Source organism: Palaemon carinicauda, chromosome 33, assembly GCF_036898095.1.
Source record: "Palaemon carinicauda isolate YSFRI2023 chromosome 33, ASM3689809v2, whole genome shotgun sequence".
Lineage (NCBI taxonomy): Eukaryota > Metazoa > Arthropoda > Malacostraca > Decapoda > Palaemonidae > Palaemon > Palaemon carinicauda.
The window spans coordinates 29,580,246-29,724,211 of record NC_090757.1 but is presented as its reverse complement, the minus strand read 5'-3'; the positions used below and the strand labels follow the sequence as shown (position 1 = coordinate 29,724,211).

At 41.6% G+C, this 143,966-nt stretch overlaps 2 protein-coding genes across 9 annotated transcripts in view; one reads left to right on the top strand and one right to left on the bottom strand.

Annotated features, from left to right (window-relative positions):
• Nucleotides 1-22,496: 22,496 nt before the first annotated feature.
• Pus7 (pseudouridine synthase 7) lies at nt 22,497-125,109 on the top strand. 3 transcript variants are annotated; one of them, XM_068356894.1, is made up of 17 exons: nt 22,497-22,648; nt 43,386-43,564; nt 45,250-45,467; nt 50,934-51,028; nt 53,733-53,918; nt 56,937-57,089; nt 65,133-65,256; nt 65,358-65,436; nt 71,940-72,064; nt 72,424-72,577; nt 80,230-80,427; nt 81,411-81,558; nt 92,781-92,920; nt 106,735-106,853; nt 106,967-107,121; nt 117,857-117,957; nt 124,529-125,109. In XM_068356894.1, exons 2-17 carry the CDS (start codon nt 43,436-43,438, stop codon nt 124,796-124,798), a joined length of 2,394 nt encoding a protein of 797 aa, XP_068212995.1. In that variant the 5' UTR covers nt 22,497-22,648; nt 43,386-43,435; the 3' UTR covers nt 124,799-125,109. The 3 variants fall into 3 exon arrangements, with proteins under 3 accessions (XP_068212995.1, XP_068212993.1, XP_068212996.1); XM_068356892.1 differs by having other exon boundaries at nt 22,502-22,648; nt 43,382-43,564; XM_068356895.1 differs by lacking the exon at nt 43,386-43,564 and having other exon boundaries at nt 22,528-22,648.
• Nucleotides 125,110-143,575: 18,466 nt separating this feature from the next.
• homer (protein) overlaps nt 143,576-143,966 on the bottom strand; it is a 455,167-nt gene continuing 454,776 nt past the window's right edge. For all 6 annotated transcript variants that reach the window (XM_068356886.1, XM_068356888.1, XM_068356891.1 and 3 more), the window contains one exon: nt 143,576-143,966. This exon is cut by the window's right edge and continues 7,358 nt beyond it. The gene's annotated coding sequence lies outside the window, so the exon portion shown is untranslated.

The window sequence follows — 143,966 nt, the reverse complement described above, 5'->3', positions numbered from 1 at the left end:
ACCTGAATGCTGAGAGAAGAGACTGGAGGATGCTAACGCACCAAAGCAACTGAGCAAGACGTGCAAATAAAGTAGTATGGAGAAATTTTTCACTAATAATCTCTCTTTATTCTATAGTCCATTTCTTTTAGCTCGGAAAAGTTTCCTGATCGCTGATTGGTTGGACAAGATAATTCTAACCAATCAGCGATCAAGAAACTTTTCTGAGCTAAAAGGGCACTGCACCGACTCGCTGCGGTGCCCTTTTAGTTCGGAAAAGTTTCCTGATCGCTGATTGGTTGGACAAGATAATTCTAACCAATCAGCGATCAAGAAACTTTTCTGAGCTAAAAGGGCACTGCACCGACTCGCTGCGGTGCCCTTTTAGCTCGGAAAAGTTTCCTGATCGCTGATTGGTTGGACAAGATAATTCTAACCAATCAGCGACCAGGAAACTTTTCCGAGCTAAAAGGGCACCGCTGCGAGTCGGTGCAAATCTGCCTCGCTAAAAAAAATGGACTATAGTGAGTTTTTATTTAAATTCTTCTTGATATTTCTTTCTTTTATCACCTGTTTATTTTGAGCTATGTATCTCTAAATATGTTAATTGAAAATAGACATAGAAATCACAATAATTCAATATACAATGTTCCCCAGTAATATGGTTAACTACTGCACTGTAATTCGTCAATGGCTACTTTCCTCTTGGTAAGGGTTGAAGAGACTCTTTAGCTATGGTAAGCAGCTCTTCTAGGAGAAGGACACTCCAAAATCAAACCATTGTTCTCTTAGTCTTGGGTAGTGTCATAGCCTCTGCACCATGGTCTTCCAGTGTCTTGGGTTAGAGTTCTCTTGCTTGAGGGTACACGCGGGCACACTATTCTATCTAATTTCTCTTCCTTTTGTTCTGTTAAATTATTTAAAGTTTATATATGAAATATTTATTTTAATGTTGTTACTCTTCTTAAAATATTTAATTTTTCCTTGTTTCCTTTCCTCATTGGGCTATTTTCTCTGTTGGGTCCCCTGGGCTTATAGCATCTTGCTTTTCCAATTAGGGTTGTAGCTTAGCAATTAATAATAATAATAATAATAATAATAATAATAATAATAATCCCGTGTTTTGGTCAAATATCTGAGGGCAAATACGCAATAATGCATCATAAATATAATTCAGTCTCACAAGGACTTAAGAATAATATATAGACAATAAGATAGAAAACTCGGGCCTGAAAATAAACAGGTAACTGGTTGACCCAGTAATCCTTGTTAATAATGTCATCCAGATAAATATTCAGGGAACAATGTTGATTACACGAGAAATTAACAAAATATGAACCCAAAATTTGAAATGATCAAGAAGCGAACCCCAGGGGAACCAATATTTTCTATAAATATGTATATCTTTATTTCTATTGTATAACGAATTTTGAGACTGAATTTTGTACTGAACGATGTTTTGGTATTAAAAACATTGGATATTATGATACTTCATAACAGCTTATAAAAGAAGACAGAATAAGAAACTTATTTTCATCACCATATAAGCCTACTTTGTTCTGAAAAGAACAGCAGGGCCCTTGAAGAAAAACTTAACCAAAATACTGCATCTGACAGCAAGTGAAATTAACCAAAATATCTCAAGCCAAGACAGTTAAAATGCAAATATCAGTCGAATCTTATATAAAAGGGGATGACTGAAATGAGAACGCCACAATTCTAACCTCGTATATATTTTCTTAGTGTACGAAAAAAGATGTTGCATACTTCGCTTTACGTAAGTAAAGACCCATTAGTTGCCTTTTCTAGTGGTTACTGAACATATTTGGACAGAGGATAAACCCTATAGCTCCCGACACTCGGTTTGTTGCGGCAATAAAATTCTGATTTTGTGTGGCTTTTAGCATGATATACTGAAGGTCATATTTTACAATAGAAATCCTTCAGTCGTGTGAAAATTGACCGATGGTTGGTCTAGCCTTCATGGTGAGTAATGAATATGGTTTACGAAGAACTGAAAAAGATCAAAATAAACAAAGACAATTTCGGGACAGATAACTAATCTAATACATTACAATTAACAATGAACATTGAGGTTTATATAACTTTTTTTTTTTAGTTTCAATACAGAAGTCTGAGTTGTAGTTACAAGTGACATGAAATGAATATTCAATTTCTCAAGTTTATAACGTTGTTAAATTGAATTTATACAGAACTTCTTCCGAAAATCTGAATATGAAATGTTATAAGGAATTTCTCTTTTTTACTCCAAGCCTTGGACTCGAACACCTAACAATGGCGATGAATCTTAAAAAAAAAATCAAGAAATTAAACGCTTATCACATGGTCGGTGTTTTTCTTAATTTTTCAGGTAGTCATAGAGATGTCAATGCTAGCAACAAGTAATTGAGAATTCAATTTCTTTCTTGACCTTCGTTACCTATATTATTATCATTCAATTTCAAATAATAACATTCGGACACCGCACACCTATACCGAAGCTCCATCCCATAAAAGTTTCCTTCTCACAAACATTATATTGCTATTCCTCTCAATTCTATCTTTGGTAAATCTTTCTATTAATGTTCACCGTGAGCTTTGTTTGCAACGCTGATGACAAACAGGCAAGCAAACAAAGACTCGACTTAAAAACACGAAAAGACTCAGACTAGCATCTAAAAAGATTATTCAATCGAAAATAATTTCTGATCAAAACTGTTGTTTTGTTTTAGGCCGTAAGGGTCTTTGCCTGGTGAAGTTTATGCTACGAGTAAAGTTAACGAGGCGCTTTAAAAACACGCAAAATGATCTATAGATAAGGTATTTATCAATATATGACAGTGGATTATGTTAATGAGGTCAGTGATTTCTACATTTATACAGGATGCAGAAATGGAGAAACACGGAGGACAACAGAAATCCATCTCATATAGTAAAATATTTGAAGGGTTGTAGTCCTTGAAAGTGTCCAAGGTTAGTTGTTTCTTGATTTCCAGACATTTTACATGTTTCTAAGGACAACAGTGAAAATTAAACACCCTTTTTTAACTATAAATTTAATTTTATACTTTGAAATAATCGCTTGGCTTGGGTTGTAGGTGAAGTTGTTTCCAAAGGATGCTGAAACTTCTTCAGAGACACGTTAGAGACATTTGAGGCTGACTCACCACTTCAGGGAAAGCTTTAAACCGAGATTAAAAGCTAAAAAAGTTAGCTTCACTCTTAAGTAAGGGTATTACTCTGGACAGCTTAAAGGTTTGGTGCGTTTTATTCGTTATTTGCTTAGATGAGGATGGATGGTGCAAGTACAGTGGTTTGGAAAAGAACATCTACGTCTTGAAATAGCACAGGTCAAGTTGTTTAGAGCTCTCTCTCTCTCTCTCTCTCTCTCTCTCTCTCTCTCTCTCTCTCCCCGTTACTGTGTCTGTCATATTATCTAATAATTAGTCCGCCGTATATCTTTCCCTTCCTACCTGCTCTTTTATCTTGGCATTTCTCGAATAACTTGAGGAAAAATTTCATCAATTGGTTTGCTATATATGTAAGTTTGTTTATTCTCTCTCTCTCTCTCTCTCTCTCTCTCTCTCTCTCTCTCTCTCTCTCTTCGGAGAGGTCTACAGCTCATCAATGAAAGGGCCAGGATAGTATCCATTTGAGGGGAGATGTACCTAGAAAATGACCTTGAAATCAGCAGTGGTTTACAAATATTCTGTAACAAAGGAATACAAATATGTTTCGTAAGAATTGCTCTTTCTCAGTACTTTTTTTTCTGGTATTTTTTTTTAAAAGTAATCTTCATAGTACTATCTTGAGAGCAGAGCCCTGTTCAAACACTGTCCCGATGAAAATAAGTAAAATTTGCAAAGAAGGGAGGATGATACGGGTTAACCACAGAGAAAACAGTAGACAATCATGCTATTATTATTATTATCATTATTATTATTATTATTAGTATTATTATTATTATTATTAATATTATTATTATCATTATTATTATTATTATTACCATCATTATTATTATTATTATTATCATCATTATTATTATTATTATTATTATTATTATTATTATTATTATTATTATTATTATTATTATTATTATTATATGAATGGTAAGGTTTACAAGACAGAGATAGTATGACAGTTCAAAAGCCTTGAAGCGAAAGGAAGAATCAGCAGCAACTAGGCCGTGTAATTCTAAAGGGATTATCGAACTCCACATACTAAAATGACACGGTCGACAGTCAAATCAATAGCAAGATATTAAAGACTTAATAATACATTCAAAAGGCCTGATATTATAGTAGAACATTTCTGTTGTGGCCGCCGAGACGATTTCTGTTCCCCTGTACAGCGTACCGATGTCAAAATAATTTCCAGGAGGTGACAAATGTGTTAATCATGAAGATGGTACGCCAATCTCACCAGGATCATCAGAGATTATACCCTCAATATCAGGCCATTGATGAATGATGTGTAGGTTACTGCAAGGAAGCTACGTAAACCTCGTGATCTACAACAGTGGTGTCTCAGGGCCAACTCAGTCAGTTCTTTGACTGCGGTTAGAGATGAGCCATCCAAACTGAGTGAGACTATGAAAAAATAGAAAAATGAACTCAAACAATACGAACACTCTCTTGATTGATGAGATTTAGTATTAAGTATCTAACGTTTCAAATGATCAGTCAAGCTCTGCGTCGTAGGTAGTATGGTTCTAGGAAATAGAATTGATATTTTTGTTATTCATGGACTGTCTTTTGAGAAAACAAGTTAGAACCGGTAACGAATTATAATTGACAAATTCATAAATGGCTCCGGATGTTAGGATTAAAATTAACGTTGCATTAACATGACATAACTTTATATAAGCAAGGCTAAGGAAGCGAGAGAGAGAGAGAGAGAGAGAGAGAGAGAGAGAGAGAGAGAGAAAAAAATATACATGGGAATTTTGTAGCTCCCTGAGAACTATCTAATCATTGCCATTAACTCAACATGATCAATTAGTTTCCCGTGTAAACAAATGAAAAGATAACATCATAAAGAATTTGCTGAAAATTTGTTGTTAATATTTTCCCATACATACATACATACATACATACATACATACATACATACATACATACATATAAGAAAAATAAAACATAATTTCCATTCTACTGTATGTCTTCACAGTTTTCCGTAAAAGGAACGGAGGCAGTCAGATAAAAGTTTCATGGAAGTAGATGGTATTTTGTTTGAAAAAAAAAAAAAAAAAAAAAAAAAAAAAAAAAAAAAAAAAAAAAAAAAAACAAGGACATCAGATCATTCAAAACGAAGATTCCAAATCTTAAAAATTGAGAGGTAGGCGTACAGTTATTTAACTTTGAGGCCACAGGGAACCAATCCGATCATGCCACATTGTCACGCGAAGCCGCAAGATGACACACGGATGTAATAGTCAGACAACATGCTTTTAAACATGACATTTTCTCTCATTTTAAACAGCATGCAGTTTACAGAAGTCAAGTCTCAGTGGAGTAATATCTTAAATAAAAAAACTATGGCTTCAAAAAACATAATAGATAGTTGGATCTCAGAATATCAATGTCTAAAATATAATATAAAGATACCTTTTTGACGAAACACAGTTTGCCCTTAACATAGAAAACAGATAAACATATTTTAGACAATAATAATAATAATAATAATAATAATAATAATAATAATAATAATAATAATAATAATAATAATAATGGGGAGCTAACATTTTCACAGAGTGTAAGCCAGGTAAGTTATTTCAGGAGAACAGTGTTTCAAATTAAGCATATCGAGAGAAAGCTAGTAACGGAAGTCGGGACTTTGCAGATTGAAATCTTAGACGTAATTAGCATGGAACCAGCTATTCAATAGAACGGAAGTTATGGTCTTAGTATTTCGACCGGACGTGAGCCATGATGGGTGGATAGAAAGAGCCAGAAACACGAAAAGATAAGATTAAAAAGTATCTATGACGAGATTGATGATGTTGGGAGATCATTGATATGATAAGATATAATGTAATTCAACTAAGGAAGTATGGAAGTAGCCTATGAATTTGACATAGATTTGGACAGAGGAACGAAAAGATAATAAAATTGAAAAGTGTCTATGACGAAATTGATGATGTGAGGAGATCATTGATATGATAAGATATAATGTAATTCAACTAAGGAAGTATGAATTTGACATAGATTTGGACAGAGGAACGAAAAGATAATAAAATTGAAAAGTGTCTATGATGAGATTGATGATGTGAGGAGATCATTGATATGATAAGATATAATGTAATTCAACTAAGGAAGTATGAATTTGACATAGATTTGGACAGAAGAACAAATGCATCTACACGTGCATCCATTGTATATACAATCAAAGACACACACACATTATTATTATTATTATTATTATTATTATTATTATTATTATTATTATTATTATTATTATTATTATTATTATTATTATTATTAGCCAAGCTACAACCCTAGTTGGAAAAGCAAGATGCTATAGGCCCAAGGGCTCCAATAGGGAAAAATAGCCCAGTGATGAAAGGAAATAATGATATAAATGAATGAAGAGAGCAAATTAACAATATATCAGTCTAAAAACAGTAACAACGTCAAAATAGATATGTTATATATAAACTATTAACAACGTCAAAAACAGATATGTCAAAAAAAAAACACACACACACACACACATATATATATATATATATATATGTATGTATATATATATATGTATATATATATATATATATATACACACACACACATATATATATATATATACAGTATATATATATATATATATATCGATTGAACTTCAAAAGTTCAAACTTGGAGCGAATGTTTTTTGTTGAACAGGCTAACATAAGTCTTTCTTTATGGTTTATATATGAAAGATCCATTTTACCGTCATTACTGTCCTTAAAACATTTTATATTAATTGTTCATCACTTATCTTGTAGTTTATTTACATATTTATTTCTTTTATAATAATAATAATAATAATAATAATAATAATAATGATAATAATAATAATAATATAGGTGTTTATATATGTTATATCTACAGTATACACATCTATACGAGGTTGCTAATTAAAGTTAATGCAAAAAAAATGTATATGATACAAAATAATAGTTGTAATCTTATACGAATATATCTATAGATACAGTATATATATATATATATATATACATATATATATATATATATATATATTTATATATATATATATATAAATATATATATATATATATATATATGTATATATATATATATATATATACATATATATACACGCATATATATACAGTATATACCTTTATTTCCGGTCACGCTCAGCAGCATTGCCAGACGTACAACTACATGGTCTCTCCCTGTCCCTCGATTAAGGGGAGAGAGAGTTATCATACCCCGTTAAGAGGGGTAGGAAGGGTTAAATCTATGTGTTTGCATATTTATCTAAATATTAATTGGTTCTTCCTGACGGGTCGCGTACACATGTTTAAAAGAACGATCTTCATACAATTCCATCTCAGCTTCCAGCAAACCCAGATTGATGGTTTACGAGCATCATCGCGGTGATGAAAATCATACATTGTTTGTCACCGGATTCATTTTTTTTTTTCCACGCAGAAAAAGATCCTATTGTTATCAGGTACTGCTTGTCACCAGCGTTATCTGCCTCCTCCCACGGAGCCATGAAAAGACCGCCCTCCGGCGGAAAATGGGAGACCGGCCTGCGGCGGAAAATGGGAGATGCAGTGGCCATACTGCGCAGTACGGTGGAAGTCCCATTCAATCCAGACACAATTGAGGAGACTCCCGCTCTCGATTATGAAAGTTTTTCATTATTCAAATAATATTTTCATAGGTATCAAATCAATTTAATTATTTTTTTTTATATAATTTTTATGTATTTCTATATGAGAGATGTAACTATAAATAATTCTTATTATGTTAGTAACGTTCTGACCTTGAAACTTCCTCCTCTGGGGTGTAGGCTGCCTAAGAAAAATGCTACCTGTCAGGTACAGGCCTGACTTCCGCTATTTTTAATGTCCCTGAAATCGAAAAAAAATAGAGAGAGAGAGAGAGAGAGAGAGAGAGAGAGAGAGAGAGACGGTTAATATTTAATAAATCTGACCTACTAGTGAACGCAATCCGTCAAAAATGACGGCTAAATATTTAGATAGATATGCCCAGACACACACCTCTCTTGATTTATATTTCCCTCTTTTACTTTCCGGCTGTTATGACAAAATGAGTATCAATATAAAGAGCACAAAGATACATAAAAGATGTTATTGTGATATATTTTCAAGACCTTCGATATGCTTGAAGTCAAAATGATTTGGGACGAAAAAGCCTATTGTAGTATATAGTTTTCAATATCATATGAGCGCATATCGTGCATTATATACATACACAAACTTATTTCATTAGTTACTCTTCCCTAATAATCAAAATTTTTAAATAAATAAAATTACACTTTTACAACGCCGAATATCTTTCTGATAACCTTTCAAAAATTGGTGTGTTTTTTCACCATATATGAAAATGTATTTTTCAAAACTGGGTAAAATAGGAATGCCTTTTATTCCCTATTGACACGCTCGCTTGCGACAACGACGTCATAACTCAAAAAATTGTATTTTTGAATTATCCATATAGACATATTCATCTTCAAATGCTATTTTTTTGGCAAAATTGTCATAATTGTAGCAATAAAAAAAAATGATCGCTAGAGGCGCTAAATGTCCTAATGACATACATTTAATATGAGTGTGTTTTAACTGATTAAAATGGCTCTCCTGAAAAATAGCTGTTTTTGAGTTATGACGACGGTGTCGCAAACGAGCGAATATGGATACATGATTTTATTCTTCTGCAGCATCCCAAACGATAATCCTGGTCCCATCTATCTACTTATGGGTCGAAGCGTGACCCAATCTCTTCTGACGAGACCTAATGACACTCAGACGATCCTTTGAAGGTCAAACATCTATCAAACTAAATGCAGTCAAGGACAAACAACGAGAAGGGAAGCACCATTTGTATGAGATGAATGTGCATTAAGCTCTGTCTCGCTCAAACTACGTCTTGCGTTGTCCTCCCAGCACAAATAAAACGACTAACTATAATAAGATGGCAAAGGGGGTCAGTTGCTGGCTCTTCTCAACACTTAATTCCACGCCATTGTGCCTCCATTTGTTGAAATTGTTTTCGAGTTGCTGCCTTGTCTACTTTATCGTGTGGTTCAAAAGACCTTCGTTTATTTGAGCACGTTCTTAAGTGCGTGATCTCTACCTCTATATGGATTCTATGCTTGCAGGTAGGCATTTATAAGGGAGCAAGGAAACTGAGAGTCTGAGAGTAAAAGTGTGTAGGATATTTTGTCTTCAGTAGTATATTATGAAGTCTTTCCTCCTCACATAATTAAGATGGATAAATTCGAGGTCTATGAAAGATTGTTTACAATGATACAATCTGTTTTCAAGTGTCTGTGTGAAAATTGTCCTCATTTCTGTGAATAACTCTCAATGGATTCATTTGACGGAAATTACTTGTTGACCTGTGTATGTACATCTGCATGAATATGTCTGCGCTTGCGTGAGCGTGTATTGGCCTTGTGATGTGATTGGAAGAGTTCTTGACTAACAAGCGAGAGGACCTAAGTTTTGACTCCTGGTAATTATGTGATTGTGATGGTCGTAACCTAGGTTCAAAAAGGACGTGGATGCATCCTTATTGCAACTGGAAGGTTATCACTAATAGGAAAGAGATGTATGTCGAGAAAAAAGTGTACATGTATGTGTATATGATGTATATATATATATATATATACATACATATACATACATATATATATATATATATATACATACATACATACATATATATATATATATATACATACATACATACATATATATATATATATAAATATATATATATATATATATACATACATACATATATATATATATACATACATATATACATGTGAGAGAGAGAGAGAGAGAGAGAGAGAGAGAGAGAGAGATATGAGTGACCTTTTCGGAAAATGGGCTAAGAATGCAAGGAAACTGGTATGATGCCTCGAAGTTTCGATGCCGTGAATGTTTTGCCCAATCAAATGATCAGCACCAGTTGTTTTCCTAATAGATGTAATGGCATACAAAAATTCATGAAGGATTAGAAAATCTATTGAATATCTTAGCCACCCCTTTGCCATTAGCAGAAAAGTACAGTAGTATCATTCTAAATTTCACAATGATATGTCAAGATATCGAAATGAACTTTATGGATAAAAGTTAGATATTTAAAGAATAGAGTCTAATTTAGGGAAATTATAATAACACTATATCACAAATAAGCAGGATATTCTAATATAAAATCCTATCGTTAGCAGTTCCAGGGATGATAATATACACATGACTTCTTCTTCTTCTTCTTCTTCTTCTTCTTCTTCTTCTTCTTTGCCTATATCTTTTCCCACTTCTATGTAGGGTCGATGTTTCTGGTCAGCTTTCTCCATCTACCTCTGTCATATTTAGAAAATAAAAATGGTCTGTGGTTCTAAAGAGGCGTATGTTTTTTACTTGATGAAGTTGGTAGTTGAAAAACCATCCGTACTATGGTTGCAACCCACCATAGTTGAAAAATTATTAATTACCTGATTCACTGGCTATATTCGGAAATGCACAAGGGACCCTTCATGAAATGGGCCATGCTCAACCTCAGGAAGCTAGCTGAAGAGGGTAGGCTAATAATGTTTTAACTCGAGATATTTAAAGGACCTTGCGCCCACCTACTGTATACTTCAGGCCGACGACTAGACTCATAGTTTTGCTTGCAATTGTATAATCTTGTGTGGGCTTAGACAAATGGCGATGATAGTCGACTGTCCACATGGATTTCGACACGGCAAATGTTCAAAGTTTTGCCCAGTTAGAAGTTCCTGTCAAAAGTTTAATTTTCCCTTTGCTATGTTGGGTCTGTGATCTCGAGGTAGAGTGAATTTGAAATCAAAGGGTATTTGTGGTTAATTTGAACACACAAATACACATACATACATACATACATACATACATACATATATATATATATATAATATATATATATATATGTATGTATGTACACACACACACTTCTTCTTTATCTGCAACTTTTCCCACTTTCATGTGGGGTCGATGTTATATTTTCACAACTTTCACTGGCCACATTGGTTTTGGCTAATTTTTCATGGTCGGATGCCTTTCCTGCCGCCAACCCTCCCATTTATATATATATATATATATATATATATATGTGTGTGTGTGTGTGTGTGTGTGTGTGTCATGAGTGTGTGCGTGTGTGTATATGTGTGTTTATAAAACTCCCTGAAGCCAAAAAATATATTTTTACTCAAGAGGTATCCATATCCCAAATTTTTTAAAAGTTGGTATCCTTGCTGTTACTTTTTTACAATTGAGTTATTCCAATCGGAACAAAATTGACTATGATTCATCTGAAAGCTAAAGTAAATCTAATTGACTGCTTACCTGGAACCATTGAAGCATTAGCTTAAGATAGCAGTCACCTCAGGTTACAGTGAATCGACTTTGTGTGATTATGTCACATTTCTGATTTTAAACAAAAAGGATAATGACCAAAAGGGATATCAAACAATTATTTCATGACATTTTGACCAGAGGCTGAATTCAGATTTTAGTCAGGAAGTGACTGACCGCGGAGGTAGCAGCAGTAGGGGATTCAGCATTATGAAGCTTCATCTGTGGTGGATAACGGGGGGAGGGTGGGCTGTGGCACCCTAGCAGTACCAGCTGAACTCGGTTGAGTCCCTTGTTAGGCTGGGAGGAACGTAGAGAGTAGAGGTCCCCTTTTTGGTTTTTGTTTCATTTGTTGATGTTGGCTACCCCCCAAAATTGGGGGAAGTGCCTTGGTATATGTGATGACGATGATGTAACTGACTGAGATTTATCTTTGCATAATTATCATATTGAAGAATAATTTTGAGTCGCAATGTAGCCACACTACTGTACCTTACCCTCTTGTGAACAAGTACTGCCAATGGACTGGTCATAATTTTAAGGCCATCACCCTCCCAACATAATATAAAGTATGATTCATAAATTCATTAAGATTATAATGGTTTAGTCTCAAAGATAAAAAGCATAAATAGCTCACAGAATGAAACTTTCTTGCATTAGAAATAACTAAATTTGAATTTGATACCTCTGCGGATATTAATTATACAGCCATGTATAACAAACTGGTGAACCGTGGCATTATTATTATTATTATTATTATTATTATTATTATTATTATTATTATTATATTATTATTATTACTAGCCAAGCTACAACCCTAGTTGGAAAAACGAGATGCTATAAGCCCAAGGGCTCCATATAAAAATTAATCCAAATAAAGCATATGATGAAAGACCTAAATCTCAGTCAAGTATAAAATGATCTAAAAGCTAAACTGACTTATTCACTTGAACGCATTGTAAGAATTTTCCTAAAGTAGTAAATAACTTTAGCCTACTAATAAGACCGCTCTCAACTAAAACGGATGTTGACGTAGGAAAAATCTATTTTTTGGTGAGATCGCCATGTCGTCCTGATGGAATTTCCTTTAGGCAGCTTCCTACAGTATAATATTTCTGCGAGTGATATTACAAGAGAATTACCGTCAGGTATCACGGGGTTCTAACCCCCGGAACGACTATCCGAAGATATCGTGTAGAATCAGGGACATATCCGAAGATAACCATAAATATCTGCACCCTCAATAGACTTTACCCAGTCTAATCAACTAAGGGGAAGGATAAGTGAGGAGCCGTTATATATCCTCTCACCCTAAGATGCCCGTGTTCGTCTCCGAAGCCCCATTCCTTAGTTCGCAGCTAAGAACTACTGTTGTTGTTGTTTCGTTGTGCGCTCCTTATCAGCTTTTTTTGAAGTTTTTAAAAGGTATTACAAGGAGGCAACCATTCCTCCTGTCCTTGAGAGTTCTCAAAGTCTAAGCAGTTTCTTGTCCTACTGAACTATTTTCCTGATTTTGTCGCCAAAGAAGATTCGGACAGATCAGACAGATTTAATCATTCTTTCTTAAATTGTAACTTAGCTTATAACGATACAAAAAAACAAGGGGGGTACTAAGATAAGTATCAATTTATAGTTAGAGCTACAAAAATGCTTTAAGAGAACTCACATTAAATTGAGTCCATGCATTTTGACGAATATTATTATTATTATTATTATTATTATTATTATTATTATTAATTGCTAAGCTACAACCCTAGTTGGAAAAGCAAGATGCTATAAGCCCAGGGGCCCCCAACAGGGAAAATAGCCCAGTAAGGAAAGGAAACAAGGAAAAGTTAAATGTTTCTAAAAATTTCTATATAAACTATAAAAACTTAGCCAAACAAAAGGAAGAGCAATAAGATAGAATAGTAATACCCGAGTGTACCTTCAAGCAAGAGAACTCTAACCCAAGAGAGTGGAAGACCATGGTACAGAGGCTATGGCACTACCCAAGACTAGAGAACAATGGTTTGATTTTGGAGTGTCCTTCTCCTAGAAGAGCTTTTTTACCATAGCTAAAGAGTCTCTTCTACCCATACCAAGAGGAAAGTGGCCACTGAACAATTGCAGTGCACAGGTAACCCCTTGGGCGAAGAATAATTATTTGGTAATCTCAAGTGTTGTCAGGTGTATGAGGATATCGGAGAATCTGAAAAAAAAAAATAGGCCAGACTATTCGGTGTATGTGTAGGCAAAGGGAAAGAACCGTAACCAGAGAGAAAGATCCAATGTAGTGCTGTCTGGCCAGTCAAAGAACTCCATAAATCTCTAGCAATATAATATAATTCGAGGAAAGAAGACTCCTCATTCTCCAATATGTATTTCCTGTTATGTTTATTCTTCATAGAACACGGAAAAAAGTTCTAGACGACGACTGAGTTCCATGAGCTAAATAATGGAAGCCCACAAACATCATGATTGTCCGCCACCTTGTGTAAACATAATAATAATGATAATAATAATAATAATAATAATAATATATTAATAATAATAAAACAGATCATAGGTAATTATGATACCTTAAACACTGACCCACGACAGCCAACACATTCATGCACCGCTTGCAAGAACAATGAAGCAATGAGATAATGTTCATTTGAGAGCAAAGCAAGACACGGCGGAGCAGAGACAATTTTAGTGGGTGGAAAATGTTAAAGATTTTGGGCTTGACACAGTCACAGCCTCTTACATACTTTAGTTGAAACAACGACGGGTGTCCAGCACCCAGGTGGTTAATTCACTGATTATGTCAACAAAGGGCCTGTGCTATAGGTATATAGTCAATTCTTTTTAGTGAGGCAGATTTGCACCGACTCGCAGGGGTGCCCTTTTAGCTCAGAAACGTTTCCCTGCTCGCTGATTGGTTGGACAAGAAAATTCTAACCAACAAGATAGCAGGAAACTTTTTCGAGCTAAAAGGGCACCGCTGCGAGTCAGTGCAAATGCGCCTCATTAAAAAAATTGAATGAAAGTGTAATTATTCCTCGTATTTAGCGGTTTGGGAAATGATCTCACATGGGAGATGACTCCCTAAGCTTATATAACATGCAAAGCACATCACAACGCATGTGCAAACTACAACTACTTTTGGCCGAAGACATTATGAAGGCTGAAGCATCCTTTAGCTTTTCACAATCTTATAAATATCTATTTCGTGGTGCCAACGGTAATTCCCCGGCAAACTTCGCACGTAATTTCTTTTTCATATTGGCGAGGCTCCATCCTCAGTAATGCAACATGAATTTTAATCATTCACATGACGTACATATGTGCTTGAATGCAAAGACATTCTACTTAGCCATAATGGATGTTTTTAGGCATCCTTGTTTGACCTGAGCAGTATTAGTCACTAAAAGAACCCTCGAGATTTTTAAATGATTCAAAGATTTTTTTCTTCAAACAGATTTTTTTCAAATATTTCTCAAAAAGTCTTTCTTGTACAGTTTAGTTCCTTTGCTAACAAAATGTATTAATATCTCTCTCTCTCTCTCTCTCCTCTCTCTCTCTCTCTCTCTCTCTCTCTCTGCGCATATATATATATATATATATATATATATATATTATATTATATCAGAAAACACCAAAGACCTAATAAAGAAAAGATTGGAAATGAGGGTAAAATCCAAAAGAGATGAAATACAATTAGCAGAATTACCAAAACAATAAACAAACTAAGATCCCAAGACATTCGTAAATGCAATCAGACAACAATTCAGGAAACACTGAAGAGAGAAAGAAGCAACAAAGGCGCCAGCAGATGTTTGCTTTGAAGGATGAAAATTGAATTATCAACTAAAGAGATGGAGTGATAAAAATGGCAGAGGATTCTTATGAAAGGCTATACAATAGTGATATAAGAAATAACTTTACCAATGGAAATAATGAAACACGTGAGTCGGTACCAAACGGAGCAGTAAGAAACGTAAAGAAAGCATTAAAAGAGATAAGGAAAAGAGGCAAAGCAGTAAGAGAATATGGCCTAACAATTGATACATGAGGAGATTTCATTGTAGTAAAACTCATTGAAATTTACACAAAATACCTGAAAGAATAATCTATGTCTATGACTTTTAAAAACATTATCATTATACTTATTCAAAAAAAGAGTAGCTCCATCTGTTGTTCTAACTCAAAATCACTGCGCCGAAAAAGAATTGTTGAGAAGTTAAATTGGTCCGTCAAAACGCTGACAGAGGAACGATATTTAGACAATGAAAGATCAAGAGATCTTAAGCATCTCAACATCGCCATCTTTGAAGATAGCGGAAGTGTTTCAACAATACTTAGCTTTGTGGCATCATTAAAAAGACATATTCTAGGCTCTTGGAAACAAAAACATTCTGTTGAAAGTAATAAAAAAAATGTATTCACGCTTAGAGCCATTGTCGTTTCCAGTGTACATGAGTCTTTTTATAGTTTATATATGACATATTTGTTTTTGACGTTGTTAATAGTTTATATATGACATATCTGTTTTGACGTTGTTACTTTTTTTAGATTGATTTATTGTTAATTTATTCTCTTCATTTATTTGTTTCCTTATTTCCTTTCCTCACTGGGCTATTTTTCCCTGTTGGAGCCCCAGGGCTTATAGCACTTTGCTTTTCCAACTAGGGTTGTAGCTTGGACAGTAATAATAATAATAGTAATAATAATAATAATAATAATAATAATAATAATAATAATAATAATAATAATAATAATAAACGGCATGACCACACTACTCACCAACCGAGTTCTAATCTAAGCTAAAATATACAGTTATTTCCTTACGTATAATGGACGAGAACAGTGCAACAAAGTTTGCTTCATTCGTACATTTCTTAATGACCTCTTGCTTGAAGGTACACTCGGGTACGCTATTCTATCTAATTTCTCTCTTTCTTGTGTGGTTAAAGTTTTTATAGTTTATTAAGGAAATATTTATTTCAATGTTGTTGCTAGTCTTGAAATATTTTCTTTTTTCTTTTTTTTTCCTTTCCTCACTGAGCTATTTTCCTTGTTGGGTCCCCTGGGCTTATAGCATCCTGCTTTTCCAACTAGGGTTGTAGCTTAGCAAGTAATAATAATAATAATCATGTTTCTGGTAAAGATCAAAATCAAATAAGATACCAGAACACTACGTAGTGGACAAAAAGACAAGGTAGGTCAAGGTTCACGAGCAAGTTTGCATGAGAATGGATTCAAATACTTGACTTTCTTCAGCTAAAAAGGAAAGTTTACGTAAGTGCCCTCTAGTAAGCCAAGTCTAACGCGCAACTAGAATAAATTAGAACAAGAACAGTCTTTTATACGTAAGCCAGGTTCTACTGGATGAAACCACTCTGATTTTAAAAGGCAGAATATAGATGCCCAAATATCTCTTACATGCGCAATGGTTGACAGGGAGTATGGAGCTGCATTCAAAGTACTTAATAGGGGATTGGAATTATAAGTTTACAACAAACCAAGAGACCACTCGAAGGTTAGATGCTGGACAAGCAATCAATGGAGATTGGTTCATATTTGTTTTTGAAACGGACAAAGTATAACTGCATTGTTTCCCGGCACCGAGAAACGCGTTTTGATGATTCGAAAGGTAATGAAAATTGTGGGATAGAAAAAAAAATAGAAATGGAATAATTAATTTTGAAAATAAAAAGACATGCAGTAGAATATATGTATACCTAAAGAAATGCATTAGTGTATGAGAATTCACATTAAGACTAATTCCTCATCCTACCTTTATCATTTCAAAATCATTCCTTCCTTCTATCATTCCCTGACACGGCCTTTGAGACCAAGAAGCTGAACACCAGACAAATCTACGAGTTTAAACTCGACCAAAATTTACCTGGGTAATGCCCTCATGTTCCCAGAGGTCGAGTCGCTACGAGCCACGAGCAGAGAGCAATCTTTAACCTGGCACCTGTCCAGAGCCTGATGAACAAGCAGGTGCCACTTTGGAAAAACAAAAGCACAGATGAGTAGGCGAAGAGAAAGAAAAAATTGTAGGGAGATGAACTGGGGGCAGTGGAAGGAGGTGGGACATGACAGCTGGGATGGCGGAGAGCATACGGAGGACTAGGGAGGGGAACAGTGGCGATGGTCAGAAGTTGGGCTAGTGATACATGTTGTGAAGAGTAATTTAATGGTGTAGTGGGGAGAGAATGGTAGCTGGGGCTAAGAGAGAGAGAGAGAGAGAGAGAGAGAGAGAGAGAGAGAGAGAGAGAGAGAGAGTCCATGATGAACAGGAACAGGAAAGAGGCAATAGAAGAAGCATCCAGCAAGAAGGAAGAGATCAATTGTTCTTAACTACTTTAGTCTGGTGGAGTGGAACAGGTGCTGGGAGGCTGCTTGGGTGGAGAGAGAGAGAGAGAGAGAGAGAGAGAGAGAGAGAGAGAGAGAGAGAGAGAGAGGAAAAAAATTAATCGATATAAAATAGAGGAAAGATAAAAATATTAATGTTGTAATTTTATGTACACTAACAAACGTATGCTTACGTGTAGCCTACTATATTATACTTGTATGCGGGGTTGTAAAAACTTTTAGTGCTGTAGTTATAATGTGCTCCCCCAGCAACAAAAGGCCCCCCGTTGAGATACTACCGCTAGAGAGTTATGGGGTCTTTTGACTGGCCAGACAGTACTACATTGGATCCTCCTCTCTGGTTACGGTTCATTTTCCCTTTGCCTACATATACACTGAATAGTCTGGCATATTCTTTACATATTCTCCTCTATCCTCATACACCTGACAACACAGATTACCAAACAATTCTTCATCACCCAAGGGGTTACTGCACTGTACTTGTTCAGTGCCACTTTCCTCTTGGTAAGGGTAGAAGAGACTCTTTAGCTATGGTAAGCAGCTCTTCTAGGAGAAGGACACTCCAAAATCAAACCACTGTTCTCTAGTCTTGGGTAGTGCCATAGCCTCTGTACCATGGCCTTTCACTGTCTTGGGTTAGAGTTCTCTTGCTTGAGGGTACACTCGAGCACACTCTCCTATCTTATTTCTCTTCCTCTTGTTTTGTTAAAGTTTTTATAGTTTATATAGGAGATATTTATTGTTGTTACTCTTAGAATATTTTATTTTCCTTTTTTCCTTTCCGCACTGAGCTATTTTCCCTGTTGGAGCCCCTGGGCTTATAGCATACTGCTTTTCCAACTAGGGTTGTAGCTTAGTAAGTAATAATAATAATAATAATAATAATCTCGATTCCTGGATAGGCTGGGACACTTTAGACACGTTTCATCATATTTCAGTGCTCTTCTGTTGATTTAAGTAGTGAAACATTTGCTGTTTAGTAAACTGGGCGCACCAAAGTCAGAGTGGGAAGGACATGTGGCCTGCAGCTTCATTCCAAAATATTTCTGAGAACCGAAAAACTGTTACTTGCTTAACATATATAAGAAAAATGAGCGGTTTGTATATATATATATATATATATACTGTGTATATATTTATATATATATGTGTGTGTATATATATATATATATATATATATATATAGAGAGAGAGAGAGAGAGAGAGAGAGAGAGAGAGAGAGATGGTATAAATGGACAGTTACTATATATCTATGTATAGGCTATATACATATATACATATATATACATATATATATATATATATATATATTTATATATATATATATATATATATATATGTATATATACATACATACATATGCGTCATATGTGATTGCCAATTTAGACAATATAAGAAATTCCCTTTGAAGATATAAAAGTCTTTATCCGTAAATCGTAGACATAAAACATCCCTTAGCTTGTCGACAAGTTACGTCTAAATGGATATATTTATGTCATTTGAATATGTTCTTTGGTGTCCAATATGATCTGATGACCTTCAGCTAAGTATGTGAAGTGGTCAAATGAAGACACGAGTTATTCGAGCTGTTCTGGACGGCCTTCAATCCTAAGATCATTTGCAAACTCAGTATTGCATCTCGTTATTATTCAAATTTATCACCTCTGTGCCATAGTCTTCCACTGTCTTGGGTTAGAGTTCTCTTGCTTGAGGGTACACTCGGGCACACTATTCTATGTTATTTCTCTCCCTCTTATTTTGTTAAAGTTTTCATAGTTTATGTAGGAGATATATATTTTAATGTTACTCTTCTTAGAATGTGTTATTTTTCCTTGTTTTCTTTCCTCATTATTATTATTATTACTTACTAAGCTACAACCCTAGTTGGAAAAGCAGTATGCTATAAGCCCAGGGGCTCCAACAGGGAAAATAGCTCAGTGCGGAAAGGAAAAAAGGAAAATAAAATATTCTAAGAAGAGTAACAACAATAAATATCTCCTATATAAACTATAAAAACTTTAACAAAACAAGAGGAAGAGAAATAAGATAGGAGAGTGCGCTCGAGTGTACCCTAAAGCAAGAGAACTCTAACCCAAGACAGTGAAAGGCCATGGTACAGAGGCTATGGCACTACCCAAGACTAGAGAACAGTGGTTTGATTTTGGAGTGTCCTTCTCCTAGAAGAGCTGCTTACCATAGCTAAAGAGTCTCTTCTACCCTTACCAAGAGGAAAGTGGCACTGAACAAGTACAGTGCAGTAACCCCTTGGGTGATGAAGAATTGTTTGGTAATCTGTGTTGTCAGGTGTATGAGGATAGAGGAGAATATGTAAAGAATATGCCAGACTATTCAGTGTATATGTAGGCAAAGGGAAAATGAACCGTAACCAGAGAGGAGGATCCAATGTAGTACTGTCTGGCCAGTCAAAAGACCCCATAACTCTCTAGCGGTAGTATCTCAACGGGTGGCTGGTGCCCTGGCCAACCTACTACCATCTGCTATCTTTCCTGTTGGAGCCCTTGGGCTTATAGCATTCTGCTTTTCCAACTAAGGGTGTAGCTTAGCAATTAATAATAACAATAATAATAATAATAATAATAATAATGTAACTTATTCCTTATTCATTCCATACTACTATCCCTATTTTCATTCACATTCTTTTAGATTAAGAACGTCCTACAAAAACTCTGGCAAAAGGCTTATTTCTCTCTCTCTCTCTCTCTCTCTCTCTCTCTCTCTCTCTCTCTCTCTCTCGAACAAGAGGCAACTACCCTTAACATGCAATTGCAATAGAGTAGGAGGACTAACCATGATATGTTGGTATCCATAATTGTTGACGAATAGTCACTTTGAATACTTTGGCCTTTCATATCGCTTTCATTGTTGCTTCCTTTTGTAATTATTGTGTGGAATCATTCTTACATACATACATATACCAAGGCACTTCCCCCAATTTTTTTTTGGGGGGGGGGGGGGGTAGCCGACATCAACAAGAAACAAAAACAATGCAGGTGTGACGGAGCCGAGAGAGGGTTGTGAACTCAAAGGCAGGAAGCAATCGACTGAGTTATATTATTGTAGAACACTCTCCTTATATACAAAACCTCAAGGCAACAGGACATAACAAGTTCCCAAGACAGACATTATTACAGAGGAAAAACCAGACATGAATTTTCATGTTCGTTTTAGTGGGAGGGAAGAACGAAGATACAAGCATTATATATACAAAAGGAATTATGTACAATTGTGTGAAACACGGTTGGTACACAGGCCAGTCTATGTAGCCTACCGGGTATCATGGGGCTAAGGCACGATAACAGGGTCCGCTGAAGTGAATGATCCAGGGTCTCACACAACCATAATCCAGCTCTGGTTATGAAATCTGGAAAGACCCATCTTTTTATATCATTTATAACATCACATCTTATCCAATCTATACCTTTAACTCGTACAGATTCATACGTGAATAGGAGTTCCATTACACAGCTAAAATACAAGTATTTTCTCTTGATAGTTATTGGGTTGATAACAACTAATGTCACTGATAATTCTAACAGTCTTGCCTTATCTATCATAAGGCTCAATACACACAGTAATTTAATAGTTTTATTCCAGCTATGACCAGATTGTGGATTAATCTTTTTAACCAGGTAGTTGAACCAGGGTTGTGGTGCCCTGATGGTAGTGTCCTTGCCTGGTGATTTCCAGACTAGCTGGGGTTCGAGTCCCGCTCAGATTCATTAAGTTCACCTGGTCACTATAACCTCACCATCCTTCTGAGCTAAAGATGGGGCGTTTGGGGGAGCCTATAGGTCTATCTGCTGAGTCATCAGCAGCCATTGCCTGGCCTCCCCCGGTCCTAGCTTGTGTGGAGAAGGGGCTTGGGCGCTGATCTTATGTAATATGGTCAGTCTCTAGGGCATTGTCTTGCTTGATATGGCAATGTCACTGTCCCTGGTCTCTGCCATTTATGAGTGGCCTTTAAACCTTTAAACTTCAGAATTTCAAATTTGCCGTGAATGTTTTTATATTGAACAGGTTAACACAAGTCTCTATTTTAATGTTGTTACTGATCTTAAGATATTTCATTTCTCATATACATTTTCCCTGTGGGAACCTTTTGGCTTGTAGCATCCTGCTCTCCCAGCTTGGATTCTAGATTAACTAATGATAACAACAACAACAACAATGATAATAATAACAACAACAACAACAACAACAATAAGAGAGAGAGAGAGAGAGAGAGAGAGAGAGAGAGAGAGAGAGAGAGAGAGAGAGAGAGAGAGAGAGAGAGAGAGAGAACACTCACCTAGTACGTCTGTACACCACATTTAGTACTGTATTCATGAAAATGAAAAAAATCAAATAAAATTGGCCGGCAAGGTAAACCAAAGTACCATATAAACCAAAACGACTAGTTCAGTTCAGTTGTTGGACAGAGGGATTTGCCTTTCCATCGGCACCTTCTTGGTTTTCTTCTTTATTCTAATTCTTTCATTTTCTTCTCTCTTTTTTTCCACATCTGATAAATATATTCTTTTCTTTTCTCTATTCCTTTTTCCTTAAACAGCACGTTTATAAAGATATTAGTTAGTTAATTCGTTAACTCTGGTGGGCCGTTATAAATGCTAAGTCTCTCTATTACTACTAACTTGTTATACTAACCGGGTCCTTGCCAGAAACTGGACAATGTGAGTTTGCTGAATACGCTACTTTTGAATTGCATTGGAGGAATCTGTTACGGTAATTATATTTTGATATCTTTTCCATGGGACGATTAGAGTATGTGTATTCTAAAATTAGGTTACTAGACCTACAACATCGTATATATCCTTATAGAGATTTTAGAAGTGACAGAAAGCAATTAAGTGGCATTCGACGATTTTCAAAAGAAAAAAAAAAAGAATCCATCGCTCTCTAAATTTTAATAAAACAGTATATCACCGTAAGGGATTACTTTAATAAATACAAAACATCTTGAAAAATAAATCTACGGTAGGCTTCCTTATCAAGGAATTTCAGGGCAAGTTTCTAAATTTGCCTGAAGTGGTTTTACGTTACCGTAGGGGAATCCAAACTTTTTTTTTCGGTATCTTTGGGATACTTCACTAGGTACAATTTACAGTTTAGACCAAACCTAGGGGTGTATGTATGATAGTGGCCACCTGTATGTATTAATATATCTTACTTAGAATACTGCTGTGTAAGCGTGGTCGCAGGGGCCCGTTAGCCCCCCGTTGGGCAAGTAGGTAAGGACATGGCTTGTACGTTAGGTTAGGGGGAAAAGTTTAGGTTAGTTGATATCCATTTTTGGAGCCTTTGTAGGGTGACGGCCAGATCCCGTAGAAAACGGGAATATTCTGAACTGTGGCTGTCGTTCTAAAAACGATTTTGGCGAGAGAAGCTAGCTTAAAAAACCCACCTAACCTATGCTAAAAGCCGTATCCTTACCCAGGGGGGCGCAGCCCCCTGGACCCCCCCTTACACAACAGTTTCTTTACCTACGAGTACGACGGGAGAAGCTAACTTAAAAAACCCACCTAACCTATGCTGAAAGCCGTGTCCTTACCCAGGGGGGCTGTGCCCCCCCCCCGGACCCCCCTCATACACAACATATTTAAGATCTGTAGACGATTTCCAAACGTTTTTATTCTAAACAAGATAACAGTCGGAGCGATAATAAACAAATTAGGACGCTTGGCCGTAGCGCTACAAACTACTGTACCCTCATTTTCAATCAACGTGTGAGGAACTGGCCGCTGATACACAAAGGCTCCTACTACTGAATCTGTGGTAAGTGACATTGCCTCTGATTTCTATTGAAGGTTCCCCAATCAGACTTTTCTTTAGGGAGGTTCTATATCTAGGAAACTACTTATTTCCAATTGAGTCGAAGGCGACTTGATTAAAATAAAATTTTTTTTTTTTTTACCTTATTTTCAACCCTATCGCTAAGAATTCCCCGTCAGGTAAGTATGTAAGGAATGCTTGTAAGTTTGGTGGGGAAGTTTAGTGGTTCTATGCAGGCAGTAGGCCCTGTCCGTCATTATAAAAAGGCTCCCAAAATTGTGTAGACAAATATTATTTAAATGTCCCAAATACAGGTCTGGGAGCCTTTGTATATCAGCGGCCTTCATCTCAATTGGAAATAAGTAGTTTCCTAGATATAGCACCTCCCTTAAAGAAAACCCTTATTGGTGAACCTTCAATAGAAATCAGAGGCAATGTCACTTACTACAGATTCAGTAAAATTTACGGATAGTCCTAACCCAACTAGAGCACCCAGGGGTCCTTATTTACTTCAGGAAGGATCAGGGGCTCCTTCGAGACCCCCCATTCCATAGCCGAATCTACGATGTCGTATAACTTTGACAGTAATGAGTAAAATATCTATGTACTTGGGCTAGGCCTATTACCCTCACCGTATTCAGAGTAAAAAGATTTAGTCTACTGTAGATGGTGATTTACTTTTCTGTGTTGAGTTACTGTTCGAACATTTTGCATCAGGAAGCACATCATATTTAGTGGACGCTTTGGTTGCCACATAAAACTAACCCATGACTTCAAATCATAAAAGTTGCTGTAACAATACTGGGAAAGTCGTCAGAGCACACATCCTATGTCCACATTCAACAAGACAGTCAACTAAAGCCAGTTTACTAAAGTTTTCTGCAATTTCCTTAAACTCCAAAATTACAGCTAACTAGATAACTACAGCAAATGAAGGAATCAGGTTTCAGCATTATCCCCATTCCCACAGTTCAATATAAAAAGCAAAATAATGTCTGATCACTGTAACCCACAATACATTTATAAAAACCAAAATTTTTATGCAAATCCCAGCAGTTGTCACCATTAAGATCTCATTGAAATTTTGAAAATCTATTTGACTTAACTATATACTTTGTCAGGTATCTTTGTACTGTAAATATTAATTTTCAATATTAAACTTACCCGATAATCATGTAGCTGTCAACTCCGTTGCCCGACAGAATTCTATGGAGGGATACGCCAGCTATCACAATACTAGAAGGGGGTGTACTTACCAGCGCCACCTGTGGCCAGGTACTCAAGTACTTCTTGTTGACACCTCCTCAATTATTCCTCTGTCGTGCTTCCGGCAAGACGTTCTGGGATACGCTTATGATCTTCGAGTATTTTCACGGCTAATTGGTGAAGTATTCTCTCAGATTTCGGCTGTCGCTTTACTGGAAACCTTCTTATATTAGCTAGATAGCTTTTATATAGTCCTGATTAACGGTTAACGATCTTTTGCTTGATTTTGGAACCCCCTTTTGGCTAACTCTTTGGATTCAAGATGTCTGACATTTCGCAAGCCCCCTCCCATAGACGATGTAGGTCTTGCAATAGGCGTATTCCGAAGGCCTCGGTAGATCCTCACACCGCTTGTTCTGACTGTAGGGACAGGCCCTGTCAGTTAGAAAATCGATGTGAGGAATGCGCCGGACTTTCGGAACTGGAATTTGTCCGTCTTTTGAAATATTCTACTAAGTTAGAGAGAGGTAGAGTTAGGAGGAGTTCTTCTCACTCTTCACTTTTTTCCTCACCTCATGATCCCCTACCTTTTCCTACCCCTGTAGTGGCTACCCCCGAACCTACTGTTTGCCCTCCGCCTGATATGTCTGTTGTTTTGCGTGCTATTCAGGCCTTAGGCGATAAAGTAGAGTCAGTGGTAAGTGATCATAAGTCTCTGATGGCCGAAGTCAAGGAACTTAAGGTCAAGAGTGCAGTGGGTGGAATTAGTGCCAGTGCTGTGACGAGTGCTAGTGTCAGTGCAGTGCCAAGTGCTAGTGTCAGTGCCAGTGTGGTGCGTGAGGATACTTCTGTGCGAGCCAGTCGTCCTCCCAGTCCGGGACCTCTTGCAAGCTCCCAAGCCCAGGGGAGAAGCAATGTCGAAGGGCATAAGGGTTCGGCAGGCCTTGTTAGGCGCACAGAAGTATCCTCGGTGGTTGCGGGCGTGTCTTCCAAAGACCGTCACTCCCACCTGCAGACGATTGAGCCCGTCTTTTTCTCGTCCGCTGATCAACTGTCAGGGAAGAAACGTTGGTCTCAGGTCTCGAGACCGCTTAAACGCAGAGTCCAGTCCGCGAGTGCTCAGCCAGGTTGCAGTCATTGGCTCAGCTCTGACTCGCCGCAGTCATCTGTCGACTGCACTCCGCCCAAGAGGAGTAAGGTTCTGCCACAACAGAGCTCGACTGTTAAGGCTTTACCTCAGCCTACTGTAGTTTCTGCCGACCCCAAGTGGACTCTACTTCAGTCCATGCAAGCTCAGCTTTCGGACTTGATGCGTGAGTGTCGGGCTGAGAGTGTTGCGCCTCCACCTCCGCCTACACTCCCTCCGCCTGCTCTCGCTCCGCCTGCGCTCGCTCCGCCTGATCGCAGTACCACCTGCCAGGCGTACGATGTTGAGCCACGTTCTGAGTTTGCTGTTCCCAGTGGTGTTCAGCCTCCGCCTTCTTTAAGGCAACCTTTACTATGGGATCAGGAGGATTATACCTCTCTTCCTCCGCCTCCCCTTGCTGCTCCACCAGTGGTGCAACACTCGGTTGAGGTACAACAACCTCTCCCGTCCATGAGTCAGTCTCCTCAGCTCTCGCTGCAGCGAGCTCAACCCTCCACAAGGCTAGCACCACTACACCTTGGCCTTGCGCCTCAGGAGCCTCAGCTTGCGAGACATTTACCTTGTTCTGCGCAGCCTCAACCTCATCACGCTCCGCTCACACCACAGGAACAGGAACTTGCTACTCCGCTTCCGCCAACCGCTCAGCAATCGCAACCCTTGGGTTCAACCACTCATGCTAGGAGTCAGCCTCCTCCACCCATGCGCCTTCCTTCTGCTTCGTCTTTTATTCAGCCTTTGCAGTCTGAGCCTCAGGTTCTCCCTCAACAGTTACTTGAAGAGGAAACCATTAATATTGTTCCTACTCGTTCTGACTCTGCTGTTCAGCATTCTTGTCCGATCTCTTCGCTACACTCTGGTGATGAGGCGTCTGATGATGAGGAGGCACACCTGGATCCCTCGTCAGACGTGGATGAATCCAAGCCTTCTCCACAGTCTATTGACTTTCGTAAGGTCTTGGCTCTGCTTAGGGAGGTTTACCCAGACCACTTTGTCTCTGCTATTCCCCGCTCTCCGCCATCTGAGTTTTCGCTGGGCATACAACAAGCTAAGTCCACCTATACTAAGCTAGTCCTAGCAAGGTCCTCTAAGAGAGCGTTAAGGATCTTAGGGGAGTGGCTGCAGACTAAGCAACACCTTGGCAAAACTTCTTTCATGTTCCCGCCGACTAAGCTCACTTCGAAAGCGAGCGTTTGGTATGCCACAGGAGAAGCACCAGGCTTGGGAGTACCTGCCTCTGCCCAGGCTGACTTCTCAAGTCTGGTAGACTCGCCTCGGAGAACTGCAATGAGGCGCTCTAAGGTTTGCTGGACCTTCTCAGACCTTGATCACTTACTGAAAGGAGTGTTTAGAGCATTTGAGATGTTCAACTTTCTAGACTGGTGCCTGGGGGCCCTCAGCAAGAAGACCTCTCCTGCGGACAAGGATTCTGCCATGCTATTAATGTCCTGCATGGATAAGGCCATTAGGGATGGATCTGGTGAGCTTGCGTCGATGTTTGTATCAGGGGTTTTGAAGAAAAGGGAACAGTTGTGTACCTTCCTTTCCTCCAGCATTACACCTTGCCAAAGGTCACAACTCCTTTTTGCTCCGCTCTCGAAGTTCCTCTTCCCCGAAGAGCTGGTTAAGGACTTGTCTGCTGCCCTGATACAAAAGGACACACACGATCTTGTAGCCTCATCGGCTCGTAAGTCTAAGGTTGCTACCTCAGTCCCCAAGACTTATCGCTCCCCAGTGGCTGATACCCCTGCTACGAGGTTCATACCGCCCTTTCGTGGTAGAGCCCCCAGCCGAGGAAGCTCCCGTCCAGACTCTTACAGGAGCAAGTCTAGGAAAGGCTCCAGGACATCTAAAGGAAAAAACTGACTCTCCGCATCTCCAGACAGCAGTAGGAGCCAGACTCAAGATCTTCTGGCGAGCCTGGGAGAAGAGAGGTGCAGACGCCCAGTCTGTCAGTTGGCTGAGGAACGGTTACAGGATTCCATTCTGCCTCAAACCACCTCTGACCACATCGCCCATCAACCTCTCTCCCAACTACAAAGAAGAGGACAAGAGGCTAGCATTGCACCAGGAGGTGTCGCTACTTGTGCAGAAGAAGGCAGTGGTTATAGTCCGGGACCATCAATCCCCGGGCTTCTACAACCGTCTCTTTCTTGTGGCCAAGAAGACAGGAGGTTGGAGACCGGTGCTGGACGTCAGCGCGCTCAACGCGTATGTCACCAAGCAGACGTTCACGATGGAGACGACGAAGTCGGTCTTAGCAGCGGTCAGGCAGGAGGACTGGATGGTCTCGTTGGACTTGAAAGATGCCTACTTTCACGTTCCTATTCATCCAGACTCCCAACCTTTCCTGAGATTCGTTTTTGGAAAGGTTGTCTACCAATTCCAAGCCCTGTGTTTTGGCCTAAGCACAGCTCCTATGGTCTTTACTCATCTGATGAGGAATATAGCAAAATTCCTACACTTATCGGACATCAGAGCCTCCCTCTACTTAGACGACTGGCTGTTGAGAGCCTCCACGAGTCGTCGCTGTCTGGAGAATCTCAACTGGACTTTGGACTTAATCAGAGAACTGGGTCTATTAGTCAACATAGAAAAGTCTCAACTCATTCCCTCCCAATCCATTGTGTACCTGGGAATGGAGATTCGGAGTCAGGATTTTCGGGCTTTTCCATCGGCCCCCAGGATAAGCCAAGCCCTAGAGTGCATCATGAGCATGCTGAAGAGGAGCAGTTGCTCGGTGAGACAGTGGATGAGTCACACAGGGACCCTTTCATCACTGGCCCTGTTCGTCGAGCTAGGGAGACTCCACCTCCGCCCTCTTCAATTCCATCTTGCAGCTCATTGGGACAAGGGTTCGACTCTCGAAGCAGTCTCTATCCCAATCACTCTAGAGATGAAGACCACTCTCCTGTGGTGGAAGCACAACCTCCTTCTCAGGGAGGGTCTATCGTTGGCTATTCAGACCCCCAATCTTCATCTCTTCTCAGATGCATCGGACTCGGGCTGGGGTGCGACCTTGAACGGACGGGAATGCTCGGGAACGTGGAACGAGGAACAGGGATTACTCCACATCAACTGCAAGGAGCTACTAGCAGTTCATTTAGCCCTGTTGAACTTCAAGTCCCTCCTGCTAGGCAAAGTGGTGGAGGTGAACTCAGACAATACCACAGCCTTGGCTTACATCTCCAAGCAAGGAGGGACCCATTCGAGGAGCCTATACGAGATCGCAAGGGACCTCCTCATTTGGTCAAGAGGTCTAAACCTCACTCTGGTCACGAGGTTCATTCAGGGCGATATGAACGTCTCAGCAGATCGCCTAAGCAGAAGGAATCAGGTCATTCCCACGGAATGGACCCTCCACAAGAGTGTGTGCAACAGACTTTGGACCTTGTGGGGTCAACCTACCATAGATCTGTTTGCCACCTCCATAACCAAGAGACTTCCGCTGTACTGTTCCCCTGTTCCAGACCCTGCAGCAGTTCATGTGGATGCTTTTCTACTGAACTGGTCCCATCTCGACCTGTACGCATTCCCACCGTTCAAGATAATAAACAAAGTTCTGCAGAAATTCATCTCGCACGAAGGGACACGGCTGACGCTGGTTGCTCCCCTTTGGCCTGCAAGAGAATGGTTCACAGAGGTACTTCAATGGCTAGTCGACATCCCCAGGACTCTACCTCTAAGAGTGGACCTTCTACGTCAACCTCACGTAGACAGGTTGCACCCAAACCTCCACGCTCTTCGGCTGACTGCCTTCAGACTGTCGAAAGATTCGCTAGAGCTAGAGGCTTTTCGAAGGAGGCAGCCAGTGCGATTGCCAGAGCGAGAAGGGTTTCCACTCGTAGAGTCTACCAGTCTAAGTGGGAGGTCTTCCGAAGCTGGTGTAGAGCCAATTCAATATCCTCTACCAATACCTCTGTGACCCAAATAGCTGACTTCCTTCTACATCTTAGGAATGAGAGATCCCTTTCAGCCCCTACGATTAAAGGGTATAGGAGTATGTTGGCTTCAGTTCTCCGCCACAGAGGTTTGGACCTTTCTTCCAACAAGGACCTTCAAGACATTCTTAAGTCTTTTGAGACGTCTAAAGAGCGTCGTCTATCCACTCCAGGCTGGAACCTAGACGTAGTCTTAAGGTTCCTTATGTCACCTAGGTTCGAACCTCTCCAGTCAGCTTCCTTCAAGGACCTTACCCTCAAGACTCTTTTTCTCGTCTGCCTTGCAACAGCTAAGAGAGTCAGTGAGGTTCATGCCTTCAGCAAGAACATTGGTTTCACGACCGAATCTGCAACATGTTCTTTTCAGCTCGGATTCCTAGCAAAGAACGAACTTCCTTCACGTCCTTGGCCTAGATCGTTTGAAATACCTAGCCTCTCCAACATGGTAGGTAACGAACTAGAGAGAGTTCTTTGCCCTGTCAGAGCTCTCAAATATTATTTGTTCCGTAACCGAAATACAAACCACGCTATTTACAAAGGGTTATTACTTTTAGCGTAGCTGAAATGGCGAGCCATTAGAATTTAACGAGGGTGTATTACCCCCGCGCTAGTTAGCGGGGGGGGTAGGGGAGTGGTAGCTAGCTACCCCTCCTCCCCCTCACACACAGGTGAATACTCACTTTTCACTTTTGGCTCGGACTGTGACAGACGTCTCTGTCTTGGTCCTCGCTTGGCAGCCATTGTCTGTTTTGTCTTTACTTAATCGCTTACTTTTCTTTTACTCAATATATATGTAAACATGTTTTCATGTTTGTATATATATTTGAGTATAGAAATAAGTAAGTTTCCTTTTCAGATGTGTGTGTGTAGTGTACGATATCTACGTGGAGGCCTCGGCAGTTAGGCCACCACGGCCTAATTTTATGGGTTGCGATCGAGTTTGACTTCGGTCTTTCTCTCTCTCTCTCTCTTGAGGTCGTTCACCCTTTTACTATGTTTTACTACGCCCTTGTAGCTTCCTTCCCGTGTGGGTGGGGTTGCTACGCCGTACATTTTGTCTCAATTAGTTTATGAATCTAATTGTAGTTGTTATTTTTTTCAGCTTGTAGAACGATTCCTTTCGGGGTTTTCGTTTTTTTTTCTTTAGTGTTCATTCTTTTTTTTTAAATTACATAATTACATAGTTACATAATTATAATTGTTATAATTCTGTTTTGGTTACAGCTCTCCTTCCGCGAGTGTAAGTGGTTGTGAGGGCACGTGCCTGTTGTGTAATTCTTGTTCCTTTTCCTCGGGATTCCTCTTCGGAGCCTTCCCGGGGGAATGAATGTGTACTAATATTATTTGTTTTATTTTTTTACAGTTACCGATCTAGTTCGTTTCTGTAATATAGCAACGGTGTGAGCTGTCTGGTTGAGTCCTGGGGATTCGGCTGTTGCTGCCTCCCCCCTTGTATTGTCGTCAGGGGCGTGTCTCCTTCTACTGGTAGTACTCCCGTGTCGACGGACAGCTCTCCAGTTCATTTTAGAACAGTCAGGAGGCTTGCCTCCTTGGGCGGATAACTTTCCTTCCGAGGGAAGTTTTTTCCTGTCCAGGCTTGAGCTTTTCCTCTTTTGGGGGGTTCTTCTCTTGCCTTTTTTTCGTGCGACTATGCTCTTGGTGCTGAGCGGTCGCACCTGCAGTTTCGCTCAAGGGGCTGGGCAACTGCAGGAGCTCCTCTTCGGAGGATTGCTCCTTTTAGGTCACTGGCTGACCAGTCTCTTCCACGAAGTGTTTCTCTTTCGTTCGCGAGAGAGTACACTCATAGAGACTCCTCTTCGGAGGTTTCTTCTGTTGCTGTTGCTGTTGGCCTCCCTCGCCGTAAGGCCCTCCGTCCGCCTCGTCGTAAGGGCCTCTCATCTCCCTATAAGGGTGCTTGAGGCGCCTTTTTGAATCTCCGTTTGCAGCCTACAACTTCTTTTTCTCGATCTTCCGTCTTGGTGCAGATGGACAGCAGTCTAATCTCGTCTCCCGACGGGCAACGGTCTTCCCGACGGACAACGGTCTTCCCGACGGACAGCGGTCTTCCGACGGACATCAGTCTCCCGGCGGACAACGATCCCTTCGGGGCAAAGGGTTGCCCCCACGGGGGTTCTTCCCTTGCGTGTCAGGGTTTCCCTGCGCGCCCTTCTGTTCGTCAGCGCTCTCCTGTTCGTCAGCGCTTTCAAGATGATCTTCCCTGCGGTTCCTGTTACGTGCCCTGTGCGCCCACGTTCGCCCTCGCGATCTAGAACTTCGGTTCAGGTCGGGGTCAAGGACTCTTCTTTGCGCAGGCTTCCACGCGTAGCCTTCTGCTCGTCAGCGATCATCAGCTCGTCAGCGATCATCAGCTCGTCAGCGATCATCAGCTCGCCAGCGATCGTCAGCTCGTCAGCGATCATCAGCTCGCCAGCGATCTCCGGATCGCCCACGTGTGTTACAGCTGTCACGCCAACGTTCTCCAACACTTCTGAAGGAACATGGTTCGCCAGCTACTAGCTCAACTGCGGATGCTGATCGCCATCGCGCGACCCTCAACTGCAGATGCTGATCGCCATCGCGCGACCCTCAACTGCGGATGCTGATCGCCATCGCGCGACCCTCAACTGCGGATGCTGATCGCCATCGCGCGACCCTCAACTGCGGATGCTGATCGCCATCGCACAACCCTGAACGATTGCCCGCTTACGCATGCTGCTCCTCATCGCACAACCCTGAACGATCGCCCTCTTGCGGATGCTGATCACCATCGCACCCTTTCACGCGATCATTCACCTGCGCATGCTGCTCGCCATCGCACAACCCTGAACGATTGCCCGCTTACGCATGCTGCTCCTCATCGCACAACCCTGAACGATCGCCCTCCTGCAGATGCTGATCACCATCGCACCCTTTCACGCGACCATTCACCTGCGCATGCTGCTCGCCATCGCACAACCCTGAACAATTGCCCGCTTACGCATGCTGCTCCTCATCGCACAACCCTGAACGATCGCCCTCCTGCAGATGCTGATCACCATCGCACCCTTTCACGCGATCATTCACCTGCGCATGCTGCTCGCCATCGCACAACCCTGAACGATTGCCCGCTTACGCATGCTGCTCCTCATCGCACAACCCTGAACGATCGCCCTCCTGCAGATGCTGATCACCATCGCACCCTTTCACGCGATCATTCACCTGCGCATGCTGCTCGCCATCGCACAACCCTGCACGATTGCCCGCTTACGCATGCTGCTCCTCATCGCACAACCCTGAACGCTCGCCCTCTTGCGGATGCTGATCACCATCGCACCCTATCACGCGATCATTCACCTACACATGCTGCTCGCCATCGCTAACCGCCAGCGATCTTCTTCACCTACGCGGCAGCACGATCCCTCGCCGTCACGCCCATTCGCCTGCGCGCCCGCGCGATCGCTCGCCTGCGCGCCCGCGCGATCGCTCGCCTGCGCGCCCGCGCGATCGCTCGCCTGCGCGCCCTCGCGACCGCTCGCCTGCGCGCCCGCGCGACCACTCGCCTGTGCGCCCGCGCGACCATTCGCCTTTGCGCGACCGTTCGCCCTCGCGCGACCATAGTTCGCGGCGAATTCCACAGCCGGTGGTAGCAGCAGGGACGCGTGCTCCTAGGCGGCACTCGGGATCACCTCCATCCAAGCACAGGTTGGTAGTGCAGGACGAAGACAGGTCAGTACAGCATTCTTCCCACCTTCTTTTCAGGCAGGAACCGTCGTGTCCTCTCCAAAGGATCGCCCGATCCCTTTCACCTTAGCGAGGATTTCGGACACTGTGTCCTTGGAGCAGCAGACATGGTTTGATCCGCTGGCACGGGCGTTAATGAGGGTTATGAAACCAGCACTCACCGGCCAGGGTAACAAACCAGCGGCTCTCTCTCCTACGCTGAAGAGAAAGAGAGGAGTGGACTTCGTGGTGACTTCCCCCAGGGCGAAGTTGGTTCCCAAGAGGTCGGTCTCGAGGGTCCCCTCTCCTGCACGAGTACTCTCTCCTTCTCCCGCCCTGGAAGGATTTTTGGCGGGGGGGCTTTCCGTTGAAGATTTCTCCATCGGACAAGGGGTGACTGCTTACCTCTTCCTCTGGGAGCTTACCAGGTTCTTTCCCTCCTCGGTTACGGCCCGAGGTTTGGTTCAAGGAAGCTACAGGAAGATCAAGGGTACTTTCCTCCTCTCGAGCTCAGGCACCTTGGCCTTTCGTCGTTAAGTATCTACTTGCGGACAAGCTCGATGTTGTACCATCTGGACGCACTGACTGAAGGCTTCCTTCGGGTGTCTCATCTGTGGAGGTCAACGACCTCAGACACCCTTCCATCCTTGAGAAGAGTTTTTGTCTTTGCCCAAGGACAGAGACTTAAACATCTGCTGTGCGGAGTAAATCGACTTCCGGTTTCACTCCTCCAAGGCGCTTTCTTCCAGACTCTGCAGGGCTCCAGCTCCCTTTTCTTTCAACCACGTCGGCCTAAGTTATCGGCTACGACAACTGGGACAAGGTGTCCAATTGCAGTTTCCTCCTGTCAGGAACAGATGGCACGGGAGACTCCCCCGGGGGGGCATAGTCCTAAAAGGAGTTCACGAACTCTAGGATTGCAGGTTTTTTCGCTGGGAGGATGCTTAAGGTTACTCATCCGAATGACAGCTTCCCGATGCCCATTCCCGCACAATCTCTGTGAGTAGCCAAGGATATCGCGCCTGCCGTCTCTGTCAGCGAATTCAGTGTCTCTGAACCTCTATGCCATAGCATCAGCAGAGTTGCCCGGTTGGGCAGAATGATCCATACCTTAGGCGAAGGTCTTCCTTAGGATCATCGACGGCTTCACCCCCGGCCCCCTCAGTCGATCCTTTCTTGTAAGGAAGGATCTGAGAGGGGATGTCCATAGTCGACCTCTCAGCCCTGATCAAGTTTGTCGAACAAACTTTGGCCAGCGTAGACCAGCAGAATCGATCAGACTGGTAACGAGGCGACAGGACTCCTTTAACCCTGGATCGGAAGGACGGGTACTTTCAGTTTCCATTCCATCCATCTTCCAGGGTGCTCGTCGAATTCAGCCTAAACTGCAAGTATTCCTGCTTATGATGCAGTGTGGCTATCCCGCCGTGGCATAGCAGGTTTGTTTCCCCAGAGAACTCTCCCTGCCTTCCTCTTGGCCGCTCAGGTGCAGACTTCCGCCTCCTCTGCTGTTTGGAGGGCTGGTCAACTCCGGTAGGCTCGGGTTTCGACCTTCTTCAGCGCCGGGAAAAGCTTCCGAATGCTGACCATGAGTGTGGGCTCATGGTATTTTGCTTGGAGCCTTCTCTTCCTCTGCCTCAACATCTGGAGTATCTGGCCATGATATTGAGTCAACCGCCTTACCACGTTGGAAACCCCGCTTCTCGTCCGTCCAGCGAGGTTAAGCAACGTCGGTACTTGGATGGGTGACCACCTGGGGACGCCAGATTCTGTTACCACATCCTCCGAGCCTTCCTTTCGGTTGACTGTGGCAAGACTGAGGAGAGTCGCAGTACCTGTTCTCAGTCAAGCAGAGTTTTCAGCCCTACCTTGGAACGTTTCCTAGTTCTTCTTTCCTCATTGACCCGTTTATAGTCCGAACGGTCGCCTCAGGATAAGTTCCATGTGGGGCGATCCAAGTTCCGGTGGCTTCAGGCAATGTTTAACCGGACTCCCTGGCCCTATGGGACCAGCGGAACTATTAAACCTGCAATGGGTGTTGACCTATGGAGCCTCTTGATGGTAGTGGATATTCTCGTCCTTTCCCCACATTCTGGATGCGGTTCTCGGACTCGTCAAAGGAAAAGGGGGGGGGGGCATGTTCCGGTCCAGGCCTATGGTCAAGACCTGAAGGATACCTCCAGCATTCAGGCAGGCTTAAGGGCCTTAGTCTGGCCCCTCTTCAGATCCTACCGCTCCTGCCAAGTCGCCCCGTTGCGTGTCGACTTCATGCTAACCAGCAGGGGACGCATTTTCACACCTTCACATCTTGCAGTAGAGATACCGGGATGATTGAGATTCTCTCAATTCCACCATCGGCTCTCTCATTCCAGGCAAGGGAATGTTTCTCTCAGACTATCCGAGCAGAGCCTCATAGAGAGAGTGTACCTAAGGGTCTTTGACCTTGGGTAACCAGCAAGTGCTGGTCTGGGGGACCTGATCGCGACAGCTTGGAACCTCAAGCTTCCGCTAGTTTTCCCCCCAGTCTCAGACCCCGAGACTCTGCAAGATGCATTCCGGTGATGGTGGGACAACTTCGACGCCTGCGTCTTCCCTCCTTTTTGTCTGCGGACAATGGGCCTCAACAAAACCAGGTTGTCTGTCAACCTTTCAATGGGAGAGCTCCACTGGGACTTTGCGCAGAACGGTTTCTGGACCCTCTGCTTCCCCTGACGGAACTCCCGGGAGAGCTTCTCCCACGGCGCAGACTACTCAAGCAACCACACTGCGACATCTCTCCCGAACCGGGACGTCGCTTCGGCTTCATGCCTGGAGACACTACGCTTCCTCCTCTAGAAGAGACAACCCGCTACAGTCGCGGTACGGAGGTCGCGTCATCTGCGATAGTCATCCACAGGGGTCTCCCAGGCAAAGTGAAGAGTCTAAGGTGGTTGGTGCCGTGGGAGATATACCTCTTCCCGTGAGGCCTCTTCTCCAGCAAGAACGGTCTTATTGCCTTTCGGCGGGAGGAAACTCCTTTCCGCTCTTGGCAATGAAGCCTGTCGCTCAGCCTTTCCCTGACCTTCAGGCTTAAAGGAATAACTTTTTCCTGCCCGCTGGATCTATCCTCGCTCATGCGAAGCTACGATCGTCCCTGCCCTAGTCGGAGGAAGACCTCCAACTTGGAGCATGGCTCGGACTTTTAGTCCTTTAAGAGATCTTCTCAAGACCCTTTTATGACAGGCCTCGGATTGTATTCCGCCTTGGGTCTTCTGCTCACTCTGGCCACGGCCAGTGTGTAAGCAATCTTCTTGGTCTCTTACTACTCCCCCCCCCTTTCTAAGGAAGAGGGGAAGGCAACATTCAGGCTCGCTCCTGAGTTGTTGGCTAGACTCAGAATCTGAGGGTCCCGACCCTTCGGTCCGATTCATTCAAGATTTTGAGTCTCCATTCTGTGTCTGATGTCCCAAGACCTTCTCTTTCTTGCCAGTACAGGAATCGAGAGGTTAGCGCTGGGAACAGCTGCAGTTTGGCCTCAGTTGCAGCCGATTTGGGAACACAAGGAGGACATGGGGGGAGAGTCACCAGTATACCTCTTCAGCCCGGACTCAAGGATATTCATCTCGACCTGTCTTCAGACCCTCCCCCGTCACGTCGCCCTACAGCACGATGTTGGATACATCGCAACGTCCCTCGCCTTCGAGTAATACTACTCTGTGACGCAGGTGCTACAAGCTGGAGTCTGGAAGCGTCTGATGACCTTCGCAGCCCGCTTCCTGCAGGGCGTGACCCACAGGAGTCTCGATACGTTTTCTATCGCTCTGTGGTGGCTACACAACAGCTGGTCTAACCTCAGGCTCCTTTTTGGACAGGTAGCAGAAGGTTGAGGGCATTGTTATCAGGTTTTAGTCTGCATGAACGAAAGAAGTATGTCTGGCCCTTACTTCTTTCTTCATCATCCCCTCTACGGGGAAGCAGCATCCTGGTCTCTGCATAGCTGACCTCGAACCTCTGCAGGTAAACCATGCTTCCTTGTGTTCCGAGTATTGAGTCAATACTGTCGCGTCCCCCATACCCTGACGAGGTGGTATTGGGAACGTCCTAACCCAGAGTTCCTTCTGGAACTCCAGGTCAACTGCCTAGGACGGGTCACACTTCTTCCTTCACACACAAGCTTACGTAGGCCACATGGTTCCTTGCGGTGCAAGGAACTTGTGAGGTGCAGGGACTCCTTTTCTCGAGTGCGACTCACTCGGATTCTGAGTCCCCGGGTAAAGCCAAAGCCAGTATGGCTGGGGACTTTCCACCCTTCCTAAGGGATAAGTCACCCTTTGTAAATAGCGTGGTTTGTATTTCGGTTACGGAACAAATGACAAATTCGAAGATAATTTGTATTTTTCCTAACCATACAAACCTTAGCTATTTACACATATTTGCCCGCCAGCCCTGTCCCCCAAGACAAGTCCTACCTCTAAGTGAAAGTGAGTATTCACCTGTGTGTGAGGGGGAGGAGGGGTAGCTAGCTACCACTCCCCTACCCCCCCGCTAACTAGCGCGGGGGTAATACACCCTCGTTAAATTCTAATGGCTCGCCATTTCAGCTACGCTAAAAGTAATAACCCTTTGTAAATAGCTAAGGTTTGTATGGTTAGGAAAAATACAAATTATCTTCGAATTTGTCATCTTAAGAGGTCTAAACCTATTCGAGGACAGTCAGAAGCCTTATGGTGTGCCATCAAGAAACCTTCGAGGCCCATGTCCAAGAATGGGGTTTCGTATTATATAAGGCTTCTGATTAGAGAAGCCCACTCTCACTTAAAGGAGGAAGACCTTGCATTGCTGAAGGTAAGGACCCACGAAGTAAGAGCCGTAGCTACTTCGATGGCCTTTAATAAAAACCGTTCTCTGCAGAGCATAATGGATGCAACCTATTGGAGGAGCAAGTCAGTGTTTGCATCATTTTATCTTAAAGATGTCCAGTCTCTTTACGAGAACTGCTACACCCTGGGACCATTCGTAGCAGCGAGTGCAGTAGTAGGTGAGGACTCAGCCACTACATTCCCTTAATCCCATAACCTTTTTTTAACCTTTCTCTTGAATGCTTTTATTGTTGTTTTTATGGTTGTTACGGTAGGCTAAGAAGCCTTCCGCATCCTTTTGATTTGGCGGGTGGTCTATTCATTCTTGAGAAGCGCCTGGGTTAGAGGTTTTGTAGAGGTCCTTTAGTAGGGGTTGCAACCCCATATACTTTGGCACCTTTGGGTTGATTCAGCCTCCAAGAGGAACGCTGCGCTCAGTAAGGAAGACGAACTTAAAAAAGAGGCAGAGTAACGGTTCAATTCGACTTCCTTACCAGGTACTTATTATTTCATTGTTATTTGAGATAACTGTTATATGAAATATGGGATACTTAGCTATCCTTTAATCTTGTACACTGGTTTTCACCCACCCCCCTGGGTGTGAATCAGCTACATGATTATCGGGTAAGTTTAATATTGAAAAATGTTATTTTTATTAGTAAAATAAATTTTTGAATATACTTACCCGATAATCATGATTTAATCGACCCTCCCTTCCTCCCCATAGAGAACCAGTGGACCGAGGAATAATTGAGGAGGTGTCAACAAGAAGTACTTGAGTACCTGGCCACAGGTGGCGCTGGTAAGTACACCCCCTTCTAGTATTGTGATAGCTGGCGTATCCCTCCATAGAATTCTGTCGGGCAACGGAGTTGACAGCTACATGATTATCGGGTAAGTATATTCAAAAATTTATTTTACTAATAAAAATAACATTTTCCGATGAATTTTAGTATGCTTATTGCATTATTCGTATTGAGAAGATTAAAAAAGAAATTAATATCCACCTTAGTTTAAACTAAACTTTGAGATGCCTTCCATGCAACTTAACCCCATTTGAGTGTCATTTTTGTATAATACCCATTATCCTCTTTATGACAGTTGACCTTATCAGTAATCAAGTTAGCCTATGTGGTGTGTTTTGGCAATTGTATAACTTAATCTGTGCCCTTCTGAGGTTCTAAGATGTTCAATAAGTAAATATATGCTTAATTAGATAATTCTAAGTAAGTAGTAAGATGCAGGGATCTTTGATGGGGAAGGGTACGGTGTCCTAGGTTAGGTTAAGGGAAAATGTGAGGTGTCGATGTTTGCTAGCGATGACTAATGGATAACGATTTATTGAAAACAGGTTGTTTAATAATAAAACTGGATAAAATAATAAAACATGGGGTGGTTAGGCAGGATATAGGAGCATCCACCATTGCCATGGTGAACACCTTCCCTAAGAGATCACCCTTCTTGATCTTGGTAGTTCCTTCAGAAAAACCCTTGATTAAAACTGAGGCTTTTCCATCTTTCAGTTCTAGGATGACAGGGATTGCTGTAGCTTTTCTTGACAGACTGGGCATTATGATGTCGCCATCATAATACATCTTCGGCCAACAGAAGGTCGGACAAGCAGGGCACCTAAAAGAGGTGTCAAGTCCCCTAGGAAAGTCTACAGTAAGAGGAACAAGTATTGGATCGATACTGGCAATCATGATTGAATCGGCTGCATGGACCCCAAGTGCATAAAGCACTTGCTGATAACAGGCTCCACGTATAGGGATATACTACTGTACTCCCAAAGAGGCTATTGGGGAGTGCTGCCGGCCAGGAGACGGACCTGAGAAGAGTGTTAACAAACAAGAGTCTTCGCTGAGGAGTCGCCATCCTCATCCCTTCCCTGGTTTTGACGCTCCCTTCAGATGTATCATAGAAAAGGGGGCCACACATGCTGTATCACTCAACCTCCAGGTTCTGATCAGAGTCCAAATGATTCTGTCATTTAAATCTCCTAGAGATGAGGGCAGTCTTCCTAGCCTTACAGCAGATTCATCAGTCCCTACCGGGTCACTTGATTGTATTGGCGAACGACAACACCATTGTAGCGATTCACGTAGAGCAAACAGTGCAGTACCTGTTTTTTTGCAACACCTCTGTCATCTAGCATTGTAGGCTAAATGGGCAGAAGACAACTTGGGTTCCCTAGTAGCTCAATCCATTCCGGACAAACAGGAATGTGCTCACTTTCTTCTGAACAGAGCTACTCAGATAGTAGTCCCCGAGCAGTCTTTGTGTCATCTAGTGGTCCTCGAAGTCCTGACTTTGAGAGGTTTCCTGACAGTGAATTTCTTTGTGACATCCATGAACATGGGCTTCCGCTCTACTGTTCACTGGGCCTGGATCCCCAGTCTCCAACAGCAGAATGCATTCAGTAACGTCTGGTTAATATTGGCATTTTAGTCGTTTTTCCCTGTGTTGCTTGAGGACAAGGGTGCTTAACAAGGCAAGACCATCCATAACCTGGCAATGATCCTCTTATCGCTGCTTGACATCTGTGGGATGGTTCCCGTACCTTCTTCAGCCGCTGACGGAAGTCACAAGAAAACTCCCTTCATGATACGATCTACTCCAACAGCCACATATGAACATCTTTCACAAAAGGCGTAGCTTCGCTGCGACCTCTTGCTTGGAAACTATCCAGCCTCTCCTCTCTCAGAAAGGCCTTTCCGCAACAAGTTGCGAAGAGGATATCTGAATACCTGTGTAGATCTTCGGCTTCAGTCTACCAGGTCAACTGGACAGTCTTCTGTAGTTGGTGTTGTGGAAGGGATATCTCTCCCCTCAATGCTACTACACCAGCGGAGTTCCTCATTTACCTTCGGGAAGAAAAGCTTCTCTCGCTGTTGGGATGGAAGGCCATCGGTCGTCCTTGAGCCTCGCCTTCAAACCAAAGAGAATTAACCTTTCCTCTGCGTCGGCATTGCCTCTCATCATACAGAGTTTCCTGCTTACCTGCCCTCAGTTGGAAGGGAGCTCTCCTCCATGGAGCATGGTTTGCACCCTTTGATCCTCTAAGGGTGCCCCCTACAACCCTGGACTCTAAGCAGCAGATCTTCACCTGACCTCGATGACAGGTTTCCCGCTCGAGTTGGCTTTGGCCAATAGAATTGGTACATCCGATAAGCCTCCTTCAATGTCTCTCATTTACGACCAATGGGCCAGGTAATATTCGACTTCATTCCTGGGAGCTCGGATTCCAGATTCGAGCCCTTCGAATTGGGAGTCCGTAGCCTGACCAATGATCCTGATCAATGGCTACTATGCCAGGGAGGAACTTGAGGTGCTACCTCAAGAGAACTACAGGAGCTCGTCCCCGAGTGTTAGCATTTCGTCAGCTCGGGGAAGGTTGAGAGAATGGTCAGTAAGAACATGTTCTCGACTTGGATTCACAAGGTCATGGACCGAGCATTGAATCATGATCTTTCTCCTTATAGAGGAGACCTAGAGCTCATAACGTTAAGTGCAGGAGTACGCCCCTTGCGTTTATGAAAACTACTCTGTGATGCTGGCCTAGTCAGCAGGTGTGTGGAAGCAGCAGATGACCTTCACCTCCCACTTCCTTGAAGATGTGACCCACAGGACCATGGAGATGTTCTCCATTGACCCTGTGGTGGCTACAAAACAAATGATTTAAACACCGCAGGCTCCCTGATGGACAAGTAGTAAATGGTGGAGGGCAGAGTTTAACCCTTGTTAAGTCTGAGATGAATGACAAAGAATGACTGGCTTGCTCTTTCCTTCATCTTCACCCTGTGGGGGAACAGCAACTACGGTACTCTGCAAAGCTGGCCTCCGCTGTCTACAGGTAAAACCATTCCCTTGTGTAACCTGATATAGAGAGATATATACTTGTTACGTCCTCGTACCCCCTGGTGAGGTGGGATTTGGTAACGTCTATGGTTGATTCTAAGATTCCTACGTTAATGAGAATATTTACCTAGACAAATTACACTTCTAGTGTCACACAAGCATACAGATTAATCAGGCCGCCAACCGTGCTTTGCACGAATTATTTAGTGAGGTGTCATGGTTTTACCCTGTTACATGCAGAGCACGTACGGGGAAACCCTGGGTCAAAGACCACTAAGTTGGTTTGAACTTCCACCCTCCTGAGGGTTGAGTCAATCTATAAATAGCGAGGGTTTGTATTTTGTGTCGTAACAAATAAAAATCTGAAAGTAATTTTTATTTTTCCTAACGATACAAACCTGTAGCTATTTATATAAACTTGCCCGTCATCAACTGTCCCCTAATAGGTCTTGCCTAGAATAAAAAGTGATGAGACAACACAGGTGTGTGTGTGAGCAGGGTAGCCAGCTACCCCTTCTACCCCCCTTTGCTAACTAGCAGTATGGTACAGCTACCCCTTCTACCCCCCTTTGCTAAATAGCAGTATGGTGGTTACACCTCTTTAAAATTCTCATGGCTAGCCTTCCAGCTTCACCAAAAGTATAATCCCTATAAATAGCTACGTTTTTGTATCGTTAAGAAAAATACAAATTACTTTCAAATTTGTCATTTCATCCTGACCTAACTATAACCACAAAGAAAACAGTGTCTTGTCAGATCAGTGTAACTTTTTAAAATGAAAATGGTTAAATATCACTTTAAAGGCTTAGATCTTACTAACCTAGCCTCAATTGGAATACATTATCATACCTGAACAATATGTTTTGCCTCTGTAGACACTTTATCTACATAACCTCATGTTGGATGCAAATTTCTAATTAACTAGGATGGCAAGGAAATCAAGGTTTTGCTGTGAATCAGTCAAATGTGATGCAAATTATAAATTTTCATTTTTTCACAGACAGACAAGAAGAATGGCCAATACCAAGTAGACACACTTCTCTGCTTCAAGTACATGTCATACAGACTTGCCTGCTTGAGGTTCATATTTCCTAAAAGGAGAATTATCAAAAGTTCCATATTCTGGTTGAAGAAAGGGCTTTGTAGGACATTACTTACAAGGCATAATCATCCTTATTTAAAGGTCAGTGTGCAATAACATAGTTTAAACTGTATTCACTTAGGAAAGTTTGAGTAATATGTTTGTGGCTCTTGTTAGGATGTGTTACTAGAAGTATTTAATATTTGACCTATCTGGATTATATTCAAATTGTAAAAATGCTGCAAGTGTACTAAATAGATACTAACAGTTATTCAAGGAGTGGATGCTTGATATGAGATCAAGTTTGGTGTGGAATTGAGCAGAAGCAGGTGATTGCCTACATTCCAAAGGTTTTGAGTGTGGTTAAGCAGAATTTTTCTACAATTAAAAAGGAGTTGGCGGCATTATGGTTATTTTTAGACTCTTGCGACCCTTTTAATTTGGAGGGAAGTTTGTAATGAAAACAGGTCATTTGCCATTTGTATAATTAGAGTGAATGAAAAATTAAAAAGGTTGATCGGTTGCTTACAATGATGGCTAAAGTGTTTTTTATTTAGATTTTATATTATGGTATATACATGGTGAAAGTAATAAGATTGCTGATTGGATATCAAGGTTGCCTGGAGATGTGATTAAAAGAGTAGTTGAGAATGTGGACTTAAGTGTTTTTGCTGGAAGAACTGATGATTGATAAGGAATCTTAGGAAAGTTGGGATTCATTGTTTGAAAAGAGGTCTGGTCCTTATGGTCTTATAGACTTGGTAGATGAAGGGCTTGTTGTGGTTATTCCAGGAACCGTGAATGCATTAAGAATAACATGGTTCACAAAGCAGGGTTACTGTGTTGGAAGTGAATGTATCTTCTAGCTCTTAAGATATACAGTAATGCACACTGGAGCAAATGTCAGTTATATGGTTGAATATGTGAGTAAAACAGAGTTTGGTGTTCAGCAAACAGGGAAGGGATATTATGTTTGCACAATAGAAGAGGCCTAGATTTAAAATAAATAGACTGAAATGCTTGGGATGCATGTTAAACCAAGGGCAAAAGTAACTTGTTGGAAATATGGTAAGGGTAATTTATCAAAAATGGCAAATAAACTAAAAATAAAAATCTAGTGTATGTTATAAGCAGAGCAGTGATGTTTGATGGTTCAGAAAAATGGGTATTATGAAGGAAAGAGAAACTGAATTTGGAGGAAACAGAAATGAGGATGTTGAGGTGTATGTTTGGAATCTCATTGCGTGAGAGGCTGACCAATGGAGAAATTAGAAGTAGCTTGATAAGAGTTAAGATTAAGATGATATTGGCATGTGGTAAGGATGGGGAGTGGGATGGAGTAAACAGTATTTATGTTTAACCTGTGCCAAGGCAACCAACCTTGTAATTCAGGTACAGTGGTAGGAATAAAGAATAAGAAGAAATAAAGGGAAATAAAGGATATTGTGAGTTGAATGGTAGGACAGGATTAGAAAGGAAACTATAAGAGAGAGTACTTGAGTGCTATATGTGGATGGGATTATATTGAGATGTAGATGGAGGTGGTTTGGGCATGCTCTTTGCACTCCCCAAGAGATATTAATTCACTAAATGTTTAGCTAGAATTGAAAGCTCAAAATAGAGATGACTTGCAAAATCTAACTGAGCCCCTTTCCATTAATAGGCATAGGAGGTAATGATTATGAAAATATGTACCTGTAGAACCTGGAAAGTATGAAGTATGGTATCATATTGCTGTATTGTAAATTGTTTTTATCACTTTTTCACATCAGTAATTTTCATTGCAGATGGATAATGGAAATGTACAAGAGGAGAGCAAGGAAGAGCAAGATGTCAACATGAAAAGCATTGACAGTACTACCCAAAAGACGGATGAAGTTTTACATAAAGAGGAGGATGGATTAGAAAAGAAGCCTGATAGAGCCATTAACTCAACAGAATCAGAAATTGGCATCACTGAATACGTTGGCCATCACCCAGGCTTTTTTGGAATTATAAAACAGAGGTAGGAAGTTTTTGTGTTCCTCAAGCCTTGTCTGAAGGGATTTTGAAATTAAAAGTTTTTTGTTCCGGCACAAAAATACAATCCTTTTTCTCTTTATTATGGAGTATTAAACGGTGAAGCTGAAACCAGCCGATAAGCTTTTTGTCAGGGTGTAACCCTCACACCAGCACTAGCGATTAACCATCACTTTTTATTTTCTTTCTCTCCCGCCAATTCTTTTAACCAGTTTATGATTAAAAGCAACTGGCCTAAAGCTTAATAAAAAGTCCTTTGTTCCTGTGCAAATACAAACACTTCGCTATTTATAGGGGTATTACTTGAGGCGAAGCAGTAAGATGAGCCATGATACTTTTAGTGACGGATAACTATCCCAACCACTAGTTAGTGGGTGGGGGTGAGGGTAGCCCAGCTACCCTGCTTACTCACACATCTGGGCTGAGCAACCACTGTAGCTTTCTGGCTTGGTAGAGAACAGACACTGTTTACTCTCTCTCGCTTTTGACTTGCCTTGATACATGTCCTGGTACCGAAAGCCTTTCCTTCGGTACCTTCATGTCCTTCTTAGAGACGGACCCCCACCTGCTGTGTCCAGCTTGCCGGGGCTGCCGGTGTTCCAGGGTCGACACTTGTATGAAGTGTAAGGAGTGGTTTGCCTCCCAGTAAGAGATGTTTGGGCGACGGAAGAAGAAGAAAGCCAAGAGAGATTCTTCTTCTTTGGGGTCTTCCTCGAAGTCGAAGAAACTGCGGACTTCTTCTACCCCCCAATCTCTTCCCGAAGATGCTCCTCTGCTGGTCCCTTCCTCGGATTGTACGAGTAGCAGCACAGGACTGGTTACTCCAGGTCAACCTTGCAGACTTGGTGCCAGTGCTGTCTCACCTAGTTAGTCAGCTCTGCCCCTTCCCCTAGGGAGTGCCTGCTCAATGGTCCCCTTTCGAAGGATGTTCTCTTTGAACTCCTTCAATTGGGAGGAGAGACGATATGGTCATCTCCTTCCTCCACAGAGGTTGATCCTCCTGTGAGCGCAGGCACTGCAGCCCGTCAATCTGACTTTTGTTCCCCTGAGATCGACGCCAAGGACTTTGTTGACCTACTAGGGGCGGTGGCAGAACAGAGTCCAAGGCAAGGTTCCCCTTTGTGGGAACACGTCTGTCATTCCTGAGAGAAAACCGCTAGTGTGGAGCGGAAACGATACACTTATGCTTCTCCTCTATGGAAGGAGGTAGAGCGTTGCCTCAAGCGTGGTTCTCCACCGAGTAAATCAATCTCCCCCTCAGGAAAGGTATTTCTCAATGATGACCTTGACCCTTTCCGGGCTCCTATGGATGAGAGCTCGGAAGTAAGTGAGCAAAACTTTGAGGACAACATTTTGCCAGCTGCCGCTAGCCCTAAAATGACAGAGGACGATGATAAAGCCTCTGAGCACGCCTTCTGGCAGGTCTTAGCCTGCATTCGTACCATCAATGCACTTCCAGGTTCATTGGCAGCCCCTCTTAAAGGTAAAGATATGGTTCTTGACCAATTCTATGGCACTCTGAGATCCCTGAGGGCCAGTGCAGTTCTGCCCTGGTCAAAGGTGCTGAAAATGGCCAAACAGAGGGCAATGTCTCAGCTTACTGGTTCATCTGTCTCTTTGCATTCTAACAAATCCTCCAAACTCCTCCCGCCTATTTTTGTGTTGCAGAGGAGGTATTACGTGACCCTCGGTGATCCTCTCCCAACACTGCCTCTTGACCACTCTACAGAAGCACTCTCAAAAGGCACGACCTTTGAGAAGTAAACGGGACTGCCAGTCTCATTTTCAGCCTCTGAGATCCTCAACCAAGAAAAATTTGCTTAGTGTGCCATGCAGGCTACATCGTGGCTTGACTTTTGGTTGGGATCTGTAGGACAACTGGTCCGGCCTCAGGACTAGTCCTGGGAGTCTACTAGGAAGTCTGTGAAGACTTTCCTATTGTCCGGCGCTCGGGCTATCGAGTTCCTTTCTCAACATGTGGTGAACCTTTGGGCCAATACCATATTGAAGAGAAGGGATGCTGTCATAGGAAGATTCCATAGACAGCTCCCTCAGGCTAAAGTGGCGAGGCTCAGAAACTCTCTTTTTGAAGGAAGTTCCCTTTTCAACCCTGAAGATGTCGAGTGGGTGGCTGAGAATTGGACAAAGTCCAATTATGACTGGTTCAGAAACCTGTAATTTCTAGACCTTACTCTACACAACCACAATGCAAATCAGCAGCTAAACTGCCGATGAAAATAAGTAGACCCAAAACAGCAGGGTCCTAAGGTGTTTAAACAGTCCTTTCAAGGCAAAAAGTCCTTCCATGGAGGCAGAGGGAAGAGGTGGTCTGGCTGTGGCCCATACAGCTAGGATGGGCAATTCTCCTATATGACCACCTGTGGGGGGATGCCTGTAAAGCCGCTGGCAGAGGTGGCTTCTTTACAGGGCCGAACCATGGACAATCGAATTGATTCGTTCAGGGTATTGTGTCCTGTTCACTGTATCTCTCCCTCCACTGAATCGAGTGCCACTTCCATCAAATCTCCTATGCAAAGGGATCCGCAAAGGAATTAGCCCTGCAGGCAAAAGTCCAGACCATGTTGGAGAAGGGTGCTCTCTAAGAGGTCCTTGATGGGTCTCCAGGCTTTTACAGTCAACTCTTTCTTGTGAGAAAGGCGTCTGGAGGCTGGAGACCAGTCATTGACCTCTGCCCTGAACAGGCTTGTCGAACAAAACCCGTTCAGGATGGAGACAGCCGACACAATCAGACAAGCAATAAGACCGTGGGACTTCATGCGCACTTTAGATTTAAAGGATGCATACTTCTAAATCCCAATCCAACTGTCTTCCAGGAAGTATCTAAGATACCATTCTAGACCAGAAGTTTTACCAGTTTAAGGTGCTGTGTTTCGGTTTTTCCTTTCCACAGCTCCTCAAGTGTTCATGAAAGTTTTCATTCTTATGTCCTCCTCGTCCCACGAATTGGCATCTGTCTCCTAAGATATCTGGACGAGTGGCTGATTCTTGCAGACTCGGAGGCGATCCTTTTTCGCCACTGAGAGGACAACTTAATTAAGGAACAAAGCATTTCCATCAGACGAAAGAATTCAAGGGCTGAGGAAAGTAGCACAGCCCTTCTTCAGACGAAAAGAGCTCCCAGCACAGAGCTGGCAACCCCTGCTCAGTCACCTCTCATATATGTCCCGTCTAGTTCCCAACAGTCGCCTCGGGATGAGATCCTTCCACTGGCGCCTGAAATCCCAATGGAATCAGTCCACCAACTCCAGGGATTGTATTGTCCGCATAGGACAAGAGGAAAGAATTTACCTCAGATGGTGGCTAGCAGACCCAAACCTCTGCAAAGGGGTCAATCTTTTCGTTCCTTCCCCGGAATATATGCTCTTTTCAGATACGTCAAAAGAATGGCGGGGGGCCCACATGCTGCACCACATCTCCGGCCAATGGTCCAAATTTGAAAAGTATGAGCACATAAATCTCTTAGAGATGAGGGCAGCCTTCCTTGCCCTCCACCAGTTCCTTCAGTTCCTGGCGGGGCACTCCATGGCATTGATGAGTGACCATACCACAATGGTTTCCTGCAACTCCTCACGGAGATCCCTAGAGAAATCATCCACAACACAATCTATTCAAACAACTACATGCCATAATCTATCACAGAGCCGTAGCTTCGCTATGATTTTACGCCTGGAGACTGTCCAGCACCTTCTCACACAGAGAGGCTTTTAGCAACAAGTTGCAAAGAGGATGGCTGGACACCTTAGATGCTCCACAGCTACAGTCTACTAGGCAAAGTGGTCAGTTTTCTGTGGTTGGTGTTGTGGAAGGGGTATCTCTTCCCTTAATGCCACTGCTCCAACTATAGCGGAGTTCTTTGTATACCTTCGGGAAGAAATGCTTCTCTTGGTTTTGGTAGTCAAAGGCTACTATTCGGTCTCAGTTGATATTTCCTCCTTGTAGGAACTTTCCTTACTCATACAAAGTTATGAGATTACTTGTCCCCAGTCGGAACTGAGACCTCCTCCTTGGAACATGATTCAGGTCTTTCAGTCTCTGAAGGGTCCTCCTTACGAACCATCATGCCAGGCAACAGATTGCCACCTCACGTGGAAGACAGTGTTCCTGCTTGCTCTGGTCTTGGCCAAGAGAGTTAGTGAACTGCATGGTCTATCTTCTGATGTCTCCCACTCCAGAAGATGAGGAGAAGTAGTCCTTAGCTATGTCCCTGAGTTTATTGCTAAGACTCAAAATCCTGGTTTGGCTCATTCCAGATAGAGAGTCTTCGTTCTGTAACCAAAGATCCAGACCAAGTGGTACTTTGACCAGTAACAAGTGTGAGGTGTTGCCTTAAAAGGACAGCAGCAGCTCGCCCCCCGTTATCAGCTCTGTTTGCTAGCACGGGAAAGGTCAAGAGGAGGATCAGCATGAATACTATTTCCACCTGGATTCACGTACGGGAAAACCTCAGATCAAACACCAGTAAGTTAATTTGGACTCACACCCTCCTAATGGGTAATTCATCCCTGATAAATAGTGAAAGAGTTTGTATTTAGTGTCAGAACAAATGATAAAATTGAAAGTAATTTGTAATTTTTCTAACGATACAAACTTTGAGCTTTTTTATACAAATTAGCCCATCATCACCTGTACTTGATAATTCCTGCCTGCAATCAAAAGTTACGAGATAACACACGTATGTCTGCAGGCAGTTGTAGGGTAGTTAAACCTCACTATAAGTCTTATGGCTAGTCTTCCAGCTTCGGCAAAAGTATAATCCCTAATAGATAGCCCAAGGTATGTATCGTAAGGAAAAATACAAATTACCTTAATATTTGTAATTTTGTCAACCAATCTATATTTGCAAAATATATAGCACAATGAATGTTATGTAAGTATTGAAATGATACAATTAATTTTTTAACCCTTTTACCCCCAGGCTATTTGGAACTTTCCAACCCTTTACCCCCAGTGGTTATTTTTTTTCAAGCACATTTTGCAGTATAATTTATTTAGATTGCTCTAACAGCCTTAATTTTCATCATAGAGAGATCAGGTTGGTCTCATTCTCTCGGAAAATGCCTGAAGTTTCTGAAAAAAATTATCAAAAGTATGCAAAAAAAAAAATATAAATAGCAATTTTTTGCAAGGACATACCGGTACGTCCATGGTGGTAAAGGGATGAGTTTTGTGAAACGTACGAGTACGTCCTTTTGGGGGTAAAAGGGGTAAATAATTTTTTATGTTATTGCCTTACTTCAATATAATGGCACCTATAAAGGAGCTAGGCTTCATGTGTCCAGCTACACTATGGAAAAGTTATCAGTTGTCTAACACCACAAAGCTGGGTACAGGAACCAGATTTATTCTTATGTATTAATGAGCCCTCTGGGTTATTTAAAATACAGGTGAGTTTTGTACTGATTTATTGAAAACTCTCATCAAATTTTTACAGATATTCAGACTTCATTGTGAATGAGGTGTCAAGTTCTGGAGAGGTTGTACACCTAACAGACCAGAGTATTCCCCGTCCCCCAGAAGTTGCTTCAGGTTTGTTCTTACTTGTTTATGTTTTTTTGAAATGGTGAGAATACACAAATTATTAAGCTATCTAGATACCTGTGTAATAATAGTAATAATATATAGCTAGGAAGTCCAAGCATCTTATTCTTAGGGATCTAGAATGTGTACCATACTTTCATAGTCATACTATTTGTAAGTAGTATTGAGAAATATTTTGGTTTAGAGGAAAGTCCAGAGAAAGAGGAAGAAGTATAAGAGAAAGTAGTAAGTGGTTATTATTATTATTATTATTATTATTATTATTATTATTATTATTATTATTACTTGCTAAGCTACAACCCTATTTGGAAAAGCAGAATGCTATAAGTCCAAGGGCTCCAACAAGTGAAAAATAGCCCAGTGAGGAAAGGAAATAGATAAACTAAGAGAGGAGTAACAAACAATCAAAATATTAGAAGAACAGTAACAACATTAAAATTAATCTCTCATGTATAAACTACTGTATAAGAACTTATAGAACAAACAAGAGGAAGATAAATAAGATAGAATAGTTTGCCCGAGTGTACCCTCAAGCAAGAAAGAACTCTACTCCAATATAGTGGAAGACTAAGGTACAGAGGCTATGGCACTACCCAAAACTAGAAAATAATGGTTTGATTTTGGAGTGTCCTCCCAGAACAGGTGCTTACCATAGCTAAAAAGTCTCTCCCTTAGAAAGAGGAAAGTAGCCACTGAATAATTATAGCGCAGTAGTTAACCCCCTAAGTAAAGAAAAATTGTTTGATAATATCGGTGTTGTCAGGTGTGGGGACAGAGGAGAATATGTAAAGAATAGGCCAGACTAATAACAACAACAACAATGATAATTGATAATAATAATAATAATAATTATAGGTAATTGATAATGCACATAAGATAGACCCAGAAATGAATAAGTCCTGTAAAATTATTATTTAAAATTATTACTTGTACCCTAAATTCAACACTTATACCATCTTTATATAAAATAGCCAGTATCTCGCCCCCAAATCTGACGAGAAACGCTAGCAAAAACAAAAGAATAAACAAATTAATGACCCTAGGCATCCACTCAACAATCATCAGGAAGCAAGGCAAAGAATGAAATCTCGCAAGAGCTACACTACATTGGATAGACTAGAACCAATCCAGTTTGCTGCTCACAGGCTAGAGAAGTGGCAGCAAAGCAACCCTCACTAGGAAGAACTGGGTAACCCTAAACAGAGTAAGGATAAAGGAGGGCAAAACTGGAGATAACTGCCACAAATGGGGATTAGCCACTGACCTTGTATGTCCATGTGGGGCAACACCACAAACAATGGAACACATCCTCTCTCTTTGCATCAACCCCATCTCCTCTGTCTAGATCTGTGGTTGGGGAATCTAAAGAGAGATATAGCAAAAATCAGTGCATGGTGCAAATCATAAGGATGAAATTATGTCTTGGGCGTTGATCCCATCCTGATCTTCATCTAATTGATATTACTGTAAATTGGAATCATAGTTGTAATTCTTAATTGATAATTCATTTCTAAGAAACAAATCTTACCTGTATTGTCATTGGATACACAAGAATTGGGATATGGAGAAAGTCTTCAAGATTTTTTGAATAGTTTATCATGAGGATATTTTTTAATTCTTTCATTCTGTCGTGTTTTGAATATCGTTTGCCTTTTTGGTCTTCAGCAGCTGATTCTCATCTTACATTGTGCTGCAATACTTGAGGTCTATCTTCCCTTGGCAGTATATCTTAGTAATCCATGTTTGACACTGGTTATATAAGTGGATGAGCAACCTGGTGGAGTAACAAGAACTTTGGGTGTGGAGGAAGTGCCCCCTAAATCTTGAAGTCATTGACAGCAAGTTGAATGATTTTGTTTAAGGCGATAGACAAACTGTCTTCAGCTTCTACTCCTGATGCCTGGTGGTTAATCTTACTGGCATTAGTATGGACTGGCAGGGGTCACTTGCCTTATAAGATAGGCACTGTGCATCACAAGAAACTGGCCATCCTTTGATGAATCTGGCCAATGAATCCTCTAGAGGCCCTTTGTGCCAATAGGTGTAGGAGTTGATCTGTAGTTCTGTTTTATTTAAATTATTGTATATGCTTTTTCTTTCAAAATATTTTTTTATATCTGGCCATCCTCTGTATTCAGATAATTCCACACTATACTATCAAACATTTGATATTAGGTTATTAATTAATTCCAACAGTAGATCAGTACCTCTCAGTATTCTAGAAGTTTTATTCCAACTGTGACCAAATTGTTTAATTATCTGCAGTAGATTACAGTGATTGAATTTTTGGAATATGTTACATGTGCTTTTTTGTTAAGCAGGTTAACACAAGCCTCATTTCATAATTTATCTGGTATTATCTTGTTTGGACTTAGTTTGTTTTATTTTTGATATTCTTCTTTTACAGTGTATTATTTACTTCTCAGTTTCCTTGTCCATACTGGGCTGCTTTCTCTATTTAGGCCCTATAACTTGTAGTGTTTTGCTTTTCCAATCAGGGGTGGGGTGCAGCTTAGCTTGTAGAGCATTATCAATGATAATGATAAAAAGTATAATAATCATGGATTTAGGAATAGTCCAAGTTTATTGTTGCTTTAGATGTTTAGTCTATTAGAGTAGCGGAATATCTACTATCATCATTCATGAAATTCAATCATACTAGAATTTCAGATATATTGTTTTCTTTTTCCAGAGATTCCTACTGAAGTTCCTCCTGAATTGTCAGCTGAAGTGATTCATCAGCTGGATGAATTAGTTGGAATTCCTCTTCCTCCTCGTATCCCTTTGATTCACCCTACCAAGAAAGTGGAGAACAGTAATGATGTTACTGATACAGATCTCCCCAAAAAAGAAGAGGATGAATCTTCTGTCAAGAAAGGTAAACAACAGAGTTTATTGAAATATTGTTTTGTAGTTTTTAAGTTTTCATAAATGTTGAAGGTATTTTATGTAAAATATTAATTTTGAATTATTTTCATTTTCATAATGCGTTTACATATTAGGCTATCTATCTATCTACTGTGGCACTCCCCTCCATTTTTGGAGGTAGCCTACATCCCCAAAAAGAAGCAAAAGAGGATTTTTTCTTCCTTGCTTGACGAGTGACAAAGCCATGTTTGATTGATACTGCTTGAGTGCCACAGCCCAACCTCCCCCATCATTCACCTCAAATGAAGCTTCATATGCTGACTCCCTAACTGTTGCTATCTCAGCGGTCACCAATGTGACCCGAGGTAGCATTAGGGCCTACCGGAACTGTGCCACATACTCTCACCAATCATTTCTATTCCTAGCATGCTCTTTTGCCTCTCTCACATATATCCTGTCACCTAGGGTTTTATTCACTCCATCCATCCATCCAAACCTTTACCCTTCTCTAGTATTTCTCCCATCAACTCGTGCATTTATTACCTTCTTCTGGAGATGATCACTTTCCATCCTCTTTACATGGCCAAACCACCTCAACACATTTTTATTCACTCTAGCTGCTGATAGAAATAAATGAAATTTTAATAAGATATTTTGTTTTTATACTCTCCTGATATTTGTATGCATTCCCTTTCTCCTCCCCACTGACTAGTGGTGCTAAGAGGAAGGAAAATAGTTTCAACTTTGAGACAGAAAGACTAGACATTGTGAAAGCTATTAACTGCTCAATTTTCTCATTAAATTACTAGAAATCTAAGACTATTGGAAGGAAATAGAATGGGAAACATTTTAATTTTAGGGGAAATTGCTGATATAACGAAGCTTCAAGAGAGAATCTATATGAACTTCAGTTGAGTATAGAAATAAATCTTGATGTTTAAAATTCTGCTTTTGCCTTTTGCGCATTAGGGCTTATCCCCTGGCACTGGAAGGAGCTGATTACTGCTCACAGGTAGGGCTTGATTAGATAAGTCCCCTTCAGGCTTTAGGTAGGAAATAGACTTGGTTAATGTGTCTGCATTCTGTTGTGAACTCTCAATTCTTCCCAGTTCCTTTAGTATATTGTTTCAACCATTGTTTATTTAATTTTATCCACTATTTGTTTTTTAATATTTTGTCATTGTAAGTTTGTGATATTTTGCAAAGGATTGTGATTTTAATTGCATTGCTAGTTGGTAGTAGGTAAGGAACTTTGATGAGTGCCTTGCTCTTTTCAGACAATGATTGTTTGACTAATTTAAAGTTTTTGATTGTATAACAGGGTTAAGTGCTTTTTACGTCATGAGGAACAGTATTTTGCCAACTGGATTGTGTGTTTGTTAGGGTTAAGTACTTGTTAATTTCTCTGGCCTCTCTTTTTCTCTGTCTTACAGCACTTAAAGGCTAGTAGATTGGTTAGGGCACCATCCACCCATTGAGATACTACCGCTTGAGAGTTATCGAATCCTTTGACTGGCCAGACAGTACTGTAATGCATTGGATCCCTTCCTCTGGTTACGGCTCATATTTTCTTTGCCTGCACATGCACCAAATAGTCTGGCCTATTCTTTACACATTTTTGTTTTTCCTCATACTCCTGACAACACTGAAATTACCAAACACTTCTTCGCTCAAGGGGCTAATTTCTATACTGTATTTGTTCAGTGACTACTTTTTTCTTGGTAAGGGTAGAAGAGACTTTAGCTATGGTAATTTACAATAACAGAAGAAATACTGTATTTTTTTGTAGGGAACAGTGTCTGTGGTTTATTGAGTTACTTTTACTAATTACCCTGTAACCATGAAAGTAATAGGGATTTTGACAAATATTTTGTATACGCATTCTCCTTTGCCATACAAACCTCAGTAAATTTTTTCGGGATTTTGTGTTTTTCCTCCTATACCCCCATATATTGGCATTCTAGCCGGCCCCCATAACTTTGTATGACTCTTTTAAAATTTTAGGTGTGATTCTCAAAAGCAAATTTACTTTTGAGAAAGACATTAGGGTCTGTGTCTTCTTCAGTTGCTCCAATAATTGGCTTATTGAGAAAATCTTTTAAGATTTTCAGTGATCAATCTATTCGGAAGTGTTTCAATTCTTTCATTCTACCTTGTTTCGAGTATTGTTCTCCTGTTTGGTCTTTAGCTGCTGATTGTCATCTTAATTTGTTGGACAGGAACTTATGGTCTATTAATTTTTTTATTCCTGATCTAAATATTAATCTTTGGCACTGTCGTTTGATTAGTTCATTATACATGTTGCACAAGATTTTTCATAATTTTGACCATCCTTTACATTCAGATCTTCCTGGACAGTTCCATCATGTTCATAATACTAGGCATGCAGTTAATTCTAATTGTCAGGCCTTCTCCATCATGGGGCTCAATACTACATAGTATTCTAGAAGTTTTATTCCAGCTGTGACCAAGTTGTGGAATGATCATGTTAATTGGGTAGTTGAATCAGTAGAACTTTAAACGTTCAAACTTGATGTAAATGTTTTTTTGTTGAACTGGCTGACATGTCTTTATATACAGTAGTCTATATATGAATTTCCTGTTTCAATGTTAATGTTTTTAAAAATATTCTATTTTAATTTTTCATTACTTATATAGTTTATTTATTTTTTTGTTTGGGCTATTTGGGCTATTTCTCTGTGCTGGAGTCCTTGGGCTTATAGCATCTCTCTTTTCCAACTAGGGTTGTAGCTTGGCTAATAATGATAATAATAATAATAAAAATAATGATAATAATAATGATGATAATAATGATAAAACATTCATTTATCATCTTTGACTTTTTCCAGTACTCTATTGTTAGTGTCTAGTTTTGTGTGGATGCAAAAAAAAGGCTAAAAAAATAAAAGGAATTTTATTAAATTTTTTATTTTAGTAAAGCTTTATATTTCTAATTAATGATAAAAAGAATTATATGTTTGATTAAGCATAAAAGGTGAGAATGCTTTTATTTTATTTCATTTACCAGGTCTTGGTGAAGTTATGATTAATGTCAATGGCGTTTCCAAAGAAGGACGTACTAATATTCATCGTGCTGTCAAAGCAAAATACGAGTCGGTGGTGAGTTACTTCAAAGAGAGTGATGATGGCAATAAATATATTATTGTTCAAAAAAAGAAAGGTTAGTTATTTGATTTAAATGTAAAACCCGTTTGTTCTGACACTAAATACAAAACCTTTCGCTCTTTATTATGGATATAATTTTGGCGAAGGGAGAAGGCTACCCATAAGATTTTTAGCGAGGCGTAAATGTCCCTCCGCTAGTTAGCGGGGTTAGGGAGGTCGTACCAGTTACCTTGATCACACACACCGGTGTTATCTCTCTCCGCCTCCCAACTTTACTGCCCTATTGACTAACTGATTTCTTTTCTTTTTACTTTCAGTAGTGATTGTGACTTCTTCTGGTCATCATGCGAATTTGTCCAGGAACTGAAGGCTGTAAATGTGGCACCTTCATGTCAGCAGTCGAGATCGACCCTCATTCATTGTGTCCAGCCTGTAGAGGATGACCGTGTATGCAGGATGACACTTGTGAGGAGTATCGGGAGTGGTCTTCCTCCCAGTGGGAGAGATTTGGACGGCGGCGTAAGAAGTAGTCTGAGAGGGATTCTTCTCCTGGGTCATCCTCAAATTCGAAGAAACCTCGGACTTCTTCAACCCCTCAATCTCTTCCCAAAGGTCCTTCTTACTCGGTCTCCCTAGGGGATTGATCGAACAGGAGTGTGGATCATTTAACTCTAGGGCAACCCTTAGGTTTGAAGGATGCTGTCGCTTCCCCTAACGAATCAGCAGTGCCCTTCCCCTAGCAAAACGACACAGCTCTTCCACTAGCGAAGCAGCACTGCCCTTCCCCTAGTGAAGCGGCACCGCCTTTCCCCTAGCGAAGTGGCGCCGCCCTTCCCCTAGCGAAGCGGGCCGCCCTTCCCTTAACAAAGCGCCGCTGCCCTTCCCCTGTTGAAGCGACGCTGCCCTTCCCCTAGCCAAGTGGTGCCGACCTTCTCTGTAGGGGAGTCCTCATTTGACGATTTGTTATAGATCTGGCCTTTTCTTGGTGTTCCTGGTCCCCCGTCAAAGGAAGGTCTTGTAGAGTTGGATCCTCCTCCGAAGGGCTCCGAAGGCTTCATGCCGGAGGAATTCCTTACTTCTGCTGCTAGCACTATGTTGCCTGTTCTGAGTTCTCCACCTTCACCTGCCGCTGATGACCTCGCTTCCCCTTGTCCTAAGTATGCTCAGCCTGCGGAGGGGAGGCAAATTCCGAAGCATTGTTCCTGTTCCTCTAGGTGGTCGCCTTTCCCTTTCGTGGGTTAGGTCCTCCCAGAGTGGTCTATACCACGTGGATCTTGTAGATGATGCCCGGCTTCACCCCCACCTTTTTCCGGCCCGTCCAAGCGGGGTTCTCCTGAAGAGGCTGCTAGCCCCCTGTGAGTTTGACGCCCGCCATCCTCGCCTGTTCGTGTTTCAGAGTCCAGCAGTGGTCGTCGTTCTCTTAGGGATTTCCAGTCCACCACGCCTTCCTCGCCGGAGTGCAGAGTGCGCCGGGCTACCCAGCGCTCTCCACCCTCATCCGTCAGCATAGACAGGAGCGCCCATGATGACCATTGCACATCAGTGAGTGAGCAATCCCCTGCGTGTCAGCACATTCCCTCACGTTCCCAGGCTAGACACATCCTAGATGTTCACCAACGAAATCAACCCTCTTCTCACAAGTGCCCACCAGTGCATGACCTCCTGCCTTATGACTGCTACACGTCTTTTGACTTTTCCAGGTCTAGGATTTCTGAGCGCGATCTACAGTCCAAGTGCGAGCGCCTGTCTTCATGCGTTCCAGTTACCTACTCGCCCAGACCATCAGTAGCAGCTAGCCATGCGCGTGCGCTTAACGCACACTTGCCCACACCATGAGGTATAGCTCGCGAACCAGCCCCTGTACGCTCTTCATCCTCAGCTTACAAGTGCACAGTAGCCCATAGCGATGTATCTGCCCGTTATCTCCCATCAACGTGCTCCCAGCCAGTAGAGTGTTAGTGCTAAGTGCCACTCATCAGTCCAGCAGCTAGGAATCGACCAACAGAACCTAGCCGACCAGTACCCTTCGCAGTTGCCCCGAAGAGTTCAACACGTGTTTCATAGCCCTCTCTTACTTGTTCTCCAACCCGCTCTACCAAGCCAGAGTGAGAGGCCATGCCTGTCCCTTTATGCCCAGGTAAGCAACCCCTCTCTCCTCCTTTCCAGGTTCTGAAACCTAGGTCTCCTAGGAAGCGCTCATCATCCCGTAAGCTGTATGCTGAGAAGCCCTTTTCCATCCCAACCTTAAGAAGGACCTAATCTGGTTTAACTCTTTGGTGAAGGCCATGAGTTTGGCAGTATCTGATGCTGCTACCTCAGGGAAGCAATCATTGGCAGCATCCACGAGTACACCCTAGATCCTGTTAGAGAAGACGATCTCGTCAAGGGCCTCTTCCACTCTCATTGACCCTAGAAGTAGGTCCGCTGTAGCAGAGGTACTCACAGATCAGCCTCAAATGTTTGTCTCCCTGATTAGATCCAGGATGTGTGTTCTTACAGACACCGTTGAGGTGTTGAGGTGGTACAACAAGATTTCTCACAGCTGCACGTGATCCCAGTCATGACTACGAAGAGGAGGAGGAGACAAGAACCCTACTCCTCCCCTTAGTGACAATCTTCACCTCCTTACAAGCCAGGGTTTGCAATCTCCTAGAGAAATCTCCCTGACGTGGTCCTAACGCCTCTCCCCAGTTGAGGTTGTTTCTCCGGAGCAGTACACCACCTCTACGTCTTCAGACCAGCCTCAGTCAGCTCCAAAGGAGGTTCCTCAGTCCAGCAGATGCAGGGAGGGCTCAAGACCTTCCCTGCTATAGGAATTCCTTCCTTCTTGAAGGGAGAGCAAGTATTCAAAGAGGATAACCAAGAATGCCTCGACTAGGTCTTCCCATTGGACCCAGAAGAAGACTTGTAAGGCAGCACCTTCAGCGACAGCGACGTCTTCAAGAGATGTTTCTACGTTATCCAGGTATGATAACGACTACGACCCACTCTGGGCTCCTATGGATGAGAGCTCGTGGATGGATGAAGATCAGGACTCAAGCATTGAGGACTATCTCCCTAGAACAGCTAGTCCAAAGTATACCGAAGTGGAGGAGAAAGAGTCCGACTACGCCTTTTGGCAGGTCTTGGTCTGTATGAGGCCATTAACAGCCTAGGCCCCTTAAGAAGGCAAAGACACCGATCTGGAATATATCTATGGCACACAGAGACCTTCAAAGGCTAGCACAGCTTTGCCCTGGTGCAGGGGGTTGAAGGGAGCCAGGAAGAAGGCCTTCGCACAGATAGCAGGTACGATGTTTTTTCTTTGCACAAGCACCTCCTCAAAACTCCTCATACCTCCTTTCATTCAGCAAAGGAGGTATTACGAGGTCTCGGTCGAGACATTCAGCTTTACCACTAGTTCTTGCTATCAAAGCCTGACAAGAGGGGCTCCTTGTAATAGGCTTTCCAGTCTTTCAGTCACCTTCAGAGCCGCAGATGCTCAAAACATGGAGAAGATCGCAAACAGGCAACCTCGTGGCGGGATATATGGTTGGTGTCTGTTGGACACCTCATTAGAACCAAGGGTTGGTCCAAAGAGATCATGAGGAAGTTGATGGCAACTTTCCTGTTATCGGGTACCCGAACCGTGGAGTTCCTCTCCCATCTGGTTGTCAACCTATGGGTGAACCTAATTCTTAGGTGAAGGGACTTGTTGATAGACAGGTTCCTAAGGCGGAGGTGACCAGGCTGCGACATTCTACGTTGAGGGGAACCTTTCTGTTAATGTCCAAGCAGGACTCTCTCCTCCAGAGTCCTGTTGGGCAATTCCCCCTCCACGGAGGTCGCAATCGTCCAGGCCACAGACCATAGGCTGAAGAAGGTGGCAAGCCCCTTTCTACAACGAGATGCTCTCCCAGCTCAGCAGTGTTTATATCTATTAGGTCATCTGACATGTCTGGTTAATCTTGACCTCAATGGCTGCCTACGAATTCAATCTCTTCAGTGGCAGCTAAAATCAAAGTGGGGCCAGCACAAGGACTCCTTGGATATGCTGGTCCCAATAAAACCCAAGCCGCAGACAGACCTGAGATGATTGGCGGCAAACGAGAATATCCGTATCTTTTCAGATGCATCAAAAAAAGGGTGGGGGCCCTTCATGCTGCACCACTTGGCCTCTAGGGTCTGGTCAGAGTCCAAAAGATACTAGCATATAAATCTCCTAGAGATGAGGACAGCCCTCCTAGGCCTACAACAGTTCCATCAATTCCTGGTAGGTCACTTGGTGGTGCTGATGAGCGACAACACCACTTTGGTGGCTTACGCAAGCAAGCAAGGCAGTACCTTTTCATAGCCCCTTTGCCATCTGGTAGTGGAGAGGCTAAGATGGGCAAAAGACAACTCTGTGTTCCTATCAGCTCGCTTCATTCCTGGCAAGAGGAATGTGCTCGCTGACAATCTGAGCAGAGCGACTCAGATAGTGGGCTCCGAGTGGTCTTTGAATCATCTAGTAGCCAACAAAGTCCTAACTTTGTGAGGTTCCCCGACTATGGATCGCTTCGGGACATCCCTGAACAACAGGCTCCCGCTCTACTGTTCACCAGTCTCGGATCCCTGACTCTCTGGCAAGATGCATTCCAACAACGGTGGGACAAAATCAACATCTATGCCTTTCCCCTGCTCTGTCTGATATGAAGGGTGCTCAACAAGACAAGATCATCTGAAAACCTATCTATGACCCTCATAGCTCCGGTATGATTCCCGGACCTCCTTCAGCTCTTGACAGAGGGCCCAAGAGAACTCCCTCCACGACATGATATCCTCAGACAACTACACCTCAACATTTTCCACAGAGTCGTGGAATCCCTACTGTTTCACGCCAGGAGACTATCCAGTATCTCCTCTCTCAGTGAGAAGTATGACTAAATACCTGCAGAGATCTTCAGCTTCAGTCTGCCAGGTTAAGTGGACTCTCTTCTGTTGATGGTGCCGTTGAATGGGTATCTCTCCCTCCCCTTGATGCCACTATTCCATCAATAGCTGAGTTCCCTGTATACCTTCGGGAGGAAAAACTCCCCTTTTTCTCGGTGGTGAAAGGCTACAGCTCACCAGTGAACTTTGCCTTTAAGCTGAAAGGAGTTAACATTTCCTCTACGTTGGAATTCTCTCTCCTCATATGGAGTTTTGAACTAACTTGCCCACATGGAACGTGGTTTGCATCCTTGGTCCCTGAAGGGTGCTCCCTACCAACCATTATGGCCAAGCATCTGATCTTCACCTGACTTTGAAGATGGTTTTCCTACTTGAACCTAGCATCTCTCCTTGGTCTTCACTCATTGTTCCAGTCTGGAAAAAGGACAATAGTATACAGTTGTGTGTGGACTACCGTAGACTGAATAAGGTGACTGTCTCTAATAAGTTCCCGATGCCTAACATGGCTGATTCCGTAAATGGACTTCAAGGAGTCAAATACTTTACAACCCTTGACCTGGTTCGTGGATACTACCAGTTACCGTTGGCAGAGGAGAGTAAAGAATACACGGCTTTCTCTACCGCCTTTGGACACTGGCAGTTCAGACGCTTATCGTTTGAACTGAAAAATGCACCTGCAGTGTTCCAGAGAGAAATGCAGAGTATTCTCCAAGAGTTCCCGAAAGCCAAGGTGGTTGTCTACATTGATGACATCTTGGTACTTGGATCTTCTTTCGAGGAACACCTGAAACTGGTAGAACGAGTTTTGGCTACTCTCCAGAAGCACGGACTGAAGATAAAACTCGGGAAGTGTTCTTGGGTTCAAGCCGAGGTCCAGTATCTTGGTCATCTGGTTGGACGTTCTGGTATGCGTAAGCTACCAGAATACATCCAGAAAGTGGAGGACTTCCCTAAACCGACCACTGTGCGTGAGCTACAGGGATTCCTGCGACTGGTAAACTTCCAACAGAAGTTTATCCCTATGTGCTCACAGATAGCCAAACCATTATCTGCAAAGATTGGAGGAAGAAAATCCCAAGGGGCAAGGAAGCTGAAGTGGAGTGCAGAAATGGACGGTGCCTTTGTGCGCTTGAAGGAACTGATCAAGGAGGACATTATGTTGTCATACCCTGACTACTCCGCTGATGCTAAACCCGATTTGTTTGTCGACGCTTCGGTGAGGGTGCTGGTGCTTGTCTGTGCCAAGAGTCCTTGGAGCATCCAGGGGAGTGTCGGGTGATAGCATACTACATGACTTTCCTTGACTGCAAGACCCGTTACTCTACCATTGAGCGTGAGTTGGCTGCTCTGCGATAGGGGGTGAAAATCTTCAGGGCCTTCCTCTATGGTCAGTTCTTCATGATCCATTCTGATCACCGTCCCCTGATGTACCTTCATGACACGAAGATGGTGGACGGTCTCTCGGTCCCTATTGTCTTTGTTGGTTGGAACTGTCTGTAGTTCGGCAGGAGCCTTCTGCTGTGGCAGCAGAGGCTCCTCCTCCTCCCACTATCTCCTAAGGTTCAGGGCCTAAGGAGAAAGAAAGGAAGGAGAGTTTTTCCCTTTTGGCGGACTTTAACATCCGTCTGCAGGGGAGGAAGGACACTAAGACTACTCCCAAAAACTGGCACTTGAGATCCAAGTGACCAGTTCAAGGGGAGGGTCAATAAGACCGGAACACAGCGGCCTTCCTTTTTGATGGAATTGTCTCTCCTTATCTGAGACTTTGAGCACACTTGCCCTCAGTCAGAAGTTAGACCTCCTCCTTGGAATGTTGTGAAAGCACTACGTTCTCTGAAATGACTGCCCTATTAACATCTTCATTAAGCATAAGATCGTGACTTGATACTCAAGAGAGTTTTCTTGCTAGCACTAGCTTCTGCAAAGAGTCAGCGAGCTTTACGGTCTTTCCTACAACATCACCTATTCAAGGGGATAGGGGTAGGTGATACTTGGTTTCGTCCCTGAGTTTGTAGCTAAATGATGATCCAGATCACCTGCTACCCTGCCCTATAAGGGCACTTAGGAAATAACTTATAAGAACTGCTAGAACCTGCCCTCAGATCAGCAGACTCTTTGTGAACTCGGTGAGAGTAAAAAGGAAGGTCATGAAGAACTCATCTCTTCCTGGATCTGACAGGTGATTGAGAGGCCATACTACCAGGCTCCTCACCATGCGGTTGTCAACCCCGAGCTCATGATGCCAGGGGCCTCAGCTCGTCCTTGGCGTTTCATAAGGATTTCTCTGTGAAGCAAGTCCTGCAGGCGGGCGTGTGGAAATGGCAAATCATGTTCACCACCCACTACTTGTAAGGCATAACCCACAGGAACATCAATATTCACCTTAGGTCCTTTGGTAGCTTAGCAAAACGTGGTCATTAACACCTCAGCTTAACTCTAGAATTATGCTTACCTGGTCAAGTCACATTGCTAAATTCTTACACCTAGCACAGATTGCTCAGGCTGTGAACCCCAAGGGATAATGAGGTGTCAGGGTGACCTCTAAACAGCTCATACAAAGTCAAGAATATACACCTCAGGTCAAACAGCAGCCATTTGGTTTTTGAACTTCCACCCACTGTGTAGTGAGTCTCCACTGTAAAAAGTGTAATGGTTTGTATATAGTGTAGTGTAGTGTTGGAAATAATTTGTATTTTTCCCAGCTATACAAACCTGGAGCTCTTTACGCACTGGTTCCGCCATCATCTTCCCCCGGAAGTCCTGCAGCAATTGCAAAGGGACAGTTTGTTAGTAGTGCAGGTGTGAACGGGTTGATTGGTCTACTCCCTTGTTCTCCTTCCCCCCCTGGTCGCTAACTAGCGCGAGAGTAATTACTCGTAAAGAGCTTCATGTCTGGTTTCAGCTATCGCCGAAATATATCATCCCTATGAAGTTCTACAGGTTTGTATAGTTAGGAAAAATGCAAATGATTTCCAAATTGGTCATGTTTTTGTCACTGCTAGTGCTTGGTAACATCTCTATAAGTTCTGCTGGGCATCTTCTCCAAAGCAGTACTGTTTCATCTTAGTTATAAACATTATTAAGATAGTAGCATCCTTCCTCTGTAATTGTCTTCAACTCTGCATATAATGTGCCATTATATTAGTACAATATATCAGATGTGATTATGACATGGTTAATTTTTCAGCTGCGGGTAGCACTATCCCTAAAAGAAATTCCTGGCCAAAGTCACATATGTACACTACCTTCGTAATGTACAAGGAGAATATTGACACCTTGGATGCTGTGAACCATCTGGCTAGGAGAACTGGGTATGTTTTTACCTAATCACAAGTTTGAAAGACATTTTGAGAAACTGAGATTTTTTCTGTGTATAAATGCAAATGGGTATATTAATCCACCATTTTTTCAGAGTGAAACCAAACATGTTTACCTATGCAGGAACTAAGGACCGTAGAGCAAAGACGAGTCAGCTTGTATCTGTACCTAGGGTAAGTTTTTATGATAGATAATAGGATGGAAATAGAATAAGTAACTAAGACTAGTACTAGAAAGGGAAACTTATTTTTAATATTACTGTACATTGATATCAAGGACTTAATTTTATTGGTTTTTAGAACTTGCTTTTCTATACTGTTTGACATCAGGATACAGGTACTGTATACTGAATGTACCTCTTATTGTACACATAAACTTTACTGTTACTGTATTATTATTAGGTAGTTTAATCTGATAAATTTATTAACCCTTTTACCCCCAAAGGACGTACTGGTACGTTTCACAAAAGCCATCCCTTTACCCCCATGGACGTACCGGTACGTCCTTGCAAAAAAATGCTATAAAATTTTTTTTTCATATTTTTGATAATTTTTTGAGAAAATTCAGGCATTTTCCAAGAGAATGAGACCAGCCTGACCTCTCTATGATAAAAATTAAGGCTGTTAGAGCAATTTAAAAAAAATATACTGCAAAATGTGCTGGGAAAAAAATAACCCCCTGAGGGTTAAGGGTTGGAAATTTCCAAATAGCCTGGGGGTAAAAGGGTTAATGTATACATACCTGGATTAGTGAATGAGTTTTGCTCCAAATGCTTGTTCATAATTTGTTTTCAAGTTGAAAATAAACCGAGGCATTCAACCTATGGCATGTACTGCTATAGATTATAATGTTTTCTCTTAACACAACTTGTTTTTTTTTTTAATTAAATCAGGCTTCACAGTTGGCTCTCCATCTTTATGTTGGTTAGGTAATAGAGATACAGTACTCATGAAGATTGAAAAGCTGCGAATATTTTGTGCCCTTCAATTGGTCAACTCAAACCTACCCCTCAAAACACAGACAACTATCTATGTGCAATCCACTAACACACTAGATATCCCACTGTACTGCAATTCATTGATTTCATGTGGTTTCTATTACAGTATTGTACTGCATATTAATTTTTGACGGTAATTGGGTAAAATTATAGAACATGGGATAACTTTTCTTATAGGAAAAATGGCTTCTCCTATGGTAAATAGTGTGCTTTCAACAAATTTGACCTTTATTTCTACTGCAAATAAGCCATTCTACCGTTATGGACCCTCCCTTCCTGACGGACACAATTGGGAACCTGGGACTTATGGTGTGCGAAAACAGGACAAATCGTGATTATTTAACACTTTCAAGATTAGTAAAAGGCCTTGGGGTCAACCTGATATTTTTGTTTCAGGAGATGAAGCAGCCAGAGATAACATTTCCCGTCCAAAGAGAGACTTATACTATCTTTAACTTCCTCTGAAGCAGTTTTGTGTTGATCTGGTTTTGTGTGCCACACCAGTGGGTTAAGCCCTTGGTGTGTCTCATGTCCTGCTTTTCCTCAGGGTGCAGATGTTCAACAATCTCTGCCTTTGGGCACCATCATCTTCATTAAAGTCGTCCTATGGAAGGAAGAGCTGCACACTCCTTTGCCTCCCAACCTTTTTGAAAAAATTTTTCCTTTGCTAGACAACTGTCCAGCTCCAATCATCTTTACAAAATACAAAAAGAGATTCCCACCAGCATGGTAACAATGTCACTGCCTCTCCGAGGCACTCATCAGACCTGGAACATGAGCCTGTTTAGATGCGCCCCATATCTGCGCATGGTTGCGCTCTCCTGGTGACAAGTTATTGCACTCACTTGGCGATGAGCAAATACCCTCTCCTGGCTATGAGTGAACGCTCTCTCCTGGCGATGAGTGAACACACTGTCCTTGTAGCGTATGATTTTCAAGTTGCACTCCCTCTTCTGTTCAAGTACTGACATCACATAACACACATTTTTCAGATCAGGAAGATATGCATATAGGAATGTACTCCTATGGTAATGTAAAAATGACTAGTCACATGCATATGCACTCTTCTATTGACTCGCAATCATTCGAATATGAATGTTCACCTATTATTGTGTGCTATTTTAGTAAGGTGGACTTTTCTCCTCTCGTTTTGACTTCAGCGCACTCACGCTCTTGAATCAGAGGCTACTCTTCAGTTCTGGTTTCTTATTCTGTTTGTGCTCACGAGCGATTATCTCTGACAGCGCTCTCCTAGGAATTAACTCATGCACTTTGGTTCCAGATAACATGAGTACACACCCTCTTCAATTAGCGCCATTTCATCTGGTCACACTTGCTTTTCAAATAGTGCTATTTCATCTGGTTGCATGCCCTCCCATTAAGGAGATTTCTCGTGTTCAAGTGTGCTCTCCCTACCTCAAATGCTCATTTTGCTCCCTCAAATGCAATAACTAGGCTTTACTAGCTACCTTGTTTGTGTGCTATCACCTATTGATGCACGTTCTTTTAGTATACGAACGATCATGCTCATCTGTGCACTCGCAGTCTCCTTGTAGGAGGCGCTCTCCTGTTGAAGCCATCTCTCCAGTTCAGGCACACTCATCAAGAGATTCTGAGGCATGTGATAAGCCTTCATCGCATATAAATTCTCCCATGGCCGGATCTTAAGAGTAGGAATCTTTACACTCAAGTTATAGGAGTGAGTACAACCGAGACTAATCTAGAAACCAACCCTCTCCCAGGGAGAGCTTTCATCCCAGAACAAGGTCTCTGCTTCATTCCCCTCCTTCAGATAAAACTCATGCTCCGATTAAAGATTCCAGAATCAGCAGGAAGAACAGAGATTGTTCACCAAAAAGTGTTCTGAACCAGGAAACCAGTCATGACAGAGACAGCTTTATAACTCCTTTAGCAACCTCGCTCAGAGTTAGCTCCAAGAGTTGTCCTTGATTGAGAGGTATCCTCAAGGTTTTTATCAATATTATTATTGTTATTACCCGCTGAGCTACAACTCTAGTTGGAAAAGCAGAATGCTATAAGCCCAAGGACTCCTACAGGGAAGATAGCCCTGTGAGGAAAGGAAACAGAAAAATGTGCCTGGGTGTACCCTCAAGCAAGAGAACTCTAACTCAAGACAGTGGAAGAGCAGGGTACACAGGCTAAAACACTACCCAAGATTAGAGAACTATGGTTTGATTTTAGAGTGTCCTCCTCCTAGAAGAGCTGCTTACCCTAATTAAAGTATTGTTTTATATCTTACCAATGGAAAGTAGCCACTGAACAATTATAGTGTGTAGTTATACTTTTGACTGAAGAAGAATGGTTTGGTTAGCTTAGTGTTGTCAAGTGTATTATTATTATTATTATTATTATAATTATTATTATTATTATTATTATTAGTAGTAGTAGTAGTAGTAGTAGTAGTAGTAGTAGTAGTAGTAGTAGTAGTAGCTAAGCTACAACCCTAGTTGTAAAAGCAAGGTGCTATAAGCCCAAGGGCTCCAACAGGGAAAAATAGCTTAGTGAGGAAAGGAAATAAATAAACGATGTGAAGTAAAAAATTTAAATAAAATACTGTAAAAACAGTAGCAACAATATTATTATTATTATTATTATTATTATTATTATTATTGTTATTATTATTACTTGCTAAGCTACAACCCTAGTTAGAAAAGCAAATATTTCATATATAATCTATAAAAAGATTAATGTCAGCCTGTTCAACTTGAAAACATTTCCTGCCAGTTTGAACTTTGGAAGTTCTACCGATTTAACTACCCGATTAGGAAGATTATTCCACAATTTGGTCACAACTGGAATAAAACTTCTAGAATACTCTGTAGTATTGAGCCTCATGATTGAGAAGGCCTGTCTATTAAAATTAACTGTATACCTAGTATTTTGAACAGGATAGAACTGTCCCGGAAGATCTGAATGTAAAGGATGATCAGAATTATGAAAAATCTTATGCAACATGTATAACGAGCCTATTGAATGATGGAGCCAGAGATTGATATCTAGATCAGGAATAAGAAATTTTATAGACTGAAAGTTCCTGTCCAACAAATTAAGATGAGAATCAACAGCTGAAGACCAGGCAGATGAACAGTACCTTACTCAAAACAAGGTAGAATGAAAGAATTAAAACACTTCTTCAGAATAGACTGATCACCGTAAATTTTAAGACTTTCTCAATAAGCCAATTTTTTGTGCAATTGGAGAAGACACAGACCTAATGTTTTTCTCAAAATTGAATTTGCTACCGAGAATCACACGTAAAATTTTTAGTCATATATAGTACAGTTAAAGAAACATTACCAATGCTGAGATCCGGATGTCGAGGAGCCACTGTCCTTGACCTACTTACAATCATGCTTTGAGTTTTGTTAGTACTCTACTTCGTGCCCCATAATTTGCAACACGCGCTACTTTTAGCTAGATCTCTAATAATGGATTCATCAATCCCAGATCCACATTCAGGAGATGGAATTGAAGCAAAGAGAGTAGCATCATCAGCATATGTAACAAACTTGTTTTCTACACCAAAGCACATGTCATGTGTATATAGTATAAAAAGTAAGGGGCTAAGAACTCTACCCTGAGGAACACCAGATATCACATTTCTATAGTCACTATGGGACCCATCCACATCAACTCTTTGTGATCTATTACTTGAAAATTCAGTAATTATGCCAATAGGAAAGAGGAGTGTGTTTCAAGAATATGCCAGACTATTTAGTGTATTTATAGGTAAAGGAATTATAGATTGTAACCAGAGAGGAATCCAATGTTGTACTATCTAACCAATCAAAAGACCCAATAACTCTTTAGAAAATCATTGCCACCAGGAGTCGGGCAAATCAAGGACTCATTGGTCTATGGCCTGCAGACACTGACCCTTCATGGACTCTTTCATCTTCTGAGAAGAGCCATGAGAATCAGAAAGGGAAGTGGAAAAGGAGGATTGCAAGAGGACAACTTCACAGAACAGTGTATCCTTACTCTTAATTACACATTATTTTTGGTTCTGTTTACAATAACCAATCACCTCATACCTGTGCAAATGTTGTTGTGATCTCGCTGTGCTGTCCGACCCTGAAGGTACAGGTTAGTGTCTCAAAGGTTAGCAGTAGTAGCAATTAGGCTTGGGTTCAATTGCTAAGCAACCCCTTAGGTACCAGTTGGCCTGTGAACTGTATCAGCTAAACTCCATGAATAACGAAACAGCGGTGGTTATCACTTGAGGCTTTCAATTGCTAACTGACCCTGAAAATACCAGCCAAAGCATGAACTCTCCATCTGCAAAACATTGGAGATAGAACGATACCCCTATAGACTACTGCATAGCACTGCAGATTGGTCTGGATTTGATCATTTACCTGTAACTAGTGAAACAGCAGGAGTGCTAACTGATGTGATAGGTACTGTGATAGCTGGTAAGTCCCATATGGCACAAAGCATGTACCAGAGTAAGGAACATTCATCCATGTGGCGAAAGAATAAGAAAGGTAGGCACACACTCCCATCCTCCCCTTGTCTATGGTGCTGATGTTTAGTCTGAGTAGGACCGCTCACTCACCTACTCCTGATGCAACACAGGTAATTGTAACACCAGCTCAACCTCACTTGACTGACCCTGAAGGTACTAGTTAGCTAATGAGTAGTATCACTCCCCCCCCCCAAAGAAGGAAAGATATTGCTGTATCTGTATGTCCTAATATACTTTTAGCAAAAGGCCTTCCCACTCAGTCCCTTTGCAACTGTACTTGCTGCAAAGGAAGGGTATGGAGGCAGGAGAACAGATTGGCAGAGGAGGAAGAGAGAGGGTAAATTCTTTCGCATCACTTACCTTTCTTCCTTCATGGAAAAGTTGTAGTCTAGGTTACTAGAAATGACAACGCTCCCTCAGAGGAGCAAGCTACAAGACCTTCCTCCACTACAATACAAACTGCTACACTAAGGGTTAAATCACAAGGGGGAACACTCAGGAACACTGTAACATCATCCAGGGAACACTGCTCCAGATGAGATTTCAAAAAGATAAATCCTTACTACTGGCACACACATAGGGCAAAACTCAGTCAAAAATGGGTGACTTCCTCCCACGGCAGAGAAACTGCTATGAAGCAGAAAGCGTTACGCTCTGAATTCATTGTTTTTCAAGGGAGGGTTGCTGATGATAGCCACTTCTTCATAAATGTACACAACACACTGGAAGCTTTTATCATCCTAGGAACAAAATTTACTTCACCTCATGGTTACTTTTTGGTGCGCTTTACAAAATAAAATGCTATCACTTATAAACAAACGTAAGATATGATCCAACAATTAAAAGAAGACTGCAGCGCCATCTCTCTACCTGCCATGGCCAAAATCAAAAGATGCTGTTCTGTGAGAGTCAGGTGTTACACTTCTAGTTGATAAAATCTCAATAGATCTTTTTGACAAATTACATAAATATTTTTCATTGGTTCATGGTCAAGTGATTACTGTTATAGTATGTGGTAAATATTACGTATTTATATGTGAATTAGAGGTGCAATGGATTTTTATTTGGGTACAATTTCACTCCTTTATTTCTCAGGATGAGTTATTAAGATATTAGTTAGGAATGATGTAATGTAAAATGGTAAAAGAAAAAGGTAAATACAAAGTTAAATATTTGATTTTTTTCATTAGGTTGCTCCAGAAAGGCTCTGCCAAGCTGCCAAGCATCGACCTATTCATTTAGGTAACTTCACATTCCTACCAACACCCCAAAAGCTAGGGCAGTTAAGAGGGAACAGATTTCAAATTGTGCTCAGGTAATTAAACGCTAAGTATTTTGTGTATCCCATTTGAGCTTGAATTTAAAGTTTTAGTATTACATTGTTCACTAATTTGGTTAAAACATCTTTTTCCAAGTATTAATTCTTGTTATGTTAAACAAATTGAGATAGGTAATTTACTCTAAAGCCAAATACTCAAATAGAAATGTTTGTAGCTCATTCTTGAATAACTTGGTAGATCAACCAAATTTGGAAAGCAGAAGGACTACTACAACTGGAAAAGAAACCCAGTGAGAAATGAAAATAAGGAAATAGCAGTTAAACTATATATAAGGAAATTGAATAAAATGATATAGAATATTTAAGATATTAATGCTGTTAATTTCTATTAACAGAGAAGTAAAGGGTGAGGATGATGTAATACTATCCTCAGTAGAATCACTGAAGACAAATGGTTTCATAAACTATTTTGGTTCTCAACGCTTTGGCACCACAGCAGTCAGCACTCACACCATTGGCCGTGAACTACTGAAGTGTAATTGGGAAAAGGTAATTTTTTATTTTCATCATTGTTTAGCATATTTTTTTAGATTTTATATACTGCATGAATCAGCATACAGTAATTTGAACATTATATTTAACCCTCCACCTTAATTTTTTTATCTAATTCTAATGGTCTTTTCCACCTACTGTATAGCTTTCCAACTGCATTATCTTCACCCACCAAGTTTTATTTTTAAAAAAGAACAATGCCTTGGGCAGATACTACTAAGGAGGAAAGTCTCCCCTTGTTCTCACCCAAAAACACCACACTTGAGTCGAGACTGCTATTTCCCCATGTACTAAGGTGGCCATATTAGAAGGTCCTTATCTCTCACCCACTCATATATACAAGTCTGGCTTGCCTCATATGCCCAGAGGTCTTCGGCATAGTTCTCCTCGTAGGAATTATCCTGCCTAATCCCCGGATTCTCCTATTACTTATTTAATGTTGTTTGGACTTCCTGAGGAATGTCCACAACACAGAATTTATTGGTTTGGCTGATTTGTCAGAGCACAATTGCATTATCTTCTTAACAGATGTTGCAGGAGGCAAAAGTTTTTATTGTTTTCACTAACTTGTCCACGCCACATGTTAACAACACGTATCACTGTACCTCTGCATTCTCAGGCTGACAGGTCTGTATGTGCCGCCATCCCTGCTTGTATCCCTCTGCGTAATGACTATGACGTCATTTCACATCCTAGGGATGTACGACCTGATCGTGTAATCCTCCAAGCACGTAGACGTGGAGATATTGCTCATAATTACATATTTATGTCAACCCAGGTTGACTACCAGGTACACTCTACCTTTTGAGCCCTTTTACCTTATTTGGATCCTACTTATCATCCTCAAGTGTCATAATAATGACAAACCTAGTATTTTACCAAAATCTACGCAAGCTGATATTTTTCCTATTGTCCATATGGTTTATGAAAGCAGACACATTACTGTACTGCAGATCAACCAAAAGCTTACTTTTCAGGTATTTCTTCTTTTCAGAATCTGGAGAGGAAAAGGGCACTGGAATCCTTAACCCCTTTTCTTTGGGTGGTACCGCCATCCACCCAAAATGATGTACCAGCTGAAAAGCGTTGCGACACACCCCTCGTAGGAAACATTCCAAGTGTCCTTCCTTGTGGAGATGTTTTTTATCTCGCAGATAAATTTCATAGTAAGAGTATCTTGGTGCTCCCTCTTATTCTTATAGAGATAGAGAGTGATACCTGAGGAGTGACTCGGATTCCTCCTGATGTTTTTCTGTCCCCTCTTCTCGTCAATCCCAGAATGATAAGAGATAGAGTAACGATCGGCATGGAGGAGTTAAGTCTTCTGACGTTTTAATAACACCGATGTTTCACTTAACTGTATCCAGTAAGAATGATTGTAATAATAATATTTTATTATCATATAGTAGATTTGAGAACATAGTCTTCAGAAGAATGTTGTGAGTTAAATGGCAGGACATGATTAGAAACAAAACTGTGAGAGAGATTACTCTTACTTACTTTGATGGCTGCTTTTCCGGTCCCATACAACAGGGGAATTCCACTCTCTACAGGACCTCCACTGTCATTTTACCTTGTTCGTTCAGAGTATTTAATGTTTCATATCTTGTATTGTTCATTTACTGTTAAATTGTCCCTGTTGTATGACTGTTGAAATAAGAAAGTCTACAGTTTCTTGAAAGTATTAATGTCTTCAATCATTCTGATGTTTCGTGGGAGCTTATTATATAGTCTCGGGGGCCACATATTTAAAGGCTCTGGAGCCTAAAGTAGATATATATTTAGGTTCCAACAGTTGGAAGCCATTTGTAACTATTCTCGTGTCGACACAATTTGTTGGCTGCGCAGTATATAGCAATTCTCTTAAGTATTTTGGACGACCAGTTCTTATAACTTGGTGGGTTATTGTATATATTTTGAATTCAATTCTTGCTTTAATCGGCAGCCATTGTAAATCAATTAGTATAGGGGAGATCCTTTCTCTAGGGGGGACACCTTTTATCAGTCTTGCTCCTCTGTTTATTATGTTTTGTAATTTCTTAAGTTGCACTTTTGGTAAATTGTACTAGATAGAGTCGCAATTGTCAATCCTGGTAATAACACAGTTTATCACAAGTTTCTTTACTGAATTTTCGTCCAGGTACTTTTTTTATAAACGCAATATTTCTTAGATGATAACTAGCAGTTTTTATTACATTATGTATTTGGGCATTTAGAGATAGGTTACAGTCAAGAAATACACCTAGATTTTGAACTTTACTAGATATCGGAACTGAGTCATTATTTATATTCATTTGAATATCACCCAAGTTTCTCATGCTGTTTCTCGTATCAACCATCATGAATTCAGTTTTGTCCTCATTTAATTTTAATTGTTTAAATGTCATCTATATCATTTATGGAGAAGTAAAATTGTGTGTCTTCCTCAAATAGTTTGAACTTCACACCATGCCTTTGTTGTGTTTTTGATAGACCAATAGTATAAATTTAGAATAAGATTGGGCCAAATACACTCCCCTGGGGTACCCCTGTGTTTAAGGGTTCATATGAATAAAAGTTTCCAATTTTTACACTGTAATTTCTACCAACTAAGTAGTCTTTTAGGTATTCGAAGGCTTGATCTTAAATGCTGATGGACCGTAGATCATTTAGTAGCAGTTCATGCACAACTGTATCAAAATCTGTACTGAGACCGAGCAATATTAATGCCACATTTATTTTCATCCATCATTTCCAGCATATCATTTATAACAGCAGATGGCTGTCTCCGTAGAGTATAGTTTTTTGTAAGCAGATTGGTTGTCAGGCAAAGCTTCTATTATTTCTAAGTGACTGACTATTTGTTCAAGAAGTACATATTCCAGTACTTTTGAAACAAAGGATAGATTTGAAATAGGTTTATATGAGCTTGACTCCTGGTAGTCCAGTGCAATTTTTTGAACTGGTGTGACTATAGCCATTTTCTCAGATTTGGGAAACTTACAGTCATCATAGCTTGCATTTGCAATTCTCATTATTATTTTGGCTAGACTAGAAAAGTTTCTTTCAGCAATTACTTCAGATATTGGCATAGGATTGATCTCGCATTTTTTTTTCTTTGCTCTCTTGATAATTCTGGTGATGTCATCTTGTGTTATGTTGTTAAATCTTATTAATATTGTCTGTGTGTCTGGCGTATCATTAATCTGATGTTGAGTATTTACAAATTACCTGGTTATATTTTCAATTTTGTTGTTGAAGAATAGTAGAAAATCATTTGCTAGGTCGTGGTCACTGTATCCATCAGGTAACTTCTTTTCTTTTACATTTCCCATTACAGTATACCATTTAGGAGACGATATAACTTATTTATGTCTGTTGCTGCTTCGAGGATCTTTCTCTTATAGTATTCAATTATTTTCCTTCTTAGTTGGTAGTTATATTGATATGCAGCAGTTTTTTATTCTACGTAAGTACTTTCAGTTTTTAACCTATTCCACTTTCTTTCTTTACGTCTTTTTTCCCTCTTTTTCACCAAAGTCTCTCCATCAACCCAAGGAGACGACACTTATCTTCTCTTCTATATTTTGGATTTGGTCCAGGCAGCGATTTCTTTGAATCAAAGCATTTACTACATCATCTTCATCATTGTACACATTGCATATCATTATATTTGGATTTAATTTTCTGATTTTTCTTGTTTCAGTGTCAGACACCAATGTCTGAATTTTGTTTTCCGCCTCTTCTCTGATCAGGTTGAACACCTACCTTGCTTCAATGAGCTTCATCTCAAATTCCTAGACAGGTTGAACACCTGGCTTAAATGAGCTTTTTCTCAAATTCATAGACAGGATGAACACCTTGCTTCAATGGGCTTTATCTTAAATTCGTAGACAGGTTGAACACCTTGCTTCAATGAGGTTTATTTCAAATTCCTAGACAGGTTGAACACCTTGCTTCAATGGGCTTTATCTTAAATTCCTAGACAGGTTGAACACCTTGCTTCAATGAGCTTCATCTCAAATTCCTAGACAGGTTGAACACCTTGCTTCAATGAGCTTTATCTCAAATTCCTAGACAGGTTGAACAACTTGCTTCAATGAGTTTTATCTTAACCCAGTATTGCCCACTTAATAGCAGTAATTGAAATTATCTTGCTATTTTGCTATAATAGAAATAAATTTGCAATAATTTATGAAATGCTGCATGTAGATACTGTAGATATATACTTCACATCAGGGGTGAACCATGGACTTCTTTGGTGAGAGATAAGAACATTGATAACCATGCCATAACGCTCGTAAAAAAATTGAAACGTAAGTATTCAAGGTGTATGTAAAGTGTAACCTGGGCAGGTTGAACACCTTATGCCAGAAAATTATACCCAACTTCCCATTATGTTAGTGACTAGATGATAACATTAATTTGAATCACCTCGTGACTACTGTATTATGGAAGTAAACACAGGTAATAATATGCGAATTATAAAAGTAGATTTTCACCTTTCATCTTTACTTACTTTACTTTGATGGCTGCTTTTCCGGTCTCATACAACAGGGGAACCCCACTCTCTACAGGACCTCCACTGTCGTTTTACCTTGTTTGTTCAGGGTATTCAATGTTTCATATCGTGTATTGTTCATTTACTGTTAAATTGTCACTGGCAAAAGACTCGTGAAATAAGAAAGTCTTCAGTTTCCTCTTGAAAGCCTTAATGTCTTCAATCATTCGAATGTTTTGTGGGAGTTTATTATATAGTCTCGGGGCTGTATATTTAATGGCTCTGGAGACTAAAGTAGACATAAATCTAGGTTCCAACAGTTTGAAGCCATCTTATTATTATTATTATTATTAATTGCTAAGCTACAACCCTAGTTGGAAAAGCATGATGCTATAAGCCCAGGGGCCCCAACAGGGAAAATAGCCCTGTGAGGAAAGGAAACAAGGAAAAATAAAATATTTTAAGATGAGTAACAACATTGAAATAAATATTTCATATACAACCTATAAAAACTTTAACAAAAGAAGAGGAATAGAAATTAGATAGAATAGTGTGCCCAAGTGTACCCTCAAGCAAGAAAACTCTAACCTAAGACAGTGAAAGACCATGGTACTAAGGTTATGGCACTACCCAAGACTAGAGAACAATGGTTTGATTTTTGAGTATCCTTCTCCTAGAAGAGCTGCTTACCATAGCTATAGTCTCTTCTACCCTTACCAAAAGGAAAGTAGTCACTGAACAATTACAGTGCAGTAGTTAACCCCTTGGGTGAAGAATTGTATGGTAATCTCAGTGTTCTCATGAGTATGAGGAGAGAGGAGAATCTGTAAATAGGCCAGACTATTCAGTGTATGTGTAGGCAAAGGGAAAGAACCGTAACCAGAGAGAAGGATCCAATGTAATACTATCCGGCCAGTCAAAGGACCCCATAACTCTCTAGCGGTAGTATCTCAATGGCCGGCTGGTGCCCTGGCCAACCTACTACCTAGTCGACACGATTTGTTGGCCACGCAATTTGTAGCAGTTCTCCTAAGTATAGGATCAAAACTTAGATCTATTGGATGAGAGTTAAGACTGCTACCAACCTGGCTGCTAAAGTCATAAAGGAAATTGGAACCTAAGTACATACACAGTACTCGAGGCATTACTGTGGAAGGTTGAACACCTTGCATCATCAGTTTGTACCGAACTACCCAACCCATGAATGATCAAGGTATATTTGAGAGTCCTGTTACTCCCTTGAGTAATTTTGATGAAATTCGATTTAAAATAAGGATGGCTCTTATTGAACCCCCAAAGTCGAGGAATTTCTTGGTGCTAGAATTGCCTGGGCTGGTTGAACATCCTACTCCAGTTACAAAGTGATAGCAGTAATTTGAATAACATTGCGATATGGCAATAAAGGAAATAAATTTATGATAACGTGAAATACTGATTAAAGATAAATTGGAACGCAGGTACTTACATAATAGCTGAGGCGTTACTTTGTCTGGATGAGCACTTTGCATCATCGAGTTTTACCCAAATTCCTGACCCATGAACCAAATGTATTGTCGATTCAAATTAGACCTGGTGAGTAAATATAATGGAAATGAACACAATACATAATGTGTTTAACCTTCCTAGGTAATGTACTAGGTACTTCTAAAGTACTTGAGTTCCAACTTTTTAAAATTTTGTGATTAGGTAATTCCCTCATTTCTCACACTAGAAGTCTGGGTTTCAATCCTGATATGAGATAGAAATTGTTTCATGTTTTGCATGTATTGTTGATGTTATTGCTATAATTATTATTTTATTAATGTTGCAGTAGTTCTTGTAGTATTAAGTCTACTGCATTGTTATTCATTTAATTGTATTGCTTGTAGTAATAGAGCTATTACATAATTACATCATCAATATTATTATTATTATTATTATTATTATTTTTATGTATGGATCGGAGTTGTGGGGAATGAAAGTGACGGAGAGACAGAAATTGAATGTGTGTGAGATGAAGTGTCTAAGGAGTATGGCTGGTGTATCTCGAGTAGATAGGGTTAGGAACGAAGTGGTGAGAGTGAGAGCGGGTGTAAGAAATGAGTTAGCAGCTAGAGTGGATATGAATGTGTTGAGGTGGTTTGGCCATGTTGAGAGAATGGAAAATGGCTGTCTGCTAAAGAAGGTGATGAATGCAAGAGTTGATGGGAGAAGTACAAGAGGAAGGCCAAGGTTTGGGTGGATGGATGGAGTGAAGGAAGCTCTGGGTGTTAGGAGGATAGATGTGAGAGAGGCAAGAGAGCGTGCTAGAAATAGGAATGGATGGCGAGCGATTGTGACGCAGTTCTGGTAGGCCCTGCTGCTGCCTCCGATGCCTTAAATGACCACGGAGGTAGCAGCAGTAGGGGATTCAGCATTATGAAGCTTCATCTGTGGTGGATAATGTGGCACCCTAGCAGTACCAGCTGAACTCGGTTGAGTCCCTTGTTAGGCTGGAGGAACGTAGAGAGTAGAGGTCCCCTTTTTGTTTTTGTTTCATTTGTTGATGTCGGGTACCCCCCAAAATTGGGGGAAGTGCCTTGGTATAAGTATGTATGTATTATTTTTATTATTATTATTATTATTATTATTATGCAATAGTTTAACAAGACCACAGAATGAAAGTTCATAACTCAGATATAGTTAAGAATCCCTTTTAGGTATTACCCTGCAATGGGAAAATCCGATGTAAAAAAAAATTATATGTGGAATATGATGTAACAAATGGTAGTTGTATTCATTTTCAAATGGTGGAAAACTTATTAAGCATTTTGACCATTTTAGTTCAAAATTAGATTTTACAAAGAAAGCAAGTAACTGAGGCACCAAAGATGATCCAGGAGTCACAAAGAGGGGCATGGATATTCTAGTCATTTAAACAAAGCACAAAGTTTGGAATGTTGAGTACCTAAATCTTATTTTAGGTCATTAGTGGCTTTTTATTGTATTTATCCATGCAGAATAAGTACATAATATGTGTCATGTATCAATTATAAAATATTTAATTTTACTTTTTTTTCTTCCTTCTCTGTGGCCATAAACTTCTAATAGAACTGTGGATGCAAGCTTTGAGATACTGAAAATATTCCAGAGATTTATTGTATTTTGCTAGACAGTTTGAAAACTATTGTCATTAATTTTTTTATTCCAGGCTATAAATTTGATACTTGCCCCCCGAGAAAATGATAACTTCATTTTGAATAAATGTCGGAATGTTTGGAAGGAAACTGGTAATGCTGAGGAAGCTCTTCGTGTACTAAAGGGAAATAAAGAATCATCTATAGAAGGAAGACTTTTAGCAGGGCTGAGAGACCTACAGAAAAATGACCTAGTCGGTGCCTTAGGATCGGTAAGGATTTGATGATTGTTATTTCCTAGTTTGCCTATGCATAGTAATCATTGTGGCAGTTTAGTTTTTTTTTGATAGTACAGTAATGCCTCACAACACAAAATTAATTCGTTCTGGATATATTTGAACCATTCAATATACCTAAAGCAAATGTTAGTGTCTGTAAATTAAGTAGTTATTACAACATAATGTAATAATAAATGGTAAATACAATACATACAGTACAATACTGTACTATTATAGTTACCTCTATTATAGACTAATGTACAGCTACATTTTCTGTCTAAACCCATTTTCTTCAACTCTGTAATGGGTGACTATTTTATTCTCAGCCTGGCTGGCAAATCTCTTTTCTTAAAGTGAAACATTTTTCGTAAAGTAAATCGTAAAAATATTCGCATCCTGTTTCGTAGCTTGAAAATTTCATTAGCAGAGTCTTTCGTGAAGAGAGATATGACTGTAAAGTTTATTTGCTTGACTGTTAGGTCTTTAAAAGTTTGCATATGATTTTTAAACCCTTTATGTTTTGTCGTTTAAAATCGATAAGATGGTTATTGAATCTGTTTTGGTTGTCTGCTTTCATAAGCTTAAGATTTTTTGAATGGCTGAATTAAGCAGTTACATACCATATACCAGTAATATAAGATGTAAGTGACCTTTTTGGTGTAAATTGTTTAAGGTTCCAAATGGTTCTGTAACTTGTGGAGAAAATCACAAATCACACTTTTGCTTTCATCACTTTCTGTCAATTTATTTCTCATAGTAAAGTTCTAAATGTGTCCGTTTGAAGCTCCATACTTTATTGTAGTAAATTTAGAATTGGAAAATCACAAACATAAAAAGTCAAAGTGATGAGGTGAAGAAAGCTGAAAATTTTCTATGAATTACTGTCATTTGCAATCATCAGAATTTCAATGGTCATCATTCATATGACAAAATGTTATCATAGGAATGCTCATTAATTTGTATTTGTCTTGCAACAGATTCCTAGAAATGTGCGAGTGTTGTATCTCCATGCTTATCAGAGCTATATATGGAACAAGGTTGTATCACAAAGGATAGCAAAATATGGACTAAGTGTTTTGCCAGGGGATATTGTCAGATCCAAGAACTCAGGAATTAAAGCAGAGGGTGAGTAAAATTTTGGATAAAATGAGCATGCTAGTTTAAAATGATTTCCATTAATTGAAGATTTGCTGGTTTTCTGAACTTCTACAAAAGAAGCTAATGATGTCAAAGGCTTCATAACCTCCTGACTATCAAAACTATATTCATTAGGATTTTAGCAAAGTCAAAAGAAGAATTATTGCCATCATTCCTTCTATAATCAACTAGTCTAGTCTTCTCCAGATTTCCTCCCATGAACTTATCACAATCGTTAGCCAGCATTTCCAAGCGAGATACTAGACTTAAGAATCGTTAGCCAGCATTTCCAAGTGAGATACTAGACGTAAGAATTGTTAGCCAGCATTTCCAAGCGAGATACTAGACGTAAGAATCGTTAGCCAGCATTTTCAAGCGAGATACTAGACCTAGGAATTGTTAGCCAGCATTTCCAAGCGAGATACTAGACATCAAAACACCACCTCCTGTTGAGGACATAAAAACGGTTTTATAACAAAGACAGGACAGAAACCCATATTTAATAAAAAATATTGTTAGTTTGCATTTAGACATGCCCCATGATTTTATATCTGTAAACCAAAAATATTTCCAGAGTTTACCAGGTGTGATAAAACACACCTGGATTATAATTGTGTACCTTGTTTTATGTAAATATTTACAGATACTTTTGCACTCACCGGAAGTGGGTTCATGTCAGATTTGTGTGTACAACATATAGATTAGTTCGTACCAGTTAGCCTTTCTGTTCAAACACTGACTGTTAAAAACTAAAAGCAAGTTTTCTGTTATGCTTTGAACTTCAATCTGATCAGCAACAGTGAAAATGTTGTTGCTAGTACACGAGTACTCCGTGCCACATACGCAGCATCCCTTGTATCTACTCCAGTTGTAAACAAACTGGGAAATTAGCTAATTTTCTCTCAATTCAACTCACGATCCAGGAAGAATGAGAGAAATAAAACATTGAAGAAGATGTGAAAGTGAGGAATGATTATCGCCTTTTCAAACATTAAGTAATCTGATTGCTGAGAAATAGCCTAAGTTAAGTAAGGTAAGTTTGGAAGTTTCTTATTCTTCCAAATCTGTGGAAGTAGCTACTTCCAAAACTTTTTATATCCCTCAATTTTCCATTTGTGGTGGATAGAATTGATGTATTATTGTCTCAAATTCAGGATAAGACTAGTAATTCTGGTTCCTTTTTAGTCCCTAAGCCTTCTATAACAGAAATGTGTTGACTTGTATAAGACTCATCAATTACATATTATTGTCTTGGATTTAAACTTGATTTCCAATCTTGACCCTATCATTTTAAGTTCAGGTTTTGCAAGTCGGTTGACTAAAGAGATGAACTTTGTAGGTAATCAAGTAAGGAGTGTTCTTGAATCACCTTATTTGATGGATTTAATGAATGTATATTGAGTTTTAATTGGTTTCCCTGCTGAATATCATAGCATTCTTGCATAGGTAAAGCACTGTGTTTTAAATACATACATACATATACCAAGGCATTTCACCCAATTTTAGGGGGTAGCCGACATCAAACAAATGATACAAAAAAGGGGTCCTCTCCTCCCTACGTTCCTCCCAGCCTGACAAGGGACTCGACTAAGTTCGGCTGGTACTACAAGGGTGCCACAGCCCAACCTCCCCCGTTATCCACCACAGATGAAGCTTCATAACGCTAAATCCCCTACTGCTGCTACCTCTGCGGTCAACCAAGGCACCGGAGGAAGCAGCAGAGCCTACCGGAACTGCGTCACAATCGCTCGCCATTCATTCCTATTTCTAGCACACTCTCTTGCCTCTTACACATCTATCCTCCTATCACCCAGAGCTTCCTTCACTCCATCCATCCACCCAAACCCATAATCCTTACCTGTCAAGTTAGTAATCAGTTTATACAGTAGATCTTAACTTATTTACCTTCCTTTGTTATTTTCAGGCCAGCGAGCCTTCTCTTGTGGGAGGAAAGCCTGACTTGCCATGCCCGGTTGCTTACACTACTCTGACTGCATAGTTGGGCCTAGTGGTCATAATTACATTGTGTTCCTTCAATAAGGGCTCTGAGTATTCACAGCACCTTACGTAATTGAGTCTTCTCGTAGAGTCTCAAATTCTTTAATTACTATAGATCCTTTTGTAGCTAAACCCTTGTTGATCCACATCCCTAGTCAGAGGCAGAAGACGGAGTAGGTAATCTGGATCCATATATCCTTCCTTTTGCTGAAATAAGTCTCAGCCTTATTAAGATAATATTTTGGGCTTTCTTCAAACTCCCACTACTTTCTTGTTTTTCAATCAATTTCTTACATATGAAAAATATTTGAAAGATAATTTTATGCTCTTAAAGTTGTACATTGGAAGTATTCTTAGCATTTTATGTTGTGTATTGTTTTATCAAGGGTTAGAAATCACTTTCAAAGGTGACTATTTTTCATGTGGAAGTTTTTTTCATTTTTGTTAAAAGTGACTGTATAGATTGTAGGCAATAAGATTTCCTATCTTTTCATATTTCAATGACAAAAGTTAGTAAATGTTCAAAAGAGTAATAGCAATTTTTCTTCAAAATGGATCTTAATCTCGTAAAAGTCTTGAAGATTTTAGCAACAGTTTGGCAACATACCAGTTTAGTTATTGGTGGATAATATCTTGAGGAATCCTGGCTTTCTTATCGAGATTATTGGATGCCAGGTCATGTAGTTTTAGATTTCTTTTTCTATTTCAAATATCATTAGAAAAAGAAAAGGGAGTCCCATGTTGCATACTGTATTTTGAGTGTTTTCATTAAATCCAGACTAATTGTATCTCCCCTTTGAAGAGCCAGAATTTTCATTATTAAGGGAGGATTTACTGGACTTTCGAACCTTAACAAAGGAAGCAAGTGATGTGAAACTCTTCACTATCGAAAGAAGGCTGAACTTGTGTGCCGTCCAAAGAGGGAAGCTTGTCATTATCGCCGTCATCCCCACTATAATGAACTAGCCTAGTCTTCCCTGGCTTCTCCCTTGACCTAACAGGAAGTTTTCTTATGCTTTTGGTAATAGTTCTTGCTCGGTACCATTGAAATATACTTTTCCTTGAGGGGTTTTGAGAGTGAAACGCACTCTTTGCAACAGTTGATTAAATCACATTATTGTCCCTGACATGATACATAAAGAGAATAGGGATCGTGATCTCACAGAAATAATTTCCTTGCACATAAAGACCTCTTAAAGTTCAATATGTAAACAATCAGGAGCATGTGATTGGGGCCCATTGACAAAAATAACTGAAAAGACAAAGAGAGAGTAATGCAGCAGTCCTGGCCTTCTTACCACTTGTTGCTAGAAGGTTACATTATTTTGTTGTGGACATGTATTTATTGAAGTGAAAGGTAAGGGGGAAAATTTTAAAATTGTAAAAATTTTACGATTAAGTATCAATTAAACTGAGCTTCGGGAGAAGAAGCAATATGAACATCAGATGAGTATAGAACTAAGCAATTTTATTATTAAAAGTATTTTCTTTATGGTACATTTAAAATGTGTTTTAGATTTCTAAAAAAGAAGATTAAAATTAGTGTCTGATTATTATGAAAGTTTAAGAGTAATTTATTACAGCCAAGGGTAATTAAGGTAACAAAATCAACTTGGTATCATAGTTTTCAAGTACTGAATACTGTAAATGCAATTTTATTTTGTTATTCACTGTATATTTTGGGTTCTAAGGAATGAGAGATTAATGACTAGAAATTATTGATAATATCACACTATGTAATGAAATTTTGTTTTGATAAACACAAGGTAAATATGTTTTGTAAGGAATTTTTTTTTTTTTTTTAATTTGCATATGAAAATTAAGGTGTTTGTCATGTTGGATTCACTATTCTAGCCTTTCACAGGAAAGTCCTTGGACACCAAACAGCACTTTAAACCCAAAAAATTAATTTTCAGATATAATTTACGTAAACTTAGAATTTTTTTTTTTTTTAATTTTTAATAAAATTCTCATAACAATAACTTTACACTTTTTTTAGGGCCTTATTGTGTTTGCCTTTGCAATATTGAATTATTTTAAATTGAGTATAATATTCAGTTTAGTATGTACACACCTTATGGTGCAGGTTACTGTAGTCATATTTTTTTGGCAAAAATTATTCTTGGTAATGCATGACCAAGTTATAGGCTATTGTATACACTGAGATACCATTGTATTGCACGTAAATCACTCTAATAATCACTTGGTTGCCAAAGATTTTTCAGAGTAAAGTAAACTCAGTTTTTATTTATTTATTTTTTTAATTATATGCAAGTTACATGTAGGTTCCTGTCAGTAACATCATTTATATGCATGTCTAGATACTTGGCTGAAATGACAGGTGGTCCTAGCAGATAATGATTGATAAACTTTTTAACCCCATTTACAAAATAAAAGATACATTGTATTGTAATTTTCAATATTAATCTTACCCGTTGATCATGTAGCTGCAGCTCTGCTGCCCGACAGAAAAAACCTACGGGCGGAATACGCCAGCGATCGCTATACAGGTGGGGGTGTACATCAACAGCGCCATCTGTCGAGTAGGTACTCAAGTACTTCTTGTCAACACAGAACCAATTTTCTCTCTGTCGTGCCACCGGCAAGACCTACTTGATACGCTGTTGTTTTCTGGAGTTGATTTTCACGTTATTTGGTGAAGTATTCTCTCTAGTTATTAGCTTTCGCTGTGCAGAAGTTATCCTCAATACTTTCTCACTTTCATTGATTAGATTTTAGATTATTTGTTGACGACTTGGATAGATTTTGGATTTCCCCCCTTTGACTAATTCAAGATGTCTGACCTTACTCAAGTCCCCAAGTACAGGCAGTGTAGCGCTAGGGACTGTTCTAGGCGTCTTCCGAAGGCCTCTATCGATCCGCACACCGTTTGTTCCAATTGTAGGGGTAAAGCCTGTCAATTGGAAGATCGATGTAAGGAATGCGCTGGGCTTTCGGAATTCGATTTTCAAGAATTCCTTAAGTATGCACGTAGGCTAGAGAAGGATAGGATCAGGAGGAGTTCGTCTCGCTCTATTGATTTTTCCTCTCCCCATGCCCCACAACCTATTCCTTCCCCTGTAGTGGTTACACCCGACCCTCCTACTAGCTCTCATCAACCTTCGATGGCGGATATGATGCGTGCCATTCAGGCTCTTGGTGAGAGAGTTGAGTCATTAGCGAAGGACCGCAATCAACTCATGGCTGACGTCAGGGAGTTGAAAGATAAAAGTGCAGTGGGAAGTGTAGTGAGTGTCAGTGCAGTGAAAAGTGTCAGTGTTACGCATGAGGGTGCATCTGTTCGTGCCTGTTGTCCTCCCAGTCCGGGACCTCTTGCAAGCTCCCAAGCCCAGGGGAGAAGCAATGTCGTACGACCAAAGGGTTCGACAGGCCTTGATCAGCGGACAGACGTTCCCTCCGTGGTTGAGGACGTATCTTGCTGAGATCGTCCCACCCACAAACAGACGAGTGAGCCCATTCATTCCTCGTCTGCGGAAGAGGTTTCTCGACAGAAACGCTGGACCAAGGTCTCACGACCTCTCAAGCGCAAGGTCCCTTCCGAGCGAGTCCAACGGCCCAGGTGTAGCCACTGGGTCAGTTCGGACTCGCCGCAGTCCTCCGAAGACTGCACACCTCCCAAGAGAGGTAGAGTGGTTCCGCAGCAGGCAATCACTCCGTCTGTTGCCGCACCAGCCGCTGTAGACCCTAAGTGGTCTTTGCTGCAGTCTATGCAGACTCAGCTAGCTTCCTTCATGCAGGAGTATCGTTCTGAGAAGGCTGACGCTGCACCCGTTAGCCTACAACCTGCCACGGTTGTGCGCCCAGCTGACACTGCGGCTGCCTGCTCCCACACTCCGGCTGTGAGAGCTCCACCACCTATGCGCAGTTGACCCTGCCAGACGCATGTTGACGTTAGCCGACGTGCGGCACCCTCCGTTGACGTGCGTGAGCTACCGCATCAGCAGGAAGGTGGAGTCAAGCTGCCGTGTTTTGACGCGGTGCGTCAGTCTCCGCAACCCACGGTGGTACCCACCACGCACCACCACTCCGCTTTGGTTGTTGCCAGCTCTCAGACTGACCAACAGCGGCATGATGTTGGATCCAGTGCAGCTACGCATGCACCCGTGCTGCCGGATTCAGCTGTTCAGCTTTTATCTCCTCCTTTGCCGCTTCCTCCTCAGCATTCGGATGAAGGAATCTCTGATGACGACGAAGCTGCGCATTTGGACAACCAACACTCCGACATAGATGAACCCAAGACTACGCCTCCCTCCTTAGACTTTAGGAAAGTCCTTGCCCTGTTTAAGGAGTTGTATCCGGACCAGTTTGTGTCTGCAGCTCCACGCTCACCTCCCTCTGAGTTCGCTTTAGGCATGCAGTCAGCAGCTCCTGCCTATACGAAGCTCGTACTCGCTCGCTCGTCCAAGAGAGCTTTAAGGGTACTGGGAGAGTGGTTGCAGGCCAAGAAGCAACTTGGGAAGACATCCTTCATGTTTCCCCCGGCCAAGCTTGCTTCCAAATCTAGCGTCTGGTATGCCACGGGAGAAGTTCTCGGCTTGGGAGTTCCTGCCTCTGCCCAGGGCGACTTCTCAAGTCTGGTAGACTCTCCCTGCAGACTGGCTATGAGACGCTCCAAGATTTGCTGGACCTCTTCGGACATGGACCATCTTTTGAAGGGAGTTTTCCGTGCGTTCGAGATCTTTAACTTCCTGGACTGGTGTTTGGGAGCGTTGAGCAGGAAGACCTCCCCTTCGGATAAGGACTGCCATGCTCATCATGTCCTGCATGGACAAAGCCATACGGGATGGGTCTGGCGAGCTTGCGGCTTCTTTCGTGTCTGGAGTTATCAAGAAGCGGGATCACCTTTGCTCCTTCTTGTCGGCGGGAGTCACCCCATGTCAGAAGTCAGAACTGATGTTTGCTCCGCTATCGAAGTGTCTCTTTCCTGAAGAGCTGATCAAGGGGATTGCTGCCTCGTTGATCCAGAAAGACACTCATGACCTGGTGGCGTCATCCGCACGTAAAGTCACAGCTTTACCTTCCGTGCCTAGACCTAGGATGGACACACCAGCGTCTAGGTTCATTCCGCCCTTTCGTGGCAGAACCTCCAGCAGAGGAGGTACTCGTGCCGTTAGTCAACGTGGCAACAAGAAGAAGGGTTCCAAGTCCTCAAAAGGCAGAGTCTGACTGCCACCTTCTTCAGACAGCAGTGGGAGCCAGGCTCAAGAACTACTGGCAGGCCTGGGAGAACAGGGGTGCAGACGCACAGTCTGTGAAGTTACTCAGAGAGGGGTACAGGATTCCATTCTTGCGCAAGCCCCCTCTAGCAACAACTCCCATCGACCTCTCTCCCAGGTACAGAGAGGAGGACAAGAGGCTAGCTTTACAGCAAGAGGTGTCTCTCTTGCTACAAAAGGGAGCGGTAGTCATAGTCCGGGACCATCAATCCCCGGGCTTCTACAACTGTCTCTTCTTAGTGGCGAAGAAGACAGGAGGGTGGAGACCGGTGCTAGACGTCAGTGCTCTGAATGTCTTTGTCACCAAGCAGACGTTCACCATGGAGACGACGAAGTCGGTTCTAGCATCGGTCAGGAAGGAAGACTGGATGGTCTTGTTAGACCTAAAGGACGCGTACTTTCACGTCCCCATCCACCCAGATTCCCAACCTTTTCTAAGGTTCGTTTTTGGGAAGGTGGTATACCAGTTCCAAGCCCTGTGCTTTGGCCTAAGCACGGCACCTCTAGTGTTTACCAAACTGATGAGGAATATTGCCAAATTCCTGCATTTAGCAGACATCAGAGCCTCCCTCTATTTGGACGACTGGCTTTTAAGAGCTGCGTCAAGTCGTCGCTGTCTGGAGAATCTAAATTGGACTCTGGATCTGACCAAGGAATTGGGTCTCCTGGTCAATATGGAAAAGTCCCAACCCGTCCCATCCCAAACTATAGTATATCTAGGTATGGAGATTCAGAGTCAAGCTTTTCGGGCTTTTCCGTCGGCCCCCAGAATCAGTCAAGCCCAAGAATGCATCCAGAGCATGCTGAAGAAGAACCGATGTTCAGTCAGACAGTGGATGAGTCTGATAGGGACCCTTTCATCGCTGGACCAGTTCATCGCGTTAGGGAGACTCCACCTCCGACCCCTTCAGTATCACCTAGCTGCTCACTGGAGAAAGGACATGACGCTAGAAGCGGTCTCAGTTCCTATCTCCGAGAAGATGAAGTCTGCACTGACTTGGTGGAAGAACAACATTCTGCTCAGGGAAGGTCTACCACTGGCTGTTCAGACCCCCGACCACCTTCTCTTCTCGGACATATCGGACACGGGCTGGGGTGCGACACTGGACGGTCGGGAATGCTCGGGCACGTGGAATTCGGATCAAAGAGCACTGCACATCAACTGCAAGGAGCTACTGGCAGTTCATCTGGCCTTGAGAAGCTTCAAGTCCCTCCTTCTAGGCAAGGTGGTGGAAGTGAACTCCGACAACACCACAGCCTTGGCGTACATCTCCAAGCAAGGAGGGACTCATTCGATGACGTTGTTCGAGATCGCAAGGGACCTCCTCACCTGGTCAAGAGATCGAAACATATCTCTAATTACGAGGTTCATTCAAGGCGACATGAATGTCATGGCAGACCGCCTCAGCCGGAAGGGTCAGATCATCCCAACAGAATGGACCCTTCACAAGAATGTTTGCAACAGACTATGGGCCTTGTGGGGTCAGCCCACCATAGATCTGTTCGCTACCTCGATGACCAAGAGGCTCCCAAATTATTGCTCACCGATTCCGGACCCAGCAGCAGTTCACATAGATGCCTTTCTTCTGGATTGGTCCCATCTAGACCTTTATGCGTTGCCCCCGTTCAAGATTGTCAACAAGGTACTGCAGAAGTTCGCCTCTCACGAAGGGACAAGGTTGACGTTGGTTGCTCCCCTCTGGCCCGCGAGAGAATGGTTCACCGAGGTACTGCAATGGCTAGTAGATGTTCCCAGGACTCTTCCCCTAAGAGTGGACCTTCTGCGTCAGCCGCATGTAAAGAAGGTACACCCAAGCCTCCACGCTCTTCGTCTGACTGCCTTCAGACTATCGAAAGACTCTCAAGAGCTAGAGGCTTTTCGAAGGAGGCAGCCAGAGCGATTGCCAGAGCAAGGAGGACATCCACTCTCAAGGTCTACCAGTCAAAATGGGAAGTCTTCCGAAGCTGGTGCAAGGCGAATTCAGTATCCTCAACCAGTACCTCTGTAACTCAGATAGCTGACTTCCTTTTACACCTAAGGAAGGTAAGATCCCTTTCAGCTCCTACGATCAAAGGTTACAGAAGCATGTTGGCAGCAGTCTTCCGCCACAGAGGCTTAGATCTTTCCAACAACAAAGATCTACAGGACCTCCTTAAGTCTTTTGAGACCTCGAAGGAGCGTCGGTTGGCCACACCAGGTTGGAACTTAGACGTGGTTTTAAGGTTCCTGATGTCAGCAAGGTTCGAACCGCTTCAATCAGCCTCTTTTAAAGATCTCACTTTGAAGACTCTTTTCCTCGTCTGCTTAGCAACAGCTAAAAGAGTCAGTGAGATACACGCCTTCAGCAGGAACATAGGATTTACATCTGAAACGGCTACATGTTCCTTACAGCTTGGTTTTTTAGCTAAAAACGAACTCCCTTCTCGTCCTTGGCCCAAATCGTTCGAGATTCCAAGTCTGTCCAGTTTGGTTGGAAACGAACAAGAGAGAGTACTATGCCCAGTAAGAGCTCTTAAGTACTATTTAAGACGTACGAAGCCATTACGAGGACAATCAGAAGCTTTATGGTGCTCTATTAAGAAACCTGCTTTACCGATGTCGAAGAACGCAGTTTCTTATTACATCAGACTTTTGATTAGAGAAGCTCATTCTCATCTGAATGAGGAAGACCATGCTTTGCTGAAGGTAAGGACACATGAAGTTAGAGCTGTTGCAACTTCAGTGGCCTTCAAACAAAACAGATCTCTGCAGAGTGTAATGGATGCAACCTATTGGAGAAGCAAGTCAGTGTTCGCATCATTTTACCTTAAAGATGTCCAGTCTCTTTACGAGAACTGCTACACCCTGGGACCATTCGTAGCAGCGAGTGCAGTAGTAGGTGAGGGCTCAACCACTACATTCCCATAATCCCATAACCTTTTTTAATCTTTCTCTTGAAATGTTTTTATTGTTGTTTTTGGGTTGTACGGAAGGCTAAGAAGCCTTTCGCATCCTGGTTGATTTGGCGGGTGGTCAAATTCTTTTCTTGAGAAGCGCCTAGATTAGAGGTTGTGATGAGGTCCTTTAGTATGGGTTGCAGCCCTTCATACTTCAGCACCTAGGAGTCGCTCAGCATCCTAAGAGGATCGCGAGGCTCAGTAAGGAAGACGTACTTAAAAAGGCAGAGTAATTGTTCAAGTCGACTTCCTTACCAGGTACTTATTAATTTTGTTTGTTATTTTGAATAACTGCTAAAATGAAATACGGAATACTTAGCTTCTAATGTTAACATGTACGCTGGTCTCCACCCACCCCCCTGGGTGTGAATCAGCTACATGATCAACGGGTAAGATTAATATTGAAAAATGTTATTTTCCTTAGTAAAATAAATTTTTGAATATACTTACCCGTTGATCATGAATTAAAGGACCCACCCTTCCTCCCCATAGAGACCCAGTGGACCGAGGAGAAAATTGGTTCTGTGTTGACAAGAAGTACTTGAGTACCTACTCGACAGATGGCGCTGTTGATGTACACCCCCACCTGTATAGCGATCGCTGGCGTATTCCGCCCGTAGGTTTTTTCTGTCGGGCAGCAGAGCTGCAGCTACATGATCAACGGGTAAGTATATTCAAAAATTTATTTTACTAAGGAAAATAACATTTTTCCTTAATTCATAGCTCAAGCAGTTATTCATCAACTTGTTAAGTAAAATTTTTATAATGTACTATAAATTATAATTTTTAAAGTTGAGAGAAACGAGAGAAACATATGGTTTTGTATTCTTTTTATCTGTGCAACAAAGTTATAGAGCATAAGGAAAACCCATAATTTTAAAGTTTCACTACTTGTAAAGGATTATTTCTTTATAAGACATAATTTTTAATCATTTAGAAATTTCATATATTTTTTTATTAAATTTGTCTTATGCAAAACTGACGTTATCTCATTACCTACCGGATTTGTAGTAAATATTTACATTTTATTTCCTACAGAATCTGTAGAGCAAGATGAGGAGGATGGAGATGATGACATTGCTGAACCAAATGATTCAGAAAAGGCAAAAAGTGTAATTGACATCTCCAGTTTTCACATTTTGTCAGAAGAGGAAGCCAAAACAACACCCATAACAGATGTAAGCTGATGGAAATTTCTTCTTGTATAATAGTTAGTGATTTTAACTTGTGATTAAAAAGGCCTATTGCCAAAATATTCTTTCGTTTGTCAGGCTGCTCTTCACTTTAGTCACTAGATTCCATTATTTTTTCCCACCATTTTACTCCTCCAAACTGACTTCAACTTTAAATTTTACGTACATCTGTTTTCTCTTAGGGTTTCAGTGTAGATTTCTTTGGTGATAAATTTTGATTAAAGTACAGTATTGTTTTGAATATTAAGATGAGAATAATATTACTTAATGATAGAAATAGATATGAACCATTTGGCAGTCATGATGTTGATATTCCTTAACCCTTTGAATCCTATTTGACTTGCTCTACATCCAGGAAATTTACTGGCTGAAACCTCAGATGATGTATTTTACGTTCAACAGTTTTCTCTCTTATTATTTATGCATCATTTTTTTATAAAATATTTAAAGATATATATCAATAAAAAATACAATAGTTTTTTTCAATTTTTAGGCTAATAGTTTTGTGCTAAAATGAGTTAAGTAAGACTTCTCAGAATGGACTTTGGGATTGAGTGATAAATTTATTTTTTTGGGGGGTTAGGATTGGAAGTGTTAAAAGTCCTATACTATATATGTCAATTTATGATATATATATATATATATATATATATATATATATATATATATATATATATATATATATATATATATATATATATATATATATATATATATATATATATATATATATATATATATATATATATATATATATATATATATATATATATATATATATATATATGAATATATTTTATTTCACCTCAAACCCATTGATTTTGCGTAGCGTATTCATGCATCTTGTCTGTAAGTTCTTTGTGTATGTTGCATACGATTTTTCATAATTCTTACTATCCTTAATATACAGATCGTCCCAGACTGTACCATCCTGTATACAGCACTATGTTTGCAGTTAATTCATCATAAGGCTTAATACTACACGTATTATACGAGTTTTATTCCAGTTGTGACCAGATTGTGATATGATCTTCCTAATCTGATAGTTGAATTAGTGGAACTTCAGAAGTTTAAACATGTTGCAAATGTTTTTCTGTTGTATAGGTTGACTTAAGTCTCTCTTCATAGTTTATATATGACAGATTTATTTCAAACATTGGTATTAATTTTAGAATATTTTTTTTCAATTAATTACTTTTCATATAAAGTTGTACCTCGATTTACGAATGACTGTGAATATGAGCGTATCAGTATATGAGCATAAAATTCAAATCAGTTTATGGGTATTGTGTTGTATTAACCTTTTGTATGTGCTTTTTATGTTGTTGAGAATAAAGTAGTTGCACAGTACTGTACCTATAAGCTAGCCACCCATGCAGTGTTCATGTGATTTGTACGTCATTTTGTTTTGCCTTCGCCGATGACACAAGAATAAGTAGAGAAATTACTTGTGATGAAGATAGGAACTCACTACAAAGAGATCTAAACAAAATATATGACTGGGCGGAGATAAATAGGATGGTATTTAACTCCGATAAATTTGAATCAATAAATTATGGAAACAGAGAAGGAATGGTGTATGCATACAAGGGACCTAATAATGAGACAATCACAAACAAGGAAGCAATTAAAGACCTTGGTGTAATTTTAAATAGGAATATGTTATGCAACGACCAAATAGCAACACTGTTGGCTAAATGTAAAGCAAAAATGGGAATGTTATTCAGACACTTTAAAACAAGAAAAGCTGAACACATGATTATGCTTTACAAAACTTATGTGCGTAGTACACTCGAGTACTGCAATGTGATATGGTACCCACACTACCAAAAGGATATTGCGCAAATAGAGAGTGTACAAAGGTCCTATACTGCTAGAATAGAAGAATTTTCAATATTAATCTTACCCGATAATCATGTAGCTGTCAACTCTGTTGCCGACAGAAATCTACGGTCGGGATACGCCAGCGATCGCTATACAGGTGGGGGTGAACACCACAGCGCCATCTGTGGTCAGGTACTCCAGTACTTCTTGTCAACACCACCTCAATTTTTCCTCTGTCGTGCCTCCGGCTAGACCTACATGGATACGCTGTTGATTCTGGAGTTTTTGCTCACGATTTGGTGATGTATTTGCTCTAGAGTTTAGCTTTCGCTATTCAGGAAGTTTTATCATTAGCTTAGCTAGCTTTTGGAATTAATTTGATTAATTATGGTGACGAAAAGAATATGAACTCTCTTTCACTTTTAAATGGCCGACCCTTCCCTTAGACGGAAGTGTTGGTGTCTAAGAGAGTATAGACTCTCTTTCTTAATTTTGCTTAACAAAAGTTATAGATTTATTTTATATCTCTCCGCCTTTTATAGGCCTCTTCGATTAACTTCCTTTTATTATAAACTTATTAAAATTAATTTTTATATTTGTTTATATTCGACCTTTCCTAATAGTAGGCGGTCTTTTCTTGGTACCGAAGTTAATTAACATTGAGCCCGTCATTTCGTTTTTACCTGTTAACATATTATGCTATTTTAATGTTTTTGAAAGAATTTCTTTGATAGTCTCGTACTGTTTTCAAAGTTGAACTAACGTTTTGTTTTGTCTCTGCAGTTGTTGACGTTCAGAACGTTCAACTTGCGCTCTATCGTTACGATAGAGAGAGAGTCTATCACGGTGTCACGTTGCAGTAAGAGTAAACCGATTCTAGTGTTTTGTTCATTCTTTCTTAGCTTAATGGTTTTAATTCTAATAAAGGAACTTTTTATTTGGGAAATCTTTCAGTTTTTTTCCTTTAACAATAATATGTTTTAACGATATATATGATTGGGCTCATCTCTCAGGTTCTAAGTCAAGAGAGAGAGAGAGAGAGATAGAGACGGAGGGAGAGAGAGGAGGATAAACGTTTCGTTCAAGCGAGTAACGTTGTTATCGTTTTTGCTCTTCTCCCTAGTCTCTTTAGGGGAAGAAGGTAAACGTTTCTAGAGTTTTATTCTTGTTCTCAAGCTTTATGCGGTGAGAGATTTTAAACGTAGTTTATTTGATCTAGTGTTTAGTCTCTTTCCAGCCACTGAATTATTTATCTTTCATTATATTTTTCTGTTACATTGTAATTCTGTTTTCGCAATTACTAACTTTTAAGGAAGGATAGAATTGCGTGTTTCAGGTACAAACCACTTAAAGTTTCGAGTTCAGTGAAATAAGTGCAAACAGAAAATCAAAAGTGATAAAGTGATAAGCGCAAAGTGTTACAGTGTTGCGTTCGAGGGTTCGTCTGTTCGTGCCAGTTGTTCGCCTAGTCTGGGACCTCTTACAAGCTCCCAAGCCCAGGGGAGAAGTAATGTCGAAGGACTTATGGGTTCAGCAGGCCTTGATCGACGAACAGACGTTTCCCTCCGTGGTTTCGGGTGTATCTACACACGTTGCCGACGTGATCACCCCACCCACACAAAGACGAGAGAGCCCTTTTATTCCTCGTCTGCGGAAGAGGTTTCTCGCAGAAACCATGGACCAAATCTTGCAGCTTTTAAGTGCAAGTCGGTCCCTTCCGCGCAAGTCCAACTCCTAGGTGTAGCCATTAGCACTGGGTCAGTTCGGACTTGCTGCAGTACGACAACTGCACACCTCCCAGAGAGGCAAGGTGGTATCGCAACAGGCAGTAACTCCGTCTGTTGCCGCACCAGCTGTTTTAGACCCTCAGTCTCAACGGACAGTAGCTCCGTTTGTTGTTGTCTTTCTCTAACTCTAGTGGTCTATGCTGCAGACAATGCAGTCTCAGCTTGCGGTGTTGATGCAGGAGTTTCAGGCAGAGAAGGTTAACACACCTCCTCCTGCGAGCGCTCCTCCACCTCTACGCAGTCCAGCCTGCCAGACGTATGATGTTGAGGTTCCTCAAGCTACCTCCATGCGTGAGCTGCCGCATTGGGAGTTGCCAGATACCAGCTCTGTGCAGCAACCTCCACTTTCCTTGAGGCAGGAGCCTCTTGCCACGTGGCAACCTCCTCAACACTTGAGGCAGGAGCCTTATGCTTTGCAGCAACCTCCTCTACCCTTGAGGTAGGAGCCTCATGCGTTGCGACTACCTCCTCCATCCTTGAGGCAACAACCTCTTGCGGTGCGACAACCTCCACCATCCTCGAGGCAGCAACCTCAACTCCACCTCTGCGCAGTCCACCCTGCCAGACGTATGATGTTGAGGTTCCTCAACCTACCTCCACGCGTGAGCTGCCGCATTGGGAGTTGCCAGATACCAACGCTATGCAGCAACCTCTTGCGTTGCGGCAACCTCCACCATCCTTGAGGCAGCAACCTCAACTCTTGCGGCAGCCATCTCCACTCTTGAGGCAAGAACCTCAACTCTTGAGGCAAGAGCCTCAACTCTTGAGGAACCTCATGCTATGAGGCAGCCGCCTCAACGCATGCAGCAACCGCATTCTTCACAGCATGAGCCTCTCTCTGCGCAGCTACCTCCTCAACCCTTGAGGCAGACGCAACTCTTGAGGCAGGAACCTCACAGGAGCCTCATGCTATGCGGCATCCTCCTCAAACCATGAGGCAGGAGCCTCATGCTATGCGGCATCCTCCTCAACCCATGAGGCAGGAGCCTCATGCTATGCGACATCCTCCTCTACCCATGAGGCAGCCTCATGCTATGCGGCATCCTCCTCAACCCATGAGGCAGGAGCCTCATGCTATGCGGCATCCTCCTCAACCCATGAGGCAGGAGTCTCATGCTATGAGGAGCCTCATGCTATGCGGCATCCTCCTCAAACCATGAGGCAGGAGCCTCATGCTATGCGGCAACCGCCTCAACCCATGAGGCAGGAGCCTCATACTATGCGGCATCCTCCTCAACGCATGCGGCATAAGCCTCTTCCCTTGCAGCTTGTGCCTCATCCCATGCAGCATGAGCCTCATACCATGCAGCATGAGCCTCATCCCATGCAGCATGAGCCTCATCCCATGCAGCATAAGCCGCACGCCATGCAACATGCTCTGCTTACCTTACAGCATGCTCTACATACAGCATGCTCTGCATACAGCATGCTCTGCTTACCTTACCGCATGCTTCTCAGTCACACATCTTTGGTTGTTGCCAACTCACTAGACTGTCAAGCAGTTTCATAACGTTGCCTTCTAGTCTGCTGCTTTTGCACCAGTGAAACCCTCACTGAGAGAACTTAGCTTTTCTCGGATATGGTTCCTGTAGATGAGAAAGTGCTATTCTCCCTCCTTCTGATATTCCCTTGAGGACTCTGTCATTTGGAGAGGAGCCTTTAGCTGCGTAGCCTCCTATGGACTTTTATTTAAGCATAACATGCTTCCAGGGAAGGTAATGGTTCCACTTCAGTCGCTAACCCCGTCTGTTACCACACCTGCTCCCATAGACCTTGAGCTGTGTTGCAAGACATGCAGTCCAAGCTTAGTCCTTGTTAGAGGATTTTTTGTTTACGGAGTCAGTGTGTCACTGGGAAGACGTTCAACAACCAGCAGAAGTGACTTGTTGTGACGCAGTGCGGCAACCTCAGCAACCCGATAAGGAGTTGTCTGTACGACCCAGACAGTCTAGACAGCTTCGGGTTGTCACTGTACTTCCTCGCTTCCCCATGGTTGACAGTTCACAGACTGTGCAGCAGTACCATGATCTTGTGTCCGGCTCCGTCAGACGACTAGCTTTTAAGAGCTCCCACAAGTCGTCGCTGTCTGGAGATTCTCAGATGGACTATGGATCTGACCAAGGAACTGTGCCTCCTGGTCAATTTTGAGGAGTCCCAGCTCGTCCCATCCCAGACCATTGTCTACCTGGGTATGGATCTTCAGAGTCGAGCTTTTCGGGCTTTTCCGTCGGCCCCAAAGATCTACTAAGCCCTAGTTTGCATCCAGAGCATGCTGAGAAGGAACCGATGCTCAGTCAGGTAGTGGATGAGTCTAACAGGGACACTTTCATCGCTGGCCCTGTTCATCGAGTTAGGGAGACCCCACCTCCGCCCCCTTCAGTATCATCTAGCGGCTCACTGGATAAAGGACATGACGCTAGAGACGATCTCAGTTCCTGTTTCCGAAGAGAGGAGGTCTACTCTCACGTGGTGAAAGAACAGCTTTCTTCTCAAGGAAGTCTACCTTTGGCTGTTCAGAAACCCGACCGCCATCTCTTCTCTGACGCATCAGACACGGGCTGGGGTGCGACTTTGGACGGACAGGAATGCTCGGGAACATGGAATCAGGAGCTAAGGACACTTCACATCTTTTGCAAGGAGCTGTTGGCGGTTCATCTGGCCTTGATAAACTTCAAGTCCCTCCAGCTTAACAAGGTGGTGGAGGTGGACTCTGACAACACCACAGCCTTGGCTTACATCTCCAAGCAGGGAGGGACTCATTCGTGGAAGTTGTTCTAGATCGCAAGGGACCTCCTCATCTGGTTAAAAGATCGAAAGCTCACGCTGGTAACGAGGTTCATTCAGGGCGATATGAATGTCATGGCAGATCGCCTTAGCCGGAAGGGTCAGGTCATCCCCACAGAGTGGACCCTTCACAAGAATGTTTGCAGCAGACTTTGGGCCCTGTGGGGTCAGCCAACCATAGATCTGTTCGCTACCTCGATAACCTAGAGGCTCCCGTTGTATTGTTCTCCGATTCCAGACCCAGCAGCAGTTCACGTGGATGCTTTTCTGCTGGATTGGTCCCATCTCGACCTGTATGCATTCCCGCCGTTCAAGATTGTCAACAGGGTACTTCAGAAGTTTGCCTCTCGCAAAGGGACACGGCTGACGTTGGTTGGCTCCGCTCTGGCCCGCGAGAGAATGGTTCATAGAGGTACTGCAATGGCTGGTCGACATTCCCAGGACTCTTCCTCTAGGAGTGGACCTTCTACGTCTACCTCACGTAAAGAAGGTACATCCAAACCTCCACGCTCTTCGTCTGACTGCCTTCAGTCTTTCGAAAGACTCTCAAGAGCTAGGGGCTTTTCGAAGGAGGCAGCCAGAGCGATTGCCAGAGCAAGGAGGACATCCACTCTCAGAGTCTATCAGTCTAAAGGGGAAGTCTTCCGAAGCTGGTACAAGGCCAATGCAGTTTCCTCATCCAGTACCACTGTAACCCAGATTGCTGACTTCCTGTTACATCTAAGGAACGTAAGATCCCTTTCAGCTCCTACGATTAAGGGTTACAGAAGTATGTTGGCAGCGGTTTTCCGCCACAGAGGCTTGGATCTTTCCACCAACAAAGATCTACAGGACCTCCTTAGGTCTTTTAAGACCTCAAAGGAACGTCGGTTGTCCACTCCAGGCTGGAATCTAGACGTGGTCCTAAGGTTCCTTATGTCATCAAGATTTGAACCTCTCCAATCAGCCTCTTTTAAGGACCTCACATTGAAAACTCTTTTCCTCGTGTGCTTGACAACAGCTAAAAGAGTAAGTGAGATCCACGCCTTCAGCAGGAACATAGTTTTCACATCTGAAACGGCTACATGTTCCTTGCAGCTCGGTTTTTTGCTAAAACGAGCTTCCTTCACGTCCTTGGCCTAAGTCGTTCGAGATCCCAAGCCTGTCCAACTTGGTGGGGGACGAACTGGAGAGAGTACTGTGCCCAGTTAGAGCTCTTAGGTACTATCTAAAAAGGTCATAACCTTTACGAGGACAATCAGAAGCCTTATGGTGTGCTATCAAGAAGCCTTCTCTTCCAAGGTCTAAGAATTCAGTTTCTTACCTATTCAGGCTCCTGATTAGGGAAGCACATTCTCATCTGAAGGAAGAAGACCTTGCTTTGCTGAAGGTAAGGACACATGAAGTGAGAGCTGTGGCTACTTCAGTGGCCCTCAAACAGAACCGTTCTCTGCAGAGTGTTATGGATGCAACCTATTGGAGAAGCAAGTCAGTGTTCGCATCATTCTATCTCAAAGATGTTCAGTCTCTTTACGAGAACTGCTACACCCTGGGACCATTCGTAGCAACGAATGCAGTAGTAGGCGGGGGCTCAGCCACTACATTCCCATAATCCCATAACCTTTTTAACCTTTCTCTTGAATACTTTTTATGGGTTGTACGGTCGGCTAAGAAGCCTTCCACATCCTTGTTGATTTGGCGGGTGGTCAATTCTTTCTTGAGAAGCGCCGAGGTTAAAGGTTGTGATGAGGTCCTTTAGTATGGGTTGCAGCCCTTTATACTTCAGCACCTAAGAGTCGTTCAGCATCCTAAGAGGACCGCTACGCTCAGTAAGGAAGACGTACTTAATAAAGGCAGAGTAATGGTTCAAGTCGTCTTCCTTACAAGGTACTTATTTATTTTATGTTATTTTTGAATAACTAATAAAATAAAATACGGGATACTTAGCTTCTTTGTTAACATATATGCTGGTCTCCACCCACCACCCTGGGTGTGAATCAGCTACATGATTATCGGGTAAGATTAATATTGAAAAATGTTATTTTCATTAGTAAAATAAATTTTTGAATATACTTACCCGATAATCATGATTTAATTGACCCACCCTTCCTCCCCATAGAGAACCAGTGGACCGAGGAAAAAATTGAGGTGGTGTTGACAAGAAGTACTGGAGTACCTGACCACAGATGGCGCTGTGGTGTTCACCCCCACCTGTATAGCGATTGCTGGCGTATCCCGACCGTAGATTTCGGTCGGCAACAGAGTTGACAGCTACATGATTATCGGGTAAGTATATTCAAAAATTTATTTTACTAATGAAAATAACATGTTAAGGACCTTGATTACTGGGAAAGACTGCAATTTTTAAAACTATACAGTCTAGAAAGGAGAAGAGAACGCTACATGATAATACAAGCATGGAAGCAAATAGAAGGAATTGCTGAAAACATCATGGAGCTTAAAGTATCAGAAAGAGCAAGCCGAGGTAGATTAATAGTGCCAAAAAGCATTCCAGGTAAACTGAGAAAGGCGCACAGGACATTAATCCACTACGCACCAGCATCGATATTGCAGCGACTATTTAATGTGCTGCCAGCTCATCTAAGAAACATATCAGGAGTGAGCGTAGATGCGTTTAAAAATCAGCTCGATAAATACCTAAGATGCATCCCAGACCATCCAAGACTGGAAGATGCAAAATACACCGGAAGATGTATTAGCAACTCTGGTGGATACACGAGGTGCCTCACACTGAGGGACCTGGGGGAACCCAAACAAAAAATAAGGTAAGGTAAGGTAAGGTAAGGCTCCCCTTGCTCAGACCTTAACTCTTTTGTTGTCTGAGCACCACTTGTAACAGCATCTCTTTTAGTTTTCTTGCGATCTTTGGAAATTTTCTTTGTAGAGGACTCTGAGAAATGTAACAAGCTATAGAGATGCAGAAATTGATAGTGATACCCAACTCCTCATTGCCACACTGAAATTAAAACTAAAAGCGCCCAACAGAAAGTTAGATAGAATATCTAGGTTTGATACAACTAAGCTTCTAGAAGATGAGCACTGAGAAACAATTGCAATTGAATGTAGGAATTGACTTGCAGACTTAGAGACTATGAGACAAAGAGCAGACAATTAATGAAGAATGGTTTGGTATTAGGAACTTTATCAGTCAGTTGGTTGTGAAGTTTTGGGTCATGCAGTTACAAGGAGAAAGCCATGGATATCCAATGATGCATAGGATACTGTACTGTACTTTTAAAAGGAGACAAAGTCAAATATTGATTGTTGAAAGTTTTTGAGGAAGTAATGAAAATTACAAGGTTGAGCATGCTAAGTATTCCAGTATTGATAGTGGGGTCAAAAGAAAAGCCAGGAATGACTGGATAGAATGTTTAGACAGGAAAGCAGATGAGGCTGACAAAGCTATGAATTCAAGGAGTGGCTATGGTATAAGTATTGCTTATAGAATTATTAATGAAACCTCTACTGGGGCAAAGGAGGAGAAGCATAAACCCATCAAAAAGAGATGGATCTGTTATAACAACAGAAGATAAAGAAAGACAACGTTGGATGGAACACTTTAGTGAGGTCATGAATAGGCGATACAAAGGAAATCAGTTGATTGATATGCCTATAGTTGATGTAGACCTTGATGTGCCCATGAACTCAGTGTGTTTGAAGTCGAAGCTATCATTAAAAAACTTAGGAGATGGAAAGCCCCTGGTTACGATGGAATAGCTGCTGAGATGATACTGGCCAAAAATGAAGTGACCTTGTTTATCCTCCTCATGGATTTTGTAATGCGTAGATCAGCTGGAGATGGTGAGAAGGATTGGACTGGATTGGTAATAGAAAATTAATAGACTCAGAGTATGCTGATGATGCTGTCCTTATTAGCAGAACACCACAGGATTTGCAATACTTGCTTACCTGAATGGATGAAATATCACACGAGGTTGGGCTCAAGATAAATAGAAAAAAGACAGAGATGAGAACTGAATATGCAATGGAAGATGAAATAGCATTGGAAGGAGAAAGGATTAATGAGGGGGAATCAGTTATGTATTTAGGAACTATGATCTCCAATGTATCCTCTTTAGAATTAAAGTTTAGTGAAAGATTGAAGAAAGCAAATCAGAGAATGGCTAGGTTAAGTAAAATTTTGATTTAAATTGCCTGAAATTGCATATAAAAATGAGGCTATAGATCAGTTTAGTGAGCTCAGTGTTACTGAATGGACAGGAGTCTTGGTATGACAATGAAACAATCTCCAACAGATTTAGTAGATCTAAGAACAAAGCCCTCAAAAGGATATTGGGAGTGAGATGGCAGGACAGGATTAGAAATTAAACTATAAGAGAGATTACTCAAGTGCCATATGTGGATAAGATCATGATGAGGGGTAGATGGAGATGGTTTGAGCGTGCTCTTCGCATGCCCCAAGAGAGCTTAATTCACCAAACATTAAACTGGGCTCCACAAGTCTTTATAAGAGTTGGAAGACCCAGGCCTACATGGCTGAGGACTATGAAACGTAAAGTAGGAGATGATGAATGGAAAAGTATAGAATCAAAAGCTCAAGAAAGAGTCGACTGGTGAAATCTAACTTTAGGTCCTTTGCGTCAATACGCGTCGTAGGAGATGATGAGGATGAGAGTTGTGACCGCATGTTCTCCATTGAATTGTGATTGTTATTATTCATTATCAACTTAGCATTAACCATACAGTACAGCATTGAAGCAGTGCCCCCCATGATTATTAAAAAAGATGAGGTTTACAACTGGCATGTTACTACTGCACATATGCTGAGGCTCAGGGATGAAGTTCATAGCCTGTGTAACTGTACCTTCCAAATAATAGCTGTGTATTAAACTGTTTTTGTAGGGTTTGGAACGAATTGGGAGATTTATATGTGAAACATGACTCATCACAGAAAAAATCCGGACATGAAAGCCACTCTGGAACCAATTAATTTCGTATCTAGAGGCATTACTGTACAGTATATGAAAAATAAAAAGGCTACGAAAATTTCCAACATTAAGCTTTTAGAGCATTTAATTCTCTTTCAAATTGTTTATAAATGAAAAAAAATCAATCAAGAAACTAAAAGTAGTTAGAGTTTGAAGTAACCCCAAGATAGCATTATTTTGATAGGGTTGAGTTACATCTCTTAAACTAAGTCTCTTGTCGACTTTTAAAATACTGGAACAGTTTACGGTAAAATGCTCATAATTGTAGATAACATTGAATCACTTAATATATACGCACTCAGGGAGAATGGAAACTCAAAATACATTACAAAGACTTATAATATTGCCTGTCTTGTTGCGTATCAACGCCAGCCATGGCTCGGACAAGCCTACCACGGCAGATGGGCCTACTATGGGTTGCCCACTCACGACTTAAACTCGGACTCAACTTTTCTTATTGCGCGCACATTGCTTTGGATTATGAGGGCTTGTCTTGGGTAGTGGTGGCAGGTGATGCAATTGCATCCAGCCGGTTCTCGCCTCCTTTACATCCCCTCTCCCTGGTGTACCTGCTGACCTGCTTGGGTCAGCAGATATCTAACAATAACAGGAAATTGGTTTAAACAGATTTCCACACTACCCAGGAATGTGGAGATGAGGTCAAAGGTCGGCAACCGCCGCCCTACTTCCTGGGAACTTACCTATCAAGAATTTTTCTGAACTCCCTTAAATATTTTTACTTTAATCCACCTATATTGTGGCACTGATTATATGAAACTCTTGATATATCTATACTTGTGGTTTATATCTCCTGTGGCTCTATTTGGAAGATAATTTATCATAAGGGAGGGAGGAAATTTTTCTGTTTTATATTTAGAGATCAGGAAGCCATTAGCTTTAATGATATTGGCATGATGACTACAAGATAATTTGAAATGAATTTACTCATAAAAATTCTGTTTTCTATTACCTTATGTATAATGGTGAGAGTGAGGCTGAGACAGGGATGTGTGATGTCACCGTGGTTGTTTAACTTGTATGTTGATGGAGTGGTGAGAGAGGTGAATGCTCGAGTGGTTGGACGAGGATCAAAACTGGTAGACGAGAATGACCATGAATGGGAGATAAATCAGTTGTTGTTTGCGGATGATACTGTACTGGTTGCAGACACAGAAGAGAAGCTTGGCCGATTAGTGACAGAATTTGGAAGAGTGTGTGAGAGAAGGAAGTTGAGAGTTAATGTGGGTAAGAGTAAGGTTATGAGATGTACGAGAAGAGAAGGTTGTGCAAGGTTGAATGCTATGTTGAATGGAGAGTTACTTGAGGAGGTGGATCAGTTTAAGTACTTGGGGTCTGTTGTTGCAGCAAATGGTGGAGTGGAAGCAGATGTACGTCAGAGAGTGAATGAAGGTTGCAAAGTGTCGGGGGCAGTTAAGGGAGTAGTAAAAAATAGAGGGTTGGGCATGAATGTAAAGAGAGTTCTATATGAGAAAGTGATTGTACCAACTGTGATGTATGGATCGGAGTTGTGGGGAATGAAAGTGACGTAGAGACAGAAATTGAATGTGTTTGAGATGAAGTGTCTAAGGAGTATGGCTGGTGTATCTCGAGTAGATAGGGTTAGGAACGAAGTGGTGAGAGTGAGAACGGGTGTAAGAAATGAGTTAGCAGCTAGAGTGGATATGAATGTGGTGAGGTGGTTTGGCCATGTTGAGAGAATGGAAAATGGCTATCTGCTAAAGAAGGTGATGGGAGAAGTACAAGAGGAAGGCCAAGGTTTGGGTGGATGGATGGAGTGAAGGAAGCTCTGGGTGATAGGAGGATAGATGTGAGAGAGGCAAGAGAGCGTGCTAGAAATAGGAATGAATGGCGAGCGATTGTGACGCAGTTCCGATAAGCCCTGCTGCTTCCTCCGATACCTTAGATGACCACGGAGGTAGCAGCAGTAGGGGATTCAGCATTATGAAGCTTCATCTGTGGTGGATAATGTGGGAGGGTGGGCTGTGGCACCCTAGCAGTACCAGCTGAACTCGGTTGAATCCCTTGTTAGGCTGGAGGAACGTAGAGAGTAGAGGTTCCCCTTTTTGTTTTTGTTTCATTTGTTGATGTCGGCTACCCCCCAAAATTGGGGGAAGTGCCTTGGCATATGTATGTATGTATGTATAATGGCTTTTTCTCTTCTATCAAGATACTCTTTCATATTTGGTATTATATAACAGCGAATGCTCTCCTGTATTTGGTGTTGTATAACTATGAGTACTACAGTGCTGTATTTCAGGTGTGGGGTCCTCAAAGCTAATAAACTACCTTCAGTATCTGGGTGGAGTTAATGGTGCAGAATAAGCCTGGAAAAATTAATGTAGTTTTATTATCATCATTTATACATTTCCATTGATTGCTCTACCATTTCAATTTTTTATAGTCATGACTATTAATGTACTTGCCTTTCTTCTAGGTACTGTTACCATTACCTGGACATAAAATAGAATTTCCTCAGAATGAAGTTAAGGACTGGTATATTGAATTGCTAGAAGCAGACAAACTCTCTATTGCTGATTTAAAGCATCGTGTGAAGTAAGTTTAACATGTTTATTTGTTATGATTTTTTTTGCTTTTCTACTGTAATGATATACAGTAATAAAATATATTGTAACACTTTGATACAGTACTAATTTCTTAATTTTCAGGTGTTATTCAGTTATTGGAAGCTATCGTCGCCTAATTGTTCAACCTTCTGAAGTTAATAGCATGATAACCTATTATGATGACCCAACAAAACCATTAATCCAATCAGATATGGACAAATTGTCATCAGAGTCCGTTGAAGAAAATTTACTGAAAGGTTTGTTTCAAGTATTATTTCATTTTTGAGTTTTCTCAGTACAAGTTGTTTCTAGAGAATTGTAAAAACAATAGTTGGCAGATGATATATAGAATTTTCATAGTTATATGATGGTCTTATGAATTTTTATTGTTTATTTTACATGAATATTATTATATCTATGACCCTTCCCTAACATTCATATTGCTTCTTCCTGGAAGCTTGGTTATATCAACTAAAAAAAAATTCCCATTTTATTTCCCACCATATTGCGGTTCACCTAGCTTGCCTTCAGTACATCACAGATTTATAGATATATTACGTGTAAATATACATATACCATGCTAGGCGGTATATCTTAGCAATCCATGTTTGCCAACGGTTATACATGTTTTAGCGGATTAGCAACAAGGTGGAGTAACGAGATCTTTGGGTGTGGAGGAAATGCCCCCCTAAGTCTTGATGAAGTCACTGGCAGCAGGGTGATGGATTGGGTTTAAGGTGATAGACAAGATGTCTCTTCGGCTTCTACTCTCGATGCATGGTGGATGATCTTACTGGAATAACTATGGACCGGCAGGGGTCAATTGCCTTAGTTAGTTAGGCACTGTGCATCACAAGGAACTGGCTATTCTTTGAGGAATTTAGCCAATGAATCCACTCTGGATTTAGTCAGTCTATGGAAAGAGAAAATGACAGAATGCCTCAAGTCCTGGGCATAGTGGTGTGCTAAGAATCTCCTGTTTTATAAATACTTAAGAGGCATTGAAAATTGGTAATTGGAATGTTAGAACCATGAATCAGATTGGGAAGTTACAGCAAGTGTAGAATGAATTTATGAAATATGGTTTTGATATCTTGGCACTAAGTGATACTCGCTCTAAGGGGATTGGTAAAGAAATCTTAGATCAAGGCAATATATATATCTACTCGGGAAGAACAGATGGGGTTGGAAGAGAAGGGGTAGGAATGATAATGACACTAAGAGTTTAAAATCAAAGCAGTGCAATATGAGTTTTATAATTTGCTATGCACCAACAAATGATCATCCTGAAGAAAGGACCGATGAATACTATAAAGACCTGCAGTGTGCGATAGATGAGATCCCAGAGAGAGAGAGATGGAAGTTGTGATTGGTGACTTCAGTGCTAAAGTTCGAGGGAATAATCGAGGTACAGTAATACCTCACAACACAAAATAAATTCGCTCTAGAGTGGCTTCCGTAACCTGATTTTTTTTGTGTTTTGAGTCTCATTTTACCTGTAAATTGCCTAATTCGTTCCAAACCCTACAAAATACCATATTAAATCTTATAATAAAGCTATAGTATAACCACAGTGAAATACTCTACAGCCAAATACATTTGAACTATTCAATACTGTATACCTAAACTAACTGTTAATACCTGTAAATTAAGTAGTTATTCGAACATAATGGAAAAATAAATGGAAAATAATACAATTCATACAATATACAGTAATACTATACGTATACTAAATATACATTACCATATGTGCTCTACTATTATAGTTACCTCTACTATAGACTACAGCTACATTTTCTGTTGTGTAGACCCATTTTCTTCAACTTTATTTGATGGGAGACTATTTTGTTCTCGGCTTAGCTGGCAAATCTCCTCTTATCATGAAACATTTTTCGCAATGTGAGTCATAAAAATATTTGCATCTCGTTTCGCAGCTTGAAAATTTCATAAGCCGATTCTTTCGTGAAGAGAGATATGACTGCATAGAGAATGTGATGGGTGTTGAGGGTCTTGTCAAAGTTGCAAATGAATATGGAGCACATTTTATCAGTTTTTGGTCAACAAACAATCTTGTTATTGGAGGTACTCTTTTTCAGCACAAGGACAAATATACAAATATACATCGACTTCACCATGTGGTAATTACAAAATCAAATAGATCTCATAGCTATTAATAAAGAAAGAAGGAGGACTCTGAGAAATGTAAGAAGCTATAGAGGTGCAGACATTGGTAGTGATCTCCAGCTCTTTATTGCCACACTGAAATTAAAACTGAAAGCACCTAGGTTTGGTACAACCAAGCTTCTAGAAGATGAGCACAGAGAAACATATGCAGTTGAATGTAGGAATTGATTTTCAGTCTTAGAGACTTAATGAGACGAAGAGCAGACAATTGATAATGTGAAATTAAGAGCATATATTAGTCAGTTGGTTGTGAAGTTTTGGTACATGCAGTCACAAGGAGAAAACCATGGATATCAAATGATACTTGGGATACTATAAAAATGAGACAAAGACAGAAATTGGTTGTTGAAAGTTTCTGAGGAAGTAATGAAAATTACAAGGTAGAGCATGCTAAGTATTCCAGTATTGATAGCGAGATCAAAAGAAAAGCCAGAAATGACTGGAGAGAATATTTACACAGGAAAGCAGATGAGGCTGACAAAGCTATGAATTCAGGTAGTGTCTATAGTGTAAGTATTGCTCATAAAATTATTAATATAATCTCTTCTGGGAAAAAAAGTATATACAGTACGCATCAAAAAGAGAGATGGATCTGTTATAACAACAGAAGATGAGGAAAGGCAACATTGGATGGAATACTTACAAGATTATTTTGTAGAATGTGGCATGAAGTGGCAAAATCTGATGAATGGTAGCTAGGAGTGTTGGTGAAAATGGCAAAAGAAAGATCTGACTGATTGCAATAATTACAGAGACATCACACTTACGTCAATTTTCATGAAAATATATAGTATGCTCATTTTAAAGAGACTAGAGAGAAAGATTGCTAAAAAGTTTAGAGATGAAAAAGCAGGATTTAGAAAGGTAGAAGTTGTACTGACCAAATTTTGATTTTAATTTTAAGACATGTTTTACAGCAATGTGTAGAATATAGAAATCCAACGTTGATGGCATATGTGGACTATGAAAAAGCCATTGATAGTGTGCACCGGCTAATTTTGTGGAGAGTCTTGCATTCTTATGGAGTTCCTCTTAGATATTTAAATTTGATGAAGTTTTGTTCATGAGCATAACAAGTGCAAAGTTAATGTTAATGGAGGCCTATCAAATGAATTTCCAGTGAACAGTGGAGTACTCCAAGGGAATGTGTGTTGTCACCAATGTTGTTTATCCTCCTCATTGATTTTGTAATTCATAGAACAGTTGGGGATGACAGGGAAGGATTGTACTGGATTGGTAACAGGAAATTATCTCACCTATAGTATGCTGAAGACGCTGTCAATATTGGCAGAACACCACAGGCCTTGCAAAGCTTGCTTACTAGAATGTATGAAATATCACTTGAGGTTGGGCTCAAGGTTAATAGAAGAAAAACAGAGATGATAAGGTTGGAATATACAATGGAAGATGAAATATGATTGGAAGGAGAAAGGATTAATGAGTAATGAGGTTGATTCATTTAAATGTTTAGGAACTATGATCTCTAATACAGGGCCATTAGAATGGGAGTTTAATGAAAGACTGAAAAAGGCAAATCAGACAATGGCTAGGTTAAGTGAGATTCGGCAATCAAATCACCTGAAATTACACATAAAAAGCAGGCTATATATCAGTTTACTGAGATCCATGTTACTTCATGGACATCAGCCTTGGTATGACAATAAAACAATCTCCATCAGATTCTATATATTTGAGAATAAAGCCCTCTGAAGAATATTGGGAGTTAAATGGTAGGACAGGATTAGAAATGGAACTATGAGAGAGATTACTCGAAGTGCCATATGTGGATGAGATCATGGTGAGGGGTAGACTGAGATGGTTTTGGGCATGCTCCTGGCACTCCCCAAGAGAGATTAGTTCACCAAATGTTTAACTAGGCTCCACAAGGCACTAGAAGAATTGGAAGACCCAGGCCTACATGGCTGAAGACTTTGAAGGAAGGAGGAGATGATGAATGGAAAAGTATTGATTTTTAAGCCCAAGATGGAGATGACTGCCGAAATCTGAGGCCCTTTGCGTCAATAGGTGTAGGAGGAGATGGTGATGATGATGAAATCTACATCACAGGTTTCTTCCGGGAGACAAGTTTTATATCTTATCAGGTTATTTGATTTTTAGATTGTCATTTTTTGGCTTAAAGATTAGTAATGTACATACATACATACATATACCAAAGGCACTTCCCCCAATTTTGGGGGGTAGCCGACATCAACAAGAAACAAAAACAAAAAAGGGGACCTCTACTCTCTACGTTCCTCCAGCCTAACCAGGGACTCAGCCGAGTTCAGCTGGTACTGCTAGGGTGCCACAGCCCAACCTCCCACATTTCCACCACAGATGAAGCTTCATACTGCTGAGTCCCCTACTGCTGCTACCTCCGCGGTCATCTAAGGCACCGGAGGAAGCAGCAGGGCCTACCGGAACTGCGTCACAATCGCTCGCCATTCATTCCTATTTCTAGCACGCTCTCTTGCCTCTCTCACATCTATCCTCCTATCACCCAGAGCTTTCTTCACACCATCCATCCACCCAAACCTTGGCCTTCCTCTTGTACTTCTCCCATCAACTCTTGCATTCATCACCTTCTTTAGCAGACAGCCATTTTCCATTCTCTCAACATGGCCAAACCACCTCAACACATTCATATCCACTCTAGCCGCTAACTCATTTCTTACACCCGTTCTCACCCTCACCACTTCGTTCCTAACCCTATCAATTCGAGATACGCCAGCCATACTCCTCAGACACTTCATCTCAAACACATTCAATTTCTGTCTCTCCATCACTTTCATTCCCCACAACTCCGATCCATACATCACAGTTGGTACAATCACTTTCTCATATAGAACTCTCTTTACATTCATGCCCAACCCTCTATTTTTTACTACTCCCTTAACTGCCCCCAACACTTTGCAACCTTCATTGACTCTCTGACGTACATCTGCTTCCACTCCACCATTTGCTGCAACAACAGACCTCAAGTACTTAAACTGATCCACCTCCTCAAGTAACTCTCCATTCAACATGACATTCAACCTTGCACCACCTTCCCTTCTCGTACATCTCATAACCTTACTCTTACCCACATTAACTCTCAACTTCCTTCTCTCACACACCCTTCCAAATTCTGTCACTAGTCGGTTAAGCTTCTCTTCTGTGTCTGCTACCAGTACAGTATCATCCGCAAACAACAACTGATTTACCTCCCATTCATGATCATTCTCGCCTACCAGTTTTAATCCTCGTCCAAGCACTCAAGCATTCACCTCTCTCACCACTCCATCAACATACAAGTTAAACAACCACGGCGACATCACACATCCCTGTCTCAGCCCCACTCTCACCGGAAACCAATCGCTCACTTCATTTCCTATTCTAACACATGCTTTACTACCTTTGTAGAAACTTTTCACTGCTTGCAACAACCTTCCACCAACTCCATATAACCTCATCACATTCCACATTGCTTCCCTATCAACTCTATCATATGCTTTCTCCAGATCCATAAACGCAACATACACCTCCTTACCTTTTGCTAAATATTTCTCGCATATCTGCCTAACTGTAAAAATCTGATTCATACAACCCCTACCTCTTCTAAAACCACCCTGTACTTCCAAGATTGCATTCTCTGTTTTATCCTTAATCCTATTAATCAGTACTCTACCATACACTTTTCCAACTACACTCAACAAACTAATACCTCTTGAATTACAACACTCATGCACATCTCCCTTACCCTTATATAGTGGTACAATACATGCACAGACCCAATCTACTGGTACCATTGACAACACAAAACACACATTAAACAATCTCACCAACCATTCAAGTACAGTCACACCACCTTCCTTCAACATCTCGGCTTTCACACCATCCATACCAGATGCTTTTCCTACTCTCGTTTCATCTAGTGCTCTCCTCACTTCCTCTATTGTAATCTCTCTCTCATTCTCATCTCCCATCACTGGCACCTCAACACCTGGAACAGCAATTATAATGTAAATTACTTAAAAATTTAGAATACAGAAATTTTGTTCGGTAGCGAGAAAGCATTTTATTCAGTATGTTTATTATTATTACTAGCCAAACTACAACCCTATTAGGATAAGCAGGATGCTATAAGCCCAAAGGCTCCAACAGGGAAAAATAGCTCAGTGAGGAAAGTAATAAGGAACTAATTAAACTATGAGAGAAGTAATGAACATTTAAGATAAAATATTTCAAGAACAGTGATAAGATTAAAATAGATCTTTCAATTTATAAACTAGAACTTAAAAAAAAAAAACAAAGAGGATGAGAAATATGATAGAATAGTGTGCCTCAGTGTACCCTCAAGCAAGAGAACTCTAACCTAAGATACTGGATGACCATTGTACAGGTGCTGTGGGACTATCCATAGGCAAACAAAGACATCAAATTTCTTGCCTTGCTAGAAGGCAAATATAAGATACGTGTAGTTTTCTAAAAGGGTACGTGCAAAGAGTAGAGAGTTATGGATCTAGAGACTGCGTACCAGCAGCAGAGCCCACTAGAGTGCGAAAAGATGTGACGTCAAGATACGATAAGTGCCCACCACTAGGGGAAGGTATTATCAATCAGATCACACACCAACAGATGAGTGTGTTTGTGGATGAATAGATAGGAACACACAAGTAAGGGAATGATCTAAGCCAGAAGAATAAGTGAGAATAGACAGGTATACATCTCTACAATGAACAAGAGTGAGACCACAAATAAGTGAGATGGCGCTCCTACGATCGCAAACAAAGATGTCGCTCTCTTAGGAGTAAGTGAGCACATACAAGCATGCTGATGCATAGTAGAGTGTTACAGGATGTGAGCAAAGTAGCACATAATCTCTGTCTTTTTTTCATTCTCAGTGAAGGATTGGGCAACACTCTCTAACGGGGAGAGAAACGGTAGATGTACCTCATACTGTATGTAACTCCTATCGATTGGTCTTAAGGGACTAATCCTCCAATAAAGGGGTAAAGAAGGGCAGTGCCATTTTTTTCTTCCGAACAGTAGTGAATGCCTGGATCCGCTGACAACACTCAGAAATGAAGATATGCCAGATGTAAAAGAATAATTCAAGTTCTTCTATTGATTGAGCAACAATGTTTCATTCCTAAGTTACGATGACATTACCGTCTCTACTACATGGTAGCGAGGGAATAAACAGAAACTGCAATGCTCTTAATAGGCACAAGTGTATATCAGCATGATACAGTACACAGAAACTGTCGGTCAGATACAGTTATAAGGAACACTGCAAAACCTTTCCTCTTCCTTGAATTTCCTCATTCATAGTGAACTGCTAACCATAAACTATAATAAAAATCAAACAATTTAAACATCCCGTTGAAGGTGCTTGGAATAAGGCTGTATTCTTCAGTGAAACCAAGTGGCTACTCAGTGTACTGGCTAGGGGCAGGGCTTTCCCACCACATTCCAGTAAATACCGCCACTTGGTTATAAATTTTAACAGGCAAAGTTCCAGCCAAGCTGAAAGCATACTAAAGGACTATTACAGGAAGAGGGTTTATATTCATGTAGGAACAACCTACTTTTACTGTACTGTAGACACATCCTTAGATATGCAGAAGAATCACAGGGAAAATGAAATTTAGCTGTTCCCATTACCTGTTCCTTCACAACTCTCTTACCATAGTAGAGGAGAAGGAAGGAATCACTAAAACACAGGATTTTTCTGTATTGGAGCTCATGCTTTCAATACTTGGTCTTTTATGAGACTGAGCACAAACACTGCTGGTAGGGACATTGGCAGAAGCCACCGTTCTTTTCCTGTCTTGGTATGCTTTGGTGACACCAAGGTGTGAGATCTTCCAACTCGCTGATACTATTCCTTATTCTAGATCTTCCCAAACTCCTTATGCTACAACAATTGATAGCATCTTGGTTCCTGGGCTTTTTGCAGACACCTCAATCGATCAAACCAGAAGAGTCCACGCTGATGGCATGGACCCAGATGGAATAAGTACACGCTGTCCCAACATCTTTGTCCTCCGTCATGTAATCTACTTTCATGGCCTGCCTCCAAGCTACATCGAGGTTTGATTGCTTTTGGATCACAGCCATGCACTGGAAAACGATCCAGGATTTGTCAAATTCCAAGTATGAGGAAATATGCTTACTTGATGTGATCAAATACAAAGAACAAAGCCATCTTGATACACCATTCATATGCCCCTTGAGTCATTTAAAACCCAAGGAAAAGGAATGTGATTGCCTCCCACTTTGCCAGATAAGGGAGTCAAGATATAGAATGCATTGGCATAAAAGCTGCATCCTGGTTCACACAAAATCAGGATGGTAATGGTGGAAGAAGGCACTAACAGTTGGGAGTAGGTGGGTCTTTTCATAGTATCATTATTGAATTTTTAGGTAATAGATTGCAAAGGTATGATTGTGGTGAATGATCACCATAGTAAGTATAGGAGTGTTATATCTAGTAATCCTCCTGGAAATATTCTTCACCCATTTTTTTTCATACTATACATGCATGTGGTTTGCCTAGAAAACAAGCTCGTTGCATAAGCAGATGATGCTACTCTCTCTGCATCGATCCCATCTTATGAAAATATATCTGGGGTTGCTGAATCCCTTAATAGAAATCCAGCCAAAATTACTGCATGGTGCAAATTATCGGGTATTAAGTTGAAACCTAAAAATAATGAGGTTAATAAATGACTAAAAAGCCACTAAAGCACAAATGGAAATAGCACCAGATTACTGATAATAGAGAATACTTCCAGTAAACTAAAATATGAACCTGGTTAGTTTAGGTCCTGTTTAGTTGTGTAACATTTTCCCTGCTATCATGTATCACAGTTGGTGGTTTTGTGCAATGCTCACAACATCATTAATACCTATAGATTATCCTTACCAGGAACCCATGATGTGGATCAACACAAATGGCTGTATCTGTGATTCAGAATTAGAGCCACATCTTAAACAGTGCTGAGCCATAGTTAGCAACTATAACTGGAATGTGCAAGTAGTCTTTGCTGATTGTTTCAGTTTTGACCCTTTATAAAATTGTAGGGGCTTAGGAGCCAATGGCAGAAGTCTGTTGCCTAATAGTTTGCCTTTTGTAAGCTAACTTTGTATCCAGAACTTTTGGCTTAACTAAGTAGAAGTGTTTTCTTTGTTCCTCATTATTTCTTCCTAGTTTATGATTAATTTAGGAGAAGGAAAACTCCAAAATCAAACCAAACAAGACCTCAACGGCGGAGCTTCCCAGCGCCGGCGGAAGAGGGCAATGCCTGTCGGGCAGGCAACAAGGCGGGCCTTGACATAACAAGAACCCGGCAGCCTGATGCAACCAACATCGGAGAAGCCGCCTGTCTTATATGTCTTGAGCGCGGTGAAAACGATGTGGGCCAAGTGTGTGTGCGTGGCCGTTGCAAAGCCACGACCACCCAAAACAATATACCCAGCTACTGGCATTCTGTCGTTTCCTCCACCCTTCTTCATCTTTTCATAGATAGGAGGCTGATGGCTAGCGACGGAACCCAATACTCGGACACGAGTGGGCGCCGACGACGATGATTAATTAGGTTTTTGCCATACTGGTATCCAAACTCAATCATACTCAATAAGGATTTTATGCCTGCATAATGATGTCATGAAAGTAGCCAAAGGGGAAATTGCTCTGACCAGATGAAAAAAGTAATACCTATCAGTGAGTAAAATATATTTAATAAATAAGATATTTTTTGGAGTAATGCATCTGCTAACAAAAAATTCAAACCTATTTAGCTTTTGATTATGGTATTAAAAAAAAAAAGAAGAAAAGAACATGTCATGTTGAAATAATTGTATCTTGTCTGAATAAGTATCAATCCCTGTATGCAGGGATTGATGGTCAACCCTGATTGTTGAACACATTTTGTGACTGTCCAAACTTCAGCTAATAGTAAATGTCAATTAAAAAAAAAAATAATTAAGGAAATGTTTGAAAAATGCAATCTATCAAATAAAACTATAGTTTTAATAGGCAATCCATATGGGCCAGTGCTATAAGAGTCAAAGTCTTTACTTAGCATTTTGTTAAACTATTTAATGACGATGATTTTAGTTTTACTGTTTTCCCATCAGTTGTGAAATACTTTTGATTTTTGTGCAGTATTTACTCCATTGATTTTTTGCTCTTTAAATTCTTTTAAATCCTGCATTTCATTGTTTTAAATATCAAGAATGGATTCCAGTGCTTAAAGCTCTTGTATGAAGCTAATAATGGTATCTATTGGTCTCATAAGCCACCCAATAAGGTATAAATCTGAGAATTATCAATATGCAGTCATGTTATCTCAGTACAGTAGTTATACCATAGAAGGGGCTCTTGGGTTCCAGAGATGGGGTGGTTCTCTCATGATAGGACTTTGCATTCTATCCAGTTTACCTAGTAGGATTATTTTGTATCATTTTATTTTATTTGTGCATTATTCTATTTTATCTAGCTATGGATTGCTATTTATCAACCATCAAATATTCAATTCTGGCAAAATATTATTGATGGATTTGTTATAATAAAATTGTTTTTCTTTTACATAAAAGTTCAAATAAACTTATGATGAGGATAATTTCCAGCCACTGATGGGTCTTCAGGATGTGTGTGAACAATTGTTCTTTTTGTATGTGGGAAACAAAAGATAGTGTATGTGTGGAGACATTAGTCACATTATTATTGATATGGATGTATGAAAATATCTCATTTATTATTTAAAAGATATTTTAAAACCCATAGTTTTTTACTTGTATTTTTTATTAAATATTTTACAGAAGGAAAAAATAAGGCAGTTCTTATTGATTTGAGTCTTCCTGCTTCATCGTATGCTACAATGGCTTTGCGAGAACTTCTAAAAATGGATACTTCTTCAGCGGTAAGTAGCATTTGATTAAAAATGGGGCATAATTAGAATTTGTCAAGAGTATAATTTTTTTCTCAGAAAAGTAGTCTTTTTGTACTAGAAAATTGGGTGATTACAGACATAGGATAAAAATAATCTTAACCCTTTTACCCCCGGGGTATTTGGAAATTTCCAACCCTTAACCCCCAGGGGGTTATTTTTTTCCCCGCACATTTTGCAGTATATTTTTTTTAAATTGCTCTAACAGCCTTAATTTTTGTCATAGAGAAGTCAGCTTGGTGTCATTCTCTTGGAAAATGCCTGAATTTTCTCAAAAAATTATCAAAAAATATAAAAAACTAATTTTTATAGCATTTTTTTGCAAGGAAGTACCGGTACGTCCATGGGGGTAAAGGGATGGCTTTTGTGAAACGTACCAGTACGTCCTTTGGGGGTAAAAGGGTTAACTGAAAGTTCAAGAAATTGGTTATATCAGTGTATTTTTCACAGCTGCCATGGCTATTGTGCCTATAACAATTAAAGAACAGACTGTTTTGCCCAATAACACGATTAGTACTGGGCAAAAGGCGTGTTCAAAATCAAGCAGAGGGGAGAAGCTGAATGAACAATATTAGATTATATGCTTAATGCTGTAAACGTTTGTATTATGATACCTCAAGAATTACACACAGATATATCAATTAAGTAATTCCACATACACATACTCACAAGCATGGTTTGGTTCAAATCGAAATGCCAATTACCTTAGTGACAGTACTTATACAGTTACTGAAGCAGCCAAATATGAATTAGTATTTTCTTAGTAATATAGCTTATGCTAAGGTACGGTACGGTATGGAATTTTGCCAATTTTTCCGTACCTGAATCGTACCGTACCGTACTTTGGCAAGATTACCGTACCGTAATGCTAGCCTTATGTGGGACTCCTTAATACAGAAGAACCCAAACATTTTCATGTTTAGACAAGTACCCTATCATGCATTAACCTTTCAGTTGCAAGCTCCAACTGTATTCTCAATTTTGAATTGAGAACGTAAGATGATTGTACTGGAATAAATTTTGGGAGCTAAGTGAAATTGAAGGGAGTGCAGAACATTTTGAAAGTGTAGATAATGCCATAGACTTCCTGAATGGAACTCTACATACAGCAGGGGTCAATTCAATTCCATAAACTACAGGGTTATTCAAATGGCAACCAGTTCCCTGCGATCTTCAGAACTAACTGCCTTGCACAGAGCCACAAGAAAATCTTTAGACTCAATTGCGTGGGCACCGTGCAGAGGAGAACTTAATAATATATATGAAATGTAGAGCACAGTTACGTTGTGCCATGAAAGAAGCTAGACGCCAGTCTTGGTGCCTTTTGTTTCCTCCATTAACAGTAGAACACTACCATCTTCTTTGTGGAAGATAGTAAAAAAGATAGCAGGCAAATTCACCCCCAAACCACTACCAGTGTTGAAGATGAATGGTCAGTATGTGACTGGAGCAACTGAGGTCAGCAATGCCCTGGCAATGATCATTTCTCAAATGTATCATGCAAGTGTGTAGCAGCTCCGGGTCACCAGTATAGGAGCAGAAATTTAAAATTTTTCAACAGGAATGGAAGAGACATACAATTCTCCTTTTACTGAAAGAGAATTTGATTCCGCACTTGCTACTTGTAATGATACAGCCCCTGAACCCGATGGAATTCCATATGCAATGATTAAACATATACCAGTTAATACCAAGTTATTTGATTTAAGCATTATTAACAGACTATGGCATGATCATAGTTATCCAAGTGTTTGGGAACTAGGTATTATTTTAGCCTTTTTAAAACCTGGTTAAGGATAAGTTTTTAGGAGCAAACTATCGACCAATTGCATTGACATCTTGTTTCTGAAAGATCATAGAGAAGATGGTCAATGCAAGACTGGTGTGGTACCTTGAAAAAAAGGGTATTTTATCTCCTATCCAGTGTGAATTTAGAAAAATGCACTCGACGACTGATGTGTTGTTACGACTTGAGTCCTCTATTTGTGAAGCTTTTGATTACAAACAGCACCATGTAACAGTCTTTTTTTTTACCTTGAAAAGGCATAGGCATTTAAGTAGGGTATACTTAAAACCATTCATAATTTGGGATTATGAAGAGAGCTACCATTGTTTGTTCAATCATTTATTTCACATAGATTTTTTTCAAGTGAGAGTGGGGGAAGCTCTATCAGAGAGGAAATGTCAGGAAGGAGTTCCCCACGGTATTGTGCTAAGTGTAACCCTATTTGCACTAGTCATTAATGGGATATCCTCAGTCATTCCTCAATGGAGAGTTCATCTACAAAGTGTTGAGAGAACATCTTGAGGAATGACTTGAGGATATCCCATTAATGACTAGTGCAAATAGGGTTACACTTAGCACAATACCCTGGGGAACTCCTTCCTGACATCTCCTCTCTGATAAGAGCTTCCCCCACTCTCACTTGAAAACTACAAGAGATTACTCGAGTACCATATGTGGATGAGATCATGATGGGTAGATGGAGATGGTTTGGGTGCTCTTTGTACTCCCCAAGAGAGATTAGTTCGCCAAAGGTTTAACTAGGCTCCACAAGGCACTAGAAGAATTGGAAGACCCAGGCCTACATGGCTTAGGACTATAAAGTGCAAAAAGGAGATATGAATGGAGAAGTATTGAATTAAAAGCTCAGGACAGAGACGACTGGTGAAATCTAACCGAGGCCCTTTGTGTCAATAGGCGTAGGAGATGATGATGATGATGTTGATAATGGCAATGATTGAGAGAAAACTACAACTCTCAATTAACAAAATTATTTAGTGGGCTGTTATGAATGGGTTTAAGTTTTCAACAAGCAGAACTACTGTTGTACATTTCTGTCGTATTCGGGGAGTACATCCAGACCCACATATATACAGTACATCAATGGTCTACGGATCACATGCGTAAGTAAAGCTAAAATTTTAGGGTTGATATACGATTGTAGGCTTACATGGGTTCCTCAGTTAAAGGTATTAAAAGCTAATTGTCTTGATGCTTTGAAGCTTTTAAAATTTTTATCCCATACATCATGAGAGCAGACTGCAAAACTATTTTAAGATTATATAAGGCTTTAGTTTTTTCAAAAGCTGATCAAAGATATTAGATTCTATACATCATGCTGGTATAAGATTGTCCACAGGAGTGTTTAGAACTTCGCCTATCCCAAGCCTCCTTGTTGACGCTGGAGAATTACCCTTAGACCTTTACCAAAAGTCTTCTATTGTTTGGTATTGGTTTAGGCTGCAAAGACTTCCTAATTCTTTAGCCTGTCAGACTGCAAGCTTTGTTAGGCATTGTAGATATTTTGAGTTACACCCAAAATCTCCACAACCTTTTGGTTTTTGGGTGAAACAATTAATAAACAGTATTGATATAGAAAGAAATAGAGTTCTTCCATTTAGCATATCACCAACCCCTCCATGGAAATTACCAGAGATATCTTTTTATAGATATTTTATTGGTATAAAAAGTAAGATGACTGAATTAGAAGGCATGTCTCTTTTTATGGAACATGGGGAAGAACATAGAGAATTGACTTTTATATATACCGGTGGCTCCAAATCTGATGCTGGGGTTGGATTTGGAATACAGTATATAGTAGTCCGTTTAACTGTAGAGGTGCACTTCCTCTAATATTTTCCATATTTACTGCTGAACTATATGGCATACTAACCGCTATTAAGAAAATAGCATTAAAAGAGGAGGGCAATTTTACCATTTATAGTTATTCAAGAAGTGTTCTTCAAGCTTTAGAAGATTTTAATTCCAGTAACCTTTTAGTTTTAAAGATTTTAGAATGGCTTTTTATTTGTGGACTGAAGGGTATAACAGTTAAATTTTTCTGGGTTCTGGCACATGTAGGTGTGTCTAGAAATGAAGAGGCTGATTTACTGCCAAAGAGAGGTGCAGCCGAGTTGTTACCAAGAAGGTATCCCATTCCTTGTAATGATTTTTTACCTACAATTAAGAATTTTATTTATGATAATTGGCAACAGCATTGTGATAGTTTAACTGAAAATAAGATGAGAGAAATTGTGAATGTTATATCCCCTTGGAGGTGTAGCGAGATGCCCTGAAAGTGGGAGACTACTCTTTGTCATCTCCGCAGTGGTTACATTCGGATGACATATGAGTGTCTGCTGGCTGACCAACACTAACCATATTGCGACGACTGTTTGATACCCTCAGCAGTTAGGCATTTGTTGACTGAATGCCCCACTTATAGCACAGAAATAAATGAATATTTGTTTGAGGCTCGAAGTGAGGATGGCAGGTTCCTTGCCAAGATTCTTGGACATAATGTGTCGTACAATGCTAGTTACATTTTTATATCTATTTCAGAAGCAGGTCTTCAGAAAGTTATTTATCTTATATAATGAAATATTAGCTTTTATAGTTTTAATTGAATATTCTTTTATTTATTATTTATAACAAATGATATTGGCGTCAATGACCTTTGATATCAGGATGCCAAAAAACTTCAAATCAATCAATCAATCCCCTAGTCTGTTTACAAGTACCACCTTTCTTCTGAAAGATTCCAAAGTGCTCAGAGTTTGGGTCTGTTTTAACTGGTTGATGTTGCTGTCTTTTGTCCTTCCAAGGGAACTTCTTTACAGACTGTAATGGCTGGGACTGAGTATGTGATGCTGGTCTCTTTACAGGTTGTCTCTGGAAATGTTGTTGATCCTTATTATAGGCCAGATCCTTATAATTTAAGGTTCTTTTTTATTTTTTTTTAGATTTACCCAAAAGCCTTTTCTCCACCATGCTGGAAGTGAAGTATTTGCTGTCAGGACACTAGCATTAGATTTATCCACTACTGCTAGAGAGTTATTGGCTCCTTTGACTGGCCAAATATTACTACATTGATTCCCTCTCTGGTTATGGCTCATTATTTCATTTCCTACTCATACACCAAGTAGTCTGGCCTATTTTTTACACATTCTCCTCTTTTCTCATACACTTGACAATAATGACATTACAAAACAACTTTTCTTCACTCTTGGGGTTAACTACTGCACTGTAATTGTTGGATTGCTACTTTCCACTTGGTAACGGTGAAAGAAAGACTTTACCTATGATAAGTAGTTCTTCTAAGGGAAGGATATTCCAAAATCAAACCATTATTCTCTAGTCATAAATAGTGTCATAGCTTCTGTACTGTGGTCTTGTACTGTCTTGTTTTAGAGTTCTCTAGGTTGAGGGTACACTCAGGCACAATATTTTATTTGTTTCCTTATTTCCTTTCCTCACTGAGTTATTTTCCCTGTTAGAGCCCTTGAGCTTATAGCATCCTGATTTTCTAACTAGGGTAGTAGCTTAGCTAGTAATAATAATATGGGGAATTGGGGGAAAAGGAGTTTACAAAGATGATTCTAAAGAAAAACTCCTCTACTTCTACATTCTCCAGATCACCATGTCTTACTTCAAATTTTGTTTTAGCAAAGTTCTGTAAAGCCTCACTAATAGGTTTACATAACAGATTTTGAAGCGAAGCGAAAAATCTTTTTTTGGGTGAGATGGCCATGTCGTCTGATGGAAGGTTCCTATTGGTAGCTTTCTAAGGGATATTTGGCTACAGTGATATTCCCAGAGAATTGACCTTTAGGTCTCCAGAATTCTAACTTCTGGCGCGAATATCCTTGAAATTTTTCTTAAGGATATCGCATGATATCAGGGGACGTATATCTTGATATGACACATAGCAATCTTCACCCCGAATAGTGTTTTCGTTTCGAGGGGGAAGAGTGGCGAAAAACAGAAGGGGAGCCGTTATCAAGGTTACCCTTCCTCCCGTACTATTACGAGTATCCAAGATGGTGCTCATTCCTATTTCAGTAGCGATTGCGCACTGTGGTTTTCCCTGTTATCTAACGTTTTTGATCGTTTTTGAGAGGATTTAATATGCAATCTCCAGCTGCTTCTGCCTATGGAAAGTTGAGTATTTAGTCTTTACAGTGTAAAATTTTTAGCTCCTGCCAGCTTCACAGTGAAATTAGCTTAATTTAATGTGTTTTGGAGCTTTGCCAGTCACTGGAGGCGCCATGGGCACTGTCGTTCGATATGCATGTGTTATTTAGTTAGCAGAACGACATTCCTGGTGTTAATCACCAACAAATCAAGAAGATTACTTTAAAAGAACTAAAGCATAAATTCTGGAGTATGGTGCTTATCATTTAACCCAATAAAGACTCAGAATTTGAAGACAAATGCAATATGGTTTGGCCAAGCCATTGGTTTAGTGCCATTAACCACTAGGTTCCCATTACTTTTCCTAGGTATACTGGAAGAAAAAAGAATGGGAGGTTTTCTAGTTTTAGAAGCAATATGAACATGAGGTGAGTACTGTATATAAATAAATTTTATTATTAAAATTCTGCTCTTTTTTGGGGAATTCAAACTTTGCACAATGTCTGTCTGTTAGTAAGTGTACTTCTATGCAGTTGTTTAGCATTTTATTCTCAAGAATTCAGTAAAATAATTAAATTACTTTTTTTTCCAGTGTCTGACCCTCTGTAAATTATTTTCATGCTTTAGTTTCAGGCAACATTAAACACAGCATGTCAATCATCTGACTCAAAAGGAGAATCAAGGAAAGGGTTTGATGAAGGAAGATATTTTGGACAAGATAATAGTAGCGAGAGAAAGGAAGATAGAAATAAACATCACAACAAGCCAAAATTTCATCATGGTCAGAACAAGCATAGATTTGGTGGGCAAGGTAGAGGAGAGAAAAGGCCATGGAGGGGATCCCATGGTAAAGATAGAAAGAGGGGAAAGTTTTCAGGTAAAAGTTTTAACTCTTGAAGTCTTAGAGTAGTATGTTATTAAAGGCTGTGTATTACAGTCTTGTTTTTACAATTTATTTTTTATAGTTTGGCACAGTTGCTAATCATATTTTAGAATATACGTTGAAATGTTCGCCATTTTAAAATTACTGCAGTTGTAGCCTCATGAACTTTGCAAAATTGAAAAACACCTACACTAAAATCTTAAGATCTATAATATTGATAAAATTTTAATGAAATATTCTTTTTACTTATTAACATATAAAAAGTGTGAAATCTTTTGGACATTAGCTTTACAACTGCAACTTCTAGAATAAATTGTGAGTCTCACTTCTGTTTGACATGAGTCCTAAAGCTATCTTAGCCATCTTGTTAAATGTGGTTTAAGGTAGAAGTTATTTTATAGGTTTTTATTGTTTTAATATTGAATTATCGCCATTGGCTACGATGCACTGTTATAAGGTAAGATATTGTAATAACAATGCCAATTATCTAAGTATTTGTTAACTACTGTATTCATTGCCTAAGTGACTTAACTCACCTCATTCATGTAATTAATGCTGATTAAGTCATTCATATATCTTTAAAGCTTTAGATATGTAAGTTGTTGGGTAGCTGTACAGTCAAGCCTCTAGCTACGAAAGAATCGGCTTACAAAATTTTCACTTCACAAAAGGAGATGCGAAGTATTTTACGACTCGGATCATGACAAATGTTTCGGACAACGAAAGGCAGTACGGAGCTGGAGCCCTACCGTATTCAAGATAGATTTAGAATTCGCGCACCGCCAGCCCGTAAACTCGCTACCGTCCTCCTGCGTTTCCATTGGTTATCTCCCTACTCGGATGCTAGTTACAACCATGAGATCCTGCTCTCCTACTGGTCGTCACTTACTGTACTGTATCCCATCGTGCATCTACGCATTGGTGTTCCTATGTCTTCTCGTTCTGGCAACAGTATCGTATGCATTGACTTAGTGTTTGTGATTTGGTTTCGTAACAACTTTACAGTACGTACTTTTATCGTGTGTGATACTTACGATACATCATTAGCCATGGGTCACAAGAAAGTCGCTGATGTCAAGGGAAAGAAGAGGATGATGTTTTCCATGGAGATGAAGATGGAAATAATCAAGAAATACGAGGCTGGCATGCGGTAAAGTGTGCTCAAGAAAATTTTAAGAAGCAGGCAGAAACAAACTTCTTTGGACGAACATTTTAGTTAGAGGCCTTTGGTAGAAGCAGACCAAGCGTCAGCTAAGAAACAAAAGTGGCAGTGATGAAGAAAATACGTAGTGTAATTAAATTTAGAAAATAGAAAATGTAAAGTAAACAAAAAATAGAAAAAGGAAAATAAGAAGAAATTTCAAGTTTATCGTAAAGTTAAGTGTTAATATTTCCTGCCATTTATGGATGCATTTCCTAAGATTAATTGTTGATGTTTTCTGTCATTCATAAATCTGTTTTGTAAAGTTAAGTGTTTACGTTTCCCGCCACTTGTACGTAAACGTTTTCCACCGTTTTCATCTTAATCTACCGCCCCACACTTCGCTCTCGGACATCACCTCACTCTAAAGGTAAGGTTCCACATTTTTGTTATTTATTTTTACTGTTTACTCTAATTAAAAACTTCTTTTCCAGAATATTATTATTAAATGATCAAAATACAGTACTTTCCATATATTTAGCACTATTTAGTGGCGAATATCCTGTTTATAATCATTTAATGTGGTGTTTTTCTAGGGTCTAGAACGAATTAGGCTATTTACATGTAAAAGGCGTCTCGCTACATGAAAAAATCACTTCACGAAAGCCCTTACGGAACCAATTAATTTTGTGTTGCGAGGCATCACTGTACCAGGTACCCTAAATTTTCTTAGAGCTCTTTGATTTAGTCTTTCATATACTGTATCCTTAAAACTTTTTTTGGGCTCAAGCCATGTCGTCCTGATGGAAGGTTCCTTCAGTAGCTTCCTAAGGGTATATATGACTACAGTAGAAATTCCCAGAGAATTAAACTAAAGGTTTCACAGAATTCTAACTTCTGGCGCGAGTACCCATAAGGTTTCCCTTTGGATATCGTATAATAACAGGAGACGTATGCTTGACATGCCACATAGCTATCTGCACCCCACATAGCATTTATGGCTTCGAGGGGGAAGACCAATAGCTCCCTTGAGAGTTATTGGAACTTGTTATTATATTGAACTCAGATGGAAGAGAATATTGGAACTTGTTATTATATTGAACTCAGATGGAAGAGAATACGGAAAAGCTGATTTTTTTTTTTTTATGATAAAGTCATCAAATTACGATAGTTTACTCTACAGTTGGCAGCTTCCTACAGTACAAAGAACGTATTTATCAGCTGGGTATGCAAACATGTAGATCAGCACCTTTAGAAACAGTTTAAGTAACATCTTGCTACTTTTGCATCCATGTTTCAGATAGTTTATTTCTCAGGATTTTGATTATACTATACTGTATTAACTTCTTGTTTCATCATTGAATTTCATATAATTCCCTTGTGTACAGTCACAAAGATGGAAATGGAAGGTTGTTAAAAGGAGAGGAAGCCAGGAAAAGGTGGGCAGAATATTTTGAAAGTTTACTGAATGTTTAGGATAATAGGGAGGCAGATATAATTGCTGTTGCAGGTGTTGAGGTGCTAGTGATGGGAGATGAAAATGAGAGAGAGATTACAAGAGAGGAAGTGAGGAGAGCACTAGATGAAACGAGAGTAGGAAAAGCATCTGGTATGGATGATGTGAGAGCTGAGATGTTGAAGGAAGGGGGCGTGACTGTACTTGAATAGTTGGTGAGATTGTTTAATATGTGTTTTGTGTTGTCAATGGTACCAGTAGATTGGGTTTGTGCGTGTATTGTACTACTATATACAGTAAGGGGAAGGGAGATGTGCATGAGTGTTGTAATTCAAGGGGTATTAGTTTGTTGAGTGTAGTTGGAAAAGTGTATGGTAGAGTACTGATTAATAGGATTAAGGATAAAACAGAGAATGCAATCTAAGAAGTACAGGATGGTTTTAGAAGAGGTAGGGGTTGTATGAATCAGATTTTTACAGTTAGTCAGATATGCGAGAAATATTTAGCAAATGGTAAGGAGGTGTATGTTGCGTTTATGGATCTGGAGAAAGCGTATGATAGAGTTGATAGGGTTTCAATGTGGAATGTGATGAGGTTTTATGGAGTTAGTGGAAGGTTGTTGCAAGCAGTGAAAAGTTTCTACAAAGGTAGTAAAGCATGTGTTAGGATAGGAAATGAAGTGAGCGATTGGTTTCCGGGGAGAGTGGAGGGATGTGTGATGTTGCCGTGGTTGTTTAACTTGTATGTTGATGGAGTGGTGAGAGAGGTGAATGCTTGAGTGCTTGGATGAGGATTGAAACTGTTAGATGGGAATGACCATGAGTGGGAGGTAAATCAGTTGTTGTTTGCGAATGATACCGTACTAGTTGCAGACGCGGAAGAGAAGCTTGGCCGATTAGTGACAGAATTTGGAAGGGTGTGTGAGAGAAGGAAGTTGAGAGTTAATGTGGGTAAGAGTACAGTAAGGTTATGAGATGTACGAGAAGGGAAGGTGGTGCAAGGTTGAATGGAGAGTTACTTGAGGAGGTAGATCAATTTAAGTACTAGGGGTCTGTTGTTGCAGCAAATAGTGGAGTGGAAGCAGTTGTACGTGAGAGAGTGAATGAAGGACGCAGTGTTGGGGGCAGTTAAGGGAGTAGTAAAAAATAGAGGGTTGGGCATGAATGTAAAAACAGTTCTATATGAGAAAGTAATTGTACCAACTGTGATGTATGGATCGGAGTTGTGGGGAATGAAAGTGACGGGGAGACAGAAATTGAATGTGTTTGAGATGAAGTGTCTAAGGAGTATGGCTGGTTTATCTCGAGTAGATAGGGTTTGGAACGAAGTAGTGAGGGTGAGAACGGGTGTAAGAAATGAGTTAGCAGCTATAGTGGATATGAATGTGTTGAGGTGGTTTGGCCATGTTGAGAGAATGGAAAATGGCTGTCTGTTAAAGGTGATGAATGCAAGAGTTGATGGGAGAAGTACAAGAGGAAGGCCAAGGGTTGGGTGGATGGATGGAGTGAAGAAAGCTCTGGGTGATAGGAGGATAGATGTGAGAGAGGCAAGAGAGCGTGCTAGAAATAGGAATGAATGGCAAGCGATTGTGACACAGTTCCGGTAGGCCCTGCTGCTTCCTCCGGTGCCTTAGATGACCACGGAGGTAGCAGCAGTAGGGGGATTCAGTGTTATGAGGCTTCATCTGTGGTGGATAACGGGGGAGGGTGGGCTGTGGCACCCTAGCAGTACCAGCAGAACTCGGTCGAGTCCCTTGTCAGGCTGGGAGGAACGTAGAGAGGAGAGGTCCCCTTTTATTTTTGTTTCATTTGTTTGATGTTGGCTACCCCCCAAAATTGGGGGAAGTGCCTTGGTATATATATATGTATGTACAGTCACAATCATAAGTGATGGTACTGTGTGCATTTATTTTTGTACAATTGTCAACCGTAAAGGCAACTCGGGCAGCAAGTTCCTGTGAAGTGGCTAATTTAAAGGGACTTGTTATCTTTCAAATTATTTTAGTGGCTTACTTATATTTTCAGACTAAGATTATTTTAGTGGCTTACTTATATTTTCAGACTGATATATTTTTATTGGAAAGAAGGTAAAAAGGGAGAAAATAAATTACGTATGGTTTCAATTGTCAATCACTCATTAAGAATCAATTCTCAACACTAGGTTTAGGTCTATTGGTCTGAAAATTTCATTTTAGGAATGAGCCTACTTGACTTGCTTTTGATAATTATCGATGAAAATACAGTTAGATGTACAGTACTGTATTCTTGATAAATGTAGTGATTTGTTTTTATACTTCAAAATAAGTTTATGAAAAATAGAAATAATTCTTTTCACTTGTGAACGATAATTAAAGTACACATTGTCATCAATTATGAACGTGATTGTACATAGTATTATCAGTGGATACAGTAGCACCTCAAGTTAAGACTTTTTCTTTTTACTGATTAGTTTAATCATTGTGTTGGCTTTTATTAAACTTACCTTTTAAGAGATGATTCATTTTGCTGACAAATTTTTAAAGTTAGTGATAAATGTAAATGTAAATTAAGGTTTTGTTTTGGCTACGAATTCTATGGAATTTCTCTCTCTCTCTCAGCTTTGGAATATTCAATTGTTGGTTGTACTATACAGGCTTTGTTGCTTTTAAGCCCTGTCCCCCAAAGTGTACTGTAAATTGAGGATCTACTGCATTTTTTCTCCACATCATGGATTTCTTTATATTGCTCCATAATTATGGTTTTCTTTACTGAATTAAAGTCCTGTAAATATCTTAGTGTAACAGTCACTATATCTAAGAACAGCTGGTATTTATACATGTTACGGTATAGTTTGAAATAATGAATCTGTCAGTAAGAAATTAGGACTGAGTAAACCCACTCTTGGATTATACTACAGTACAGTACAATACTCTTCATTCCAAAATGAGGCCTACAGTACAGTATACACAAATAATGTTCATTTCTGGGATTGGTTAAACTTGTGTATCCCACTGGTATTTAATGAATGACCCACATTAATCTACAGTATACAAATACACCTCAACTAGTGAACACATTCCATTTTGGGAGCTTGTTTGCATGTCAATTTTTTTTTCTTTTTTGCAGGAGGAAGAAGAGTTAGCCAAGGCATCATTCATTGTAGTATGCCTATGACATATATTACTATATAAATAGTGTATTAATGTTTCCTATCAATTTTATATACTTTAGATCCAGTTTTACTATTAGTCTATTTTTGAGGTGTAATTTGGTCCTCAATGATTTTATTGTGAAGGCTAGAACAAGAATCCAATACAACATAGAAATACCAAAGAAATAGTGGCTTCCCTGTTCTAGGACTAGTTTTTAAAGAAAGAAAGCACAGACTTAGTGTATATAAGGGAGGCCCATGGGTTCAGGCTCTATCGAACTCATCACAGCACCTCTAATGCTGAAAATCATCTGGTAACTGACAACACGTCATCACCGAGAACTAATAGAGCTTGTTAATATTGAAGCCAATACTATTTACGTGCTAATTTCTGCCAGACCACCATCTTACTTACTTGTAGTGAGAATCAAATATCTTCTTTCTCTACATGAGGTTAGGAAAGAGGGAGGGTTTTGGTTTGATCTGACACTCTATACAAACCCTTTCACTCTTTATAGGGAATATGCTGTTGGTAAAGCTGGAAACTAACCATAAGACTTTTAGCAAGGTATAACTACACACCACTACTTAGCGGGAGGCTAGTATCGGCTACCCTGCTCACACACACACACACACACACACACACACACACACACACACACACACACACACACCTGTGTTATACCGCCAGTTTTGCTTTTGGCTCGGAGTGCAAACAGTCTCTCTCTTTCCTCTCTCTCTCTCTCGCTTTTGACTTTTTTACTTTCTTTTTTCAGGTGTGCTTGGTTCTTTGCTGATCTTGTCCTAGTCATGAAGGGTGCCAATGCAGCACCTTCAGGTCCTCCCTTGACACCGATCCTCATTCCCTTTGTCATGCTTGTAGAGACCACTCTTGTAAGCAGAACTCGCCTTGTAATGAGTTTCGGGAATGGCCATCCTCCCAATGGTTGAGATTTGGTAGGCAAGGGAAGAAGAAGCCTAAAAGGGATTCTTCTTCTTCGGGGTCATCATTGAATACGAAGAAAGCATGACTTCCTATTCTGTTAGCTCGATGCCTGCACGATGACTAGGTTCACTCGTTCTCCTCCGAAGGACAGTTGGGTAAAAGTGATGACCACTTGACCCCTCGGATATCCCTTGAGCTTAGACTACCCCTTCCCCTAGCTAAGTGGTGCCACTCTCTGCCCAAGGGGGAATCTCTGTCAATTGAAGATGTTTGTCAACTCTGGCATTCCTTAGGGATTTTGGGTCCCCCTTTGAAGGAATGACTGTTGAGAAATGATTCAGTTAGGGGCACAGAGGAAGCGCACACCTGCTTTCTCCAAGGTTGACTCCAGTCATCTTCTCCGAGACTCTGAAGGTAATGCGCTGGCAGTCTGTAGTGCCCTTAACTGTAACCACCTCCCTACCTGCTTGTTCACCCTTTGTTCATGTTGCTTCGTCAGATGAATAAGAGCAAGTGCAGACTAGTGCTCTTTGGAGTTTTCTAGTCGGGAAAGCCTATGCAGCTAACCCAGAGTTTGATGTTAGCCATTCTTGTCAGCCTGAGTATTCTCAACATGCTTAGAGTCTATGAAGTATGGCGCACTGAGCTTCTCCTCTCAAAGGTGAGTACCTCTCATTCGCGAGTGAAACTTAATTCTCCCAAGTGGTCGCCTCCACAGGGTTTAAGGAAATAAGTACTGGATTCATCCATGCCTTTCCAGCCCTTCAGAGTACAGTATTGCTATTCAGAGCAAGATGATGAGGTGGTCTGGAGATTGTGTTCAGCCTCAGTCCCTCGCCGTCGTGTCCACAGGAGAACAAAAATAGAATTTTCCTAGTTTTATTAAGCTAGGATATTCGGGCTCTGCGCTTAAGGCTCTTCAAATATTATCAAAAGAAGGGTGGGGGCCTCACCTGCTGTACCATACGATACTCCGGCCTTTGGTCAGAGTCAGAAAGGTACCAGCACATAAATCTTCTAAGAGATGAGAGCAGCTTACCTAGCTCTTCATTGGTTCCAACAGTTGCTGGAAGGTCACTCTTTGGTATTGATGAGCGACAACACCACACTAGTGGCTTACATAAACAAACAGGGTGGTACCTTTTCACAGCCTTTGTGCCATCTTGCAGTAAAGATCCTCAGATGGTCAGAAGAACATTTGGTGTCTCTTATCAGCTTACTTCATTCCCAGCAAGAGGAATGTGCTCGCAGACATTCTGAGCAGAGCAACTCAGATAGTAGGCTTCGAATGGTCTTTGAATCGTTAGATAGCCAACAAAGTCCTGACTTTGTGGGGTTCCCCAACTGTAGACCTGTCCGCAACATCTCTGAACAGCAAGTTTCTGCTGTACTGTTCTCCAGTCCCAGACCCTCAAGCTTTATGGCAAGATGCATTCTAACAACAGTGGAACAACTTCGACATGTACGGCTTTCCCCCCGTTTTGTCTGATGAGAAGACTGCTCAACAAAACCAGTGTGTCCAAAGATCTAATGATGAGCTTTGTAGCTCCGCTATGACATCATGCAGAGTGGTTTACGGACCTCCTGCAACTTCTTGTAAATCAAGTGAGAACTCCCTCCACGACCAGATCTACTCAGACAACCACACGCGAACATCTTCCACAAGACCGTGCAGTCGCTTCGACTTCATGCGTGGGGACTATCCAGCATCTTCTCTCTCAGAAGGGCTTCTCACGACAAGTTGCGGAGCGAATGTCCGGATACTTGCGTAAGTCCTCAGTCTCAGTTTCCAGGCAAAATAGAGAGTATTTTTTGGTTGGTGTCGAGGAAGGAATATCTCTCCACTCGATGCCACTATTCTAGTAGTAGTAGAGTTCCTTGTATACCTTCGGGAGGAAAAGCTCCTTTCGGTATTGGCAGTGAAAGGCTATTGCTCAGCCTTCAGTGTAGCCTTTAAGCTGAAAGGAGTGGATATTTCCTCTTCGTTGGAGCTTTCTTTACTCATACGGAGTTATGAGATCACTTGCCCCCAGTCAAGAGATTAGGCCTCTTCCTTGGAACATGGTTCTCGTCTCGAGATCCTTGAAAGGACCTCCCTATGAACCATTACGCCATGCAACTGACTGAAATCTCACTTTGAAGACGGCATTCCTGCTCGCTTTAGCCTTGGCAAAGAGAGCTGGCGAACTTCATGGCCTCTCATATGACATCACCCATTCAAGGGGATGGGGTCATTTGACACTAGGCTGCGTCCCTGAGTTTAATGCAGAGACTCAAAATCCGGGGGTGCTGGATCATAGATTCAGGCCCTTTCAGATTGCGAGTCTTCATTCTGTAACCAATGACCCAGATCAGTTGTTACTTTGCCCAGTGAGGAGTTTGAGATACTATCTTAAACGCACTGCAGCAACACGGCTCAGACTAATACCTGTTTGTTAGTTCAGGGAGAGTAAAGAGGAGGATCACTAAAAACACGGTTTCCTCCTGGATTTGCCAAGTGATTGAAAGAGCCTTGGCTTCCGATCCTCCTCTGGCTCATCGACCTGGAGCCCATGGTGTCAGGGGAATCTGTACTTTGGAGCCCATGGTGTCAGGGGAATCTGTACTTTCCTGGTATTCCAATGCAAGTTTTCCAAGCGGGCGTGTGGAAGAGACAGACCACCTTCACAGCCCATTACAGTAGTTAAAATATGTGACCCATAGGAGACTTGATACGGTCAGTATCGGTCCTGTGGAGGCTGCTCAGCAAGTGGTTTAAGATACCTCAGGCCCCTTGATGGACAAGTAGCAGTTGGTTGAGGGCATTGGTTACCTGGGTTAAGACTGGGATGAATAAGAATGTCTGGCTTTCCTTTCTTCATCTTCTCCTCCCTTGTGGTACAGCACCATGGGCCCCTCTGCAGGTATTTATCACTTCCCTTGTATAGCCTAGTATAAGTTCTAAAACTGTTATACTGTACACGTCCCCATTGTTTTCTGCGTGGGAGCAATGGGATACGTCTTGTTTTCCTATATAAACTCAGAAGGCGTTCATACAAAACAGCAACCTCTATTACACTGCATTGCACAGGCCACGAGTATACTCATTTTATATATTTCGGCGAGGTATCAAAGTTTTCCTAGACCACAGTCATATACTGTACCAGGTAAAACCGGGTCAATGTCCAATTCAGATCTAGGACTTCCTCCCACCTGAGAGTGAGTCATCCACATAGATAATGGAAGGTTTGTTAGTATGGGAACAAATGACAAGTTCGGAGATAATTTGTGTTTTTCCCTATTACAAACCTGGAGTTATTTATATAAATTGGCCCACCATCACCTGTCCCCTACAAGTCTTGCCTGCAATCAAAAGTGACGTCTCTCACTGCTATGAGAGTATTTATAGAGGCGGCTGGGTACACCCCCGCCACCCCTAGCCTACCCGCTCAAGTGGTTAGGCACGGTTGCCACCTCGCAGTTAGAGTCTAATGGCTACCTTCCAGGTAATCCACATAAATAACTCCAGGTTTGTATTAGTTAAGGAAAAATACAAATTATCTCCGATTTTGTCATTTCAAGCTATTGTGCTTTGGTCTTTCTACAGCACCTCAGGTCTATTCGCCATAGTGTCATCTTGGGCTCACAGAATCGGCATCCGTCTCCTACGATACCTGGATGACTGGCTGATCCTAGCAGACTCGGTGGCAACTCTTCTTCAACACCGAGACTAACTTCTGAGGCTTTGCCAAGATCTGGGGATCATGGTAAACCTCGAGAAGTCTTCTCTGCTTCCTTCTCAACAACTGGTATACTTAGGTATGATCATAGACACTGATCTCCAGAGAGTCTTTCCATCAGACGACAAGGTAGTGAGGCTGAGGGAGGTTTCACAACTATTCCTCAGATAAGAACACCCAGCCCAGAGGTGGTTGTGTCTCCTCCGGCAACTATAATCCCTGGTCCATCTAGTTTCCAATGGTCGCCTCAGGATGCGATCTCTCCAATGGCGGCTAAAGTCCTACTGAAATCAGTACAACGATTCTCCGGATGTCCTAGTTCCTAAATGGGACTGGAAGAAGAGACGGACCTCAGTTGGTAGGTGGCAGACGAGAATCTGCTCGTCTTCCCCCATACTTGATGCTCTTTTCAGATGCATCAAAAGAAGGGTGGGTGCTCACATGCTGCACCACACATCCTCAGGCCTATGGTCAGAGTCCAAAAGGTACCAGCACATAAATCTCTTGCAGATGAAGGAAGACTTTCTAACCCTTCAACAGTTCCACATAAATCTCTTAAGAGATGAAGGAAGGCTTTCTAGCCCTTCAACAGTTCCACATAAATCTCTTAAGAGATGAAGGAAGGCTTTCTAGCCCTTCAACAGTTCCAACAGTTCATGGCGGGCTACTTGATGGTACAATATTGATAAGTGACAACACCACAGTAGTGGCTTACATCAACAAACAAGGTGGTACCTTTTTGCAGCACTATCCCATCTGGCAGTAGAGGTCCTGAGATGAGCAGATTGATTGATTGATTGATTTAAAGTTTTCAGGCAACCTGACATCTAAGGTCATTGACGCCGGAGATGAGCAGAAGACAACTCGGTGACCCTACCAGCTAGCTTCATTCAGGGTAAAATGAATGTGCTCATGGATAACCTGAGTAGAGTGACTTGAATAATGGGCTCCGAGTGATCTTTGAATCATCTAGTAGCCAAAAAATTCCTGAATTTGTGGAGTTCCCCGACTGTGGACCTGTTTGCGATGTCCCTGAATTTCAGGCTCCCGCTTTATTGTTTCCCAGTCCTGGACCCCAAGGCTGTCTGGCAAGATGCATTCCAACAACAGTAGGACAATACCGATGTTTACGCCTTTCCCCCGTTTTGTCTGATGAGAAGAGTACTCAATAAGAAGAGAACACGAGTCAATCTCTCGATGACTCTTATAGCACCGCTATGGCATCATGCATAATGGTTCCTGGACCCTCAACAGCTCCTGATAGAGCTTCCATGAGAATTCCCTCCACCACACGATCTACTCAGACATCCACGTGAACATCTTCAAAAAGCTGTAGCCTCGTAGCCTCGCTATGACTTCACGCCTGGAGACTATCCAGCACCTCCTCACTCGGAGAGGATTTTTGCAACACATTGGGAAACGGATGGCTGGACATCTGCAACGATCATCAGCATCAGTCTACTAGGCAAAGTGGAATGTGTTTGGTGTTATGGAAGGGGTATCTCTCCCTTTGATGCCACTATTCCAGCAATAGCAGAGTTCCTTGTGCACCTGGAGGAGGGAATGCTCCTGTTTCGGGAATAAAAGGTTACCGCTCAGCCTTAAGTCTTGCCTTTAATTTGAAGAATAGATATTTCCTCTTCGCTGGAACTCTCTCCTCATACGAAGTTATGAACTTCCTCCATGGAATGTGGGTCAGGTCTTTCAGTCTCTTTAGTAGTATCCCCCTTACAAACAACTACGCCATGAAACAGATCATCACCTCACTCTAAAGACGGTCTTCCTATTCTCCTTGGCTTTGGCGGTGGCTTGCTAGTGTCATTGCGTAGAACAGCCAGTGAACAGAAAACAGAACGGAGTGTAGCACATCCGCTCTCTACAGGGACCAAATCAGAAGTGGTTGAGCTTGTGAGTGTGTGAGCAGTAGCGGGAGAGCTACCCCTTGCTCCTACCTGGAGGTTGGGTGCCACCTCGCTCAAGTTTTTATGTCCTGAACAACTGCTCGCGCTTTATCTACGAGAAAATAACAACGGTTCGTATTTCGTGTTGGAACAAAATTTAAGTAATTTGTATTTTTCCCAACAGTACTTACCTTGAACTACTTTCTTAGGAGTATCTGGGATCTCCTCCCACCCGACCAGAGTTTTGTGTAGTTTACCCTACTCCTGTTTTCTATGAGGGGTAATCTCTGGTGGAGTGATACGCGCCGAGGTGACCCTGGGTCAGAGAGCATGCTTGCTCAGGTCTCGATCCCCAGTAAGTTCTTGATAGCTTAGGTTTCTATGAGGTCCAGCAAGGCACTCGGGGAAGGAAGGGTGGGCCATTACCCGAAAGTAGTTCGAGGTAAGTACTGTTAGGAAAAATACAAATTACTTAAAATTGTGATTTGTTCCAACACGCAGTACTTACCTCGAACTACTTTCTTAGGAGACTTATACCTTAGGAGGTGGGAGTGTCCTTCAGGACCTAGAGACCGTGACAAGTATATAAGAGGAACCTAGATAGGAGACTAGGTTCTACTGACCCCAAGGAAAACACGAGAAAATAGGGAAAACTACGCAAAAACCCATCTTAGTATTTAAGTAACTCACCTCTGCAAGAAATCCTAGGAGACATGTCCTTCCAAAGATAGTGTATCCCATGGCAGTTTCAGGGGGCTACTGGAGTCATTTTTGGTAAGGGAACAGGGGAAGGAAGGACAAGGGGGTTAAGGAAGGAACCTGTGTCACTTGGACTTACTACCCGCAGTTATCACTGGGGCTACACCTTTAATCCGTTTGGAACGCGGAAATGACGGGACCTATCGAGAACCCGTCCAGGGACTTCCTCGAGTAGTCCTTCAAGTAGTGAGCTGTCAAGGTCGACTGGTTAGACCAAGTACCTGCCATCAGGATCTGGCCCACTGCCATATTTTTCTCTAATGCCAATGAAGTACTTAGACCCCTAATGTCGTGGGGTCTGGGCTTTCCTGGAAGGGGGACCCTGCACTACTGACGATCACCTGCCGTAGCCAGGAGATAGTATTCTTGGAGACTGGCTTCTTCACTAGTCCTGAGGAGACGAACAGACTCTTGATCTCGGGTCGAAGTCTGGCTGTCCTCTCTAAGTATTTCCGTACTGCCCTGACAGGGCACAGCAGCAAGTCCCTCGAGTTGTCCGACTGAGGTATTGCCAACAATGAGAACCCTTCAAACTTGGGATTCCAAACGGCTGGATTCTGAGTCTTTGCCACGAAAGATGGTACGAACCTGAAGGTAGCCTCACGCCAACCCTTCGAGTGTGACACCTCGTACGACAGTCCGTGAATCTCCCCTATCCGTTTTGCTGATGCAAGAGCTAACAGAAAAACTGTCTTGAGGGTGAGTTCCTAGTCCAAGATATCCTTTAGGGGTTCGAAGGGAGGTTCTGACAGCATCTTCAGGACTCTGGCCACGTCCCACAGGGGCACCCTAACGGCTTGAGGGGGGCACGATTGTTCGAAGCTCCTGATGAGCATCGAGATATGTCTGGAGGCACCCAGGTCGATGCCCTTCAGGAGGAAGACTTGACCGAGAGCAGCCCAGACTCCTTTGATGGCTGGGATGGACATGTTTACCTCGTCCCTGAGATAGACTAGAAAGTCCGCTATCTCTGGAATGGAGGCCCTCAATGGTCTGATGCTCCTCAAGACGCACCACTTAGTGAACGTGGCCCACTTTGCCTGGTATACTGCTGCTAATGAACGCCTCAGATACCCTGACATCCTTGCTGCCGTTCTCGAAGAATATCCCTCCTTCCTCAGGAGACGCTCAATAACCTCCACGCGTGAAGGCGGAGGGACCGAGGGTTCTCGTGGAACCTTTGAAAGTGGGGCTGCCGGAGAAAGTCTGGCCTGTCCGGAAGGGGCCTAGGTGGAAGGCATGCCAGTTCCTTTAGATCCGCGAACCACTCTCTCTCCGGCCACCAGGGCGCTACCAAAGTCATCCACAGGTTGTCTGCTCGCCTCACCCTGTTGAGGACCTGTCTGAGCATCCCGAAGGGAGGGAAGGCGTAAACGTCGAGGTTGTCCCAAAGGTGCTGTTAGTCGTCCTCGAACGCCACTTTTGGATCTGGCTCAGGAGAACAAAACACTGGGAGCTGTGCGTTCAGTCTCGTTGCGAAGAGGTCCAACACTGCCGAGCCCCATTTCTGAATGAGGGTCTTGGCCACTTCCGGGTGCAAGGAGCACTCGGATCCTACCACTTGACCCATTCTTCTGAGGCCATCGGCCAGGACGTTTCTCTTCCCTGGAATGAACCTTGCTGAGATCTTGATCTGTTCCTCTTCGGCCCATTCCAGCAGTCCCATCGTGAGGACGCAAAACTCCTTCGATTTTAGTCCTCCTTGTTTCTTTATGTAGGCCACCACCGTGGCGTTGTCGCACACCAGTGCCAAGGTGTTTCCCCGGAGCCGATGGACGAACTCTAGGCACGCTCTTCGCACTGCCATCATCTCTAGTACGTTTATGTGCTGGTTTTTCTCTTCGTATGTCCAACTTCCTCTTGCTGTCTTGCCGAGGAGATGGGCACCCCACCCCTCCTTGGATGCGTCCGTGAACAGAAGCATCTCCGGAGGGTCGGCTGCGAAGGGCATTCCCTTGAGGGTGTTCGATCTGGCGAGCCACCACTCTAGGACTTCCTTCGTCTCCGGGAACACCGGGACCACCTTGTGGGGGTAGTCTCTCTGGTTCCAGATCTCTTCCAGGTTCCATTGTACTCCCTTGGGGGACTAGCTTCTCTAATGACATGAGGTGACCTATCAGTCTTTGCCAGTCCTTGGCTCTCCTGGGCTGGTCCGACAGGAAGGGCCGGAGGATCTGGTCCAAGTTGTCTAGTCTCTCCGCGGAAGGGAAAGCTCTCGCCAACCGCGAGTCCAGGACCGTAGGTCATCCTGGTGGAGGGTATCAGTTGGGACTTCTCTAGGTTGATGATGATACCCAGGACGCTGCAGAACCGCATGAGCTTCGCACCTTGCTCCCTCAGTACTTCCCCTGAGGCTGAAAGCAACAACCAGTCGTCCAGGTAACAAATCAGGCGGATGCCCTGTTCGTGTGCCCAGGCTGAGACTGTTGTGAAGACCCTCGTGAAGACCTGAGGGGCTGTGGACAGACCGAAGCAGAGGGTCTTGAACTGCAACGCTTGGGTACCCCATTTCACCCTTAGGTACTTCCTGCTGGAGGGGGTGAACAGGGATTTGGAAGTATGCGTCCTTGAGGTCTATGGACATCATGAAGTCCCCCTCCCTCAAGGCCGCTAGGACCGACTTCGGGGTGTCCATCTTGAAGTCGGTCTTGCACACGAACTTGTTGAGGGCTGAGAGGTCTATGACTGGTCTCCAGCCCCTGTCGCTTTCTCCACCAGGAAGAGTCTGCTGTAGAACCCCGGGCCCGGGTTCTTGACTGGTTCTATCGCCCCTTTCGCCAGCATCGCAGAGACCTCCTCTTGTAGGGCCATCCTTCTCAAGGGGTCCTTGGGTGCTAACCACTCTGCCTGTTGATCTGGCATTAGTGGTGGGGGGTCCGCCAGGAAGGGCAACCTGTACCCTTCTTTCAGGACTGCTACAGTCCACGGATCTGATCTATGGTCTCTCCATGCTTGCCAAGAACGCTTGAGGCATCCCCCCACCTGAGGCTTCGGCTGGAGTAGGGGGCCTCTCTCCCTATCTCCTTCTAGAGGCGCGGCCTGAACGACCTCTTCTGGCTACTGCATAAGAAGGCCTGAAGGTTGACTGTGCTGAAGACGTTCCTCTACGGGAGGGCTGCGAAGACTGAGACCAGGCCGTAGAAGGGGCGTCTCTCCTGGGTTGACTAGGTGAGGCGCGAAGAGGAAGGGAGACGTCAGAGGGTGCCCTTCTATGGGTAGGACTTCTCGCTGGAGGGGGTCTGGAATCTCCCGTATCCTTCAGCTTCCTGACCATCTCTACTGTCTCTTCCACTGCCTTCAGGGGGAAAACTGAGTCGTCCCACAGGGGTAGGCTCCTCAGGGACCTCGCTTCTCTGTCTGGGAGCCTCCTTACGAGCTTGTTGAGCACCGTGTCCCTTTTCCGCAGAACCCAATTGGCGGCCTGCGCGATAGATTGGTATGAGAGGAACTTTGGGGTTTTACCTCCCGAGCTAATCAGCTCCTTCAGTAAGGCCTGGTTCTCCGGCACAGTGAGGTCGTAGGAGGACTGAAAGCCTACCAGCCACGAGGAAACATTCACCAGGTCCTTAGCTATCCCCTCCATCATGGCAGCTTCTGAAGGGGAGAAACAGACCGGGGCGGTAGTAGCCTTCTCTTCAGCTGCTCCTTCTCCCAGGATGGCGACTGCTGGCTCCACAGTACAGGGACCTGCGCGATGCCCTTCAGGAAGGTAAAACCGGCTCTGGGATTTGAAGAAGCTTGAAGGAGCTCTGGGTCTTGGGGGCTTCTGCATGGTTGGCCACGATCTTGTTCACGTGAGCCCTACCTAGCCTAACATCCCTAGCCAAAGGCAGGGCTAGCGAGGGTCTCTGCTGCACCGGGGCATCAACCAGCCTGCTGAGGCTCGAGAGCCAGACTTCGTCAGAGGGGGGCTCGGGTTCGTCCAGTCTGTGATGCCGCCTAATGAGTCCTATTACCCTCCTGTAGGCCGAAACTTCTGCTGCTGAACCTTCTACGTTGTTGTCCATTTCCTCCGTAGGACGCTCCACTGCCTGTGACAGAGGTCCTCCGACAGAGTTTGCCACGCGGGGGGAGGAATCATCTTGGAATGGTCCAACATCGGCGGCTCAGGGCGTAGGATGGGCATCGCCATCAGGACGGAGGCCTCCGTCCTGGACTTATCCCTGCTTACGGAGGTCCAGGTAGATGCGGGCTTGCTCGTCGAAGGGAGTTGCTTTTCTCGTTCCTGCCGACTCGACGTTGATTTGGAGGTCGGGACGCGGCTGCCAGACCGAAAGGGCGACTCTCTCCGCTGGGCGGATGGAGTTGGAACCTTCGCGGACTAATGCCTGTCCGCTGGGACCTGAAGAGACGACTCCCTCCGTCGATCGTATCTGCCGCTGGATACGTACCTCACTGGTGAGCGAGCCCTTGAGAGCCAGCTCGAGGAGCCCGGAACTGCTGACATCTCTAAAAGTTTGCTACGAGGGATGACGACCCATTCTTCCCCCGGGGAGCCACTTCTATACTTCCTCCTGGGGGATCTGGAGCGCCTAACCACGTGGCGAGATCGGGAGCGAGAACGAGAACGTCTCCTGCAGGACCTCTCACGGCGTCTTCTATGGTCCCTCGGGGCTCCGTCTTCTGAGGAGCATGAGTAAGACTCGACCAAGGAGCCCGACGACTTGCATGTTCTCACAGGCGGGCCTGACTCGTGCAGCATTGTTGGTGGGTCCACGCGTCGCTCGATGGGAAAAGAGGGCTGTAGCTGTAGGAAGACGGACGGAAACGTAGCTGAAGGCGCTGGAGGGGAGCGTGGGAGTTCCTCGATGGGGGACCAGGTTTCAAATCCTTCCTCCATCCTCAACGGAGACCTGAAGGGCGTCATCGGCGGCACCCATGCGGGGGAGTCTGACGGCAGCGAGTCTTCCTTCTCGGTGGAACCCTCGGTTGCGGAAGCACTTGAAAAACACGTCCACCAGGCGGGAGAAGAGGTAGGCACAGTTTTTCCCCACATAGGATCATCTGAGGAGACTGGCCCTGCTTGCACCAGGGTTCCGTCCCCCGGACATACTCCCGTCCCTCCCTCAGGCCCCCCTCACTTGCCTGGAATGACGCCACAACACCACTGTCCCGTAATTCAGACTCCTGGGGAAGGGCCACAGGCCTCTTCCCCGCAACTGACTTACCTCGTCCCCTACTCTTGGTAGGGGAAGGCGGCAGCGTGGCTCTGTCTGACGATACGCCCGGCGAAGCAAGAGGAGAAGAGACGCTCGGTTTCTTAGGCGATCTCTTAGACGCCTTCTTCTTGGTGCCGTAATGCACCCACTGCACCTCGTTCCAGGACTCGTACTCCGGACACGTGGCTGTAGGGGAACACACACTGCCCCTACACGAAGAACACAAGGAGTGCGGGTCAACTTCAGGTTTCGACAGGAAAGCACCACACGATTTACCGGCCATAGGCCCAGGACAACGACGGGGATGCTCCATTACGCACTAGTAAGGCACCGCAAGACACAGGAACACAAAGGGAAAGGATAAGGGAGAGCACAAAGTTACCAAGCATGCTCTCACCCAGGGTCGCCTCGGTGCGTATCACTCCCCCAGAGGTTACCCCTCATAGAAAACAGGAGTAGGGTAAACTACACAAAACTCTGGTCGGTTGGGTGGAGATCCCAGATACTCCTAAGAAAGTAGTTCGAGGTAAGTAGTCCGTGTTGGAACAACTCATATTTACAGGTCCTAATAAAATATAAAGTATTCTATAACTGTAGATAAGATTTTATTTCTTCTCTTATTCAGGGCTAACACTTTTTACAGCTTTGTACAGCGAACACACTTACTGGGTTGGCAGATGCAAGTTAATTCCTTAATGTTAATAACTGATACTAGCTACCATTCCATTATTACTGGTTTATATTTCAAGCTTCATAGCTTGAAATCAGAAACTATCATACAGCTACTTACCCAGTAATGTTTAGACCCATGAGATTCAATACTTTACCTGGCTAATATTTCACAAGTATTCTGAATATAATTTAAAAACTGAATATGACCGACCTTAGAATCACATACAGTAATCATTAAATTATACCACCCCTAAGAGTGATGACAAAATTTTACTATCAATCTGTTATCAATAACTTCTT

What these genes read in the sequence shown, in the direction of transcription:
- Pus7 (XM_068356894.1), top strand. Translation starts at nt 43,436, where the DNA reads ATGTCATACAGACTTGCCTGCTTGAGGTTCATATTTCCTAAAAGGAGA. An exon ending in TCCCCCAGAAGTTGCTTCAG is followed by an intron (nt 51,029 to 53,732) that starts GTTTGTTCTTAC and finishes TTCTTTTTCCAG; the next exon opens with AGATTCCTACTGAAGTTCCT. An exon ending in TGAAGAAAATTTACTGAAAG is followed by an intron (nt 107,122 to 117,856) that starts GTTTGTTTCAAG and finishes AATATTTTACAG; the next exon opens with AAGGAAAAAATAAGGCAGTT.